At 43.9% G+C, this 144,179-nt stretch overlaps 4 protein-coding genes across 8 annotated transcripts; 2 read left to right on the forward strand and 2 right to left on the reverse strand.

The window, feature by feature from the left end:
* Positions 1-5,044: 5,044 nt before the first annotated feature.
* MOGAT1 (monoacylglycerol O-acyltransferase 1) lies at positions 5,045-29,861 on the reverse strand. Of its 3 annotated transcripts, none has more exons than XM_082319912.1 (6): positions 29,714-29,861; positions 19,121-19,299; positions 18,491-18,692; positions 15,593-15,767; positions 11,862-12,061; positions 5,045-8,725 (listed from the first exon to the last, which is right to left on the reverse strand). In XM_082319912.1, exons 1-6 carry the CDS (start codon positions 29,805-29,807, stop codon positions 8,571-8,573), a joined length of 1,005 nt encoding a protein of 334 aa, XP_082176038.1. In that variant the 5' UTR covers positions 29,808-29,861; the 3' UTR covers positions 5,045-8,570. The 3 variants fall into 3 exon arrangements, with proteins under 3 accessions (XP_082176038.1, XP_082176037.1, XP_082176036.1); XM_082319911.1 differs by lacking the exon at positions 29,714-29,861 and adding an exon at positions 20,177-20,547 and having other exon boundaries at positions 19,121-19,296; XM_082319910.1 differs by lacking the exon at positions 29,714-29,861 and adding an exon at positions 20,177-20,547.
* Positions 29,862-31,093: 1,232 nt separating this feature from the next.
* On the forward strand, positions 31,094-72,709 carry FARSB (phenylalanyl-tRNA synthetase subunit beta). 3 transcript variants are annotated; one of them, XM_082319738.1, is made up of 17 exons: positions 31,094-31,165; positions 32,418-32,473; positions 33,638-33,792; positions 34,315-34,387; positions 34,868-34,983; positions 35,431-35,581; positions 36,837-36,945; positions 39,311-39,381; positions 40,795-40,856; positions 40,942-40,993; positions 42,565-42,626; positions 43,058-43,265; positions 43,691-43,771; positions 46,751-46,843; positions 48,991-49,108; positions 55,831-55,983; positions 72,032-72,709. In XM_082319738.1, the coding sequence occupies exons 1-17, from the start codon at positions 31,108-31,110 to the stop codon at positions 72,181-72,183; spliced, it is 1,770 nt and encodes a 589-aa protein (XP_082175864.1). In that variant the 5' UTR covers positions 31,094-31,107; the 3' UTR covers positions 72,184-72,709. The 3 variants fall into 3 exon arrangements, with proteins under 3 accessions (XP_082175864.1, XP_082175865.1, XP_082175866.1); XM_082319739.1 differs by lacking the exon at positions 72,032-72,709 and adding an exon at positions 58,024-62,421; XM_082319740.1 differs by lacking the exon at positions 72,032-72,709 and adding an exon at positions 56,576-57,903.
* A 6,764-nt stretch (positions 72,710-79,473) lies between these two features.
* SGPP2 (sphingosine-1-phosphate phosphatase 2) lies at positions 79,474-115,616 on the reverse strand (the record flags this gene model as incomplete). Its single annotated transcript, XM_082319419.1, has 5 exons — positions 79,474-80,019; positions 86,667-86,756; positions 89,299-89,478; positions 101,859-102,017; positions 115,386-115,616. The coding sequence occupies 5 exons, from the start codon at positions 115,614-115,616 to the stop codon at positions 79,474-79,476; spliced, it is 1,206 nt and encodes a 401-aa protein (XP_082175545.1).
* Positions 115,617-133,693: 18,077 nt separating this feature from the next.
* On the forward strand, positions 133,694-134,548 carry RNF228 (ring finger protein 228; the record flags this gene model as incomplete). Its single annotated transcript, XM_082319361.1, has 1 exon — positions 133,694-134,548. The coding sequence occupies one exon, from the start codon at positions 133,694-133,696 to the stop codon at positions 134,546-134,548; it is 855 nt and encodes a 284-aa protein (XP_082175487.1).
* Between the last annotated feature and the right edge of the window lie 9,631 nt (positions 134,549-144,179).

Consider the following 144,179-nt stretch of genomic DNA (forward strand, 5'->3'; position numbering starts at 1 on the left):
ACAAAACTTTGTTTGATGGAGGTAATAATGACAGAATGTGTGATAAGGCTGTCTACTGCTGGCTGAGAGTCAAGGCATGGGATATTAAACTTCCATGTTTTTAAAAGCCTTTCTTATTCCACATGACTTGTAGATGCAGTAAAATTGAATCATTATTAAAAAAAGGCTAATTAAATATAAATCACATCAATACTTTTTTTTACATTAGAAATCTAAGTCTTTTGTATACTAAAAAATGAGATTTTGCAAGCAAAAGACATGTGCTATTAAAAGATGAAGAAGTGCCTAGAAACCTCACACGGCATGCTTCGGCTGTTAGCCCCGATGCCTGAGGATGGACAAAAGTTTCTCTTAAACCTGCAGCCATCTACCTCAAGCTGAAGCTGGTTCCCTTAAAATCTGCCAGCTGGGACCCCCCATGCGTGGCATCGCAGTGATGCTCTCTCGGGATGATGCTCACAGGTGAATGCGCACGAGTCTTGGCGGCAGCCAGAGACGTTCCTGCCCACACCTGCCTCTTCCTCGCACCTCTGCCAGTTGCTGCCAGCCTGAGTTTCAGCGACGGCTTGAGGTAAGATGCTAGGCTGAGATGTGGGCTCGCATCTTGTCCTACCAGCTCTGCTAAGGGAGTGCTGACGTCCATCAGGTAGATGGGGCAGGCAGCAGAGGGGTGACGTTTCAGCCACCACAGCAAGACCTGCAGCAGCTCAGGTACCAGACACCCCACTTCTCTCTGCTTGTCCCCAAGGACAGTGTGTATCCAAAGAAAGAGGGGGGTTACCTCTGACTTTGCAAGAAGAGAAAGGCGGCAAACCTACTGGTCAATCATTAGCCAAGCCACTCACTTCACACAGCACTGGCACAGAAAGTTGCAAATGAGGAAGGCAAAAGCATCCCGCAGAGGCACCATGGCAAGTACAGGACAGCAGAGTGGGGCTTGGGAGAGAGGCTCAAAAAGATGAACACACTGAAAAATAAGCCCTGCTATAACATAAACAAATTTCCAATTTCAGAATATTAAATATTTTTTTCACAGGGTCTTTTTTTCTTTTTGATGAAGATCAAAAAGTGATGATATATTTCAAATAGCTCCCAGAGCAACAACAGTTGTGTTACTTTTTCTTTGCCTTCCTTCCTCCTCCCAGCCTCAGGAAAAAAAATATCATGCTACAAAGTCATAGAGAGGATTTTTCAGGTGAAACACTGAACCAGAAGGAAGGAAAAGAAAAGAAGATAAGATAGTAGCAGGGAATGAAGGCACTTGAGCAGCAGCACCTTCCTCAGCACAGGAACACAAACACGCGAAGTCCTGAGCACTCAGGCGGCACAGAGTCTGTGCATTTAGCTCCATAAAGCTTGAGCAGGCATCAGCCCCGTAGTTCCCCCAGGCAGAAACAGCAAGACAAACTCGCCTCCTCCGCTGTTCCCTCTCATCCCACCTGCCTTGGCTTCCTGCTCTGGAAGCAAGGAGAACCGGGAGGCACTCCGCAGCCACGCACTGCAGACCACACGCATGCAGCGTGGCAGGGAACCCTGCCCGGGCACCGTTTCATCCCGCTTCAGAAGCGTGAGTGAGTACGTGCCTAAATATTGGTACCCAGGGACAGATATTCAAGAATATCCCACCTTCTCCTGTCCCTTGGTACTGAGGAGTGGTCGTTGGCTATTGTCAGAATGCTTATTTGTGACTCTAGTGACCAGGTTAAAAACAAAATTCAGCACTGGTTTGAAAATTCGTTCATTGATGTTGGAAAAACCACCAAGCCGAGCTCTTAAGAAAAGCCTGACTTCCAGGTCTTAATTTTCACAGATTCTGAGGAGTCACACTTTGTATTGGCTTCACTTGGAGCTTTTTGCAGTGAGCACTTCCGAAAATCTGCCTTGCACACACCTCTCAAAATACACACCGGCGAAAGAGCCGAGAAGCAGCCCTCTCTGTAGGGCTAGTTAAGGGCAGCAGCTTCATCCTCCTGCAGTGGCTTCAGCCTTGCGTTTCTGCCAAAGCATCCACCTCCGAGTGAGCTTCTGAGTGCCTGAAAAGGGGTGTGCGTCCACAATTACCTGCCTGAAATATTTATACGTCTATAAAATCCGTGGCTTTGATGCATGCAGCAAGTTGTTCGAGGCACGGGCGTGCAAACGTTGAGCTTTCCTATGGCGCACCCGGCGAAGAGAGCCGTGACCCCGGGGTTACCGGCTCCTCGCTGTAATTCGCCGCCTGCGGAAGGGGCGGCCGTGCCCGCACGCCGCCCTGCAGCCTCCACAAGCCCGCGGGCAGCGCGGCCGGTGCCCTCGGCCCCCGGGAGCGGGGGCAAGCGAGCGGCCGGCGTCCCCGCGCCTCCGCCCCGCGCCCGCAGCCGGCCGCGGCGCGGCGGCGCCACCTGGCGGCGCGGCCGGGCGGCGCCCGCCGTGCCTCTGCCCCCGCGGCCCGTCCCCGCCGGGCCCGCACGGACGCTGCGGGAACCGGCGGCTCCTTCCCTTGCTGCCAAGGGTTTCTTTCTTGAAACCGCTAAAAAAGCCAATGCTATGTGACTTACGGAAAAAGCTGCTTTCAAACGGTAGAGCCTTAGGCCTTCGTTTATCAAAACGCATGCATCTAGTTTACCAGTCAAAGCGCGTGCCTATTCACGTGGTGAGGGGCCAGGGTAAGGTTCGCCACATGCCAGCCATGACGCTGAGCCCTCTTCTGCAGCCAAAGCCAGTCCAGCTCCCAGCTGCCCTGCTCCGGCTGCCGACACTGCGGCCATCGGCTTCCCCTCAGGGTCAAGCCCCTGGGTAGTGAGTAACGTCCTCACCTGAAACGCGTTTTTCCAGAGCTGAGCCAAGCTCACACGTAAGTAACTACCACTGGTACGTGATGCTCTGCGCAAGCAAACAGGCACGGTTCAGCCCAGCCTGTCTCATCTTCTGCAAGAACTACAGTGGTACGGAGCACATAGGCTGCCCTGTTTTAACTGGACCCTTTGTCTAAATAGGCCTTTACTGGGCAGGAGTAATTTGGGAAAAATAATGAAAAAATGCTTGCTTTAAATAGAAAAATTAGGTTTTACTTTGTACATATGCAGCAAATAAGTTTAGAGAAACAGCACAAATTTGAGCAACAAATAGAACACCTAGGTTCTATTTTAACATGGACTTTTACTTCAATGCATTTTAAAGCACATATATGTCCATATTATTATGTCTAAGAAATAATCCTAAGCAATTTCCCCAGGACAACACTATCATTCATATCTCTACAGGACAGTCTCTGCCCTACAAATAGAGAGAATGCCAGTTTTCTAGTCAACAAACCTATTCTCTGTGTTTAAATCCTACTTGCTGACTGCAGAAGGAAAAGATTAGATCACTGTTGATTCATGTCAGCCAAGAAAAGCTCACAGCCAACGTGCCGGGCTCGCTCTTTGTCTATTAGATTTCATCATAGCCATTCAAAAAGCAACAGGGCTCCATTCACGTCAGTAGGAAATTTAATTGAAAATAAATTGCACGAACAGAAGGTGTCATTTGGCTAACAGTTGTAATTGTTATTACTGTCCAAGATGGAAAAGGACCCAGGTTAAATGTTGGCCAAACTGAGTGTACAAAGGCAACAAGTATTTCTTGATCCCAGCATGCTTTAAGGGAATCTCTTCCTCTATGCACTGCAAAAGGCTCTTCCCAAGCTTCTGCTATTTGTGAAACATCATTAGGGTATGGAAGGCAAACCATAAAGGATACAGTTCCTCACCTTCTTTTAGTTACTTTTTTAGATGGATGTATTTCTCCAGCATCTGAATACATTAAGTGAATGAATCTCCTCCTTCTTCTCTTCTCTTCCTTTTCTACAGCTCTATTCTGTCTGTTTAACTGAGAAAAGATGAGGGACCAATGGGGTCTGCAATACAGGCAGGGCTCCAGGAGTTCAGCTGACATGAAACTGATACCAACCTTAAGAAACATCATCTGAAAAACTGTCTACAACCTTCAGTCCACCCGATTCCCTTCAGAGTCAACTACTTGGCTATAGAGGTAACATCACTTACCTATCACAAGCAGTCGTGATCAGGATTAGTGCTGCTGCGGCACTTTGAGAAGTGCGAAGATTCAGTTGCTCTCCATTCCTCATTTTTCTCCATTTCTTGCTTTACAGGTGTAACTTGCTTCTTTTTAGTATTTCAGGAAAAGCAGGATGTGATGCTGATCCATTGATAAACCATGACGCACCTCCCATTTACACACACGTGGGTATAATGAGACGACTTCACAGCAATCCAAGGCCACTTTACTCTTTATCCATTTTTCCCCTTTATAGTCTACTGAGATGCAAGGTGGGATTGTTCCATAAATAAAGTATTACAACAGTAACAAAACACAATCGGCCTTTCCCAGGCTTGGGAATTCATACTTGCCACTGCAGCTGTTTGTTAGTATAAACATTGCCATACTTTTAAAAAACCCTAAAATACATCACTGTTTTAAGGTGGCTAGTTTTCCTCTTCCCAACAGACAAATGCAATGCTTTTTTACTCCAAACAGCTATTTAGTTCCCCAGTTCCTAGAGTTAAGCAGAGCCTCTGCAGGGTTTGTTCTTTTTTCTAGGGTACAGATACTAAGACTTGGACTCCTTGATGCAAGTTTCACTTAAAATTCAAACATATCCTTAGACTTAAGTTGAATTCAACTCCAAAAGCTGTTATTTCACCAGTTCCTCAGAGTCGTGGCCCACCCTCCTGCGCTCCTCTGGGTTCCCTGCTGCGCCCCTTGGCACTGCGGTCCTGGTTGTGGGCTGCTGCAGCCCAGCCCTTCCCTGCCATGGATCACCTCGTCCTCAGACCCCTGGGACTGCCAGCAGGAACCTGGCTTCTGCTGATCCCTCAGGAGACTGCAATGAGAAATCTACCCATCTTCCCCGCCCCCCTGACTTCTCAGCATGTTATGACCACAGCCTTATAGCTAGTCCAAGATGACCTCTTGAGTTCAGTCAGGCCCCTAAGGTCCAAGGGATGAAGGCCTTACCCAACAGCACGGATGCATATTTGAATTCCAGTCAACACAAGCACACTTTGGTACAAACCTTTATTATCTCACACCTCCTTGCCACAGCAATCATTGAAACAACTGACATTCATATTTTACAGGTACCATAAAAAGTTACAAAGTGTAAAATATGCTTTGTAGTTCACAAAGTAAAAATTCTTGAGGCTTGACTTTCTGTAAACAAAATTTGGCAGAGAGATGTTCACCCACAAGGGAACAGGTAGGCACCGTCATCTTGAGCACACTGGGGAGGCAGTGTTTGCACGGTATAGAGGCAGTGTCCATCTTGTCGATAGATGACTAGCTTCCCTGGGATTACCTGTGTCATTAAAAGGCACAAAGAGAAACACGCCACCAAGCAGGCCCCAGTAAGTGTGGACATCCCACCAGAAATCTGAGCACTACCCGATTCTTCTAATCACAGCTGGGGGAAGGGGGCACAACCATTCCTACTAGCGGCTTGCTCTTGCACGTCAAGCACAAACTGCAACCGAAGACTGCGTTGCTGCTTGCTCTAACAAACATGGGAAGCCTCCCCGTGGCTGCAGCAATGGTAGGATTGCTGCCTGCACTAGCCACAACGTGTCTACAGCTTCCAGGGCTGTTTTACAAATCCACCTACTAACAGAGGTAAATATATTAGATCACACCATGCCTATCAGGTTTAGAGACTGATAGGACTATTTTAAAATAGTCCTAGATACACTAGACAATTTGTTAATAAAAGTTAGTTTGGAAGGACCATCAAAAGCAAAATGCAGGAGTTATTGAGCAATAATGTATATTTAAGTAGCTTGGGGATCTTGTTTACTTTTTTTCCTCCATCTTCCTGTGTTACAAAGCAATGAAAATTTCAGTAGTCAGAGTAACACAATCCCTACTTGTTCTAACTGTGCCAGTTATGGATGGTATCCAGAGCCCACAAATAATTTTCTCATGGTATTTAGAGGTAAGCCTCTTTGTAGGGTGCCCTCTGGACCAGATATTGCCCCAAAATCGGTATCCACATATTCCCTAGAAGTTTTGGCTACTTTGATCAACAGCAGTCCATTGTTACTTCCCATCCTCAACCCAATGCTAATGCTTTTAAATTTACATCCTGAGCTTCTATATCATTAAGGTAATGGGAAAAGAGCAGACTGAGAATGAGAGGAAATATCTCATTAGAGCAGGTGATCTAGGAGAGAACAGTCTGACACAGACTCCAAATTCTTTATGAATAATCAGCACTAGTCATCAGGGCAGGCAGCAAAAAAAAAAAAGCAAATCCAAAGGAAATTTCACACAGCTGCCTAAGCAAAAATGACCACTCAGGGCTCATCACTTACTACAATCCCCAGGACCCTAGAGACCTCTTCCCAAGTATCAAACCTGCTATGTTTGACCTCCCTAGACACATGCCCTTCCAAGAGCTGAAACAATGCTTATCTTAAGCTCGTGTTAAACATGCACAGTCACAGTGCTTCCTCTTCTCAAGCCCTGCTCCTAAAACCCATTTCTGCTGAATGATAAGCCACCACTCAATATTTTGTACGCATACACAGTCCTTTCAAGATCTTAACCCAGGGGAAGATGGACAGAGAGTGAGGAAGTAAGACGTCTACACCACAGTGATCATCAGGTAGCAAAAGCATGGGAAGGGGGGGCAAGCACACATGGCACCAAGAAAGCTCAAGTACAGTAGAGGTGAATTGTGGGCACACTGACAGCAGTCTGCCAGGGAAGAGGGGGCTACTTCTTCAGGCATCGTGACTTCCAGCCCTGGCTCCCAGAAAGACATCTGTTGTCCTAGAGAAAGCAAGAGCAGAATTCACTGGCTCAGTGCTGGTCATATCTGAATGACAGATAGGCACTAGAAGGAACAGCCCTCCTAAGGAAACCAACTTGTTGCTGGAGGTTTTTTTGGAGCACATTGGATCAACATACATCCACCCTGTCCAGCAAATAGTTATTCAGCTTTGGTTCATTAGGAGTCCACTCCATAGGAGTCGAGATATTTCCACTCTTTTCTTTAAACACCTTCATCTTGCTAAGATCTTTCCAGAGTTTTAACTTCTCAAAGTCCCAACTGCATTTCTTCTAAGGAGACTCCAGCCAGCAAGCACACCATGTGTCCAGTGCCTTTGTGGAGCCAGTGCTGCTATTGCTGGAGCACCCCAGTGCTGAACTGACCCGGCTGCAGATGCCCCAGGCTGCCTGACAAGCCTGTGCATGTCCTCTCAGAGTAGCTAACTGATGTCACATTCAGGCACCAAAACTGCTTAAAGCAAACCAAACACTTCAATAAAACCAGACCTGCAAAGTCCATGTGCAGATAGAAAGCATTTACAAATACAAGGATTTATTTCATAAAAAATTCAATAATATACTATAATTCTCTTCACACACCATCATCTCTAACACTTAGGCATTTTCACTAAAAAAGAGTTTAGCTAAGTTTTTTTTTCTTTTCTTAAATGGATATCCACATTTAGGATAAACCTTCTCTCAAACTTAGGCACCTGATTTGTATACGAAGCATCCTCTTAACCTGCTGCACTCTAGAGCTGTCCTCACACTGCCTTGGCAATTACAGCTGTGTCACGCTGCAGCACAGCTTTCCACATACTTCCCCACGTCTATCAGCAGGGAAGAAAAAGGCATGTATCAAGTACGCTTTCCTTGGTGAAGTTTCAGAACTAGACTGAACAAACTGGGCTCCCCTTCCGTCTGTGGAAGTGCTTGGCATATGATAATTTTTAATTTGCACAAGATGCAAAGTTCACTAACTTCCTCGGTACGCTTCTCCTGTCCTGTGCCTGCAATCTCCTCTGAGGCTGGAACTACCAAACAAAGCTGCTTCATCTTCCAAACTGATGATCCAAAGCACAGCTTGTCCAAGAAAGTCACATCATTCAGTGCTTCCCACCACCCAGCATATAGGTGCACACAGAAAACTCAACACACTCTTCTCCTCCAAACAGGGTTTGCTCTGCTCCATAACTTGGACAAACCACTTTTGCCGATATCCTGTTCAGGGCAGAAAGCTCCTATTTATTCTTAAATTCACATGTAAATGGCTTATAATAGCCATCTGCTGAAAACACACACCTTCATTTCTATGGAAGAGCAGCAGCATTTTCTGATATTCAGAGAACAACCTGAAGCCATGTTTGATACATGCTGGTAGAGTCTCTCAACTTTTAGTCAAAGACTTCTCGGGTTTATACTTTTCCTGCTTGTGATCTTGTGCTGGGGCGATTTCCTCTGCTCAAGCTATGATTCTTACCACAGTGGTAAGAACACCTGTGTGGAGTCTCTCACTAGCATTTCTGGTACGGACGAACCTAAAAGGACAACTCAAAACAGCACTGGCTTCGAGGCTCACACCCTAAGGATATTTTTTTTCCCCAACAGTAAGATAAAAATCAATAAATCATCTAATAATCCCTTCTTAAAATTATTCCTTACACAAGCATAATTACAGATTGCGAAATACAGATTGCAAGAAAGACATCTTTCAGCATACACTGTTTTTTTCCACAAGATTTGGAGTTACAAATTGTAATTTGCTACTCGAAGATGAGAGACTTATGCTCAGGGATCCCATAATTTCTTTTGTGTTCTTCAAATAATTTTCTTAGTTTCTGTAGATACAATGCATGTAGCTGTTCAATCTCTTCAGTGGTGGGGTTCAAGTTCTGTTTTACAGGGATGGGGCTTCCCACTGTAAATCAAACACAAGAGCAGCATTAGCTTCACTGACATCTCTTTTTAAGTAGAACTGCCCTCCCTCCTCTAACAGCTCCACCACAGCTCCCAGCGAGGCGGCAGAATCACAGCACAATTCTCTTACCCTGGGGCCTGATCTTGCCTTTCAAAAACCCGAGCCCTGGCTCTGGTTCTCCACTTCCTTTTGCTCAAGTGCTGATGAAATGAATTTAAAACCTGCATCATTTCAGTGTGGCAGCAAGAGCAAATGAGAAGGGGGTTAAGCTCTAACTTGAAGGAGCAGTTTACATTTCAACATACAATCCTACGAGCTGTGTGCTGTCTTGCTATCGCAGTAGTACTCCGCAAGTTCAAAATAGCATTTAAAAAAATGTACCTTCTCACCGTCTTCTGTTCTGATCTGAATAGTAAAGGTATCCAATGTGAGGGACATGCCTAAGAGGACAGTGGTGCCCTCATCCACACAGCTACATGAACAGGACTGGAAGAAATATAGATAGCTTCCATTTTATTCAAAACGGGTATCGCTGCACCAGCACCAGAAATGTTGTTGGCTACCTCAGCCTAGGGAGTGGTAGCACGCAAAACCCCCAAATCCTGTAAGGTGTCTCTGAACCGTCCATTGCCCACAGATATCATTCCAAGCGAAATGTTCTCCAGGCACCGTGCAAAGCCTGTTACCTGCTCTGTTGGAGCGAGAGCAAAAGGGAGCATGGGAGGTAATTCCACGGAAGTCCAGAGGGCAGCCTCCTCCTCTGCAAAAAGCTACAGCTAAAAAGCCTGCAATATGCTAAGAGAAGTTTCCCCATGATCTCAGTCTTCCTTGTGTTGTTCAATCAATACAGATTTTAACAGCTGTTCTTGCACTGGAGGCATTGGGAGCTTAATAGACCCAACCAAGATTACAGAGGAAGTCTGTAGAAAAGCAGAGCATTAAAAGCACCCACGAGGAGCTTTTACAAAGGCACCTGAGAATCCCTTTCCACAGATGTTGCCACTTCAAATTGGATGGTGTTGACTAAAGGGAAGGGAAGTCTAATCAGAACCCCAAAAGGGCTGATTCTGCATTTTCCGGCTACCACTTCAGCTGCCAACAGCTCTCGGGCCCTAGACGGTGCTGAAATTCAGACTTTACGTGGCTAGGGGTGGGAACCCAGCCCTGGATTGAGCAATACCTTAGGGGGCGTGAAATCAATATACAGCCAATACAGGATTTCCAAAAGCATGACTGGAAACACCAAACAACCCCCAAGCCCTTCTGCAGCAGTCTCTTAAGTGTGGAGATTTCTTGTGGAATTGGAAACTACACTCATCTCTCCAATTTTCGGTGCAGCTTTAAGCAACCTTCTTAATTTGATATTTTGAGTTGATTCTATTTCTGAAAAGCAGTAGTAATTTTCAGGAAAAACAAAAATACTTCACTCGTCAAGCACAAAACACTCAGACTTCACAGACCTTGGTTTTGCTGAATTGCATCTCCTTGCTTTAGGAACCATGGCTTCTGAACCAGGAGGAAACTCGCCGATACCCGGCCATGTTGTCAACATGGCTAACCGGCTCGGGTGGAGCTCAACATGACCCTGCAGCTTTCAAGAGCTGAGCTAACACTTTCAAAGCTGTGTTGAGCCATATCGAGACCCGCCCCGCCAGGAATGCAGGGACATGGTGATAGTTTTCAAACATGAGGAAACAGAGACACCAAAGGTAAGGGATTTCTTGAGATCATACAACAAATTCTGTTGCAAGACTCTGGTCTTGCTGATTTGAAGCACTCCCATGCTGTAGCCATGGACCGCCTTTGTCCTTGCAGTAAATATTACAGTGGTGAAGATTAGCCTCAAAGTCAAAGACGTTTTAAACTTCAGAACAGTCTCAATGTCATCAGCCCAAGGAAAAACTGCAAAAAATACATTGCTCTCATTCCCATGCTTTGAAAACTTTTTGGCTTTAAAATAAGTGACATTTTTAGCCTACCTGTGCACAATGTGGGCTTTAAAAATAAATCTTCTCTAAAACATTTAACTATGTGCGCTGGTAAGATACAGAGCTGCATGAAATTTAACGTAGAGAGCACTACGTTTTTGTCTTAAACATTTTCTTTTGATCCGTACTAAAATCAAATCATCCCTCCATTAAAGGGAGGGCCTTCTCAAATGTCCCTTGTGGAATACCAGAAAAGCTCAATTTACTTTTCCACGGAAATAGGCTTCATTAGTTCAGTCAGCTCAGAATCTTGTCTAAAAATGGTTTATCCAAAATATACAGACAGCCAGCTATTCCCTTCGCATGACGCCCAGCACAACTTTTTTTAAAGGTGTGGCTGTCAATAGCATTAGTTAAAGCCATTGAAAATCAAAAGACATTCAGTCCTACACTCCAGTGAGAGTAGATGACCAGGGATGAAAGCTTTTGGGAAAAAAACCCTCTTCCAAACTGCCTGTCAACACGGCACGCATGCTCTCAATTAAACATGAGTGGATCTTTCCATGGGGGAAAAAAAACCAAAAGGGAAGGAAACACCCTAGGGAGCTGCAATGCCATCTAAGCAGCAGCCTGCTGAAGGGATGCGGCAGAGCTGCCGCAAGGGGCCCTCTCCCTTCCCTCCTCCGCGTCTCCCCTGTCCCGATGAGCACTGGGTCAGGACTGCACCAGCTCCTTCCAGTAGCCTTGCTCTGGTGGCTGTGCATCAGCTGAAACACCCAACTGCTACTTCTCTGCAAGGCTAAGAAATGAAGGTGCTGGGCATCTTACAAAATAACTGCAGCATCCACAATCCACAGCAACAGCTGCAGCGCTGTGGCAGTCCTCAGGTATGGACTGGACAACCCCTTGGGTTTCCTTGAGGATTGCTGAGGATAGAAGCCTGTGAATAACTGCGAATGAAGAATAAGATTTGACCTGGGACAGAAAGGGGAAAGGGAAAAAAGAATCCCCTCTTTTAATCGGGGAAGGACAGAAATTAAAAAAAAGAAAAAGGAAATATTTATTTTAAACCTCATGTACTTGCTTTAGATGCAGAGTAACCAATTGTTTCTGTTAGAACAGATCTATAAATTTACACAGATATTAGTAGCACACTTACGCATTTTTAAACATTTGCAAAAACATTAGAAAAGGCACAGGGAACTTACCAACAGTATGAATAGGTTGCCTGTAAGGTATTAAGCCAAAACTGTATTGAAATACTCCTCGAGCATGAAATAGCGGTAAAGCAAAGCCCATTATCTTTTGCAACTTCTCCTGTACGTTTCTGAGCCATGAACCTTTAGGGTTTGCAACTTGCTTGAATAGTTCATTTTCACCAAAGGAAAATACTGGGACCAGATGAGCCCTGTAAAACAATGAACACACTGAGAATCCCACATCAGCCTGCACTTGCACTGCAGTTCACATCAGCAGTGTGGAAGTAGTTTCACAATAACCAGCACAGAGAGCTTTGGCAGCTCTAGACTTCATCAGCAACAGGCATTCAAGTCTTCTGATACACAGCTGCTGTGGGTTTTTTGGGTTTAAAAAAAAAAAAAAAAAAAAAAAAGTCATTGGTATATAACTAGCAACTAGCTTTTGGGCAGTATTTAGCTGGTTGCTACCCCTCGCAACTTTTTATGACTGTTTATAATCATAAAAATGAATAATTGTATATATAATAATTATGATTATGATCTTATCCACCACTATTTCAGCACGTCCACCCTCATTCCACTGCATTTTCTCCCTTGGCAAGCAAAGAAGCCTCACTGCTAACCTTATAATGCTCCCAGCTGGGTGGCGTCAAAAACAGATCTTGGCTTTCCTCTGCCTTTTGACCCGAGTAATGCACGCACTTGGTTTCAGCACAAAAACTGTGATAAAAACCAGACATCCTAACAGTCATGGCTGCAATGCCAAGTTTCTCTGCTGTCCAATTCCCAGTGAAATCCTGCTTCCTCCAGACTTCTTTGAAAACACTAGCCTTAATCCATTATTACCAGAGGTCAAATTCTACCCACAGAAATTATACTCACTCACTTTGGCGCCTGCACAGCCTAATGAATTCTCATTCAGGTCATGAATTGGCTTGGGAGGAAAGGCACTGACCAGCTCCTGGACAAACTACTTAGGCTGATGGAATCAGTGCAGTTGTCTCTAACCAGCAAAAACACCACTATATTTAAAATCTTGACTGCAGTATGCTTTTTTATTAATGCTGTTTCATTAAATAGTATTTTACACAGTTTAAAGAAAAAAGAGCAGGGTAAACCTAAGCAATCTCTGAAGGACAGAGAGGTGTTTTATTTGCTTTACTTAAGTCTTAGCTTCTATATCTTAGCTCCATTCAGCCCACACTATCTTTAAGAAAAACCTTTCTGTAAAATAGCAGCATTGCTATAATGTTGTCGGGATTAATTAGTGCAGAGCTCTGAACGCCTGAGGAGGATGCACTGAGGACAGAGCTGGCTGGAAAGTACTGTGTCTACAGCTTCTCAAGCCTGAGGACGCCCAAAGACTATCATTGCCACTCACTATTCTGACTGGTGTCTGCTCAAAGGTCCTTTCTCAAATAGAGCACGTATCACCCAGACACCTGTCAAGGAAACATCGGAAAGCCTGTGGCTGTGTAAATACTCCACTTTTTACTACAACACTAAGACAAACAGGAACATCTTGTGGTGCAATAGCATCCTGAGACTGCAGGATTTGTTTTAATCTGGTAAAGGCTTTTGCAAGATGCTCCGTAGGAGGTTAAGACAGAGAAATAAGTAACTTAGGATTGTGAAACTAAAGCTAAGTTAGCTGATTCATCATTTGTTTGATATATTTAGGATTTCTTCACTTCATATCAGATAAATGTACTGCCTCAGACCAAAATGTCTTTTCCAGCAGTGCAGAGGACTTCTGTTGACATATTCAGACCACATTTGACAAGTTCCTAGCTGAGGAACCACAGCTTCTCTGTGCTGGCAGTACAGGAGCCAGGGCCAGAGAGCACAGGTCTCTGCATTGCCCCTGGTCTCTGCATTGCCCCTTCCTCTCTTCGTATTTGATCCTGCAGATCAAAAGCACCAGAAACATACGCAGGCACTGATGGCAGGTGGCTCTTCTCATCTGCTTCCCGCAAGCCTCCCTCACCCTTTCATTTCTGCGTGAGTCAGAAGCTTATTTCACATTTTGTTAATTGTTAGAAACAAAATGTTAAAACCAGAAGCAATTACTGGATGCAGAGTCTTTGGACAAGAGCTCAGGACTGCCAACAGTGCTGCAAGAGCTGTAATGGCTAGTCATGCTGTCCTACTGTCCCATTACCCTACTGTATAGAAATGAAGTCAGGATTCCTACGCTTCACGTAGAAGCGGTTTTTCTTGCCAGTGCCCAGATCCAGAATGACTTGTAGCCTGGTGGTTAAGGTGACCCTGTGTGTGGGGTAGGTTGCAAGTCACTCGGGCAGAGACAGGCATTACCACCCGAGTGGCGGGCTCTAGACAACCAAGGCTCTTTCTTAAAGAGGAGGACCGTCATTTGAAACGAAGGACATCATAAGGAAAGAAGTGGCCATTCCTGTGTTTTCTAAGTGTCCTGATCTTGTTGTTGTGTTTTGGGGATGCTTTTGAAACCAAGGCCATGAGAGGCACAGGTGTATCTAGTTTCTCAGTCCAAATCAGTTTAGATGAGAGATAAACACCAACCTTTGATCTGGCAGATCAGACATTTATGGACATGCTCAAAAAAAAGGCACCTAAATATTCTTCTAGACTTTATGGTTAAAAAAATAAAAGCTACTGATAGTGTTTAGGATCCTACTAATCAGCAGTTGAGCAGAAATTGAGCAAAGACTCATTTAGGCACTAAGGTCCTAATTTAAATACACAAGTGATGTTTCTGGGTACAGATTAGACTAAAATGTTACTTTCTATTGGAGAACAGGTCCTTTATGAGCCTTGTAGTGATACATATAAGAAACCCTCTTGGAATATTTTGACACAGAATAGTTTCTAGAAAAAATGGACCTTAGCATTCTGTGTGAAAAGAGAGCTCTTCTTCTGAGAGATCACCTTTTTTCCAGTTAATAGCTTAAAAAACTGTTACAGATTTCTCAAGACTAATATTTCTTTCTCATTACTTCGCATGTCAATATATAATTCTGGGAGCTGTTCAGAAAGCTTAGCAGGAACAAGTCATTGGTTCCAATATTTCTAGTATACAAGACATCTAGACCAGTCCAGCACAAACACAATAGCTTATACTGTGTAAATCACTCAAAAGATATTAATACCATCTCTGTTTAGTTACACACTGATGGCTGTTTGATAGTAAAAAGTAAGCTAGTTTTTCTTGAGATTTTCACCAAAAATTCCCAGAAATGTCCTTTTTCAAATAACAATCTTCAAAAGAAAGTCTTTAGAATAAAGGTGAAAACAAATCTTCCTACACCACAATTTTCAGTGAGTTATTAAAACAGGGCCTAGATTTCTAATATTTTGTTTGTTTGCTTAAAATGATAAGAAAATGCTATCTTAATATAACTTCAATTGACAGAACAGGAAACAGAATGTCTGCTCCACTCAGCAATAACAGCCAAGGTTTACTAATATTGTTTCATAATCATTACTCTTTGCAAGTGCAAAAAACAACTGAAACAAAACACCAAGATATGCTAATAACACCTACTGCTTGCAAATTATGAAAGTCAAAGGGAGTTTTCAACACTCTCAGATCAGATCTAGGTGGATGGACTGGCTCCTATACCAGACATCTGCACGGTCTTAGACAAGTAACTCTTTCAAATTCCAATTATATGAGTTTACTATATACAATATGAACTATATTTAAGAATCAATCTGTATTCAAAGCATGCTTACTACAGCAGCCCAGATGGGAAACCTACCCATGTTTTAAGGCCATTTTAATAAAGCCCTTCCTCTTGAGGATGTTCAAAGTTAAACTTCCAGGATGTGCATTCAGAGATTCCTCTGCTCCTCCGATCACGATAACAGACGCGTGGCCGCCTCCTTTATTATTCAGCACGTAAGAGACACTCTCCTTGGATGCAGAAACCATTCCTTCAGGAGCAAACATTTTAAGAGTGACTCATTAGATCTTCATGTACAAGTACAGTGGAATTTAAGAAATATTTTAAAATATCGAAACGATGTTTCAAAATGATTACAGCATAGGACAGGGTTCAAAGATTTGGGTTCAACCCCCTCACTCTGCAACAGATTGGGTCTTAAGTAAGTCCTTTGATTTCACACTGATTAACTAAATGCTGTTTGCCTACCACTCGAATTGTGAGATCCTCAGGGAAGAGTGTGCTCTTCCGCCAACTTAACTCCCCCTCAGAGAGGTTTTGTGCCCAAGAACAAGAGAGTTGAATGGCAGCAGATACTGTTGAGAGGCAGCAGCTAAAGCCATAGAGCAGGTGCATATAAACAGAGGCACAGAGGGTTTAACAGAATGAATAGAGGACTTGTTAACTCAAACATGGATCTACGGTGCCAAGCTGATCCCCTTCGTTCTTTTCAAAGCTATAAAGCAGCAGTTCCATCTAAGGCAATGGCACAACAGCATCAGAAGAAGCAGAAAAAGCCTTGCTTGTACCATTCCCAATACATCAGCTCATTCTCTAGTAACCAGGACCTGGCACTCATCAATCTATTTAGGCTAAAACAGCAGAATATATGAAGCCTTCCTGATCCTAACACTTCCAATCAAAGGCACGCTGCTGTACAAGCCTTTAACATCGACTTAGACCTTGCCCTGAACTTGGTGCTTTGGAAAATCCCCTTTCTAACAGATATGCATCTGACCCCTCCAGAGTTCCTTTGTGCCCCAAGTTTTACTTCAAAGGCTCATAGTGGTAGTATTTACCCAGAGGCCACGTTTAATTACATTGTGTTGAATTAACATAGTCTAAATGACAATCTAGAGATCAAGTCTAGTTTGTGGTGGTGTTTTTCGGGGGGGTTGGGTTTTTTTATTTGTTTTGTTTTTTGTTTTTTGTGTAGGGTTTTTTGTTTGTTTTGTTTTTTACAGGGCTAGTATCAAAGCATGTCCTTTTGGATGCCAAGCAAATACTTCATCTCCTGTTACCCACTTTCTTTTTTTCCCATTAGGGACATTACAACGTGGATTATAAAAATCTCACAAGAAAGGCAAGATGATCGTGATGTAGTTTCGAGAACTGGCCACCAAGAGAAATTGCGTGTTCCTGGAGCAAGTTCAGAGACCTCAGTAAAAAGCTATTTCCATTTGCCATATATGTCTTCAGTCACTGTTACTCTAAAAAATGCAGCTGACCTGAGACACAAATAATTTGAGTGATGCTCATTCACCAGTCGGCCCGCATTTTCTCTGGAAGAGAAAGCAAGAGCCACTGTCCTTCCCCAGGACAAATTTATCTCCCTGCTGAAGCAGAGATGTCAGCCTGGGCGCAGGGCACTGCTCCCCGCTCGCTCGCACAGCGGCTCGGTAATGCTGGCACTGCTCTTCCCGATGACGACAGCTGCAGCGTGGCAGGCCTCAGAGGCGGGGAACAAAAGACTAGGAGATGAAACAACGTGCTAGGAGCATGTCTTTCAGTACATGGAAGATTTTGCAAGTTTTTTATTATTTGACTGATAACCTGCATTATACAGAAGGTTCCCTCTGGTTTATCAGCTACATACCTGTGAAAAAGGAGCTACAATGCTGGTTATTCTTTAGCATGCTTTTTACGCAAGTTGCTTCTCATCTAGCAGGTAAGTATTTGTTCCTATGGGTCAAGATGCCAAAAACGGGTAAAGCTGACTTCCAGGCTAGGCAATGTTTAAAAATGCCATCTTCCACCACTGCCAATCCCTTAACTTTACAAGCCTGAAAGAACATCCTCAGAAATAACATTTGCATGGAAGGGCATTCTCTAGCATGTTGAAGTATATGCGTGGATATGCAATTCTGATATTTATCTGAACAACATCCTAGGCATGTTTTTACGAATGGAGCAGTTGCATAGCTTATCTGAAATCACAGCTTCTGTGTTGCAGTCAGGAATAAGAGCTAGATCTCTGTCTCCCCAACCCAGTCTTGTGCACCAGACTGTACTTACTCAAATGCTCTAGTTAAACGAATCTAAGTCAAGTAATTTCTGTATTAAACCACTGTGGGGGAACACTAGTCCTGATTTCATTACACGTTCTTCTGTTCCCCAAACTTTATTGCTTGTTATTTTTATCTTTTATTACTGCAGTACCAGTCATGAATATCACCTCTTTATGACAAGTGCTGCTCAGAACAGAGGGAAAAAGAGTTCCTGTCTTTAGAGTTTACATCTCCATTAAAATTACACAAATTTGCAATATGGGACCTCACTCAGAAGTAGGTAATTAACTTCTGACTAGAAAGATATTTGTAATAAGTAGGACTTTAAGCCTTTCAGGTAAGAGATTATCTTCAATTTGTTTTACAAGTGTCTGTGCAATGACTAAATAATATTATAAATTAATATGCCCTTCTTGAAAATAACTGGTACTCAATACTGCTGTCTCATAGTTCAAAGGAAAAACAGCAATTTTTTTCAGATATAGGTTTTTTTTTTTTCAGTGATATAGTTTAACAAAACTATTATTAAAACCTTTCAAATTGTTTTGCAACAACAGTTCATCACAAAACAGAGGTTTAATTTAGCATCAATGTTGATCCTTCTGAAGTGAAATTACTCACCATTTATAGGTACATGAACAGACCCTACATTTGAAGCAGAAGCTATAATACGGAGCAACAGCTGAGACATTCTGCTTTTACCTACCAGCACTCATTATGTATTCTCTGAAGAAGGGACAGCTGAACCAGATGGGCATGATATGAAGATATGGAGTAAGCCCAGGAAATAAATTTTTGAAACTCGGACCGGTGCAAAAGTTTCCAAAGGCTCCAGCTACCAGGACCCCATGAGGGTGAAAGCCAAGTAAGTAGTTGTGATTTGGATTCAGATCTGAAGTTTTTATAAGCTGAAAAACAGAGACAGTGGAGGATATTATAATACTCACCTCAGAAGGATTCTCAAAAACAAGTATGGAGATTGCACATTGACACGACACAGAACTGATGACAATTGATTTCCTTCTGAGCACTTTAAACTACTGTCCCCTTTTACAGCTGAACAAAGTTTAAATAGATGTGTCTCAAGATACCATGTCTAGCATGTACTGTGCTGAGGCACTATCCTGTGACCCAACAGTCCAAGTAGAAAATCAGCCCATGCCCCTTTTTGTCACTAAATCTCAGACTTCCCATGTTCTAAAAAGAAGTTAAGTTCACCCTGGAGGAAGTATTAGAATTTTACCAAAGATGAGTCTTAGACATTTGTCCGCACTCATAGCTATTCAAGCTGTCTCTGTTCCAATGCTTACGGTTCTGTGAGAAACCTTTTACTCACGTGAATAGGAAAGTATTCCCTAAAGTACTTCCAAACAGTCCAGTTTCTGACCCACTGGGATCGTCTGCCCCCTGTACATGGCGTTTCCCAGTCGAGGTAGAGCCAAAGCAGGTACAGAACAGCGAGGAACCAGAACTTGCCCAGGATCAGGATCACAAAGAATCCACAGCAAACCTCTGCTACAAAAGACAAAAAAGGAAACCATAGCAAGCATTAATCACGCCTGCCTCCTTTTAAGACCTTGAATTCGCAGCCCCGATATTTTTTATTACGGATGCTACTCAAAATGCATACAAATTGAAGTTAGCTTATTCTACATTGTGTGAATGTTGTTACACTGAGGGTGAAACACGTACAAGGGTGTATCACCTCAGTCTACATTTCTTTCTCTACTGCACAACTGGACGAATAAGCCTAAGATGATGCTGGTTTATTTTAGTAAAACAAAAGCATAAGCCAAGAACCAACACACTTGTCTTCTCCCCATGGTGAGGGTGAACACTAATGTTTGCTAGAGAGCATCTGGTTTACCTAAGGCAGAATAAAAGGAGGCAGCAAGAGCTAACAAAGATGTGATGCTCCAATGAGTGAGAAGGGAGGAGAGCTAGGGAAGGAAAGAGGGGAAAGGGGGCCACAGCAGGATCTCTTTTCTAATGGGAGTGGTGTCAGGCAATCATTTTCCCTTAGTGTTTCTTAATTTTTCTTCCTATAAAATAGGGATGGTAGTTCTACTCCCTGTGAAAAGTGCTCTGTGACTGGCCAAGGAGATGCACTAGACAAGACCAAAACATTAAGAGGTTCCATTTCAGCCTCTAAACATGTCACTGTAAGTGGAAACTCACCATTGCTATGGGAACACAACAGCAGTTTTAAGTCCTGATCCTTTCAGACCCAGGTTAATAAGAACTGTAACACCCTAACACAATAACAATACATAGGAAGTATATTATACACAATTCAAAAAGCCAGAAAAAGTTGTTTCATTAAACAGAATATGTTACTTTGGGGCTCAACCCTGAAATAATTATTCAGGGAAACTTCCTACGGAAACATTACCTTTGTAGGACTTGCAGAATTTTGCACTCTTGCAGCAACTCAAGCGGCCACGGACGGAGTTGGCTGAAGAGCAGTACCTGCTGCTCTCCGCCCTGTCGTACACCCTGCAGCAGCCTGCTTGCTCTGACGTCTTGTGAACAAAATGCATCAGGCTCACGGATCAGAGTAATTCAGCATCTGCTGAATTCCAGGTTTGCAAGGGAGCCAGGGCTTTAGCATCATGTATTTATACAATGGCAAGCAAAACAGGACCCAGTCCTCACTGGAAGTCTCAACAGGCAGAGTTGTATGAAACAGGTGGTTTTCTGTGATATTTTACAAAGCAGAAGTAGTACTTTGTATGTCCCACGATTGACTGGCTTTCATGAGGGCATGTCCTAGAGGAGTTACACCAGTGAAACACATAGAGCTAAACACATAAGTAAATAGAGCAGAGTAAAAAAAAAATATATAACAGAAGTACATCAGGCAATAATTTGGCTAACACAAAGTAAACATTACCAGAACTGAAAACTTCGAAATAAGCAGATGGACCAACAGTAAAAACCACTCGTCCTAGTTAAGATCAGCTTCATTCAAGAGAGAGATTACTTGGACATTGAAAATTCACAGCAGATTCCCTATACCAAGCAGGTTTCGAGCTGCTGAAATTCAGAGCTTAACTTGGCCTGTGGGCACTCTTGTGTTTCCTCCAACCTGAATACTTATTTTTTCTGAACTTCTGCCAACTTGCCCTTGTGCCTAGTTTGACTGTGCCTTCAGAGTAGAAATGGATATATTGTCATGGGGTAACTGAGATCTACTGCAGAATCCAGAAGCAGACAGAGCAAGCAAAGCTGCTGGTTAGATTGAGTTGGAAAGAAAAGGATGAACATTCCCATTTCTGGCAGGGAATAAGCAGAAAAATAAGGAATTGCAATTGCTCCGAGGAAGGGAGAAGGGAACATCCAGAAACAAAACCAGAAGCAGGATCAAGTCTACTGTTTTGAAGGATACTCCATTCTTCAGTACCATCAGTACAGAAGCTCATTGCTTGCTGCTTAAACAGGCAACCCTGGTCTTGCCCAGAGAAACACCTCAGTAAGAGCTCTAGAAAAATACCGCAGCTACCTGAGGCCACAGACCTCCAAAGTCAATGTGGAAAACTCCCAAAAGCTGCAACGAGTTCTAGGGAACATCGTTAATGCAGGATGAGTTACACAGGTGAAAGATGACACTCTGGAGGGAGAACTCACTGCTCTGGAGGGAGAACTCACTGCTCTGGAGGGAGAACTCACTGCTCTGGAGGGAGAACTCACTGCTCTGGAGGGAGAACTCACTGGGAATCCCACACCAGCAACACTTCAAAATGGGGCACAGAAATATTTTGAGGAAAAGTCATTACCTGTTCTTTGAAGAAGAGATCCTGAAATGATAGAAATTTCTAGGAATGCTAATCTGGACAGGATGCCAAGGTTCACGGTCTAAGTTTGAATGAGAAGCTTTTTTAATTGCCATAAATTGATTAATTTCAAGTTGTTATGCAAAACTTGGTAAGTATTTATATTTCCTACCCTTCCTTTCAGAAGGACTTTTGGCTCCGTACAGAATCACAAGGCTTTTTACTATCAGTTTGCTAGCCAAACAGCTGAAAGGTGCTTTGGATCAAAGCATCCTTTCTGTGAGAGCTAATTAAATCAGCAGCGGTTAAGTGCCAGATAGCACTGTTTAATACTGTGCAGACAAACACACATGGGATCAACACGCTCACTGTTTTGCTCTAGCTAGAACACGTTCTTGCGTGCATCTAAGGTATGGGGAGATAAGTACGCTGTCAGCACTTCCTAAGGGGAGCTCAGCATCTTGTTGGACAAAGCCGATTTATTATTGCATTCACAATGAGACAGGCAAAGCAAATTCCTTTTACCATACCTCCTTATTATTTCAATGCATTAACAGCCTGCAAGATGAGTTAAACACTGATGACTCAAAACCAATGAGCCTATAAACACAAAACCAGTGTTTTCTCCTTCAGAGAAGACAGTGAGTAAATAAATGGCAACCACGTTACCTAAATCCATAAACAAACTCCAGGCAAAAGGTGAGTAACTTGGTATTCGGCACTTTACTATATCATTGCCTCCTTGGATGTAGTTCCAGTGTACACTGAAAGCATAATGTTTTTGCTTAAACTTGAATTAAAGCTTTGAAAATATCTCTGTGGTGTATTGGAACAGCGGGGAAAGAGGGCAACAATATGGATTAAAAGACAAATCAGTGCCATGGGACTCTGAACATCCCGTTTGCCAGCCAACACTGGTGAGACTTTACATCCCTTTTCCTTCGTTTCCCCATTTACAACATGTGGACACTCATTGGCTGCAGGAAATGGATGACAGATATTATGTATAGTGTTAGCCAGCAGCACGGGCAGCCATCCTGCCCAATGATGTTTGAACACCTGATGCTTCACTCATTAAGTAGGCTCTAAGTTTGCAGCTGTAGGCACCAAATTCATAAAATAGTTAAATACCACAGAGATAGGAAGTAGGAAACCAGCACATTGGGTGGGGAAATACAGGTCATCCCAGCAACTGGAAGCTCCGAATGCATTTGCAGTTACTAAAGAGTCAAAAATGTTTGAGTAGTATCTATCGTGACGGCCACCAAGTCTAAGATTGTCCACTAGAAGAAAAGCCTCCCATTACTCTCAGAGCAGTCACAGACCATGTCTGGCCAGTGCAGGTGTATCCCAGGTGGCCAGGGTACTCATCTCAACCCAACCAGCACTACAGGCTCTCCATAGTACCCCCACAAAGCCATGCAGAGCAGCTCGCACCCAGGCCTCCGGACCGCTTGACAACTCAGACAGGTCTGAACTACGAGCCGGTTCCTGCTGTTTCCCACCTGCCCTTAGCAAACCTTTCTCTAAACACATTGTGCTGCTATGTCTTAAATGAGCTGGAGACTTTCAGAGTTCAGCGATTTGAACCTCATCCCACAAAGGACGTGATAAACAGGACATTTTTATCCCACTGCCATTCTAGTGAATACACAGGTAGAGGTGTGATTTTTAATACTGTACTTCTCTGGGCTTTATGAATACACGTGCATACCAATACATAAAGCAAGGTGAAAAGCTCATTTCTTACATCTGTGGCCACAGGGGAAACAAAATGAAAGATGGCATATTCTTCAACAACCACGTTGATGTACCTAGAACAGAACAGTTCTCTCCTTACCTGTAGTCTTCGGAGCAGCAATGCCTCCAAGCTGGGTGCCTGAGGAACAGAACATTGGAGGGAACACACAAGGAGAACTGCAGAGTGATGTTTTCATCCCTAGTGAACATTCGCCCTTCTCTATTAACCCTCAAGGTACCGCTGGTATGTTGATTTTGGCATTTAAAAATGGTTTTCCCTGCTTAGTGGATTCTTTCATTGGGGAAAAGAAAAATTTAAAAATCAGCCTTAATTTCTGGAAATACTTTCTAAATTATTTATAAATTGTAAAGAAAGGGATAGCAATTTAAATGAAATAACACATACAGCAAATGGACTCCAGCAGTCCCACCAAAGGAAGATCTGAGACAACAGGCAACACCTGAGAGGAGGCAACCTGCCAAGGCAACAATAAGCAAGTTCATGCCTCTGCAGCTTTTACATAGAAAGTCTCTTTTTAAAAAATGGAGTCATAATGTTAGTACTATCCTGTTTAGAGCCTACTAGTCTGTGCAATTATGTCAATATACAGATTTCCACCAGAAACACAGGAACTTGCTTCCACTTTTTACCCATGGCAAAGAACAAGCTGGGAATTTATTTAAACTAACTGCACTGGAAAATTGTCGAACTCCACAAGAATTTGGTAGCCATCTCCAGGACTGAGGTGGTAAGGAGGTCAGTGTTTGTTGACTATGTATCAGTCTCCTGTAGTGGAGGTCCTTTGTCAGTTTACCGGTCACAACTGGGAGCCCCAGTCACAAGAATATTTGAGCATTCCTACCAAGGGAGCTGTATTTCAACACTACTATGATAGCAAACACAAACCCCCAGATACCAAGGTTTGGAGGCTTGTTTACTCTGGAATTTGGTTCCAGTTCCCAAGCAAGCAGACCTTCCACTGGCAAATACTGATAAACTAGAGATATGGAGCGTTAGGCACTATTGACTTGTAGATAGAGTGGCCTAGATACAGTAAATCCCCTGAGTTACTAATTACCAAATCCCAAGACAGCATGCCAAATTTCGTCTACATATTTCCTGTTTGTTTTATTTCTCCTTAGGCATCCACTATCAGTTATGTTGACATACAGGTTGCCCAGCCAGGGTCTCTGACTTGACGCAGCATAGCCATTTTTCTCTTTTTATTCTCGAGGGATACAAACAAATATACAGAGACATGGTTAAATTCCCTCCCTAAGATGTAGGTAACAGAGGCAGCATTCCTAGAAATACTAGTCAGTCAAGCATCAGTAAGCACCCTGTTATTCTCTGTGATCACACATCACTCCCTACCCATGGGCCAGCAATAAGCTGACAGACTGACAAAACCAAGTAGCAATACCAGCCAGCTTGCTAGGAAAGGCTCATAGAGCTCAGCTGAGTTTTCTTAGGTGTCAAAAGAGAGTTTTTTAAAAAAGGCTTTGAGGAAGAATGAGACTATTTTAGTTAGGCAGCTACAGCTGATGAATTAAATCACCACCAGATAACAAAACATCACGACACGTTTGGGGAAAAGGTTATTTTTTACTTTAGCACATTACACTGACACCTGCTTTCTCAACACATAAGTCACTTATTATTCCAGCAGCAATATCGCACTCTGTGGCAAATGTTTCATCATTTCTATTCCTTTGGGGAAGCCAGATCTACAACTCAAAACTGTCTCCAGCCAAGTTCAATTAACAGAGTGCTTCACGCTACATGCACAGATGTTTAATCACTAGGAACAGGATGTACTTTAATATACACCAATGTCTTTAGCATATTGTTTTGTGGCTTCATGCCTATTAAAGTATACCTTTTATTATGTACTGATTTCGTATTATTAAGTATTTTGCAAATAAACACAGGGGTGCATGCACAACCGTCACTTCCTAGGTCCCCCATAAGGAGAAGACCAGCATGCCACTACTGGACCTAGAAAGTGAGCCATAGAAGATGCACCATTCTCCCCTACCACCACCTTGTCTCAAAACAAAATCCTGGTATGCTTATCATAGGGTTAAACTCTCTCTCATTTCCATCTCTCATTGTCTGGACCAAGACACCACCACTCCACCCAGGTTACCTAGTTCTGCATTTGATTTTGTACACGCTCAAATTCCACTGTCCCTTTTCACATCACATGCACAGAAGTTGGCAGGAGAAGCTCACCGACTCACCTCCTAGCTTTACTTTCTCCAAAATGCTGTAATTTGATTTGTGTACATTAGAGAGAAAGAAAAACAAAAGGCTAAAGCACCTGCAAAGCAAATCTCATTGATTTTTCTTCGTTTAAATTGTTTTGCCTTTAAAAGAACCCTTTGATCTGCCTCCTGCCTGGGTACTGATCACCTCCTGATACAAACTGACCCTCACTCACAGATGTGCAGTACGGAGGCACGCAGCTCACCCCTGCAGCACACTTACATACATTTACATTTACCACTTACAAGGGTAAATCGCTACTCAGTTACTGTACGAGAAACCAAAAACCTACACTGGTTCCTAACAAAAGGATATCAGGCATACTATTAACTGCAGCAAAATTAATTCAGTCAAATTTCTTAAGAAAAATATTTCCAAGCTTAAAAACAAAGATTTCATGCTAAACACCAGGGACATCCATTGCATTCATTGACGGTGACAATTTCTTTTGTGTATATGTACCATGAAAGCTACAGTGCAAAAATGGGAGTGAGGTAACCTCTTTGCTCTCGGCTGCTGTCGGTCCAGCAGCACTCACAGGCTCAGAGATTTCATTTCTCCAGGTGACTTGCTGCCTGGGGTTGGGCTGGACAACGGCACAGAGAGACCACAAGCAGGTATCTGCACACAGCTTCAGAGGCGGACACGATGCAGGCGCATCGGAATGGGGCCAGACCTGCCCCAGGACTGTCAGCCCCTGGCCAAGCCGATGAACCTCTAATAACAGTAATTACAGGCATAAAACTACATCTATCAAAATTGTCTGTTTCAGCTTTTTTTCCAAAGCAGGTACTCTGAAATTGCAAAACTTCATCTATTTGCTGTTTCAGCAGTGAAACACTAACGACTTGAAATTACGCTTCAGCCTGAAGCTGTTTTGGATTTCTGCTTAATACGGCAAGAAACAGCATCATTTTAGCATTTCCTGCTTTTCAGTTTTCATAGCTTTAGTTTTCTAGACTCCAGGCTCATACCACTCTTCTTTTAAAAGAAGGAAGCCCATTCAAAACACTTTTCTTTTTCATGGAACTTTACCTAAACTATTTTAGCCTGCTGCACTTAAGAGCACCTAAGATAGGAAACCATATGGCAGTTTCAGCTGGCACATGGTGGGGAAACTGTTAGATGGGCATTTCTTTCATCTAATCCAGAAGCTCTTAGATACCGAGCACAGTATTTCAAGAACTTATTTTTACTTCTGGTGTCATGCCCCTGGATAACTAACAGAAGAACCACTGCTACAATGAAAACTCGTCTTTTCTGTTTGAGGGCGAACTTTGGCAGCTTGCAGTGCAGAGCAGGGAAGCACAGGAACTTACACCCGGAATTTTAAAGAGGTTCCTTTTGTATGTAATGAAATTCTGTGCACATCTGTACAGCTTTTTTGAGGCAGAGGCATGTTTATTCTGCCTACGCTCTACAGCAGAGGCAATGTATCTGCAGTGCAGACCCAGCCCAAACTAGTATGCTGTGCAAAGAAGCAAAACTTTCTTGTTTGTACTGCAGCTGTTTGTTCAGTATTTGTTAACTGATTCGCTCTTTCTACAAGTGGTGATGAGATTCACAGTCTTCAACGACTATTGCATATATGTATTTCAGGCCAACCTGTGAGTAGCCTTTAGTCACACAAGCAAGAGGGCATTTTCAATCATCAATTCCACGGTCTCAGAAAACCATGCAGCATTACAACAAAGCAAGGAGAGCCCCTGGAAAGCAAGGGGCAAAGACCAACACAATGTGCTTTTTACATTAAATTCAGCTACTCTTAAGGGTCTCAGCCAGGAAGATAAAACCAGTGCCTGAATTTCAGAGTCTTCTATCAAAGTCACATTACGGATTCCAAGTTGTAATAGACTCACGTTCCCCTTATGGCTGACTCTGTGTGCCAAATCATGTTTTCACACACCACTTCCCAGATTTAAAGGATATCATTATTCAATTCAGCTTTTTTCTTTCAGGGCGCTAATTTTTAGAGTTATCTTACTTTATCTGTTAGTCCTATCAGTCCCTTTTATTAAGCTATGGCACCTCACCACATACCTAGATGGACAACCTTAGGAACTAAGCCAGTACCCTATTTATTCACTGCCCTAAACAGAATCGCTGTATCTATGAAATGAATCATTAGTTATCGTATGGTGTTACCTGTTCATGTTTTCACATGCAGGTACTTTTACATAAGAAAGACTGAATCTACAGAAGACCTTGCTTGGTATAAACTAGTTCCAGCCACACACCAACCCCCAAATGACACCTCCAACCTATCCTGTGATGAGTTCACAAAGTATTTCACTTGTACTGGGGCATCCCCTGCATGATTTGAAAGTGTCACTTTTGAATTCAAGAGCTTACAAGCAAACAATGTTTCCGCACTTTGTCTGCTCAGCAGACAAAAGAACGGCTGCAAAATCCAGACACAATGGCAATCCAGAATGTCAGAAACCAACCCATTTTTCACTTCTTTAAGTCATTTAGGCTTCAGCCATCTGAATTTTCCTGAAGCTAAGTGGAACTTCTTGGCCAGATCGCTCCGACTGTCCTATGACTGAAAGGGTACACCTACAAAATGGCAAGGTCACCTTGGAGAGCTCTAAAGATAAACGTCCCCATGAAAGCAGAAGCAGATTATTAATATTAGAATCAATTTGTTCACCAAAATTCGAGCATTCTTGCAAACAGGTTTTTTCATGATCATGTGCACTCACTATGTTCAACGTAACCACCCATAAGCCCACTTCCTTGTTGATTTTCCTTGACGTTTATTCCCGGGCAGGGCCAGCTGCAGAAGACAGCTGCGTATTTCTCCCACTGAACTCCAGCAAGAGTGGATTTTCTGCAGCCCAGTCACTTCTAGTAAGCACAGAAGGACGTGATTTTCTGGAGCAGCATTGTTACCAACCAGGCTAGGATAAAAACTGGTTCCTTCCGCTGCCACTGAACTTCCACTGCATTACACTGCAATAATGGGATATGCCAAGATCTAATTCAATTACAGAAAATTAAAAGCACAGGCTATTTACAATGTAGCCACAAACATGAACTGCTTATAGTCCAACCACATGTAATTTAGAAGTAACATAAACAGCCAAGTGCTAAGGATAAATCTGTGAAGGTGCTTCATACCCTCCATGCTTCCCCCACATAACCCAAATCTTTTATGTGTAGGCTAACAAAAATTGTCTGAAAGACATCAGACCACCATCTAAATGACACTGTATTTGCAAGATACACACAGAAGATATGCGCGCGTTCCTTTTCTCCTTTTAAATCCTAAAGCATAGACAACTGTAACACGTTCCATTATTTCCAGTAACGCAGAGGCAGACAGTCGCTCTACACCTCGGAACAGTTTTGTTTCACACAGACTATTCAATACCTGCTTGTCGGTTTACACAATCCATGGATCTGGTCCCAGAGAGATAAGTCTTAGCTTACCTTATCAACTGACTCATTTTATCAAGTTCAAGATCTACCCATGAGAGTAAGATCTGCTGCTGTGAATAGATGTTGAGTGATAGGAGTCTATTAAGGTATTTGGAAAATTCACTATAGAGGAATAATCAGTGGAAAAAGTTTACCAAGTAAAATTGTTGGGAACACTTTCTTAAAGCAAGTGAGGACGTTTTTCATAAATTTACAGAAGTGGCTGCGTTTAAGCCAGTTCACTGTCAATCCTTATTAATTTTCGGCACCTAGTTAAATGAGAGCTTTATTGAATTACAGTATATATGAAGTTATTTTACAAAATCAGTAATGAAAACAGCATTAGTCATGTACCAGCCTTTATGCTCACGTTCAAGAAAGAGTTGTTAGTTACCAGAAACGTAGTGGGCATCTCAATGAGAAGACGCAGTCACTAGCTTTTTAAGATCGTATTTGAAAGAGAACCCACAGAAAGAAATAGACCCCCAAACCAGAGAAACAGCCCCCCGAAGCCTTCAGGGAAGAGGAGGCCCAAGCCCAGAGGAGCGAGGCTCTTGCCTGCCCGGGGACAGCCGGGGAGCCGCTCGCCACCCGGCCGCCTCTCCTCCCACCTGGAGCCCCGGGCCGGCACAGACCGATGCCCACGGGTGACGCCGGTTAAGGCGAGAGCCGACTCTTTCCCTGTTCCCTCCGGGGCAAGGGCAGGGAGGAGGGAGGCTGTTACCCAGCAGGAGGAAGGAGAAGATCCACTGCAGCACGGCGACCGTCTGGATCCTCCTCTTTAGGGGGATGTTGATGGGGGCAAACTCGACCTTCATGCTGACGGCGGGAGAGCAGCGCGGCGAGGCGCGGACTCGCCGGCCCCGGCCCCCGTCCCGGCCCACCGCACCTGCCCGCCGCCGCGCCGCTCTGCCGCCGGCAGCCGCGGCCCCGGCCCCCGGCCTGTGGCGCAGGGACGCGCCCCCTCCCGCCGCCGGCGCTGCCCACGGCCGCGGCGCGGCAGCGGGGCCCCGGCCCGGCCCCAGCAGGCGGGGACGGGGAGGCGGCCGCCCCGGCGCAGCCGGCCCCGGGCACCTTCCCCCCCCCCCCCCCCCCGCGCCCCGCCCCGGCCGCGGGAAACCTGATCCGGCACCAGGAGCGGGCACCGGCTCGGGGGAGGCTGCGGCCGGCGCCCCTCGGACCGCCGCTGCACCCCCCGTGCCGCAGCGGCGCCCGACGCGGCTCCCACAGCGCGGCCCCGGCCTCGCTGCGAGCCGCCCCACGCCGCGCCGGCCCCCGGCCCAAATAAACGACATCAGGCACCGGCGGGGCGGCACCGCGGCTTTATTGGTCCGAGCCGCCAGCCTGAGGAGCCCGGTGCTGCGGCGGGAACGCGCCTCGCAGGGACGCGCCAGAGCCGCGTTCTTCCCCTCGGAGCGGCCGACGCCGCTCTGCCGCGTCCCCAGCCCCCGCGCGGCCTCGCGCTGGGGGCGCCTGTCACGACAGAGCTCGTGGGCGGCGGCCGGGGACTCCGCGTTCCCGCGGCGTTCGGCTCCGACTCCCTCGTCCCTACCTGCCCCAGCACGCGCGCAGCCCCCGCGCGCCCCGGCGCGTAACCGGGGGCCAGCGGCCGGTGCCGTCAATTAAAAAATCCAGTATGGAAAAAAATAACCCCACCCCCAAACTTGCAAAAGCGCTGTCCGGTCGCAGCCGTGTCGCCGCCGGGACAGCGGGAAGGCGCCGCGCCTCGCCGTTCCACGCGCGCTGGTGCCGGCGCCGCCGCGGCCGGGCCGGGCCGCCCCTCCCGCCGCTCGCCCCGCCCGCCTCACGCCAAGGGACGCCGCTGTCAGGGCGCGGGGGCTCCCGGCCAGCTGGCTGAAGTCCCCCCCATAGCTGCCCGCCGCGCTGCCGGTGCTCGGCGCGCTGCCCACCGCCTCCCCGGGCGCAGGAGACGGGCGGACCCGCTGCACGGGCGCCCAGCCGGGCTGCCTGTGCACTGTCGCGCCCGGGAGCGAAGGGTGCGGCGGTCGCGGGCCGGAGGAAGGGCGGGCGGCCTTCAGGCAGCGCGGCGGGAGGCGCGGCGCGGCGGGGGCCTGGCGGGCGGTCGCGCAGGCGCGGTGCGGGGAGCCGGCTGCCGCCATGCCGACTGTCAGCGTGAAGCGGGACCTGCTCTTCCAGGCGCTGGGCAGGACGTACAGTGAGTGGCGCGGCGGGCCGGGCGCCGCGCGGGGCCCGGCTCGCCTCACGCCGCCTCCGGGCGGCCGGCCGGGGCGGTCCGTGCCCGCGCCCCGCAGGGTGCCGGGCGGCGGCGGAGGCGGCGTGGTGCAGCCGCCCGCAGCGCCTCCTGGCCCCAGTGTCCCGGGGATCCTCCGGTCGTGCTTCGGGAGGCGGCGGCGGCCCTGCCGGGAGGCTGCCTCCGGTCACCGCGGCTGCTGGGCTGCGATCGGCCGCGACGCCTTCCGCCGGCTGCCCGCCCCGGCCCGGGCAAACCCCTGACGGGCGGCGGAGCCGGGGCAGCCCGGCCGCCCAGCGACAGCACCCCTTCGCTCGTCCCTTACCCCGCGTCCACGGGGCTGAACTGAGCCTCGGGGGAAGCCCGGGCTTCAGACCACCAGTGGTAGCCGTAGCAGGGGCGCTGCCCGGCCGTCCGGTCTTCACAAGGCCACGGCATGCCAGACGAAGCCATGTGCTCTCCCCGGACCCTTCGGCCTCTTGCCCAGATACACGCTGTTTGACTCCAGATCCCTCAGGAAATCAGAACCATGCATTTCCAAATCGCGGTTTCTGGTTGGAGTTTCATTGTCTGTTTCAGGAACTGGTTAAATCAAAAAGGAGAGGGCAGAGGTGGGAGCAGGCAAAGCAAACAATACCGTGTTTTCATTCAGTCCTTCTTCCCCGGCTCTTTAGAAATGTGACTTAAGAACTGTTTGTTTCACTGAAAGAGCATTTAAGGACATGCAGCAGTTTATCTAGCCCACGCTGGAGTTGGTAGGCTCTTAATACACATGGGTGCAAATCTCCATTTTCAGATCAGGGTTATATTACTCACACGTCATAACACAGTTGATGCAACCTCTGTATGACAAGCTAACTGATTAAAAAAGTAGCTGTTGGAAGAGGCTGCCCAATTACTCCCTCCTGTTTGCATTATCTGTTCAGGCCAGAGTTACTCTGACAAGCATGGCTGAGGAGCTGGCAGTGAAGCTGGACTCCGAGGCTCAGAAGCCCTCGCTGTGACTGTAAGAATAACGTGTCAATAAATGCAATATGTACTAAAGAAACGGCTACTCAGATGCAAATATAAGCAAAATTCTTTAAATTACTTTCACCCTTTTTTTTCAAAATAGCATTTGTTATCTTGTTTGAAAACATTCAAAACAAACACCAAAAAACGACTTTAAAAGTCTGAGGTCTGTTTATTAATCAAAATTCACCTTCTTTCTTCAAAGCTGATGAAGAATTTAATGAGCTTTGCTTTGAGTTTGGTTTGGAGCTTGATGAAATTGTAAGTAATGTTTTTATTTGTTACTTTTTCAGTAGATGTAGTGCACGGACAGCATTTATATTTCATAAGAGTTTGTACTGGATTATGTCCAGCGTATTGTCTGGTACAGTGTGGGCCGATGCCCTCTAGCATGTACCAAGAAAATGTCTAGGCAAGGTTTGGAGGATACCATGCCCCAAGTATCCTCAAAAAGCAGTGTGGACAAGACTGGAAGGTCCCCTTGACCTATACAGTCTTTCAGCAGTACTGCAGCAGGCTTTTCATCCTGAAACATCCTCAAACATCTCCACATCACAGGGCAGAATATGTAACATATACCTTTAGCTTCTTGTTATAAAATACTGTTGTAAGAGACTGTATTAACACAGGCGTTTTGAACTTGAAAAGAAAAACAGACATACAAAAATTACCGTCTTGGAAGCAAGAGACCCCAAGAGGGCATATTGCTATACTTCGTGGAGGTCGGCAGTGTGTGCCGCTTGGTCTTCAGTCTCTGGCCCCATTTTATTTAGCAGCATAAATATGGCCACAGACCATGTATTGAACATATTTTACAAGATCTGTTTGGCTTTGTTTTGTATACATTCTTCTGTGCAATATCCACAAAAACATATTTGTCCTGGACATTGTTACCTAAGTTGTGACTAATTTATATTTAAAGTTTTGATTTAGATTCTGTACTTGTGAAAATTTGCTGGCCCTGTTAATTGTATCCATGTAAATCTTGTTCAAATAGATCTGTTTTAGTTTTGCTTTTTAATTTGAATTAATTAATCTTTTAATGATGTTTATCAAAAGACATCTGAACGTCTTATGTTATGCCTTATTTCGGAATAGACTTGATACGACAAGTCCTTTGCTGATCTGTTGTGAAAAATAAGGTCTTAGTTCTCTACTGGGATCTGCTAGCCTGGAAACTCTTGCTTCTATAATCTCTTTTTTTAAGATTCAAATTCTAATAGTAATTTTTCTTCTGGTATACTGCATTACAATCTCTGAATCTGAGAAAGATTTAGATTTTACGTCATTTCTGGTATTTGCTGAATAAATCCAAGTTACACCTTTAAACTTTTATTTAATACAATTTTTCCTATTATCTCACTATCATACTCCTGTCAACGTTAAGATATTTCAGGTTAAAAAGACATTTTTGCTTAATTTCAGACATCTGAGAAAGACATTATAAGTAAAGAAAAAGGTGAAGAAAAGGCAAAGGGTGCATCTGATACCGTTCTCTATAAAATCGATGTTCCTGCCAACCGTTATGATCTTCTTTGCCTTGAAGGGCTGGTCCGAGGACTGCAGGTCTTTAAAGAAAGGTAATGCAGAGTTGTGAGATGTTTGTATGGTTTGTTATTTGTTTAAATACAATAGACAAGCTTGCCACTTGCTTGGATTTGAGTACGATCTCATATGTAGATCAGATTTGTCAGATGTTCCTCTGGAGAAAATCTATTGTATATTTTTAAAAGACTAGACTAGAACGTTACTGGGTTTTAGATCTGTTCTAAAAATTTTTCAACTCCTGTTCCCTTTGAGACTTCTGCTCTGTAAAGAACTCCTGCAGAGGAACTTCCTTGTGATCCTCTGTAATAAATACTAAAACAAATTATTTGTTTCACTCTTCTGCTGTGACTTTATCTTCTTGAGTCCTTCCTTTCTAGTTCAGTAATGTTTACCATCCCATAAAAAACAAGTTTTAAACAGTTAGCTAATTTACATGCCAAGAAATGTTACTAAGAAAGTTTTCCACATATAATTGTTGCTACATTTCTACAGTTTCCTGCATTTGGGGAACTTACATTCTTTCAGTTATTGACTTATTTCTGGTTTTATTCTAGGATAAATCTCCCTAGGTACGAAAAGATAATACCAGCTCAGGGTGAAGGTCAGAAGCTGATTATTACTGAAGAGGTAAAAGTGTTTACTGCACCTTTGTAAATTTGTTCAGAGTTTCTGAACCAGCGAGATAGGTATCAGTACCAATTTTATAAGAGCAGTGAGACTGGAAATCTTATTTGCAGAACAAGAGCTAAAGAACTTTAAATACCATTACTCATTGTGATTTATTTTTAGGGAAGGGGAGGAACAATGGACAAATTATTTTGAGTGAACCTAGTAACAGATCAAGTCAAAGTTTCAGATGCTCACATTGCATTGACCGTCTGGGCCATTACACAGTATACTGAAAACCTCCTTGTCTCTACCAGACCTAGAGTGGGTCTGTTTGGGTTTTTTTCCCCTTTGGGATTCTCATGTCTTTCCACAAATTTTCCTTTTGATTACTGCTTTACAAAAGAGGATTTTATGAAGAAAAGTGCACATTTAATCAGTTTTAGTTTTGTATATTCTATGTACTTGAAATTTATAATGTCTTGCCGTTGTAAATTGCAGACTGTCCAAGTCCGTCCTCATGCTGTAGCTGCAGTCCTTCGTAATATAACTTTTACCAAGGAACGTTATGATAGTTTCATTGACCTCCAAGAAAAACTACACCAAAATATTTGCAGGTTAGTGCTTAAATTTAAAGTAGTGTATAGTGTCTATGTGTGTGATTTTATCACATGTTAAGACTGCACATCCCTATTGCAAAGAGGCATTATATTTATGCTAAGGAAAATCTTTTATAGTGGTTCTCTTGATCCTTCTCATTTCCTTGCCTGTTTCTGCCTGCTCTCAATATTTTTCAACACAAATAGCTGTTACAGCTCCTACAACAGCTGAGAAAGAAGCATTTTGCAACAGTTCCGTTGGATTTGCCTTTGACTGTTAGGTGCGTCATTAACATCCGTTAAAATGTTATTCATGGAAATAATTTCTAGGCTTCTCAAAATTGCCCTTCTACTTTTTCAGTAAGTTCTATGAATGCATAGGAGTATAGAGCATCATGAGATATTATCTCAAAGGAACTCCAAATATTACTAGTAAAATCATTATTTTACCTTCTTTCTTTCTAGGAGAAGAGCATTAGTAGCAATAGGTACCCATGACTTGGACACCATCTCTGGTCCATTTACTTATACAGCTAAAGCACCTTCTGAAATTAAATTCAGGCCCTTGAATCAATCACAGGAGTACACAGCTTCACAAATTATGGATCTGTATAGGGTAAGTGGGACTTTTCAGACTTGTTGCACTCAATGCAGGAAGACAAATTTCCAAGGCTTAACGTCTCTCATATCCTTGTTATTAAGAGTTGTTCTTACAAATAAAACAGTTATCTTCTGTAGCTTCAGCCAGTGAACATTCCACATTTTGTTTATTCATGAGAAATGCATGGTAATAATTTATTTTTATTGTCCGTGAAAGATACATCATGGTGTTTTGTGGCTAAGTGTAACTCTTAGAATAGTGGGTTTGATATTAACCCTCTGATTTATCAACACAAAGGCTGCTTTTCGTGATGCTCTTAATAATACTGTAAAAGGGTTGTATATTTATCTGTCTACACTGGTAGGATACTTGGTGTACAAAGCTGAGAAAAGCTTGGGGTAAATAATATCTGATTTTTTAATGTCACTTTAATTTGGCCAGTTTACTTGGGGAAGATGCTGAATTATTTACCCAACTACGTATTAGGCAAGTGTAGCTGTATAAAAGGCTCGGGTTAAGTCTGGCACTGCTCTTGGCCCATCATCCTGATGCAACCAGGTAAACGCTAGGAAAAGATTCTATCAGGTCTCATTTTACGATGTTTATGTGGGCCACTTTAAATGTCAGCATTTGAAAACCATACTATTATCACCGTCATTACAATATACAGCCCTGCTGGAGCACACATACTGGTCATAGAGATAAATAAATTCTTAAAGGTCTCTGACTAAAGATGAGTAAGAGAACTAGGAAACAAGGGGTATCAGAGAGACTAAAAGTAAATTATGTTTTTGGTACAGCATATACCCATGTCATTGGAACAGATGTAAATTTTGAATCAAATTTAAGCATAAATGTGTCAGTATTCAGCAATTTATAATTAAAAGTATTGTAGTGCTAATTTGTGTAGAAGGTAATAACTTCTAAGGAAAGTTCCTGTAAACTAAGGATGTGTGCCCATGGGTTTGGCAATGAAAGGTCTGCTGTGGTGAGCAAGGGCATTGTTTGGACAGCATGGTCTATGCATCTTTGAGAGGATCCTTAAAGAAATAATTTTTAACACTTCTGAAGAAAACCAAAAATCCAGTTCTCTCATTTCAAAGCTTTCCTGTTTCTGAGAGCAAACAGCTTTTGCTGGTGAAGTACCTAGCCCTAAGCCAAATCCTTCCTCCTTTCAAAATTCCCGTTAATTTCTCAGCAAAGGATTGTGACACTATGGAAGTTCACAAGTGAGCTAACATGAAATTTAGGTTGTGCTTTGTTTCTCCAGACTGACAGCCACCTTCGGCACTATTTACACCTCATTGAAAACAAGCCACTTTATCCTGTCATTTATGACAGCAACGATGTTGTTCTATCCATGCCACCAATCATCAATGGTAAGATTACTTATGACTAGTTTATACTGTCGCTGCTATTTTGTGTGTGAGTCAGAGTGTCTAACAGAAACACTGATGTGCAATAAGGACTATTCTGTTGTCTTAAAATTGTTTCACTTATAATTTCATGTAGTCTTCTTTCCTTCTTTCAGTTTGAATGCAGCCAAATTTTTTGCTCCCTCCTTAGGCTGCTAATGTTCCTCTTTTCTCATCCTCATCAGGAGGATGTAAAAGTCCCACTGCAAACCTCTGCATTCAGCTTCTCATACCCTTCTAGAACTCAAGAAAAGTTCCTTGAGACAGGAACCTTTGTTAGAAAAGCATTTTGTTTGCATACATAAACATTGTTCATCAGACATTTAGCTAAAAGTAAACTGATAACTGTAACAGTCTGCTTTGTACTCTTATTTTATGTGGTCCCAGTGGGGAACTTTTCACCTAGTCTTAAGTCCAGTGCATTTATCAGCAGTGTGAACCAGTTCTTGTGGATCCTTTTGCTATCACACAAGTGATGCCAGATGACTTTAATGGCTTAAAAAGAATAAATTGGTCTAGACTTTTTTGCATTGTTTCTAAATATGGAAACAATGGGGTTTCCTCTAACTGCAAAAGAAACCATGGGTGATTTTTGAGAACCGTGTTTACTGAAGCCAATTAATGACATGGCAAGAATTACTCCTTTAACAAAGATATTTCAGTATACCTATGTATTTAGGTCAAGAATCGGTAACCTTCGCTACACTGACGGATAAAATCTGCAGTGGTAATCTCTTTGGATGTATTTTTCCTAATTGACCTTATCCACATCTTAAATAACTAACCCAAATCTTCTTAAAAGGCAGCTCAAACTCTGCGGCAGGGACTGGTAAGAACACCTGTTCTGAATTGAAGGTGGTGTCAACCACTGTGTCTGATCCTTCTTTGTTAGGGTCATTCCAACTTTGGAGTGTTCCATGTATAAGCATTGCACATTGTTTACATTTTGTCAATTAAAAAGGTTGAGCTAAATTTAATACCTGTCTCTATTTTAAAGAACAGTATTTGAGAGAAGCTTCCCGGTTAAAGGTACTTTTTAAACAGATAATGAAATGTAAATATCTGTATTAGTTTTTTGGATTATCTACAAGCACTTAAGTGAAAGGTTATATTTGCTTTGAAGTGAGTCCAGAAATGCTGACTATATTCCATCTGCAAAGAAGTACAGCACAGCATCAAAGGGAAGGGAACACAAGATCCCTCAGTCTTAAGATCTTCAGTGCAGCTAACTCTCCGTCTAGCTGTGACTTAGTTTCTCAAGTAGGAAACTCAAACGCAGAAGCTGGATGACTTGCTCAGGGTCAAACAAAGGAAGCAAGAATGTCCACGTGTATCTAAGTGCTGCTTCGCTTTGCCTCCTGCGGGGTGCATCTGCATTAATGAATGGTGCAATGAAAGGCAAGAAGGACAAAGAGGCATGATTTGGCACGATCCCATACAATTCTAGGATTGTGTATGTCCACGCTGCATGGTTACCAGCAATGAAATTCATTCAAGGTATGCACCTAAGAGGCAATACGAGGCAGATTTCCCTACAGCTGCTCTAGATTGATTGTGGCTTACTAACAGAACCCCACTTTTGTAGGGAACCAACTACTGGGGAACTTTGAATCCAATTTGCAAGAGAGGCACTTTAGGTGAAGCCCCTAAGTGTATGTTCTACCTTGCTTCTTCCAGATGAGAAACGGTTTTGAGTGCATCAGTGATGTGCTTCAGTGCACACCTCGTGACTCCCAGTACAGACCCAAAGCACATTCCTGCCTAAGAGGAACCCATACTAGGACCTGAATCACTAATGTAGACAAATCCATAGTGTATCAGCAGACAGTGTCAAGCAATCTTGGTTATTCGCAGAAGTAGCTATGGATATTCATTAGTCTAAATCACTTTTTAAAACCCATTTAATTTATTCCTGTCCAAGGCTGCTTTCTTAAGCGCATCATGCATCAAATGCAAATAACGTTACTAAAGCCAGGAAAGATGAGATGCTCTGGAAGTGCAGAACCATTTTGCAACCGGCAGATGGCCACTATTCTGCTAGTTTGCTTTTTCAAATGGATACTGAGATACCTGTAGATTTGTGTGTCTTTCAATGTACACCATAACCCGGTCAGCGAGTCTGGTCTGTCTTCTTCCTCTTTTTGATTCATAAATTTAAAAATAAAAAGAGCTGCTGTTCTGGTAAGCATTGTGAACGTTGGTGCAGTAGACAGTGGCTTTTTAAGCTGCGGAAGATGACAGTGATCTTTCTGAATCACAAAAGGAGTCACTGTTATTGCAAGAAAAGTAATAACATTTCTTAACATGTTTTTGTCTTCACGTGTTTTAGGAGATCATACAAAAATAAGTGTAAACACCAGAAATGTGTTTATTGAATGTACAGGCACAGATATTACAAAGGTAAATTAATCTTTCCTGTTTTTGATACGCTGTAATATCATTGTTTTCCCTTTATGTGACAGGGCTCCAATACAAAGACCTACAATAGCCAGGCATTTACTTTACGGAGCCAACCTCCCATTTCAAAAGGGCAGGATAAGTTGTAGGACTGTGTGGAATTCCCTCAACAGTTTTAGGCTTGCTCTATAGACAGTGTTGTATTTTCATTGGATTTTGTTTTTACCGTGTCTTTACATTGACACTAAGTGTTCAGGTTGTACGAGAAAGTAATTTCAGTAAATTAGGGTCTTTTTTTGTTGTTGAGCACTTTTTCTAAACCTGAAAGACTTTGAAAAGAGTAAAATTCACTAAGACTGCCTATTTTGCTAGAATACTCTTTGAATCATTTTGTCTCCTACTTAAAATTTGGGCTGAGGGAAGGAAGACGACACTTTTTCTTCTCAGTTATCTTTTTCAAGCAGGGATGCTGTGCAAATAATTATCAAATCGAAGTTTTTCCATATGGAAATTCTGTAACTCAAAACTGAAGCATGAAAGCCTAGCAGTTATAATTGCCTGTTCTTGAATATAGGTTGTGCATTCATTGATAGTTTCCCTAAAGTGTGTATCTTGACACTTAAGAGGAAAAATGCTTTTAACTTACCCTACTACACAAACATATGTTAATGACACAAATAAATTTGCATGTTGGGGAGTGGCTTCTAAGCAAACTACTAAATAACTGCTTCTTGCTACTGCTTGCCTTGATAGTAAAAGTAAAAATAGTGCTGTTCTGTTTATGTGAAGGAAACGATACTGTGAGGCATCAAAAAACAACCCTTGTAGATTGAGAAGTTGATCTGAATCTCATTATTATGTTCTTTTATACTAATCTCTTAAAATATTAACTGTAAAACAAAAGATTTTGCAGATGAGGTTATTTGATAATATATTTCTAAACAATGCACAGTCTTCCAGGCCCTACATTCTCACTTGGAACTTCAGTGAAATGACTAGTTAGACTAAAGGTCTGGTAATAAAGACCCTGTGTATCTTCAGAACAGAGTTTAGCAAAGATATAGAATCATAGAATCATTAAGGTTGGAAAAGACCTCTGAGATCATTGAGTCCAACCGTTAACCTAACTGCCAGGTCACCTCTGAACCATATCCCTAAGCGCCACAAATGCTTCAGAACCTTGAAAATCAAAGATTTCAAGTTTTTCCATAAATGTCTTTGCAGCAGAAGAAAAACATTTTCTTAAATTCAATCTAGTATTCTAGACTGCTAGGATTTGGTTGTTAAGTTATTAAATAGAATAGAATGAAGAGAGCGTAAGAGAAGATTTGTTTCCCCATTTTTGTTAACATACTTTGTCTACTTCAACACAAGTAGATGACAGATTTCAATGTGATTATTATTTTTATTTTGTAGGCAAAAATTGTTCTTGATATTATAGTCACGATGTTTAGTGAATATTGTGAGAAGCCATTCAGGTGAGTATAAATCTCCAGGCAGAGAGACATTACATTTGGGGCATGTGTTAAAAAAAATTTACTTCTGTTTTTCTGTCTCTCTCAGTGTTGAAGCAGCAGAAGTAGTTTATCCTAATGGGAAGACCCACATCTATCCGGTAAGCATAGTGATACGATATCTCAGTATCCTTGGAGAAAGGATTTTATTTACACAAAGTCTGGTAAGAGTCTTTTTCTGCAGAGGCAGTATGTACTGGTTCTGAGGTATAGTGTAAAACCTCAGCTTGGCACTATCTGTATATTAGTGAGTCAGGGCCTTCTCTAGCCCCACGAAAAATAACTCTAGCTCCAGGTTCCCCTTATCTAGGAAACGCATCCTGAAGCTCCACTAATTTATGATAAGGCTAAAAATACAGTCTCACTGACATAGCCTGATACTCTAAAAAGAAGGGTAGGGTTTAAAGTTATGAGTGGGAACCACTAGTGTGGTTTAGAGTTCATGTGATACAAACTTTTTCAGGAACAAGTAAAGATTGCAATCAAAGGTCATAATCTGTGTCTAAAACCTTTAAAACCTATGTGTTCCAAATCAGGAAAAATGAATCCAGGAAGAGGTCCTTCAGGCTTAAACCAGTGGACAACTGAAATCAGCCTCAGCGTAACTCACTTATCAGATCTGGAAGCTTTAATGCCCTTCAGTTAAAATAACCTTGTAACACTGGATTTTTTAGTCTTTCATTTTATAGACTCCAACTATATAAAGGTCTGTAAGGCAGGATGTTGACTTCAAGTCCAGGTTTGCCTGCATTCAGAGTCCCAGGCAGGCCTCTTTGCAGTAATGGAGTCTTACTTTTTTGTTCTCTTAATAAGTGTAAAGATAGCAATTCCTCCTGTTTCCTGAAAGTAACTGAAGACAAACAGAGATCTGGTTGAGTTCATAAAATCAGATGCATCAAGCAAGTACAAACTGTTTAGAGGGAAAGAAACTTATTTTTACTGAGAGTTTTTCTAGTGGTATTTTAGCTTTTTCTTTTAGCAATGTCAGCTTTAATCAACAGAGGAAAGACCTAGAATTCTGAAGAGATATCCAACAAAACAGAAATCTCTGCAGTAACCGAAGTAGCTTCCCTAGATAAAATAGAGCAAAAAATCCCCAAAGTTTTAGATGCTAAGGTTTTTAAGGATGTGTATATCTAGAATTTTAGAAACACCTAAGTAAATACATACAAAATAACTTTCTTAAATATGTTGCAAACTTTGTAAGTAAAATACCGGTTGATATTTCCGTGCCAAGACGGAAATAGAAAATTTTCTTTCCTTTTCCTCCTAAAAGTCATTTGATCTGTACTAGACCATGAGATCTCATGCATGACCATTCACTGCTTTAGGGCTTTGACTTAGGATGAACTGGTGACTAGAAATTTTCAGAAACTCCATGACTTGCATATATCAGAAATTATCGGAAGTTTCAATAACAGGGATTTCATGCTGCATTCAACCTTCTAGCTTAACCGAGAACAGCTTTTGCATCACGTACTATAGCATGTTTTCAGGAGTCCTGTGACCCTAGAATATTAAGTTTAGCCTAATATTCCACAGTTGTCTTCCATGGATGTCATTTTAGTGTCATAATTAGAAGAAGCTAGATCACTAAGATGTCAAAATTCAATCCTCTTAGGTAGAAATGGCAGGTATTGTGTGCACTGAAAAGTTTTGTCTTTCTTTTTAGGAACTGGCTTACCGAAAAGAGAAGGTGAAACCTGAGCTCATTAACAAGAAAATAGGAATCAGGTGTGTTACTGCAAATGAAAACATAGTTTTTACTCATAAACATTCGTCATGAAAAAGTTACTAGAAAACATTGATTATTGCATTGTTTTAAAAATGTTTACACTGTGATTTTTTTTTTTTTTTAATTTATCAAAAATTCAGGGGTTATCTTGGGTAATTAGATCAACTCTGTAAGACTTCTTCCCCTGTTTTCAAGGAAAGTGAATGATTCTTTATGGCCTTACACAACTGTTCTGAAGTGAAGAAAAACGACTGTCTCAAGAGTCAGAATCTGAGCTGGTTCTGATGGAATGCTAAATCTGTGTACAGTCCGTAAAGCACTTCGAGAATCTTCAGAATATAAGGCAATGCAGCAGAAACATTGATTACTTTAAAAAGCCAGTTGATACAGTGCAAGATCCATAAATGACTACTCTCTTGTTTTGTTTCAGTGAAACTCCATCAAGCCTTGCAAAGCTGCTGACTAGGATGTGTTTGAAGTCACACGTCATAGGGAATGGGAACAATATAGAGATTGAAATCCCTCCTACCAGAGCGGACATTATCCATGCATGTGATATCGTAGAAGATGCAGCAATAGCTTATGGTTATAACAACATTCAGATGACTATTCCGAAAACGTACACCATAGCTAATCAAGTAAGATTGCCCCTTCAAATAAACGCTCTGTTGTCAGTAAATGACTAGTGCATGCCAGAAGGGCTTTGGGGAAAACAGAACCTAGGAATTAAATATTTTGACATGCTTTGCCTTGAGAAGTATTTACCATGGATAGGATACAAAACAGATGCCCCACTGATCTGAGTAAGTCCAAGACTGGTGGTTGCTGGTACTTGAAAAAAGACAGGGTTTAAGTAGGGAGCCCATATTAAATCTCTAATTGGGAGATTCATTTCCTCAGGCAAGCCTAAAGGCAGCTGGCTGACGCTTTCAAAAATTTTAAGCACACAAGCATAGTACCTCCCTAGTGAATTCACCATAATATAACAGGCAGAATCACCTCAGGAAAGAATAGAAAAATGTTTTTACGTGGAAGTTGAAAACTGTTTTTTGTTTCATTTTAGCTCCCCCTCAATAAGCTCACAGAACTTCTGAGACTGGACTTGGCAGCTGCTGGATTCACTGAAGCACTCACTTTTGCCCTGGTATATTATACTGATTTCATATTCTTCTCATTTGTGTGTCAGAACAGCTATGCAGGCAAAACTGCAGAGGATGGTCTGAGGATATGTTGTTGTATAAATGTACCAGTATTATCCGTTACTGTTCTGGCAGGTGATTGTTTGCTAGTGCTTTGGAATTATAGTATAATATTTTATGAGTTTTTAGGTCAGAGAAATTGAATGAGTCACTGCTAATATGGCACACAGTTCTAAGTATAGAGGCAAAAATAGCTGCTGAAGTACTGTTTTTAGTTTAACTTGATAGGATGAAATTGTAAGACAGCAAGTCTCTCGCGGGACTTTGATCAGCAGATGTGAAATTCATCATAGTTTGATAATCTGGAAAACAAACATAAAAAATTCAGTACTTTCTGGTGGATATTACTACAGTTTAGAGATTACCCTGTTTCTATTTGTCTCTTTTAGTATTGTCACTTGCCCATTAGATACCACTTGCATTAGATGTCACTTGCATTAGATACCAAGCTGACATGTAGTTAGTTATTCAGTCAGCAAAGAGTTTATTTTAAGAATACTTGTAAAAAAGTTATAATGCACACTAAGGGGACACAAATTCCTCTGTAAATTTCACCACAGGTGCCTTTTATTGCATGGAAGAACAAATAAAAATATAGTAATTGTTGTTACCACTGGTTGCAGGTATTATTCATATGATTTGTTAACAGCCATGCAAGTAGTCTTTTACCAAGAATTAGGACTCTGCAGCAGCATGTACCATTCCAGTACTAACAGCTGGCATAACTTCTAATACTGAAATCTTGCAGCAGGATTGTTTTGTTGAAATTAAATGTTCGGTAGGAAACACCATCTTTTTCATGGCCATTTGTTCATACCCCTTTGCCATAGCTGTGAACTGGATCAGAGAACCTGATCTGCTATTAAAGAAAAAAGTTAAGTACACCCTCATGCCCTCCAAATGTATATGGTAACTGTTCATATGTGGAGATTGGCATAGTCAGCTATTGAAAATACACTATACATTTTAGAAAATCCTTTCTCTTGCAAGATCTGCTCAAAGCCTTTGCCTTAAACTGCAATTTGTGGACATTTTAGCGTATGGGAAGCTAACATCACATATTCTATTAAAACCTCTGTGGAATTTCTCAGCCTTTTCCTGTACTTAAAACTTAGTAGATGGCCAGAAGTATACATCCCTGAAAGTACACAACCTTTTAAGAAATAGTTATCTGATCACAGATTATTTTTTGCTAACTTACTCAAAGATTTTAAGATACAGTGATGCAGGCTCCTGAAACACTTCCACACATTTGAAAAGTTCAGGTATTGCAACCAAAGCTGGTAATCCAAATGGATTCAATAAAATTTTAACACCTTCAGATTTCATGGAGCTTCAAAAGCAAAATTGGGATTAATTCTAAAGTCTGAAACATATATTCCAGTTTTAATACATTGTTATTAACTCATTTAAGTAACCAGGACAATAACTAGTATTACTTCCTGCAGTGCTAGTATTTTCCAAAGATATTCAGACTACCTGTGGTAGTACCATGTTGGGGAAATAATATGTATAACATGGTCAAGCTTTTATAGATTTTCCTTATTAATTAATAAATATAATTCCATTTTTTCAGCACTGAAAGGTAATATGCTTAAAAACATTGAATGTATTACATCACTACAACTGAGGACCTTTATGAACTGCAACGCAGATTTTTTTTAAGATCATGCAGTTTATCATGTTATCACATTACATATTTGTATTTCTGTTGTGGCATGATGGAACCCAGTCTGCTGTGTCACCAACACTTTATTAAAACACCAATGTGAGGCCTATTACTACAACAAATATCATTTATGCTACAGCATTCTGTAGCCCAGTGTTATATAAACACTGCTTATGTATTTGTGCATACAGTCTGTTTCTTGGTTTGAGCCCCAAATTATACTTGTACACAAATAACATTGCTTTCTATTGAGGCACTCCAATTTAGCCAAAACGCATTTAGTTACATCACAGTAACATACTGTAGTTTAGATACACATCTGAAAACTGTTTAACACACTTTTCTCCCCCTAAGGTCAGCATTCATTTAAGATTTTATTTTTTTGTATTCAATAATCCACTTTTTCAGATGGCATCATCTGCTCATTTTCCTCACATTTGGTCTATCAACACACTTTTCGGAGTGCTGCCAGTGCAAAGAAAACACTTCTGGGAGACTGCAGTATACTAGCAAATCCTCAATTACATGCCTAGTCTGCTATTGGTTTCTTCAATACATTAATAAAGCTATAAATTCTGAAAATCTGTAGGGTGGATCTTATCAGTAGCATCTGTTGCTGTATGTTCACAGACATCATCTGAGCCTGACAAAGTGCATGCATATTGCTTTACTGACCAGCTTAAAAATACACCTTGAGAATAAGGGTTTTAAAAATACTCCAACTCAAAAAAATGAAAACAACAACAACGAACTATGAGAATCCTATGCAGCTATGAAAATTGAAGGCTTGGCCATATGACCCGTTTTTTCATAGACAGTACTTTACTTTCTGTAAGTAGCCCCCAAGGGACTGGTTTCTTTGTGAGAAAGCTCGGGTACCATTCCCTTTACAAGTGCTATTTTCAGAATAAAATACTTTACCCACTGCAAGTCTAGGGGCAGAATCTGAGCCTCTGGTTTTAAAACAGATGACAACAATCCATGACAAAAGCCTAAACAAACACTTGCCCTTTTTTTAAACTAGCTTTATTTTGGTTAGTAATTAACATTTGTAGTTAAACCAGTTTGCCTACTTAGTCTTAAGACTGGGGCTTAATTTTTATTATGAGTGGGTGTTGCACATGAGAGCATATATTATGGGGCCTCAGAGCAACTGCTACAATTGCATTGTTCATTCTTGATATCAAATTTCATCATTGGCTTACTGTCTGTTTTAACTACTTGACCTTGGTGTTTTTTTATCTCTTGCTCTCAGTGTTCTCAAGAAGACGTTGCAGATAAACTTGGCATGGATATCTCTGCAACAAAAGCAGTGCGCATAGCAAACCCCAAAACTGCAGAATTTCAGGTGAGATAATTCAGGTCAAGTTTTGAGAGTGACATTGTCACAGATTCTATATTTAAAGAGGAAAGAAAGGAACCAACAGGAAATAAAATCTATAAACTATAGACCTACTTTTCCTGCATTAAAAAGGATGTGCATATTTATGTGCTAAACTTGCTAGCAGTCATTTTCTGTTACTCCTGCACTGAGAAATACCTTATTTGGTGTGAAGTACTGTTAGCTTTTCAATAAAGTAAAATACCACGCTCTCTATGATAGCATGTGGCAAAATTGAGCTGTCTTACTACAGAAAATCCCAGATGATTGATCAACTCCCGCATTTAGAAAAGCCATTCAATATAAATGGAACTACAAGACCTGGCAATCTCTAAACTTCCTGAGCTCTGGATAGGAAATGATTTTTCAAAATTATTAACCATTATTACTCTTTTTTTTTTTTTTTAATTCTGTATTGCTCTAAGTATTTTAATACCCATTTCTAGATCATTTGAACTTTGCTAGACCAGAGTGAGAACTCTCCGTACGGTGTTCTCAACAATTCTGAAAATACCTAAAAGTGTACCCATAGTTTTTCTATTTCTTTTAGAGAGTGTTTTTTTAAAAAGATGCTTTCTTTAGTTTATAGGGAAGGTAAATTTAGAGGCTTTTTTGTTTCTAACCTAAGAAATACAAAGGTAAACACTCTTTAGAAAGGTTTAGAAAAGTTTCAGCAGTTTGTGGGTATTAATGTTTTGTGATTTGTGTTTTTTTTTCCCCTTGAGATCATCTTCAGTAAGTCTGATTTCTCTGAGTCTCTAAAATACCTTTCGAGATTTTATCTCTAATACTAAAAGAAGCCTTCTGCTGCTCTGATATTCAGGAACAGAATTTTTCGATACCTTCATGTATTTTCTGTTCTATTTGGTACCACAAATAAGCAGTCATGCAAGACACACTGGTAGCCTGTTTAGACTATTATCACCTGTTAATATATATCATTTGGCATGGTGATTTAAAACTGAGCAATATAGAATGTAGGACAAAAACAATACTGAGTGTGAACAAAAAGAGAAAAAGTGGCAGCCCCTCTAGCCAGGTACAATTTCAGATTCTTGTTCTTCAAAGACTGCAGGCCTTTGCAGTAGCAATGCAGCTAAGCAGTTACGTTATTGGCTGAATATTCCTTGTGGCAAAAATAGCCTCGATCTTTATCTGTAGGCCTCCCTGAAAATTGGGAAGGATTACTCTTTGTGATGCGCTATAAACTTTCAGCTTTAGATGTTAACTGTGATAGGATTCTCAGGATGGCTTTTCCCCCATCCTCTATCCTCTGCCAGCAAGACAACAGCAGGATGATGCCAGGGACCCTCTTCCAGCTGAGTGTGCAGCTAGAACTCTTCATTGGTTAGGAAAAGTGGGATAAATAGACAGCAACGCTGCATGCCCAATGATAAGAAGTAACTATGGCTGAGCACGTGGTAACTTTTTACCTGCAGTCAAGCAGCAGACGGTCACTCACATCTCTTTTCCATTAGATTTTTAGAATCAGACTCTTCCAGTTTGAAAAAAAAAATAAAATGGTGCACTTCCAGGAAGTATTTGAATCAAGAACACAGGAAATATGTGTGAATGTATCTGTAAACACTAATATGATTTCCTCCTGCCTTGGTTCTTTGCATACGTTTTCTATGTATTTCAGGTTGTCCACAAGTGCAATCTGAATATATCCATTTCTGTTACTCAGGTTCTGCCTGTATCATTGATTGATATCAAGAGGTGTCAAGATAATATTTCAGATAGCATTTAATATTTCCAAAATAATACTTAGTATTTTCCTTTTGCATGAGTGAGATTAAATTTATGGGAATTTTTTTGCACTTCTTTCTGTATTGTTTGTTTTTCTACCCTGCGCTGCAGCTCAAGCATCTGTGAAATGATAACCTATTCTTAAGCTCACATATATGTTCTTTCAGAAAATGCCGCATAAAGAATGTGCAGAGAATGTACATTTTCAGGTTTCATAATTCTAAAACAAACATAAGAGATTAGTGCAGTATTTGCACCCGACTACTTTTAAACTCTTGTTACAAGTGAGCAAAACAAAAAATTAAGAAATCTAACTAGCTATTTCGGAAGGTATTTCACTTGCAGCAACCATGTTTGTCCTGCAGGTGGCACGTACAACCCTCCTTCCCGGGCTGCTGAAAACCATTGCGGCTAACCGAAAGATGCCCTTGCCTCTCAAACTCTTTGAGATTTCTGACATTGTAGTAAAAGATCCTAATACAGGTAAGAGAAGGTTCTTCAAAATCTTTGATAATAGAAATACATGTTTCCAAACTAAATGGTAATAGTAAGTAAATCTGTATTTCTTTAGAAATATAATACTGTTTTTTAATTTACGTGCAAGAGGTAAGAGATTGGCATAACAGGCTAGATTTTAGAGTGGCTGGAGATACAATTCTCAGAAGTGCAAGTGGGTACCTTGTAAAAATTTTTAGGCATCAAAATATCAATTAAAATCTGTCAAGAATATTGCAAGATTCCAAGGATAAATGCAAGACAATTTTGCACCAAAAAAGAACCTGCTCTAAATTGCTTCTGTTGATGCACCCATTTTTACTTGCTCTTAATCTAGTGCTCCTTTGCATTCTTATCAGGGCTGTAACTCATGAGAGAAACTCCCTGCTGGCAATGTTTTCAAGTGGCACAAACCTCGGAGAGTAGTAAATATCGAAGGCATGCTGCTATTACAGTACTAGAATGTGTTTAAACTGCTGCAGTCTCAAAGGCGTGCAGTGCTGTGCCAAGTGAAAAGCAGTACGTCTCGAGCCTGGGAACAGCAGGTTGTACTTGCAGACTGATTCTATTCCTGAGAGCTGTAACTCAGGAGAAAATATTGGGGTCAGTGTGTCTCAGCATGATTCCCTTTTCCATCTTTCCATCCTCTTTAAATAGGTTTGCTTGTATTTGTTCTCCAAAATTATCTTCTGGAAAACTGACAACCAATATGAAGAATTAGATTTGTACCACAGACAGGGGGTAAAGAATGGAGCAAGTCTGTGTATAAAAATGTATAAATAAATAAAAAGCTCAACAGTATAAAATTTCCCCTCTCATCTATAAAAAGATTTTTCTTATCTTTCCACTTCATCCAACTATGCTAAAAAAGCACATCTGCCTTTGAATTGTTCTGTAACCTTAATTGTTTTACGTGAAACAGCCAAAGCAGCTAGTTCAAAAGCTCCAGTCAAGTCCCTCCTGGGCGATGGGGCCTCTTTGTGCTGACTTCACTGCATAGGATCAAAATTTCAGATTCTTTTTTATCTGAAAAAATGTATCCAAGTAAAATGAACTGTAAATTTTTTTTTTTTATGTTAAAAATTTGTCTAAAATTTACAGATTCATTTCTTTCTACATGGTACATTAGGGGAAAAGGAGTTCACAAGCTACAACTTTTGGGAGGAAGTGCTTGTACACTGAGTTACAACTCTGAAGTTTTGCCTCTCAGTGAAGAAGGCTGACATTACTTTAAATTCAGCAGCAGAAATGGTGCTGTTGTTTCATTATCTGGTTTCGGATTTTAGTGGTTGTGTTTAAGGTACCTGGGATCTGCAAAACAAAGGTTTATATAAGGCATAAACAAAATGGCAAGTAAATTGCTTTGGTGATGAATTTAATTTGTAGATTACTTTTTTTTTTTTTTTTTTTAAGAAAATATAGCCTTGCCAAGCAAAATAAGCAGTTTTAGCAAACCATGTAGACTTTTTTTTTTATTATTAAATACAGACAGTTTGGTGGTGCAGCTCATTCCTTGTTGGGCATGGACTTAGCTAGAATGCAAAAAACACGGTACAGATGACAGAATAGCATCAGCATTCTTCAGAACCAAGACTGGGGCTATTTATCTTGGAATAAAGCTTTATAAAATTTATAAAATATTTTGGCTTTATAAAATTTGCAAGTTAATTTGATTACTTTTATTTCATGTGTGTTAGTTGTAGCTCTTGAAAGCTTTCATTTATGTGGATGGCTGCTTAACCGTTTTATAAAAACTGATTTTGCAGTGTACTTCATTTTGATGGGAATCATTGTAACAGATGAAAGATAAAGACTTCTGAGGCAGCAGCTTTGTACCCAGTGCTCTTGGGCAGCCCTCTCATGGGTTGAGCACTTGCAGACTGTGAACAGTATCTGAAATTGTTTTTAATGTTGTGTTTAGAATAACTACTGTCTTTCCCAAATTTACTTCCAAAATTAAACTTGCCTAATAAACAGTTTGAAAGGGGAGGGGAGAAAGAAGTAACTGGTAACTCTGCAAACACTGAAAAATGTGGGGTTGTCCTCTCACATATGGAATGAGATTTCCTGCAGAAGGCTTATGTCATCAGACTGACTAATTTAATTTTATTATTTCATGATTTCGGCATGCAGAATTTCCAATTAATAATTTAAAAAGTATGGGTCAAAAGAGTACTGACATTAACTGCATTTGAAATGGCATCTTGTAGTCATTCGTGTGTGAATGAACCTACCTCTTTTAAACACACTGGCTTTTAATAAAATACCTTCTTACACAGAACCCATGCTTACCAAGGTGAACTGAACATAGTTCTCTTCAGACATACCTGGCAGAAAGGTTTGACGTACTAAATTAGCAAAACGTGTGCCAGATTTAATATAACTAAATGGAACCAAATCTGAGCAGAAATGTTTCTTCTCAAGGCAGGAGGAAATGTGCCGATTTTGAATATGTTACACAGCATTTGCGTGGTTAGCTTGTAACACTAGATAGTCACTTCTGGTAGGATAGTTACACTAGTGCAGCATATAAATCGTCACCTTACACCACAAGTCCTAATAGAGAATACCCTTTCTCTCCCTTACCCCAACAAAAGAAATTAATCCATCAGAAAATCACCTCTGACCAGTGATCTTGGAGAATCTGGCAACCTTATGGTAGCACACATTTAGCATAATGTACATCATTTGTGATTACAGCTGCTGCCATATTTTGAAGCATTTTTCCAAACTGTCTGGAAATGTTAGTTATATGCAGAAAATAGTCTGGGATTTTTGTGAGGCTCTGAGACAAGTTTAAATGAGCAGGTGCCCCCTTTCACATCACCCAGTCATTTTTCTGAAGCATCTCTAATTTGGAAGGGGGCAGCATACAACACCGCTTTATCTTCCTCTGCACTCTTTTGGCTCACATAGTCCTAACCAGCTGCCCATCCTTTGGATTGTTTTTCAGCAGCATCCCCAGGAAGTGCTTTGAAGTCTCAGAAATATATATATAATTTAGGTTGACATACTTGGCAGGCTCATTGAAAAAATAGAATTGTTTCATGGCATGACACAAGAGATCTCTTAAGTGAGTTATAAAGAACCGAAGCATTTCTAACATCCGCCAGCTTTTGCGTACAGTTCCTAATACCGTATTTTTTCTTCCTATTGCCTGTTGTGAATGAACTTCTTGTGTTGTGATATAACTCTGTAAAGGAGTAAGCTTTACAACACAGTTTTTTGAAACACTTGAAAATGTATCCTTTCCTGTACCAAGAATTTCTATAGTTGGCTTGAAAACATGAGGTATAAAAATTGTTGTGTATGTTTATTTCTCATGCGTTAGTTAAGAATAGTGATCTGAAGACACCGTTGACTATCTGAATAATAATGAAGTGAAATTCAGATAGTTGTCACAAATTCTGCCAGCATAATGAATCACAGACAAAAAAAAAAAAAAAACATTCTATTGCACATCGAGCCCAAAGAACATGCTGTCTTAGGAACAAATAAAAACTTGGGGAAGGGGAAAACACTTTCTTCTTTTCCGTTGCTGGGTACAACGTGAAAATAGATTATCCACCATTCATGACTGTGTATTACTAATTGGCATCTTAGAAGATCTAGGAAACAGAGATACATAATGATGGGACTGAACAGCCAGCATACTGAGACCAGAAATCAGATGTTGCATTTATTGGTATTTTCTCTGTAGCCTTTACTTTTCTGTGTTGCCATTTTAACTTCAGGATTGGATTCTTCAGCATTATTTAATACTGCAAATTATTGTAATGACAGGAAAAAGTTCCTGAGTGACAAAATACAGACTTACTGCCACAAAGTTCAGCTTTCAGTGACTGTCGAGAAAACTTGCAGCTGTCTTGACAGACTGCTGCTCTAGAAGTTTTGAATAACTTTTGGCTCAAAAAGGCTGTGCTTTCGTCCTTTGTGTAAGCTCTTGCTCCTGTATTTTGCAGTCCTTTTTAATCCTTGTATTTCTGGCCACTTGATAAACATTTTCCTATTTAGTTTTTGATAGATTTTTTTGTTACTAAATGGTTAGTTGGGCCAAATAAGCAAGATGTAAATTTAATTTAAAAAAAAAAAAAGTCTAACTTCTAATGCGGTAGATATTAACAGTTCAGGGAACATCCAATGAGCACTACAGTTCCTGCTTGTATTCAATCTTATTGTACATCAAGCACAAAGATTGGCTGTGGTGGGTCAGACCAAGGGCTCGTTTAGCCCAATAACCTGTCTGTAACACTAGCTAAAAGTGTTTGCCAAGGGAAAAGCATGAGAGCAGGCAAGCATATGTAATACTTCTGGAGTGCTCCCCTGTTCTTTGGCCATGAGTAGCTCAGGGACTCCCTGACTCAAACGTGGTTCTTTGTCTCTAGTAACAAATAGATTTATCTCCTATGAGCTTCCCCTGCCTCCTTAGAGCCATGTAAACTTCCAGCATCCACTAAATCCCCCGGGGAAGAAGTTTCACTGCTTAACTATATGCTGCCTGAAGAACCCACTCCTTTCCTTCTTTTGAGCTTGGCTCCTGTTTATTTTTATGTCCCCTATTTCTTGTATTGAATGCAGCAGCAAACAATTGATGCCTGTAGAAAAGAACCATCTCTTGAAGCCTGAGGCGCTTAGTTCTGATACCTACATCCAGAACTACGCGGAAGTACAATCCAGACTGTAGGTGCAGCTATAACTGCCGTGAAGTCGCTAACCGTATAGGGATCTGTAACCACCCTCTTTCTCTGGGCAGCATGCAGTGCAGTGCCTTTTTTCTGGGAACACTAAGGCCAGCTGAGATGTTTCATGACCAGAGTTCCTGACAAATGCCCACTGTGCACACAATTTAACTGTACAAAGAACAATTCGCCCTGGCATATGCTGGATTTCATGTACATTTCTTTTGGGTAATTTCCGGGAAGTAAATATGAAAGCCCTACACATGCAACCTTATGTCACACGATGCTGCCCTCCCTGAACTTGCAGACCAGGGAGAGTTGTTCTTTTTAATCCTTCATTCCTAGTTCCTTCACTACTGAAGAAGTTCTTATTCCCTCTTTCCCCTCAAACATTACAAGTATTAATAGATCTGATTTCCAATTTTTTTTTTTTTGGAAGGTAATTCAGTTGCTGTCTGTAAATACATTTCTTCCCCGTATCTAATCATCATTAAGTGGAAGAGATAAATATAAGAATGTCCATCTAGACATGAGCAACTGGGAGACCACAAGACCATGGATGCCAGAGGACTCTCTAGACAGGGAAGAAATCTATGCATGAAAATCTGGCTCTAACTTATTGCACTATATGTCAATATTACAAAGCAGTGCAGTATAGAAGGGGATCAGCTGATGACTCTCAGTCTGTGCTATATGCATGTAATTGGTCCTTTTGACTAGCTCTAGTCTCATCATGTGTGCTGAATGCCCTTGAGTGGTTGAAGCGATTTAGGTGCCCTTCTGGAACACCTGTCCTGACTTGAATTGCAACTGAAAGGACTCCGGTTTATATGCTGCAGGGTTGCTTTAAAGTGTGAACAGAAGCATGGTAAGCGGGGATGATCAGGAGGTTTCCTTCAGAAGTGCAGGTCTGCCCCAAACTGAAATACAGTGTATATACTTAAGATGCTTTCAAAGCATACAAATATCCAGAGGAGGAGGACAGTCACATAAAGAGTCCTTCCCTGGTTTCAGCAACCTTTGCCCTTGTGTACACCAACCTTGCTGAACACGTGCTTGCACTTTAACCTTGAGAAGGTAAAGACCTGAGGGCAATAAACACTTTCACTACGTTAATCAGTATTTTGAATTTCACTGCTTCTAATTGGCAGCTGTGACAATAAGCTTGTTACTCTGTTCCTAGATCATTCCTCTCAAAAAGCAGAAATGTCAAAATCCACAATGAATAAAGCTTCAAAGTAGGCCACAGCGGTCCTAGAGAGTGTATATTGCAATGGTGTAGCCTAAAGGTACAAGTATAACAACATATTACTAGGTATTAATTTTGAAAGTTTAAAGAAAAATGTATTTTGATTAAATCAATAACGTGAGAAAACTTATAGCAGGGAGAAGGCAGGGTTTTGACTTAAGGAACTGTCCAAAGTGGGAGACACTCATGTCACAGTCTTGAGGTTGTGAAACACAGCACATTTTTCATAGTCACTTGGTTTCGTGGGCGTCCAAGATGATCATGTAAAGCATCAGTTGTGATTTGGAAACCTGTGTGAATTTACATCTTTTCGTATATCACCATATTAACATTATTAGTCTTTCAAGTCATGGGCTAGTTGTTTTGTACTGGTAGTTATTCTGCAAATATTTAGCTTTCCCACCAGCATCATAAGTTTCTTGATGCTTACTGAATATTTACATTTTGGCTAGCCTGTTTTTAATTTGTTTAACACTTAACTATATGCTTGGTACCTGTCACTGTGTAGAAGATACTTGTATTTAATAAGCCTATTTCCTGCTCAAGGCATAGGATACTTTAAATCTTTCTTTACAGTTCTGACTGAGACTCCAGTGGGTTAAAGAAATCCCATTATTTCCTCAGATTATATGACAAGTGTGTCAGAGAAGCCATTTTACATAGTCATTTTTCCTTTCAGCCACAAGTGCCTCTCAGTACAGCAGAAGAAAACTGATGCAAAAGGCAAGGTTAAAAGCGTGATAAAGTTTCCCAGGTAACATAATTATTTCCTTCTTCTTCAGATGTAGGTGCAAGAAACTACAGGCATTTCTGTGCAGTTTATTACAACAAGAGCCCAGGGTTTGAGATTATCCATGGTTTGCTGGACAGGGTCATGCAGCTTCTGGAAGTACCACCAAATGAAGAGAATGGATACACAATCAAGGCAACTGAAGGTAAGGAAGACAGAGCTGCAGTGTACAGCAGAGGTTGTTCTGGAGCATAAATGTTCCCCTACAATCTCAGGTGAATTTTTGGATCTCAGCAGTAGGCACTAAGAATTAATATTTTTATTATATGTACTGTCATACTGCAGTATAAGTGAAAAGGCATTAACTGCATTCACCGATTGTAAAATGGGATTGCTGTCTTTCTGTGAGCTGTTCTGAGTAGTTTTATATAAATTGCAAGTTGACAGCTTTTTAAGGATGCTTATAGTAAAGCATATGCCATGAACTTCATGGACTGTTTACAATGAATTAATCCACTGATTGCAAGGGTAGGTAGGAATTCACTGAATTGATGAATATGCTAGGTACCCGCTGCATTCTCTTTGGCTAACAATACCTGGAAAAGACAACTTCTTACACCTGATCTTTTAGTTTATAGCTTTATCTATAGCTTCTATTCATATGTGCCTTTTATTTATACATTCATATGAAGATATATGCCTTATATTATCTTTTATTCAAAGACCTGCTGTCTTTGAGACTGAGCCTGCTGCTTAGACAAGTATTTTTATAACAGCCCTCTTCCTTCTCCATACAGGGTGAGCTGCACATGAATTAAAAATAACATCCTTAAGTGCAAAATCTCCTCTGTGTACGTGCATACGCATGTAAGAGAGAAAGCAAGCAGGCTGACCCCATTACTTCATTGGGAGCGCGTAGGTTGATGCAAGAGAGCAAGCATCAGCAACTCATCTGTTCTGCTACCTAAAATAACAGTGTAGTAAATATAGTATAGAAAAGCAAGACTGCAGGGATAGCAGCTATGATTCTACTTATATGTCATACATTGCTGTTCAGAGATATGAAACACTGACTCAAATTGACTCAGCTTGAAGAAATGCCTCCATTCTGCACTTACTGGAACAAGTGGCACTGGGAGAGAGTCCCTGACAGCCTGACCGAGCTTGCGTATTCATAGAACTTTAATGAAAACTTGTTAGATGTCTCCCTGTTTTGCAGTGCACTGCCAAGATGCCAGACAACACTCCAGCAGGTCTCCTAGCACTTTAATGCACATTTGTGTCATATATTGATGCTTTTTTTTGTCCCCTCCTGTTTTTTGACAAAGTAGTATTTTGCTTGGTATTATTTAGGCAGACTTTCAAAGGGTTTATTAGAATATTGTTAATAGGATTCCCAAGTTGACCAGAGAAATGTTTAAACAACTGTACTTTTTGTTCTAATTCTGCTAAGCACAGAACAGGTAATAGCAAAGCTTCTTATTTAGAAGGAGGGTAGGGTGAGGGGGCTAGAAGAGCCTCTAGGAGCTGGGTACTCAGCTGTCACTGAAGTCAAACTGAACTGTTAGATTCCTTTTCAAAACTCTTCTGTAGCTTATTTTTAAATAGACATATCAAGAGTTTGCTTTAGTACTGAAAATATTTGCAAGTGTTTTATATTCTGTACTGGAGCATTTCACCGATGTATGGCTGGCTTCAAGAAACTTGAAAAAAGATCTCAAGGAATAATCCTAACGCAGTGAAGAAGTTATTTGTAGATACTAGTGCTGTTTAGTATTCCTGATGCTGTGGGATTTGTAATGCCCATTCAAAATCCCTGCATTCCCATGACAGTACACCACAATGCATTTAGCGTAAAGGATGGATTATGCCTTGTCATATGCAATATATTACAAGCAGTTTGTGGCTTTTGGCTATAGACAAAAAAAACCAAACGTGCCTACTGCTTCCTGTTTCGCCAGTGATTCAGAAACTCTCCTGGGATGGCCTGTAGATTCCTTGCAGTTCTCCTGACATTGGAATTTAACCTTGGTAACAGTGCAGATGGCTGATACTCTAGTGCCATAGTGAATACAGTGTCACTACACCATCTTAAAAGACCTTGACTGAAGAGGTGGTTGGAAGTTGTAGTAGTTTGGGGGATTTTGGTTGGGGGGGGGGGGTGGGGTGGGGGGGTGTGTGTGTGTTTGTTGTTGGTTTGGCTTTTTTTTTTTTTTTTTAAAAAACTTGCTTCACAATCTGTCAGTTAAGCATGCATGAGAGAAAATGTCAGCAGATGATGGACTAAGGTCAATTGCTGAGTGAAAAAAGAAGATATCCTGTAACATCTTAAGAGACTGGAGCATACTGAAATAATTCAGAAGAACAGTGCAAGTTACTTCAGAGGTTTTAAATCAGGACATTACACATGGCATGGATTTTTAGATGCATCTTTATGGAGCATGCTGTTTTTATTGCCTGTGCTAAATTAAAATTTGTACAGTGAGAAATGGGTTTATCCTATGAGTCTGATTTAGAAAGATCCTAGATACTTTTTCTGTATGTGATCTTAAGCAAAAGTTGAGACTAGTAAGCAACACAGTGTAAAGGTAGGGTTTTAGTCCAGTTGTTTTTATTCCTTGTGTAACTGATTAAGATCGTTCCAGTGATTATTGGAAAACAATACAGGGAAAAGATGTTGATTTAAATGAGCAACAACGAACAGATAGAGATGCATTGGGCACATATTTGCCTCTTTTCTAAATTCACTTTGAAAAACAAAATGCCTGTACTATAGGCCTGTTTGGTCCATATGTGCAAATCATGGTTATTTAAGCTCCTTCTGTTCTACAAACACCTAAGCGCCCTGTGATTTGACCTTAAGGTCAGAGCCTTTTTGCCTTTATAGCAACACCTGTGAAAAAAGTACAGATGCTAGAAAATATGGGTGAAATTGTGATGTTCCCCTGGCCTTTGCACTATGCTTTGGTGTAATCTGAGCTAGGTAATAAATGGAGAAGAGCAGTTTAGAGCAGCCTTAAGGAAGAGAGGAGTTTGAGTGACTGAATTCAAGGATTTCAACATACATATTTGAGTGTCAAATACTCAATGCTTTTCAGCTTCTTAAAGTTACTAATGGACCCATTTTTTTTTCCTTATTACCACTAAATATACACAATTATAAAGTTGTAAAGACATAACTCTGAAATGCTACCCATTGTTTTAAAATGCATAGAATGGACTTTTTGATACGTTGGTGAATCCTACAGTTGCTGGCCTAGAAAAGCATTTTGGTTTTTTCTTTGTTTTATAGTGTAGGCATCCATAATCAAACATAGATTGAAAATGAGTACAGTTATTGCATCAATCCTCAAATTTGTATGTGCTCCATAATAAAAATTTTGACATAAAACTCTTGAAATTTTAGCCAGTTCCATACCAATAATAAAATTTAAAGATCAATATGGATGTGTATTATTAGGAGGTAAACAAAATAAAATCAAACCTTTTAAGAAATAAAAATATGGGTAGAAAGAGCCAACAAATTTGGTCATATATTGTCAGGTGATTTTATTTCATAAAATTATTTATTTTTGAGTTCACTTTTATTGGTGTCCGTTCCCTTGAATTGAAAACTAGAGGCATTCTGATAATTGTATTCCAAGGTATTCTTAATTTCAAGTTTTAATCTCTGTAGAAATGGGTATGTTTTCTGCAACATTTTGGTCATCTTGTGCTTCCAGATGACCGAGATGACTATTTTCTTCCAAAAATCAAGACCATGATCACAGGAGGTACTGTTAATCATGGGATTTGGGTCCATAGTAAAGTCTTCCTTAGGCTAAAAAGAATTAAAAAAAAAAGGGCTTAGTAAATACTGACAGTGGATTCGATATTGCAGTCTTCAAAGGAGTGGTGTGAAGTGTAAGGTATAATTATCCTCACTCACATTAAAACATTCAGAATGACTGTTCCTTATTTAAGGAAAGAAACCCTGGTTTTGCAGTACCTTCTGAGAGTCTCTGTACTTTGCAAATGGAAGTTAATTAGGCACAAACCATTTGAAAAGAGAAAATAATATCCATATTTTATGAAAATGAAGCAATTTGACAGGTTCACAGAAAATTTTAACTGTAAATCTGTGCATCAGTACTGCTTCACTGTCTGCCCCACTGCCTTCCATAACAAAATTGGTATTTGATGAAATAGCATTCATTCATGTGAAAATGAAAAAACCCTGAATAGCATGAGCTTGTGACATGAGCTACTGTTTTGTACATTATTGATTCTTGTGAATCCAAGCTAACTCTTGGATTTTTTTTTTTTTAAAGTAAATGTTCATGCCATTCATTCTTTTAGGGTAATCAACAGCTTAGTAAAGCTGGGAAGTCAGCCCATTTGTGTTCAACATAAATGTACTTAATAAATGCGTACTAAGTCTTGCTTCCTTCAGTAACTGACAGTTGTCTTTCCAGAAGAAAGAAAAAAAAATGGGGGAGAAATTGCACTCCCTTCTTTTTACTGCCCTTGTTTAATTAAATGAAAGGTGTGGTAAAGTGTAGAAAATTTTAATTCCATAGTAAATCATAGTAATAGCTTCTCATTTAGTAAGGTTTAGCTGTGAAATTAGAGGTGTAATAGTTATCTCCATAACTAAGAACATCAATAAACATTTGCTTTTATAATAATAATTATACAAAAAACAACTTTAAAAGAAGGTTTAGACTGTGAACCTCAATTCACAAGACAAGAGGAGGGAAGTCTGGGACTAATTCTGAGTTGCATGTATAGAATTGAACCCCAGCATCTCTCTCTGGTGATCAGTTTAAATTGGGAGACTGTAATACACACAGATATTTAGTACCTGTGTTGAACTTGGCATTATTAATACCTGTTTGATTTTAAGGAACTGTAGCTTGATTGCTCTTAATGGCAATCCTGGACTTTCAGTTGCCTGTCTTGGCAGGGATTGCATCGTATGTGAATGTCAATAATTGTGTACTTACTTATAGATAACTAAAGAAAATGTACTATGAAGCCACTAAATATCGTTTGCGACATACTAGAAGATATCAGTCAATTCTTAATCCATTAAATTGGCATTCAAAGATAGATACTTTATAGGTGCTATTGCATCCTTGTAATTGTATTTATCTACCAAACTTGTAATTTGAAAGACTAATCAGATTTGACAACATCTGTTTTCAATAAAAACATATCAGCTGGTAATTGACTATATTCAAGTCCTTTGAATTTCACATTTGCCGATTCCCAAATAATTTTTTTTTTTCACCCAGAATCAGTCCAGATCATCCACCTTGGAATACTGGCTCTGCATTAATGTTTTTCTAGTACTACAGAATTCCTAGTATTGTTACGATAAGTTAACAGCAGCAGGCAGGATATTTGCTTCGAGAATTGCACCAGAATTCTGGTGCCTAAGACTCCTAGCATCTCCGAAACATCCTAGTCCCAGTAGATGTAACCAAGCATATTCTTCCTTTTTTCAGTGGACCGGAAGACACCTTATTATATTCAAGAATACCCTTTTTTCCCTCCAGATGAAAAGAAATATTTATTGAAACCTTATACATTTCTGTCTCACATAAAAAGTTCAACCGGTCTTGTGAGCAGGTGAAAGCACTCCCTCTACCATTTGTTTCCAATATTCTTAAAAATCTTTCCAATACTGTCTTTATTGCTGCCAGTCATTAATCTTTCCTAATTCATTCAGCTTCCGTGATGAATTTTCAGCCACTGTTATTAATCACACTTTATTAAGTGCAATTTGTTTCTCATTTTCGTCTGCAAGTAGCTTTTCTGATTTTTGACCACTTTCACTTCAGCACTAAATACGGATAGTGTTTTAGCCAAAAGTGTTCCCAGTTTTTGTTGTGAAACTAGTAGTACTCATTTATCAACTAAATCGTTACTTGAAGATCTCCTGATCTTCCACTCCTATTTTTCTGTTTAGTTTCCCACGTCCCCCACCCCTCCCCAGTCAGCTTCATGAATTAACAACACTGAGAGGTAAGGACAGTTTTTAAAAAACTGACTGATTTTAGTACTTCTAGATGTGTTACCCTAATTCTGGAAGGGGTGTCAGGAGTTCCAGTGCTGATCGTTACAATGGCTTAGTTGTAAGGCATCTTGCAAAACTGGATGTTGGTCATTAGTTCTTAACGGCTTTTCCGGTGTTGGCCACTACTTTGAGATCTAATGAATTTCTAATTAATTTCTCATCCTTTGCTCTTGAGCAATTTTCCCTGCAGCATCAAGGGAGCTTAGTTAAGTGAAGAACTACAGTCCTAACAACTCAAAATGAGATTATCTAATAAAATGGGTGTGGCTGCTCACTTAATGTCCCTTTATTGTCTATTATCCCTGCTCTTTACTTCCTGTAAATACAGGACTTCAGATTTATAGGCACTAAATCCCTGCAAACTTAGGCCAAGTTTACTTCTGTCTTATCAAGTATCTTCCCACACCAGTGCTGATGCCTGAAATATCGTTGTCACCATTTTAGCACCCAAGGAGGTACCTAGCAAAGATATGAACCAGGCGAATTGCTTATATTATGTAATTAGCCAAAGTGGGAGCCTACAGTGTCTGGAGTTTCTCCAGATAAACCTGATTTGTCAAAATTTGACAGCACACTGTACCATTGGACATCTCAGAGGTGCCTTGCTGTTGCAAGTGATGCAATTATGCCAAGCAACACTGAAATAGTTTGTGGCAAAACCCATAGTTTGTTTCTGGAAATAAGTCTCATTTCATCAGCTTTGTGTTATACAGTTGATCTCTATTATGAAAAAAAGAGCCTATCAGAAGTGACTTTGAGGAGGGCTTTTTCCCATTCCTATGGTCAGATAATCTGTTTGCACACCCACACCCCCCCCCAAAAAAAAAAAAAAAAAAAAAAAAAGAGAGATGTATCAGGTAGAGGAAAAGTACGTTATTTTAGCACTGCACAGGATAATAAAAGGTTTGACAGGCTTAGACTGCTGTGTCTTTTAAACTTTCATTGCCAAATTATGTTTGACACGCTTCTTGCCCACATATGAAATTAAAAAGTTCGATAAGAGAAAAAGAACATATTTGTTTCGCAAATTCAGAGTATTATTTCAGAAAAGAAACTCCTTTGAATTGACTCATTTAGAATTATGTTTCCTATCGTATAATAGTGGGAGGAAAAATCTATGATAACTGCAAAAATATTCTGGCGAGGGGTGTCAAGTCAACTTGTAAAGAGACACAAGCTATCTTCTCTTACCTTCCTCTTTTTGCAAGTACTAACTAATAAAGATTAAAACGTTTTTCTTCCCAAGAAGTAGTAGCATTTCTGCTGACAGACTTGTCATTTTCTACCAGTTTTTGTCAACTCCCAGAACCATCTAAAACTTTGGCATTTCTGTTCCTGAGCTCAAGGCGTTAATTTCTTCTCCCTGACATTACGTATTTGCTCTTCTGCTGTTCCTTTTCTGGGAAGGCCTCTTCAGAGTTTAACTATCTTTTGTAATCATACATCATAACAAATTAACAGATAAAAATCTTCCTTGCATCAAGAGTTTTAAATGTCTGGCACAGCTTACGTTACATAATACAGAATTAGGTCACTTCCATTTTTTCTGTCTCCTTACATTTTGAAATAGAAAATCATTTCTTAATCATAGACTATATTTTCAATGTTGGAAAGCCTTCTCTAGAAAAGAAATGATTCATCCAGGCCAGCGGCAGAAATAGCAGCAAATTGCACATCTCCTTTCTCAGTGATCGGGGACAGTGATCTAAGCAGCGAGGGTCAGGGTGCAGGTCTGGGTGCCCTGGCTTCTCTGGTGAAGTGCTACACTTGACCAGTGCCACAGCTTCAACCTTCAATGCCATTTTCACCTCCTGCACAGCCTGCTATGGCTAGAGGCCAGCTAAGTGTCTGTGTGCTTTCATTTTCACTACAATACTAATGCTGGCAATTGTGATCGTGTCAAATTTACAGCTCATAGTTAAGCAATTCTCTGATCTGGTTTGATTTTTGAACTGTGATATGGAGGCAGAGGGGCAGTGCTTCAAATTTAACCTTACGTACATTTTTAACATTTATTTATGCAATAAAATTTTAAACAGGAATTTGCAAGATTTTGCATCAGAGATCGATGTGAATGCAGGATCCTAAGATTAGTATTTCTGTTGCCCATGGTGAAGGAATTGACTTTACCTTTGCTTATGGTGTACGTATTAGAAAACAGTAGAAAGCAAAGAAATGCTGCGCTAGTGCAGACTCAAGCCAGTACATGTGCTGGGCACAGATCCTCCTTGTTTGGGTCCAGAAGCAGAATAGCCATGTTTGTTGTAGACCCAGTATTGCTTCTGGTCCTGGGCTGGCTCACGTTCAGCCAGTTCAAGCATTTCTTTTCCTAGTGGTGCAGCCATGTGCTTCAGCCACAAGGCACTGGTTTGCAATAGAAATCTTAGTTGCTAAAACTAAGTGATTAACAGTTCCAGTGACTGCTGAGATTCATCGTTTAATTACGTATTATTCCATGCTAGTTTGTCAAGTCATTTTCTAAAAGGCATGAAATGTGGTAGCTGTGAAAGCATGACATCAGGTGGCTGTTAATTTATCTCAGCAAATAATGTCAAGGCATTGGGAGGGGAGGATGGCTTGGTCTAGGACATGAAGTGAATAAACATGCAAACTAAATATGACATACTAAAGTATACTTGCAGACTGACTTAGTGCTGGTTCTTGTTATTCTCTAATGCTTGTGTGAAAGCAGAGCCCCAAAGCCAATATCTGCTGCCTTACTCTGCATACATAGAGTATACTATACCCCCCATACCATAAAGAATATGGTTTATTGTTGCCTAGTTTCTGACAGATTCTGATGTTTGCAAGGATGAATTATTCCTTTAGATACTTAAAGAGGGATTAAAACAGTCATGGAAGAGAAAGAAATTAAGTTTTTTAATATTCAAAGCTTTGTGTTCTCTAACTCAAGTGAAATAGCAAGAAATATTAAAAAAGAGCTGTATTTGGGATTAAGAATTCTCTAGTTTTATAAATAGCTGTGACACAATATCAGTTTAGGTTTGTGACTTTTAGACAGGACAAAGTAGAACATTTCAGATAAGTCTGGATAAATCAGATAAAACCAGCCTAAAAGCAAAGATTAGCTATGTAATGATAACTCTACAGTGCAGCTAAACTCCAGTGTAGAATTGCTGTTTCTCACAACTGCCACACAAATGAAAATTTATTAAGCTTTATACACAAACACTGATTTCTAGAAAAATACAAGTGATTTGATAGATTTCTTTCTAGGTTTCCTATTTAAGTTTTTCTGTATGCGTTATTTAAGCAGACACCCCAATACTCCAGCACTGAATACGTGAAATCCTGTTACCCAGATCAGTGACCCAAAATGTCTGCTTTCCTTAGCCTCAGCATCCACCCAAATATTACCTTCCATTAGGAAAGGCAGGAACACAGTGATTTTACCCATATAATCTTAAGTGTCTGACACTGCTGTAATCTTGAGAATAACACAGGCGAAGAAAGAGGAGCTCCAAATCTATTACGTTTTTGAACCACTTCCTGACATCCAGCAACACCAAACATTCTCTGTTAAAGCTCCTGGGGCACCCCAGGGCAAGAATGAAAAATAACTCTAGCCTAGAAGTCTCTGTTAGTCTCTGTTCTTGAGGCAAATGAAGGAAAGAGATGATTGCTAACTATACCAGTCCCCAGTTCATCACTGCAACATACTTTAACATGACTAAAAACAGTTGACTCTGGACCCAAGCAGTATTGTGATTATTTCCCCACTGCTTACACTGTATTGTAAGTTTATATTTGTAAAACACCACCACTGATCCCTAAATAGTCTTAAATATAGTCAAATACAGAATAGAATATTGTTGTACAGTTGTATATGAGGGTTCTTATGAGATAGAAGAATTAGTTTTTCTCACACCCTCCCCAAGATACAAATTAATAAAAACGCAACCATTGACTTAGTTGTAACACGAGAAGATGATTAATTGACTGACCACTGCAAATTTGTGGATGATTCTCCATATTCCCTAGCCTCATTGTCTGCACAAAGACTTGAATATTCAACTCCATTTTTGGATATCCAGCGTACCAGTCCAGGTACATAACTGATTGTCCCTTTACCCTCTTCTGCTCTGACCTGTATGCAGCAGCTGTTGCAAAAAAACAGGAAGAAATCAGAATTAAGTGTCCTTTAGACAGAGGGCATATTCATTCGTATCATACAGATATTTCTTCTGTCATCTTTTCAAGCGCTGCTTATTTTCGGGGGGCAGGGGAGGATAAATCTAAGGGACTTAGCTCAAATTTGATTGTACTGATTTGAATTTCCTGACATGTCATTACAGTTAGGTGTGATCTGGGGAGTGGAGGTTGTTCTGGCACAGCTTTAGTCAGGAGTTACAAACTAGGAAACTAAAGTTAATAAATATCCCACTGATCCCAAAGCATGTTTTTTCTGGGCATGAGAGTATATGGGGGAAGAACTGCTGACAATGTGCAACTTAAAAGAGCAATTGGTCTCTCAGTATGTTCCAAAAATCATGCAAGAATTGAGGTGCCTGTAATTTTAAAAATAAGCTGAAGAAAAATCAGCCCATGACAAGATATGATTTTGAGGTTGCTGTTGTTTTGCATAAGGTTCTGGGAGCCTGACTGCACTGTGTACATGGGCAAGAAAAGGTAGTTGCCTTTTAAAATACTGTCTGGTCTGATAGCATCCTGTGACTTTGCATTGGAGCCTACTGGCCAAAAGAAGGAATTAGTCAAAAAATGTGAAGAACAAAAAAAGAGAAACAACATCTAGCCTCACAAAACTAAATTCTATCCAATATAGCACAGGTAAAATACTTCACCAGGTGAGTCAGGATGAGGTAGTGAAAGGGCAGCTGGATTGACTAGGGGGATGGACAATGAAGATGAAAGACTTCAGAGGCCAGATGAGCTCTGCTCTATTACCTTCTTAAGCTTCAGCTTCCGATGTTCCTTCAAATTATAGGACCAAGCAAGTGGGTTTGAAGGCTTAGTGCAACTGTAGGCCTATAATACTACTTTAATCTATTTCTTTTTGAAAGGGAGGGAGAGTAAGGTAGAGAAAAGAAACTGTGCAAGGTGTTTGACAACAAAGAGTGCAGGGAACTCAGAGCTCTTTGAGGGTCAATTAGCCAGAAAATGTGCTAAAGACTACATGCTCTATTGGATTATTGGCCAAAGAATTACCCCAAAGCAATCAGAGTGGCCCTGTTGCCTGAACACAGAGCAGCAATTACAGATTTTGAGGACATGCTACAGAAGCTTTAATTAAAGGTATTATTTCTACATCACTGAACATTGGAAATTAAATTCTTACTTGCAGCCACGAGAAGCAGCTTTTGTCTTTCGCTTGCGTATAGTCTATCAGCATAAGACATTGCTGGCTTTGGCATCTCTTCTTTAGGAACGCATATTGTATTTCACCCCACCCCTTCTCATAACTACCAATTATAATGTTGACATATTAAGAGGTGGATTTCCATTGCTAGACCTTCTGGCTTCCTCTGGCATTGTATAGGTCTCTATGAGCAAGGACAATATGATCTCTGACTAGATTTCAAGGTGAAGTTTATGAAGTACTATTTGTGTGCAGAGCAGAAAGATTAACTATATCAAGAGTGATAAATCCTTTATCCTTAAAATGGGTGGTATAGTAAATTACTATTTTTAAATGAATTTTGGCTTTCGATGTACTTGATGGTACAACCAACCGGACTTGTAAGAGCAGCCTTTCAATGTAATTGCACCAGCAGCAAACACAGTCCCTTCCTAGCACACCTACTGATAATGGTGCCTCTAGGTGCGCTTCGGTGACTGCTTGACTAGCAAATGCTCTCTTCGGGAAGACCATGCTCTTCACAACCATACCATTCTTGATGATATTACATACACAGATAGGACAAACTCTATTGTCAACTTTGAACTCCTGCTCAAAAGCTGCAGGTCACAGCTGCTGACTTGTCTGGGAAGGCACCCTTTGGACTCCTTTTGGCATCAAGACTTTATTGAAGCTTAAGAGCACTGGGCTTCAGCTTATGGTGTGATTTATTCAAACGAGGTAACAGCGCGTGCATTTTTTGCTGATTCCCCATACATGCAAGTAGCATAAACACTGTCTTTCATACAGCCTTGACTCTCACACTAAAGTTTTATACTTTACTTCAAGAGTTGACACAATAGTCCAGTCCATAACACAAGCTTTGCTAGAAATCTAAAAGACCATTGTTATTTACTTGATAATACAAGAAACACGCAAATCAGGGAAAAAAAAATGCCTACCTTTGTTTCCAAGTTATTTTGATGAATCCTCTGGTTTCCTGTCCTGCTCTGTGGGTTGCTCAGATCCTCCTGCAACCCATAGCTTGTCCTCAGCACAGTAAGGTTCCTCCAGCTCAGGTCTTCTTTTCTAGTTGTGGTTGGTCCCTCAGTCAAAGCACTCCCCCCAACTGCAAAATGCTCGTTTCTCTTTTTCCCCCCTTTCTGCTCAAATTTTTCATGTTTCTTCTGAGTTTTTTCTTTCTTTATGTGCTTCCCTTTTAACATCTGAATTTTTCGATCTGAAATTTAAACTTGCTCCAAATTCTGGTGCCCTGGCAGAGATACATGGACCAACAACACTCAGTCTCAGGCGTGAGCCAACTTCCTTCCTTTACCACATGTATGGTTAACGGGAGAGTCACTAAGATGAGGAAGACCTTAGAACCCCCATCTGTGGCATGCAGTCTGGAGGCCCTTTTGGCAGGCAGGAATATACTTCGAAGCATTCTGTAGTGCAGCCAATTATCATAATAATAGTTTCATTATTAACCAGAGTTCATAAACTCTCTGTAAACCTATTCCTCAGCTCATGTTTCTTTGGTGCAAGAGCCAAGCGTTAGCTGGACAGATGGAGACCCTAAAGCTTTTCACAGGTTCTTTCATTTCTATTTGCTTATTGTCTGATCTCTTCCAGCCACAGAATTATACCCTGCAAGTGCCATGTCTGCAAAGCAGTGGGCACACTAGTGACTGCACTGTGAAGTAACCAACATTTCAGGGTTAGCTTGACTAGAAATGGAGAGGTGGTTTGAAGGTCCTGCTTCCTGCACTTTGGGGAGCTAAACGTTCCCCCTTGATATTACTTATATATTTACCTCTTCACTGCAAGGAAGCGCAAAGTAAAATAAATAACATCATGGTCCAGCATCGGTTGCTGCATGAGAGACGGAAAATGTGGCTGAATGCCTAACCCATAGCCTGGAGCAGCATATTCAGAGCCACACTGAATGTATCGTTTCATGGTAAAGGCTTCAGCCAAGTCAACGGCTTGTCCCACTCTCCTCCCCTCTCCAGGTGGAGAGCCACCACCTCCTTTTTGGTGGGGGTGATTCACTGATTCAGTTCACTTGTGTTATGAAGCTGTGCTGTAAGCTCACAGTAAGAACAGATAAATTTTATCTGTGTTAAGATTCTAGCTAACGTAATTCTTCATGTTATGCCATAAGCATTAAGCCATTTCATACTTTCCAATATAATGTCATGAATTGCCATCAGTTTTCAAAATTGATCACAAATGCATATTAATTAGTTAAATGCAAGGGAACTTCTACGGAAGTTAACCTTCTAGGGAAGGTCGGTAGTGGTGGATGTGAGGGTCGGTTAAGGCTTCAAGTCCCCCAGCCGCCTGTCCACCTTCTGCCTAACTTCTGAGAAGACTGACAACTGGTGATTAAAATTATTTCACACAGCGGGAAGCGGTACAGATCTTGGAAACTGCCTTTGATAGATTGACTGGGTGCAGTATTATTTTAGACCCTATCCAGATGTCTACAACAAGTTTAAAAACAGTTAAGTCTCATGATTGAGTCTAGATGTGCAAGAAGATAAAGTAACTTTCCCAAGGCTACACACAAGGCAGCTCAGAAGAACAGACAAGTCAGACTCACAGCTTTTTAACTAACCATATTGTCAAAGCTCTTTTTTGCTAGAGTTTATAGTGGGGTACCATGCCAACATTATTAACTTCTGCTTGGTTCTTGCTCTTGTGCCAGTTTAAGCTTACAGTCGAGTTTCTAAAAGAACGTCACTGTGTGCTGCTCACATCCTTGGTACAATACCAGCTTTATTCACAAATAGGAAAGCCTTTACCACTAACTACAAGGGTACTTTTATTTTTAGGTTATGTTTTCACCCACAATCTGCAGAGTGATCTGTATGTGTGGCATTTGTTTCTTTTCTAAATTTGTTTTGTCAAGGTTTATTTTAACACTTGTTTTGAATAGTGCAGCTTGGCAGTGGCAATTGTCTGTTTGGCTAGAGTCACATGCCAGTAACATCCAGGGGCTAGATAATTTCACCTTTGTATATCCAGTGTAAGTAGCTGGTTTGCGCTCGTAGCTGACTGGAACTGGATGATTTAAAAGATACTGGTTCTGAATATTTTTCAGAACAGCCTTTAGGTAAATGTTACTGTGATCATTTACTACTGCCATCAGATTTCACAAGGCAGCCAAAATTGAAGTACACATTTAAGTTAATTTGCACTTGCAGCAAGTTGGACAAGAAAAAGACGTAGTTGCTGTTCTTATTCTTGTAGCTGCAAGTTATGACTACAAACCTCCCAGGAGACACTTCTTAAATGAACTGTTTCCACTGGGGAGCTGACAAAGAATGTATCTCTGGGCTTGACCACTAGTGATCAGAGTGTCATGAAAATGTTCCTGAGGTTTGAGGTTAATTTGGCACTTTATTGCCTTTTTTAAATAACTCCTTGTAAATGCAGTAAAATGTCTTGGGCTGATCCTGAACCTTAAAGAGCATTTGGAGCAACCAGAGAGTAAGTTGCCATTAGGAAATTCTTGTGCGATCCTTCTGCGGGATGCAGAGGACGCCAAAGGGCTGAGTGCCGTGTCAGCAGCAGGCAGGGAGCAGGACTGGGAGCAGCTCCTTAGCTGTTGTCTTCATACTGGCACAGAAGCAAGGAGAGCAGGGACGTTTCTCATCTGCACTGATGCAACCTCATGCATACCCAATAACCAGCTCTTGTAGAAGATACTTTGCTGGATTTTAGCCTATTGAGATACAGAGAGAGAGCAAGGGGTAAGGGCAGGGAAGCTGCCTGGTCACCGATGCTGTCCCTGCTGACTTCAACTTCTGAGTGGAAATCTAGTAAAGAGCCCTTCCCTTTCTGCAAGGGTACTAGCATTAAAAACATGGCAGAGGCAGCTTTCTACAGGAGGCTCTGTAGGGTTCAGTGGCCTTGTTTCATCCTCTCCCCTTTGCTCCTTTGAGTTAACAACAGCATCATCTGCAGCACTACTCACTGGAGGTCCTGTGCACTGTGCCTTGCTTCCAGACACTTGTTATGAAAGAGGTGGTTTCGGAAGGAGCAGCTTGCTGGTTTGGTTTTGTCCTTTGAAGGGCTATCAGGTCAAAATGCCACTCACCGCAGGACAGAGACAAATAAAATGCAAGCATAGCTGCTATAGACAAGCTTGAACGTATTGCCACAGTTAAGTTCCTTAAGAACATGCACAGTTAAGTTCCCAAGTAGGAAAGGCTTTCTGTGAAAAAGTCTGCACAGCTCCTCCAAGTTCTTTGTTACTAATTCAACTACTTTTTTTCTGAAACTCCCAAATAACATTTAAAACTTGGGGCTTGGTTTGAGGTAAGAGGAAGATGATCTTCAACTTCCTTTGAGTTGTTCATTGTTCCACAGTTTTACAGTGTGTATGAAACTGCTTAAAAGCTCTTCTCCAGATGAGGAATGTAGGTTGTTTCTAATTATGTGACATGTAATCAAGCATGACATGCCTCCTTACCCTTAGATGACAGCAAGCTTTATTTCCTTAAACAGAGTAAGGTGGGAGACATTCAGGTGTTAAATAGCCTGAAGCCTGCACAAGTTCTTTATTTCAGTAGCCCTCCGACTCGACTTATCTGTGCTAATTTCTATTACAGGAGTAACTTAGTCAAAAACAACTGGAGTGTGAAAAATGCCCACGCTTTGGGCTTCACATTTTAGTTTTAACTCAAAAGTGTTTCCTCGTTCTCTATCAATCATGACAACTGTTAATGCAAGAAAGTGAGAGCCCCTTCTTAGCATCTCAGCACAGAGAAGGGTTTAATACTGAGAGCTTTGTTCTCCATGTTAAATGCCTATTGACTTCTTTGGCCCGGAGAAATATTGATTTTTCTCTCACTTTCTTTACAGGCTCTGCTTTCTTTCCTGGTCGCTGTGCTGAGATCTTTGCCAAAGGTCAAAGCATTGGGAAACTTGGAGTCCTACACCCCGATGTTATCACCAAGTTTGAGCTCACCATGCCATGTTCTGCCCTAGAGATCAATATTGAACCCTTCGTGTGAAGATGGGACTTTTATCCTCCTACAGCCATCCACTGTCACATGCAGCACCCTCTACTCTTTTGTCTTTCTCTGCGGGGGACATCTGCTTACGCTTTTATATTCCAATAAACTAGAAAAACAGAGCCTGGCTCCCTGGGTAAATAGGTTCCTTACAGTGCGATTTGGCTAGCTTCTGCAGGGTAAGAATGCGGCATCTCGGACTAGACCATGCCCTCAATATTTTTAAAGGGCGGGAGGGGAGAAAGAAGTTGGGTAAAAGCCCAGTGTTTTATAAGAGAAATGTAATGGCAGAGCACATGATTAGTTTTCAAAATCAGAAATGTTCCACAGACACAGCTTCATACTGTAACTGATTATGGCTGCATAACAGGAATCTCATTCTTTTCTTATTGCATGAAATAAGATAATTGATTAGAGCAAATGTTGAGTGAATGTGAGCAGAACTAAGGAGTTGAGCTTTTATTCTGTACGGTTGTCATGTGCTCATCAATGGCTGGGGGAGGAAAATAAACTTGTTTCATGAAAACCAGAGCTATTTTGTAAGCAAGATATGTGTAATATCTGCTTCCCTACTCCAGACATAACTGTTGATCCTTTATCATTCTAAATTCAGAAAGGGGAGGAGGTGGAATTAAATTTTTTCATGGTTGACGTAAGCCTAGTGGTTTTTGAAGCTCCAAACCAAATTGGGGAAACGCATTTAGGAGCATATGCCAGCAGTCTTTTGCATGAAGAGCTGAAAAATATCAAAGCCGCTGTCTGACTGAGGCTGGCATATTTGTCTGCAGAAGTTAGCGTGGTCCCGCTGCACTCGCATAGCCCCACCAGTGGCTTTCTGAACTCTGGCTGTACAGCAGGGACTGCGCGGCTTTCAGACAGTTTTACCTTTCTTGCAGTTTTGCCCCTGATAATATATGAAAACCTCTTGCAGGTCAGTCTTTTCCTCTAGGTGGCTTTCTGGCAGCAGTTATGCTGCAGCCTGGCACATTGTGCCTCTGCTATCTGGGAAACTGAGAAGCTCCATCCAGCATGGCGATGCCCGATACATCCCTCCTGGTGTAATGACACTGAGTGGGTGGCCAGCTCAGTATGCTGAAGCAGGCTCTTTACTGACTTGCTAATGAAGCTGGCTATCCCTCATTTGCAATATTATAACCATTGCTAATGTTGCAGGCTAACAATAGCGAGTATTTTGCATTAGGCCAATACATCGTGGCTCGTTTCCGTTGTGAGAGCCAGGTAGCCCCTGATCCCAGGAGGGGACTGTCCAAGGGTGGACATCTGGGTGATGCTGGAGAAGGGTGTTACAATCACAGGCTCAACAAGAAGAGATGTGCAATGGTGAGGGTAAGGTAAACTCATAGTTTTTTGAGCTGCATGTCTGCGCAGTTCCCAGTCGCTGGACCCACAACGGCTTTTCAATGGTAGCCCTGTCGGTAATCTTAACAGGTGGGAGGGCAACAAGCAAGGCTTTTTGGTGCAAGTGTTAATCCAGTATGAAAAATGCACTACAGTTACCCATCTGGAAACCCTATGGTTCCCCTCAGATGGAAGTGTAGATTTTAATTATCTCTGCATGACAGATGTGAAATGAGAATATAGCTATTGCCATACGTTGCACGACTGACTCCAGAGCCCACGGAGAGTGAGAAAACTGCAGCTCACATTTTAAAGTCTCCCAAGGGATTAGCCAGCTTGTCGTTTGCAGGATATATCTCTCCGTGATGCCTACAGAACTGTAACCAAGCAAGCTCACAGTGTGGGAAGCAATCTGTAACGCAGATGGTAAGTATTAAAACCCCCTGTTTATTATTGTGTCATGCATGGGGATTAGGACGGCAATAAGGCAGATTTGCATTTCAGCAGAGTACGGGCATATTTGCGTGCACTAAATATATTTCTCTACACAAGATATTTTGACTCTTTGGGTGTCCCAATTCTCCTGTGAATTTACTGTCCTTTGAGTGTAAAGACCAGATTAGGCTGGGACTAAGGGCTTGAGCTGCAGTGGTATGTGTTGCGAGGCCTTTAGGGATCACTTCTCCGTTTTCATACCATTTGCCTGTGTGTCGGTAGCTAAGTGCTCCACAAGCAGGGCATTAGCTCTGTCCCGGGGAGGTAGCATTACTTGCTAAAAGTAGAGGAAAAGAATCAAGAGAAAGGTTAAAAAGCCTCTCCAGAACCACAGACCCCTCTCACAGCTAGACGCGGTGCCAGCAGCCTTCCAGAGGCGGCTGTAGCTCTCAACTTCAAGCTTTGCTGTAGTGCCGTGCTCAGGATCAGCTGTGAGTCCTGATGAGTGGGACACTTCATACAAGTCTAGCATATTTATTGCAGGGTGTTGTCTTTTGTAGCCCCAAACCAATTACCTGATATTTACAGCTTGTTCACAGCTGTATTCAATAATCAGCGTATCTTGCACACAGCTTTGTGCTAGGGAGCGCCACCGTGAACATTACAATTTTGCTTTTACCCTGTGGTGTAGCTACAGTCTCTGGCAAGGGAAACATTGTCTGCTGATGGTGGTGACTTTTGAGCAATTTTTTAATATCTTTTGAACTTTGAGTATTTCTTTAAGGAAGAGTTGGAAGTTGGATTTTTTTCACTAGTGGTCCCCAATTATGAATTACTTTTGGCCTGTTCCTGCTGGCTGTGGGTACTGAGTCATCGGTTGGGATCTGAACACGAGCACAAAAGGGTGGAGAACTGGTGACAGAGAGGTCAAAGCCCGTTTTAATGTGCTGTCTAGGTGACTGCTGGGTTCATTTCAGCTGGACACAAGTACTGACTTTTGGGTTTGTCCTTGCTGTGCTTCAGTCCTGCAAAGGTGCTTTTCCAAACAGCAGAACCCCTGAGGCTCCAGCTCCCAGCTACAGGTCTCTGTGCTTGCAGCCCACTGTTGCTGCTGCCCGTGTTGATGGAAAGGTAACGCTTGGGACTGTTCCCATCTCCAGGCTGGTAGCGTGCTTGCTTGCAATTTAAATCATTCTCGGTTTGGCAGGTGAATATGGAATAGGGCAAGCAAAAGCAACGGGTGCTGCCAGAGGGCTGCCGTGGGGATCGCAGCCTCAGGCACACGCGACACCTCTGACCGCCCGGTGACCTTGAAACCGAGCCCGGGGCGAGGGAGGGCGAGCGGGGTGGCCGCGGGGACGGCAGGCAGGGCACAGCCGCGGGCTGAGTGGCGAGCGCCGTCCCGCGCAGGCAGCCGGGGAAGCGATGCGCTCTGACAGGAGCAGGAGCTCGGTGGCAGCAAACGAGGGTCACGCTTCTCACACATTTTAGCAAATGTGGAAGATCCTGCTTGCTGCTAGAGCCACACTTCCACCCTGTTCAGAGATGTACCCATATTTCCTAACTTCTACTTGCAGCAGGCAGTAGAAAGGTTAAAACTGAAACTGGAGACTATTTTCTTTTTTTCCATCCTCTAAATCGGATCACCTGTATCTAGAAAAGCAACCTGCAAGCCTGCTTGCAATTTTACCCAGAAGCTTGGAAGGATGCGGAGACTGGGGTCATGACAAAGTTACTGCTGGAAAATTAAACGAGGCAAATTCAGTGCTTGCTGGTTTGGTTTTTAACCCCTGCCGAGGGCTGCAATAGTATTTGGCCACTGCCTTGAGTAGCTGGTTCTGCACTGGGGGACCAGCACACAGAGATGCCCTGCCATAGGAGGAAGCCTGGATTGGTCCCATGCACCTGGAAAGCGGTTTGCAGAGCGAGCACATCAGGAGGAGGCAGCCTCAAGGCAGGACAGAGTGGACTAAGCTAAGGGTGAGATACCTGCTACATCCCTCTTGACAGCATAACGAAGGAAATTTAGAGAAAGATTGTCTCAGCACCACCCTTCCAGCTGAAGGTGGCCATGGGATGGAGAGCTGTAGCGCTGGACCAGGACATACAGGCCAGTACCGAGAAGAAGTCAACAGCACAGGCTCCAAGGCTGACGGTCCATATCTGGAAGTTATCTCCTACCCCACTCACATCAAAGGCAGTGTTTTACTCTAAAACACGAGCATACCTACTCAAGAGGATTCAGCTGATGCCTTTGTGATACTGAGTATAGAACATGACCAGCAAACTGGCCACAAAACCTCATTTTCTACCACCACACTGGAGATGCAGAGGCACCCAAACTGTGGGGATGAAGAGGTGGGGAGCATTTCCAAAGACCACAAAGACACACACTGGATTGTAGCAAGGACCTGGTGCTTCAGGCTAGTGAAATACAGAAAGGGTGGTGTGCCTTACCTTGTCAGAGGACTTGCCTCTTCAAGCCTAGCCTTGTGGGAATGGCTGCAGTGCTGTGAGGGTCCCACGAGCACAGCTTCAGCATGAAGCCCAGCTGAAAGCCTTGCCTGGTCCCAGCCAGCCCAGAGATGCTGCAGCAATCGGGGCTCACCCCAATCAGCTGTGGGCACTTGGGTGTCCACAGGCATGCCACCTCCAGCCAGGACGCGAGGCTGAGGGGAGGACAAGGCCCTACTCAGTTTCAAATACACATCCTTGACAACGAAACCTTGTTAGGATCCTCAATGAACACGAAATATTCTGCAGTTTATGGGATTTCATGCTATAATTGCATACATTCATTTAAAATCAAATTTGGCTTCCAATTAACTGTTTAGTCTATTACAGGTAGATATTGCAGGTGAAGAAAATTCCAGATGCCCAAGTGTCCCCCATCACTGACGACACGGTAACTCACGTGTTTCTATTTGCAAAGGACGTAACAAATAGCTGTGAGTACATCAGTAGTCTTCTTTTATGTTTTAAAAAAAGCAGGATGTTGCTGCTGAGCCCGGAGGACCCAGAGCTCGCAGCTAGGCTGAGCAGGGGACAAGGGGACGCAAGCAGGCCAGCTTGGGAAGAGAGGTGGGTGGCTGTGTTTGGGAGGCTTTTTGAACTGCAACTCATTCCCCTTACATCAGTCATTTACAAGTAGCAACAGCAGACAAAAAATGAACAGAGAAACACCAAATTTTGTAAAACAGGTATATTTTAAAATTTGAACCAAGTACAGTTTGCATGTATTGCATGAATCACATGCAGGTGAATGCTATAAAAGATAAAAATACCTGTGCACATACCTTATAAATCCAAGCATTTATATATAATTTATAAAATTTTCATAGCACAAAATAGCTGTGATTCAGAACAGAACTTTTACAGATAAAGCTGCATGAATGTGCAAGTGAAACCATGCCTTTCTTGGGACTAACTGATTTCACCCCACGGGTTCAACATTCAGCTTGCTGTCAGGTCTTCTCCCAATTTTGGTCCCGTCCAGTGTGGTGTGGTCCCTCCACAGGGCTCTGCCCACTCTGCCCTGCAGCTGTACATCATAAAGCACCCTTAACAGAAGGTGTTTAAAGGTGTTTTAAGGCCTGATGGCAGCACTTCTCTGGTGTGTGGGAGGGAGGGAGGCTGAGGACGGGACCCCATGGATGTGGTGGCCCGAGTCCAGCGCTCACCAAAGGGCACGTGGGAGCGGGCATGTGCCCGGCTGAAAGACTCGTTGAAGCGGCTTGCGTGCACAGGTAAAGTCCACACAGCCTGATTGAAAGCAATTTATCCACAGCCTGGGCAAATCTAAAAATGGTCAAAATTTCTGCCAGCATTTCTTCTGGACACTACCAACCTGGTTTTAAAATCACACGGCTCTTTCATGTGCACGCCTCCCACTTCTCATACAAAACTTGCAACTACATTTTATTAACTTGATTATATTTATCCAAGCAGTCAAACTGATGGCAAAGCACCTCCTTTACATTCTTCAGGTTAATTTTTCTTGCAGCCAGGAAGACGAGCGTACATGGTTAAAAAGCTGGCTTATGTACATTCTGCCACGGAAAGGCACAGGGGGCATGCTTGAAGCTCTGCGGTCATAGCATGTTACATTTTTCCAGCCAAGCAGACCACATTCACCGCTGTATTTCTCAACAGCTCATTGGTCCAACAGCAGATATATATTTTTTTTTTAAATAAGCAGCCTGAGTTATAGCGACAACCCTCCTATGAACACTCCTCAACTGCTATTCTACAAGTGTATACACGGTATTGCAAGATGCATGGAAGACCAACCATAATGCTGTGCAGCACCAGAAAATGATCGCATCTTATCATTGCCACAGGTTGTAGTCACCGGAGTCACCATTCAGCTCCTTCCACAACATGGTTTAAGGACACTACTTGTCACTGAGCCCCTGCACGACAGGAAGGGCTTTGTCCCATCTCCTAGACAGTCATGGGAAGCTAAATGAGAGTTAAACAGTTTGAACACAAGCCTCAACATCGTGGTAACAACTCTGCTCGGTCGTATGTAGGTAAAGGATCTTTTAGTGGAGGCTTTCTTATTACTATTCAAGATGGATTTGTTACAAATCACTTAAAATGTTTTGTGCTAGATTTTTTTTTTCTTCTGTTTTACTTTTTTGTTGTTTTTTTAAAGGATTGCAGTGGGTAAAACCATACACACAGAACTAGCCAGGTCTGGCAGTGCCGTCAGAAGACACTATGACAAGCAACAAGTACAATAATGATCAGATTTCTTTAGGGAAATGCACAACGGTACCCAAGCGTGGCCATCTCTGATCTCCGCCAATGCTGGTTGCTGAAGAAACCTACTGTCTTGGCCAGCAGGACGCTCCCACCGAAGCCCGACAGCGGGAAGGTGCCAGCGCTTGAAAAGCCTCCACCTCCCTCCAACTCCACATCACCTTCCCATCTTCATCCACTCTTCCTTCGCCCACCGGTCCTCAGGGGATAGCGGGGCGCATACAGAGCTCCGCATGCCCCAAGGACGGCTCTTCACTCTTGGCTGGTTGACTCTTCCCCCACCCCACCAGCCACTCGCTCTGCCATTCCCCAAACACAAGCCATTCCTTGGCTTGCTCTCCTTCTTCAGCAGGAGCAACCCCGTGGCCCTGCAGGCAGTTTCGCAGCCCATGGGGCTGGCATCCCACAGGCACAGCCATGCTTCCCAGCACCCGACCCCATGGCAAACCAGCCGCTGCTGCTGCTCTGGCAGGGATTTTGGCTTTGTACTCTGTGCTTGTCATCTTTAGTCATCTGGGCCAGGGGTCTCTAATGATGGGACACAGTGGGATTAGCGATTTCTAACCCAAAATTACTTGTGTACAGCGATTCCCATGACTCTTCCTAATCGGGTATTTTAGGCCAGTGCAGAAAGGCACAAAACACTTTTTGGTCAAGTTACCAGCCTTGATTGACTCATCGCATCTCTGAAATGGTGGTGCCATACATTACTTTGTAAGGAAGGCGCTGCGCTCACATCAGTCCTAACAGCTCGTGCAGCAGCGGCACAATCACGGTAGCACTGAAGCCAACTGAGGAGTACGTTATAAATTTATACGGCACTTCGACTTCCAGGCGTCTTCGGGCTTCCAGGTCGCCAATGGGAAACTTGTACCGATAACCCAGCATGCCAAGGACCACACTCTTCATGAGCTGGCGTGTCAGTAGAACAACAAAGATCCCTACAAAGAACCTGGCTAGCACGACCACCACTATTTTACTGGTAATCGGAGGAAATCCAAGCTGAAAATTTTTGCTGGTGTAGGCTCGTGCAACATACTGGTTATTTAACCAAAATCCCACAGTTGCTCCAGCTGCTGCTCCTAAGATAGTAGTGGTGTCTCCCCTGGTAGGGCTGTAATAGTCTAGTTTGGGGTAGTTGTAACATAAGACAAGAGGCACAACTATGGAAAGCAGTGGACAGAAGGGACTAGTTAACAGCAAGTGATCGATCATGTCCCATGCAGGATACAAGAGCACGAGCAGCACAGCCGAAATCAGCGCTCCACCAATGACGTCCTGCAAAGACATCATGTTTAAAAGCTTTGTGAGACCTGGAAGGTAAAACAGATATTCTCGGGTGATGATAAAAGAGCAGTATCTGCATTTGTGAACACACAGCCGCAGAGGAACACCCTAAATTCACAGCAATGGCAGTGCCCACACACAGTGATATCCCAAAGCTTGTGCTAAACAAAACATGACAATCTGTGAACCCATCCTTCACCTTGTCCATGTGAATATATCTATTGACTCATATTTTTCCCCTGAACAAGTGATATTCTTCTCCTCACCTGCTTTCATGTTTTAAGGCCACTCTCTGCCTACAACTTCAGTGGAAAAAGGCACATGCACAACTCCATCTCAGGGACGATATCACAGTAAGCTGCCTTCATACAAACCCTTCCCCTCCCATAATCCTACAAGTAATTTCATCATATCAGTAGGATTATCGCTTGCTTGCTTTGCATAAATGGGAAGATGCTGTCTTTTGTCAGAGGCAAGCAGCCAGTCCAGGAACACAGGCTCCAGGGCAGAAAAGCGCAAAGCTGCAGGACATGGTGCCATGATTTCTGCCGACTGCGGTGAGAGGGAGGCACCACCGGGCAAGAATACATTAAGGAAAAATTTGTTGCCCAAGCCTCTGAAATCCAGCTTGTAGTTAAGCGCCCGAGGCAAGCGCATAGTTAAAACCTAATTTATTAACAGAGGCAAATAAGGTGTTTTGCGAACTTGATTGTTGTCGACTGCAAGGCTGGGAAAGGAGACGAGCTAACCTCTAACAAAAGCTGTCTGTACGAGAGCAGCCAGATAAAAAGCAATATAACAAGTTTCCCTGTGCTGCTCTCCCGGCATTGCTCGGGAGGCAGCAGAATTTGTATTCTGACCATGAAATGCCCTGCAAAAGCTAGAGTTAATCACAGACAGAAATGTCATCTTCTCGAGATTGTATCTTTTTCACCGAGTCATGACAGTTGACTACTACCATGCTTGGTCACAGTCTAAAATGAATTATTTATGAGAACTTCATTTATAGTTAGGCAGGAATGAGGGAACTTTTTCACAACAGAAATATTTAATGACTTTCTGGTAAATGCATTACTCCAGTATGGCTGAACTCTAGCTGTTTACAACTGCCAGGCAACAGATTCACAGCACATTTGGTTTGAAGCAAGTCCCAGAGCCATTTTGCATTTCCTAATACAAATTTCCACTTAGATTTATTCCTTCATCCATGACATGAGGATAGCCACGGACAGACACACAGTTGTTCACAGATGTCTAATATGTAAAATACCATTAGGTGTCAATATTTCACAACACCAACATTTTCAGATGGTAACTTTACACACAAAGGCATGTTTTGGCCTAACAGTCAGTAACTGCATCGACCCAAAAGAGCTGGGGATTGCTCCCAGCACTGATGCTCAGAAATCCCATCACCTCTGTGCACCTCCACTTCCCACCTCACTATTTGCCCACTTTGTATTAGAAGAAAAAAGTCCCGACATCTCGATACCCCCCTCCACGTGTGACTAAGGAGTGAAATTCAAAAGCTGTTCACTTGCTTTTCTGTTCCAATTGAAGACATTTAACCAAACATTAACATTCCCCTCACAAATGCTTTGCTCAGATTTACCCAGCTGACTTCAGCAGTTCCCAGCCAGGGCACAGACACCCCCTATTTACAAACCCGATTAAAGTTTTCTGAATTTTATTATCTTCCCACTCAGCCCCAACACAGTAAAACAGCCCCTGTAGTTTTTGGGCAGGACCCAGATAACCAGCTCTGCTCCCTACCAGCGGCTTCTACCAGTGGTCTCCAAAGTCAGTGCACAAGGCAACTCATCAGGCTGTGAGAAGAAAACAATTTTTGCACCACTAATAAGTAAAATAAAAAATAGATATATCTTTTAAAAGTAGTGTTTATTTCATCCTTATTCTTTTTCATTTTGATTTTTGTGTATGTATTATAATGTATTTATTAGTATAGTAATACATGTGTATAATTCATAAATAAACATACATATATTGGGCATGCATGCTAAAAATTTTTTTACTGATAAGGATGCATGATCAAAAAAGTTTGGAGACTAGTAGTTTATACTGGTTTTCCCACCGCCCACCAATATATGGGCTTCTTATTTTGGAGATTCCTTACTAGAAGCTGCTGGAGAGCGCGGGACATACCCAGCCACAGCCCGTCAGTAGTGACTGCCTTTGGTTCTGGTACGCACGGGCAGAGGGCTGGTTTTCTGAACACCCAGAAGAGGTGGGCGAGTTCAAGACCAACACTTTACAAAGACATTTAGTGGTACAGAATTAATGATCTCCCCCCTCGCCTGTTAAACTAAGGAGAAGATGGGATGAGGAGGGATGACACTGATTTCTGTGAGAACAACTGCTTTTCTGGACTCTCCCTGCTGTGCTCCCAGGAGCGGGACCTTAGCTCTTCCCGGCGGTGAAGCTGCTGTTAGCACTCCCAGGAAGCACATTCTTGCCCGTCTGCCTGTGTAAACAGATTAACCTCTTGCCAAACCCACAATTATAAAGGCATTTTCAAATGAGGGCAGGCATGGATTTTGCTCAAGGTGCAGCACTACCAGCAAAGCTTAAAACCTCCCATTTCCCTGCTGGGATGCTCCAGCTCCCCCAGCACTAACAAGTGCTGCAGCAGTCCTCCGCAGGCTCCATCCCTCCCAAAAAGCCCCCTGCCACCATGCAGCTCGGCCCCGCTCCTGCACAGCACCCCTCTGCCTACCCCACAGCGACGAGCGTCTGCCCAGGTTCCATGCAAGGGAGGCCTCGCTCCTATAGATTTTAATTAGAAAGCTGTCATTTTGCTTTGCTACCTAAAGAACAGGCCAGTATCAGGTTCCTAACGCCGCAAGCCCTCCAAGTTATTTTCCTGTGCTACAGGTAGCTAAAGAAAAACAACTGAGGTAAAAATCCAGTTGCACGCCATGCCTGGGATGCAGGACCAGGGCGCTCCAAGATGCTTTCTGCCCATCACCGAGGACGCATGGCAGCAGGGCAGTCCGTGGGTACGGGCACCGCTGCTGCCGTTCTTGCCCTGGGCTGGGGTTTTTTTTGTTTCATAAAGTCTTAGAGCACGATTTGTTCTAAGACTGCAAAAGTGTCTGGTCTGGCTTTCTGAAGGCAAGACTGGTCTATGCTCTTCCCACTGAAACTACAGTTAGAGATGTAAACACTCACAAAAGGCCCCCAGAACATCGAACCAGCACCCCGAACACGGTGGCACTCAAGTATCTTCCCTGATGTTTCCAATCAAAGCAGAAATAACACTTCTCCTCTTCTGTCTTGTATTGCCTGAATTCCCTTCATGTTTTCATTTACAGTGTGAGACGCTACTCGCTCTCCTAAACAGAAATATCTTATTTACTTTCCACTCCTATAGGAGTTTCATCCCACGAGGACTGTAGTGCCACAGTGTGTAAAGTGATGCCAATACAATGTTTGTTTATCAGCTTTAAAATATTTAAGATAATTTCAGGATTAATGGCGGTGTTAAAAACCCCGAGATACAGCACAGCAAAGGAGCAGGGTGGGGGCTACAGAGTGCCCTCGCCTGAGGGTGGTATAATCGGCAATAAATGCATCAACACTAAATCAGTATATCTCAGGGGAAAAAAACAATTTACTTTGTTTACAGAAACAACTTTCAGGTTTCTTTTTGGTCATAAAAAGTGACCTTTTGACTCCTCCCTGTATCCTACCCCCCAACACTGGCCGGCACAGGGCATTACTGCTTTTAACTCCGGGCAGCAGAGGTGGGAAGCTGCAGCACCACTAAGGTGGTCACAAAATCAGCTGTGGCTCTTCAGCGACCGCCTGCTTCCCCAAGCCCCCGCCGCTGGCTGGAGACAGGGCAGTACGCATTACACCCGGAGGATACCCAGCTCTGCCTCCACAGCAAATGCCAAACCCATTAGCCTGGTGCATTAAGTTCCTACGGCTGGCCCTGAAGGGTTAAAAGAAGGCTAAAAGCCTCCCCTCCTCCCCCCTGGTTTGCGGGCTGCCCTCGGCTGATGAAGTTCTTCCCAATATGATTTGCAGTGATCTTGCTCGCATCTTTTTGGAATACTGTGCATTCACACGAACACCATCACTCATCGTTTCAAATACGAGACGACTCAGATGGGCTCCAGCAATGCTAAGGGCAAAAAACTTGTCCATCTCACTGAGACAGCGATCAAAAATTGGGCCAAAGCTTTAAGATGGGGAGTAAAGGGATATTTTCTAAAATACAATTGTCTGGGGGAAAAAGCAAACAACAAAAAGCCCCCAGTCCTATTGTCTCCAATTGCATTTTGTTCCTTAAAAACAACCTCTATAAAATTACAGATCCTCTGCTTCAAAACGTGTCCAAATTTTCACTTTGCCCCTTCCAGGCAACTCCAATTTCCCACTTGCCCAGCTCCTCAGACTCCATCATTCAAGATCTAAAAGGAAGGTCCCCGCCTTTCCCCTGCTTCTCCACGCCCATGGGATAATTCTCATGTTGAGGTGGTGAAGGTGGATTGTTGTAATTAAATTCTCTCTCTGCAGTGCAAGTGTATTGCTTCCACCCCATTCTCTAGCTGGGTGATGCTCTCCTGGTAGCAGCCCAGGCAACGGGTGTTTATTCCCTTTTCCCTAAGCGTAGTATTCGTTCTGACAGGGCTATAATGATGCAGCTAGCTCTCACACCAGTTTACTGCCTCTCCAGAAGGTCTTTAACGGTAGCATCTCTTCTACGGACATGACTGTGCTTTTTTGAGGCCGCTCCTGATCCAAAAGCAATGCCAACAATGCTGAAATACAGACTGATTTGTAGAGCTGAGGCTGCAGAAGACAAGCCCCTGTGCTGGAGCTTCAGCTATGGCTGTAGCAAAGCATGGTGCAACCACCTTGCCACTCCTTCTCTGGTTCCTCAAACAGGAAAAATTCAGTTACACTAAGTCAGTGGGTATATTTTACCTGTTCATTTGCTTTCCTAAAATATTACGATTGCTTAATACATAATTATATCCTCTTGGTATTCATTTTCTATTAAGACCTCAGTTAAGAATTCATTAGATAGAGGCTGTTTCAGCTGGTGGCTTGGCTGAGTGGCTGCTGTGCCTCGGCCCTGCAATAACTCAGGCAGCTCAGGGTGGGAGCCGTCCCTCAAGGTGTGGCAAATGTCTCTGAAATGCACTTCTTCCCCGAAAAAGCCTGTCATTGCCGGTGGGACGCCAGAACCTGTCATTGCAGGTGGGACGGATGGTGCCACAGAGAGAGGGGGGCTGCATCTGGGCAGCCGTGATCATCAGTCGTTTCCCCAGCTCCGTCCCCACCATGGCACGCACGGGATGAAGACCCCAGTGAAGTACATTTACCCTTTTGAAAGGCAGCATTGCTCACAGATCAACTAAGGAGCTTTTTTTATTTTAAAGCCCTTTTTATCATGTCAAAGACACAAAGGAGTTTTTCTTCTTTACCCTAAAATCCATCTAAATTTAGAGGAGTCTTTCATTACGATGGAGCAGCAAGGGAAGTATGCGAAGAATTTTTACTGATTGACTTGAGGTCACTAGTCAAGAAAGGGTGTCTCCAGCTTCGATTTAAGATATTGTTTTGATCCACTAAGCCTGGAAGGGAAGGTCAAGCTATATTTTATAGATAACCTTAATCTCATAAGGGCTCCCTTTCTTAGAGTCATCAAGTCTCCTTATTACAAACATAATTATTACTTAGTAAAAAAATACAATTATTTATGCATATGCAACCAACAAACAACGCATATCAAACTCCTGCGGGGAAGCAGACGGGAGTTTTTATCCATAGTTAGGCAGCTGGACCACCCCTCTGGCCATTATATATAACAGATCAATAATGTTTCCTCTCATCAGGAAGGAACCAGCTATTGCCTAATCAAAGTTACACTGAAATCTGGTCTTAAAGCAGGGGTGACATCTCTAAACAACTGTGCCCAACAAATCTGTCCTATAAAGTCACAGATATTTTATGATTATTTTTGAACGAAGTATTTGTGCATCTCAATCCTTTAAGAATGAATTTCCTACCAGCTGAAGACGAGAAGCTTGTCATAATATTTTTTTAAGTGCCATGTCCCTGTATGGTAACACGAGACACACTGTCCCCCAGCCCCCTAACAGCAGCTCCCTCGCCATGTTTTAACCTCTCCTCCGCTCTCCGCTGGTTGCTGGCGTGACTCACCCACCTGCTATTCCTTCCCTGACACTCCCAAACTAAACCAGTCCGGGATATTTCTCGCTGACAACAGTGATACTATTGCACAAAAGGCTTAGCTAAGGAGCAGCATCAGTTGCCCAAGTGCATTCCTCACAATTAAAATTTCAAAATAGAGAACTGTAATTCGGATGCCACACCGACCTCACCCGGCTCCTCAACCTACGCGCACTGCTGCTTCCCTAATGGTATAAATAATTCCCCTGCAGATTCAAACAGCAATAGCCTGAGGGTTTCCCCACAGCTGCCTTTGAATGTACAGCCTGAGATTTAGTGGCATGACTCCTATATCCCTGCAGTGGCACAGCCAAGGCAGGACATACATTGCTTGAAGAGTGGGAGATGGGAATCGCTGTAGGTAAGCAGAGCTGGAGGCCGGAGCAGCATGGGGCGGCGCAGGGCATCCTTACCAGGACTGTGTGCATCCCTGTGTAGAGCCTGCTGAGACACACCAGCGCTGAAAACACAAACGCTGCTACCAGGCCTAGTTCGAACGGATACTGTGAAAAGGGAGGAAAAAAAAAAAAATACGCACATTACACCATTATCTACTTTAACATCAGTATATATCCAAAATAAGACATCCAAGCAGCCAGACTGACGTAAGGATCTCGTGTTGGGAAGCAGCTCCTGAGCTGTACTTTCCCAAAAAGATTAATGTGACGTGAGATGAGACCTCACATTGGCCAATGTGCAATCCTGGCAGAAGGCCGTTTCATTATCTGTGGTGCCCACTTTTGCAAAGATCTTGTCCTAGCGTTCAGAAACCTGGGAAATAGATGGCATTTGCAGAGTTTCCCCCCACAATATCCACCTGCAAAATCCATGTTAGTGCTAAAGACCTTAAGGAAAAAAGGCACAGCACATTGTACAAGCAATGCCCGAGGTTGAACTGCAGCCTCAGATCACCCAAGGGGAACACGACAGCCGCAGAGCCTGACCAGAAGCGTGATCAATAGTCCTCGAGCAGCGGGCTGGGAGGGGGAAATCAATGTCTGGGCTGAAACAGCAGTCCAGCTATTAGAGCAGTCAGGACTGCTCTTCCCGGTGACACTTCAGGTGTAATTGTCTTCTTATGAAGTTGTTTTTGCTTAATTCCCTCTCTGAGTTGCCTATGAACACGGAAAAAAGTGTTGAAATAAATCAACATTTAAAAAGGAAAAAACCCACACACATTTGATAAAGAAGAAGCTTAACATATTAGCCCTTAATCCACTCATTCAAATCCTGAAAGCGAGTGGGCTGGTGGGCTCCTTTCAGTCCATAAAGGACATTTTTGTGAAAAAATAAACCAACCCAAAATATAAATAAATGGAATTAATTCACCCGATTTGACACAAAGTCTCCATCTACTGCCAAGAGGCCAATGACTGACCGGGGTGGCCACAGGTCAGAACAAAAATGCTGCTGTGGAAATTTTAAGCAGAACAACTTGCTTCTGACTCTTTCCCCCGGCATACTCTAGCCCCTGGAATAGAGAGCTCAGACCCAGCTGCAGATGTCACTCCCAGTTCATGAAACGCTATTTTTTCCTCACTTCTCTAAGCCTTTGGAGGATTTACGTCCACTTTATTCCCCCCTCAGCAGGCAGCCTGGGAGCTAGTGCAGATCAGTAATTGATGACTGGGGCAGCTTTAGAAGATAGCAGCATAATGTACTGGTAGATTTTTCCTTCTTAATGGAGGCAATTAAATCGTTTAATTATTTTACAGCAGCTTTATCGTTTCACGGCAGCTTCCAAGAAGTACAAGACAGCCCGTGAAGAGCTGTGTGTCCCACTGGTAGCTTATCAGGAGGAAGAGAAAGTGCTGCGGACCAGATCTTTTTGGCAGATCTGACACATGGGATGGATCTGGCCTTCCAGGGCTGACAAATACCCCATCCTATGGCTCCTCCTCCCCATCCCCATCCCATTGCCGAGCTGCTCTGACCAGTTACCATACAATGACCAGGGAGCAGGAGGCTGGCAGCGCAGCTTTGGGCACCACTGACCCGCTCACTCATCCCTGCACTGTGGGCAGGAGCAAAGCCCACCGCTTCACGGCTGGGACCAGATGAGTCTGGAAGTTAAATTAATTCCGAGATCTCAGTGTAATTCAGAGATCTCCGTTTCTATGAGTTACAGCCCCACGACACAGCACCTTTCATCAAGCGGGTGGCCACCTTTTGTTCCTGCACACACGCTGGCACCGCGGGGTGGACACCCAGGGACATTGCGACAGCGAGACCCCCCCAGCCGTACTGTGAGCCCTCTTGGTTGCATGGGTTTATCTTTGAAACACACTTGAGAGGGCTGAGAAACACGCTTAAACACAATGCAGCCAGGAAGTTATTATTGCTAGAGTACAGGAAACACGTTTGGATTCATAAAATGAAACAAAAACAATCATCATGGAGAAATGAGTTTCTGGGAAATAAACCTTTTAGAAAGATAAAAGGCTGAAGGTTTGGGAAAAATAATTATGAGATCTCCCCAAGCAGCCTGCAGCTCCAGTGCAATGAAACTGCTGTTACTTCTCTGACAAACAGGTTCTCAAATCCTGTTGTATGCTATTAGTCTAACACAGGTTAGAGCCAAGGGATTTCCAAGGATGCGTTTCCTGCATCATACAAAAAACAGGTGACATAGAGCTCCTCTGGTTTCCCTGGGAGCCGGCGTTTCGCAACGTGCAGCGTCGGCTTGGCAGGCACGGGGTGAGCACAAAACACTGACACCGGGCATCTTCTGCAGCAGCGCTGCGGCTCCCTCCATGGTCACCCCGCATGCAAAAACACAGCAAACCTGCCAAACCACGGCAGGGCAGCGCAGCCCGCCCGCGGCTCTGAGCGGGGTGTGTGCTAAAGAAAGGAGATTTCCACTAAATTTCTTCTTGTGTTTATTATCAGCCAGCTGTGGGTAACAACAGGGAAAAATACACATCTGTGAAAAATACAGAGCTCCTCTGGAAGTGGCAACAGCTTTGGATTTGCTAGTTTTCTGTAGCTTGCTGGAAGCAGACATGTGCTTTTCTTTTTTTTATTGTTTCTTTTTGTACCCCCTACCTTGTACTGGTTCATGGTTGCAATGAGAAAGGAGAAGGAGATGGCAGTGGCTGCCATGGCGTGGGTGGAAGGCATCCCGTACTCTGCATCCGTCCTCATTTCTAGCTTGACGACAGGTGGCGAGAGGGGCCGAGGCCACTTCAGGATGTCCTTGGAGACCTGGCCTATGTACATCACTATCTGGGGAGAGGAAAGGCCACAGGGCTGTCAATCAGCACGGGCAACCCCCACTCAGCCCACCCGAGAACCAACTCTATTTCTGCACTTTTTCCTGCAAAATCCACCACCCCAAGCGCAGAATTTATCCCCTGAATTATTAAAGGGGTTTCCATTATCCTGGTCAGCGAAGGAAGCAATGGTTTTACTGCACCATGTTGTAACCTGATCAGAAGCGGGACCAAAAGGAGGGTTCGCTGACGAGATGCAGCAATAAGGATGGTGTGAGACAGACAGCTGGCTCCCACCCCACGCTAGAAAAGTTTAAGTTTCCTCCCCGTCCCTTACAACCCCTCTCCTGCAAAGCAAACGGATACAAGAGAGATTTTTCTGCTGCCACCTTCAAATCACCTCCTTGCCCAGCTGCGTCCCTCCCAGCTCCACGCAGCAGCTCTCCGAGGGCAGCACCAGCTCTCCCATTCCCAGCAGCTCCCACTCCACCCACCGCACAAGGTGCTGCAGGAACCCTGCCGGGACACACCACCAGTGTGGTTATTAAATAATAATCTTGGCATCCTTGGGGAGGCAGCAGAGAGAAAACTGGACGAGCAACATAAAGTGCCAGTTCTCCTGCCTAACTCCCTAACAACAAAGGGGTTTTGTGCCCTGCTTGGGACACAGGTTTAAGCAAGGGCTCCATCAATTAGCTACTGAGCACTGCAACACAGTGATTTCGGGGGGAAACGTTGTATTCTCAGGTCACTGCAAGCAGTAGCAATAGGAAGCGGAGGCAAGAGGCAAAGCTGGCCAGCATCCCCGAGGTGCAGCCCACCCAGCAGTGCCCAGGGCACCTGCCACGCTGACATCGTCTGCTCCTCAGCACCCCCTGCCCAAAGGCAACAGGCTCTCAGCATCCACAGTGAGAAGGATGTGAACGAAAGTCACCCAGGCTGTCCCTGGATGATGTATATGCTTTCTATTGCCCCCATCCTTCCTTGCAGCTATACGCAAAGCAAGCTCTACAAAACAAAGCAAATCTTTTTTTTTTTTTTTTATACAAAAATTGGGTTAACTGACATCTGCCATGAAAGTTCAGTTGCTGTGTGAGACGGCTCACTGTTCTGCTTCTCACGCTTTCACTAGCAAAGGAGGGGTCTTAAAATAATAACACCCTTCCCATGCTGGTGTTAGCCATATGCCAGAACAGCAACACGATCATCCGCTGCCACAGTCGTCACCAGCCATATTTCATCCCTCTCCCTCCCACCAGCCATTCAAAAAATGGCTTTACATTAAAAGAAAGACACCGGGATTCAGGATTCACAAAACAGTACCAGGAAAAAGCCAGAATGTCACGTCCCTTCATCCCCCTCTCTACAGCAAAGGGCATGCCGCAGGGAGTGCTAGGCTTACAGCCAGCACCAGAGCCTGGAAAAGTGACAGCTGCTGCCTTTGCATCCTTTGGCCCCCAGCACGTGAATCCCATCACCGCCTTATTATCGGCACCACCTGCAGCACACCTGGCTGATCCTACTTCACCCTGATATATGGGGCATAGGGCAGGCAGCAAATACCCTGCCCGGACAGTTCACAATAAACAAAGGCTGAAGGAACAAGAGCCTTAAAGAAACTACTGCATGGGTGTATTTGGCTAATACCACCAGTTTCCAAATGGATGCAGGCACATCTTTGGAAGTTAATTAAATTCCAGGGTTGAAAGCAAAATTACTCTCTCCAACAGAACATAAAACATGGAGGCTACCATTCGTGATACCATCTGAGAGGCAAGGTAGGATGAGCCAGTTTATCAGCAGTCCTCTATAATAATGACTTCCACTTGTAGAAGTATTATTAGCACTAGTACATAAGAGTATTATAGAAAGGGAAATGAGTCATCTTTGAAATGAAGGCTATGCTAGGACTCCTCTGATGGTGAAAAACAGGCTGAATGCTGGAGGTGGTATGGGTAAGCAAAAATACCTCACAACACCGTCCTTCCTGGCATTCCAGATTAAATTCTCACCCTCGTATTTTTTAAAAACACATATTGTATAGACACATACAGTAACGAGAGGTGAGACAGCCTCCATAAAACATGAAGGGGAGTCCAGAATACGTTCAGACTAAGCACTGCCTTCTGAAGCACCAACCTTTGCCTTTAGCTTATCTGGGTGCTGTGCACGGGGTTTTACGTGCAACATCCTGGATTATTTGGCAGAAGTGGCAGTTGTGCGTGCAGTAAAACAACCCCCATCAGCCAAACCAGCAGGCTTCCCCAAGAAGGTGAAAGATGACAAGTGCACCATTGCTAAAAGCCACCCAGCAAAGGCGTTGCTCTGGTTCGCCTGCTTCCCCACACGCTGCTCACAAGCGGCTGAAGGAGCACAGGACTGCCCAGGCAGCCCAGAGCTCCTGCCAGATCTGCCTGCAGTGGGCAGAGGGGTGCCCTCCCTGGGGAGACGGCCCTGCAGCATGAAGCGGGGCAGGCAAAGCACTGGCTGGGACCTGCGCATCCCTCCCCAGCCCAGAGCATCAGCCAGTCCTGCCAGGGACCACCACACAGCTGGTGACTGAGGGCAATACCCCTGCGAGCGTACCAGGCACAAAATCCCAGAGCTCAGCCACAAATAATAATAAAAAAAAAAACAGTAGGAGGCCACCACAGATGCGGTCACTACATAGCAAGTGTTTTGCAGAAACACACTTGCAGCATTATATTTCATTGCAGGATATATCTGAATTGCACTCTACTGCGGCTCTCATCTTCTGAGGATGGTACGTATCTGCCTTGGTTAAGTGGCATATTCTCTCTTAAGCCACATTTCATTATTTCCTGACCTTATTTCTCTGTCATTTTGGATTTACTCTCTAACAGTCCCAGGAAAGAAAGCAAGCAGCCTGAAAGTTTTGGCCTGTTATCAGCTTTTTTTCAACCTAGCAGATGAGAAAACCCCTGCAATAAACATTGTGAACCATAAGCACTGAAGCACTGGAAAGAAGGAAAAGGGAGACAGAGATGAGCATGGAGGACAGGTTAAAGATCACAGAGCTAAGCCTCACCTACAGTTGACTTGAATTACCTATTTGTGCGATGCCAAAGATCTTTGAAGGCCCTGGAATAAATTTAGCATGAGCAGAAAATACCCCAAGTCCAGACTGGCAAGTAACTTGGGACTGCTTAGGTCCCCAGGACTGGGTAATTTTGCTGTGATTTCCAGCCTACCCTAGGTAAGCCAAACAGCACATTCATGACAGCTTTGGACAGACAAACAGGGGAGGGTAGGTTAAGGCTTGACCGAGGAGCGTGTCACCTTGTAGCAGCTGATCAGCAGCAAGTTTAGGCATTTCAAAGTCTAAAGCAGGGTGACCCCTCAAGCCTGCCGTGCTGGGCTTCACCCAGCTCCCCTTTCTTCACACAGGCTGGGAAGACTGAGGGAGGAAGGAGGGGCTAGACTCAAACCACGCTTGCCTAAGATTTAAATAAAACCCATTCCAAAAATCTTTACATGCTCATGGACTTTTCCACCTGATGGGTCTGCAGGCCCAAAGCTGAATGTGGGAGAGAAGAGGGAACAGGCCCTTGGACACTGAGCAAGCAGACACTGTTTGCTCTCTCGTAGGCATGGCAAAGAAAAGAAACCTTGAAGCAAATAATTTCTTCATGCTTTATTGTTCTGTTCGCTTCTTTCCTACATTGCTGGCATTTTTTGCCTACCTAGAGCACTATATTACAGCTCTCGATGCTATTCTTCTGTGTTTATTTCTAGCACAGGCTCTCTTCCACTCCGTCCGACTGACGCAGATCAACCGAATTTTCTGCAGTTCTGATGGAAAATGGTTTGCAGACATCTTCAGCATAAATAATTTTAATTTGCACATTAATAAGTACCTCTGTCTCTGCATGGAGAATTTGTCTGAACCTGGAGACTTTTCCATTACCAAAGCAACAAAGTCAAAGCCGTGATGGATTGTGTGGGACCCAATTAGCTGGAGAAGATAACTACACAGAAAAGCATGGGAATTCAGTTGAGATTTCACAAAAGTTGATGGGATGGGCATAGCTAATTCCCTTTTCTCTGAAAGCTGACGGCAGCAACTCTAACAACCACATACCTCAGACTGTTCAAACTTTCCAAAATGAAACTTAACAATTTCACACCCGAGTTAGAGATGTGTGGGCAAATGAGGAGGGCTGCCTGGGCTGGCGGGGAAGGAGGGGAGCTGGAGTTCAAGGATGAGAAAGGCAAAAGCACCACAGGTCAGCACCGCAGCCTTCCCGGGTCACTGGACACCCACAAGCAGGGCCCCAACCTGGGCAGAAGCAAAGCAATGCCCTTGGGCATCAGACAGGTCCGTACAGGAGCCCTTGCCTCCGGACCCTCACCAGTTTCCCACAGGAGCACCCTGTTAGAGGAGGTAAAGGGATTCTGCTCTACCTCTGTATTTGCAAGTCCTACAAGCTACAGTTGTGACAAATGCCACAATGTGTGTCCTTACTAAAGAAACAACGGCAAAAGCAAGGCGGACTGTGGCAGGGGAGCAGACACGTGGTAGAGGGGTCACTAGCAACAACCACACACATGCATAACACAGGGAAATGCCACTTTCCCTTCTGTATTGAGGTGTGAGCACACACGTAACAATAAGTTGCTGACATCGCACTGCCATGGTGGGGACCCTCAGGAAGTTATGTCAGCTCCCTAATATTTGCAACATCACTTGGCAGTGACACAGCAGCACCAGCTGGAGATGTAGGAAATAAAATGCATCCTCCCAGCCCCTGGCGGCTGTCGCCGCTGCTCCCCCCCGCCCCAGGAGCTGCATGGCTGCTCTGCTGCGGTCTGCGCAGCTCCCGCGTCCCCTGCCGCTGCTCTGCCTCGCTGAAACACAACCTGGGCGCTTCATTTCTGCGGCTGGATCCATGAGAAGCATTTGCAGGCAGAGGAGAGCCCAGGGCTAGGCAAGGCAGGCTTTTCCTCCCCAGGGCTCCTGCCCTGTACTGCAAGGGAATATATTACCCACATCTTGTTCTGCTCCGCAGTGAAGCAGTAAGCAGCTGGCTTACTAAGCCATGCTTGAAATCTATGGTACAGCTACTCTGATCTGTTCAGAGTTGAACCAGCCTCTACTGTTTCTGCACTGCCAGATGCTACCGCATCAGCTCGGCACGCTGCGGTCGTGCTGGGAACGCAATGCGGCACAGGCTGCGCCGAGGCTGCCGTCCCTCCCGGGATCCCACATTTATAACCGCGCAGGCTGAACACCTGGGCCAAGGCAGCAAGCCTGACACACGGGGACATTTTTCTAACCCCAAGCCCACATCATCAGTATTCAGTTTGGGATTATTTTAATTTCCAGTGCTACGCAGATGACTCTGAAGTCTTCAGAATTAAATCCTTACAATAAATGCAAGAAGTATTTAAAAATTACCTGGGTAAAGACTTCTTACTTGTTGTACACACTTGTTCCCCTCTCAAAGGGTTTTTCCGTAATGCTGTAAGCAGCTTAAAAACAAGACATTCCCCAAACTCTGCTGCCTACCATACTGCTGGGGCTGCCTAGGCTGCGTGAGGGGAAGAGCAATCCTTCAGAGCCAACGCATCAGGTGAAGGAAAGGCAAAGCTTCCTTGCCACTATGGGTCAACAGCATTACATTTTACTACAGAAATGTAATTAGCAATTGCTAGCAGCACAACAGCCTTTTTCTGAGGTTTCCTCTGACTTTGCTCTGAGTCATATATATGGTCCATCTCCAAAAATACATCCTCACCTGGGGCTTTGTACTGGGGTAAACAAGAGGAATCTACCTTTGTGTTTTAACAGATCTTGCTTTAGTGAACAATGACAAATCAAACTGGCATCCACACAGGTCCAGGTGCCGACGCATTTGTCCCAACATCTGCAGGGGTTCCCTCAGGAGTAAGGGACTGTTCCCCTCCCTGTGGGCATCAGAGTCCCATAAAGTGACCTGGCTCCTTGACATTTGCATAACTCTGGTATTGCTTCAATAATTTAAGAAGTGGTATTGCTCACCTGCAGGCGTTGCCTGGCATTTTCAATGGTTTTCCCTCCCTACTCCTGAAATCCCTGTGGGCAGCCCTTCTGTGGCAGACAGCAAGGGCACTGCACATATTTACCACTGCAATGCAGACATGTGTGAAGGCACATAGACAAACACGGCCGAGCCAGCTCCGCATGCAGAGGCACGGGACCAGTGCCTCAAGGCGCAATTTCCCCTTTGGAACACTGACATGGCAGCTGCCCAGACCCCAAAGCTGGCAGGTTTTAGGAAACAGGCCCAGTGCCGCAGGTGTGCTGCGTGGGTCACAACCTCCTCACGCACCAGGCATCCCTCCTCCGCCACAACCTCCGCACAGGGACGGACTCACACAGCTGTCCCACGGGTGTGCAAAGGTCGGGAGGAGCAATTTTTTTTTGTACTCTGTAATATTTCAGCTAACAAAGGTGAACCAGAACATATCTATTTTCAACTTTTGATCCTGCAGCCCTCCCATACGCATTATTGATCTATTAAAAGGACAAGATTAAATTCTAGAGAAGACGTGGGGTCAAATAGCATTGGCGACTTCTTCCCTGAGACTCACACTGTGGCAGCCTGACTTTGAATCTGCTGTTTTGGCTCCAAAACAGAAACTCTATAACCTGGCTCTAGAAACCCTGCCCTGCAATAGTATTTGTCATCTTCCCAGAAAGGAAATTTACAGTTTGAAAATGATGTTGCTTTTGTTTTTATCATAATCTGTGTGCTGATAGGAGTGACAGAGCACATCGGGAACACTGGAAAGAGGGGAAAAAATAAGGATGCACTATTAATAAACTGGCATTTGCAGGAGATTAGTCAAGCAGCAGCAAAGACTGTATCCTGAAAGTGCCAGCTATTTTTCATGGTTGTCAAGGCAGGTGTGACTTTGATTCACCATACAGAAATTAAACGACGCATCCAGCCTGCACTGTTGACAGTGTCTATTCTCAGCATCCCCCAGCTAAGGTTTGAGTGAACAGATAACACTGCAATGGATAATAGCTGTGACTCTGCCCCTTGAGCATCACTTGGTTCACAGTGAAAGAGGAGCAGAGCAAGGAAGAGTATGCTCTTCTGGAGATGCTCCTCCTACCCCCAAGTCAATGCCAATAACTAAGGCTTGGCTTCAGGGAAATAACCATGAAAGCCACTGGGCAGCACTGCTGGCGGCCCAGGTGGAGGAAGCCCCACAGAGCCCCAGGCAGCCCCAGCCTGGGGGGCCCTAAGCCACCCTCTGATTGCATCCTGCTCCCCATACTCTCCCTGAGCCACCTGGATGCTGCCCAGATGCAGAGATGCCAACAGCGAGTGCGAGGCTGGGCAGCTCCTTGAGGCACAAACACCTTACGGGAGAGGGCAGCTGGCAAGGGCAACTCAAGGATCTGCCACCTCCAGCACGGTTATTGTTTTCCAGAAAAAAAACATCCATCTTGTGCTAGCTGCACAGGAACTTTACATGACATTTGTCGAGGATTTGGACAGGTGCAATGGAACATTTAAGGTTGCATTGAGCTGGTGGGATGCTCAAACACTTATTTAAGTTGTCCCGGCCATGATGGGAGCAGCACATCCACGAGGCAGGTCTCCAGCCCACCACAAGCAGTGCCAGGCTCAGCAGCGAGCGGCAGTGCAGCATGCATGTCACGGCCAGGGGCAGCAGGGGATGGGAGGAGGGAAGAGACAGCACAGGCAGCTTCTTTAAAAAAAAAAAAAAAATATATATATATATAGGAAGGAGGACTTTGGCTCTTTCAAGTCAGACTTCAGAAAAACAAAACCAGAACAATATGATCAAGAGAGCCTCATGCCTCCAGAAGTAAAACTGACCAACATCCTGGGACTTTCACTCTGTCTTTAAAAGAAGTCTTCAGGCAAAAACTATAAGATTGCAGACTGTCTTGTGATGGGTCTAAATAAGAGGTATTTGGGCCCAGAGTCTCCTGGTAGCAGGAAAAACTACTATCATTGATCTGGTTTATCATCTAACACCTGAAAGCGTTACAACTTGTAGTTCTAGTGAAATACAAAAGGTTTCCAATTTAAACTTTGCCTCAAATTATTCTGACTGAAATTTAGCAGTCTTGAACTGACATCTAATACGCAACGTTTAACTTAATTCAGCAGCTCAGTTACAAAAGCTTCACTGGCACTTTTTCTTCAAGGGTAGAGTATGGGTACCAGCACGTACAAAATCCTCTCAATAAACACTTTATCATCTTGCACATGGCAGTTTCTTTTACAGACCACTTATTTTTGTATTCTGACATTTTGTACTTACTTACATGGCTGAATACAGTCTTACATATGTTCTTATGCAGTGTAATATATGGCACTTTAAAGAGTTTTGACTTTCCCGAGACTATGTTTATCAGCTGTTCCAAGCCTGTTTTCATGAAATGTTGCAAAAGCACAAAAATATTTTGGTGAAATGTTGCAAAAGCACAAAAACTAACAAATACACAAGAATCACTAAACCCAGAGTTTGCTGCAAAGTGCATTTTCAAAGCAGCATCCAGGGATTCAGTCGCCACACATAATAATTGCAGGTAAACTCCTGCTGGTTATTAAACTCCTGGTTACTCTGAAAGCCAGAGTTCAGGGCTCATCACTCCCAAGTAACTAAATGCCGACAGCCTTTGGAAAACTGCGTGTCTAAAAAGCAAGACGGGGAAACTAAATTGGCATGGATTCAGACCCAGGATCTTCTCAAAGCTGCCGGTGCTGCACCCAGCACCGCCTGGGCCCCAGGCGGGGGAGCCCGGAGGGGTATGGGCAGCCCGGCGAGTGCCCGCCTGGCACCGCCAGCCACCCAAACTCTGCCTTCCTTTGGCGATGCCGCCTTCGCTTGAGTCAGCAGCTTATCGCTGTCATACGCCAACAGCCTCCACACCTGCCCCGACAAAGTCCACGCTGGCCAGCTCTTATTTCTATTGTACAAATTAAAGTTTTTTAGGCTTAAAAGAGCTGTGGGTACATTTTACATCCACACACCCCGAAAAAAACAACAAAAGAATTTCCAGGCATGCTGAATGGCAAGCAGAAACTGTTAACTATTCATTTCCAGGCTGAAATTCCACACCAAAATAAAGCTTTCAACCCTGAAGGGGGGCAGAGATTAAAAAAAAAAAAACAAACTGAACTTTCACCTCTTGAGCCGAGATGTGCAGTAAATTTAAAGTACGTTTAGTTCATGTGAAGTTATTTTTCATCTCTGCACTTCCTGGTTGAAGTAGCAAGAGTCACAGGCATCAAAGCCTCGTCTGCGCAGATTCAAGGGCGTTTACTTCAAAGAGCTGAAGAAGGGAAGCGAAGACACCAGGGTACCTTTAGCACTGACCCAGCATCTTGATTGGAGGTTTCAGGCTGCTATTTCACTTGTCTTATCCCTAAAGGGAAAGGTAAAGCCTACATATATACTGTGAATCCTCAGAGGAAAGGCACCATGCAAGCACAACGTGCTGCTTTAAGCTCCCAAAGCACTGGGATGTGGCCACAGTCAGCATCTCCCAGAGCCATCCAGCTAAACAGAAAACCATGAGCAGCCGGTTTTGGGGACCCAGGACTGGAGAAGGCATGCCAGGGCACCAAGTCCACTCTTCTGCTGCTGCTGAAATAAATTCTTTGTAATTTTTCTTCTGCCCTTCGCCCTTCTAGAGTTATTTCACACCCTTTGGCTTCAACTTAGCTTATTTACAACTGTCTTCTGCACGTTTGTCGTCATGACTGTACTTTTATTTTAAGAAGCTCCTCCTTCCCCTGGTGTTTACAGGCTGCCCCGTTCTCTCTCCGACTTCACTTTGTTAGGGACTTATCTAAGCTTTCAGTCTCTACTCAGAAAATAGCCTGTTCCCTAATCATCCCTGGCCCTGCTCCAGTTCGAATTTATCTCTCTCAAATGTGGGGGACTGGCTCTGCATAAACCATGAAAGATAAGATGGCAGGAAGGCCTTCTAAACAGCATTAATACGGCTTTAATTTTTAAGGGAAGAAACTCCCCTGATTCATCCTGGGACCCTGACTCTGTCATTTCCAACCTGCAGCACAAACTCACAGGTTTAATTCTCCAACAGCACAAAATGAAGTACCACACTCAGTACCGCTTCTGTTTCTCCATCGCCCAAGGATAAAGCCACTTCTCCCACGCAGTGGTCTAACCCCCTTCGTCACAACCACCCCTGCCGACCGTGTTTTACCAGCGCTTGTTCCCAACATACCTGTGTGCTTTGCACCAGGCTCACAAAAAGGTCCACTGTCTCTCCCCCTGCTGAAGAGCTTCACTAACAACCTCTCCTCGTCCCAAACAGTGTTAAAAGGGAACTACGACTACTTTCTCCTTAGGCCTCTCTGTTCGATACCAACTCCTTTCCCCAGCTGGACAAGAGCCTTCTGCAGACCGTGCCTGGGTGCTGCGCTTGCCCCTTAGTGCTCTTCCCAGCCTTCTACTGGCAGCTGCTGTCAGAGACTATGGGGTTACCTGGATTTTTACTTTATCTAACATGGCTGTTCTCAGCCCCACATCATCATCCATGCAGAAACAGAAGCATTTCTTTAAAACTCCGAATTGCAGATAGCCTGCAGATCTGCACTCCTGCTCACCACGGTGTCACCAGACAGGCCTCCTTCCAGTGCTATCGCCAAAAACCTTCCAGTAAATTAAAAGCACAGCTTTGTCACATTGAACACCTTGGCATCTCCCACGCAGCTAAGCTGATCCTGCTGTTGCATACATGCCCAAGGTGTCTAAGACAGACCGACACCACTTACAGCACCGCGACTGCCGATTCCTGTTCACAGCCTGCTCACCAGCAAATAAGCCACCCAGCTGAGCTTGCCATAACATTAACACATAGCCTGCACAGACATTTTAGCTATTTCACAATTACATATAATTAAAATGTTTTTAACTGCAGATTGTCACGTCCGTGTATTTGAAACAGCTTCTCCTTTTTAGTATAAAATGCAACGCCAGAACTCCCTAAGTCAAAGAATAATATTAATAATCATAATATCACATGCATGAATACTGTAATTAAACCAGCCTAGATCTGGCCAGTACTCAGATGGACTCCTTGCAAGGTAAAGGCAAGGCAAGTCTACAGAAAGGCATGCGAGAAGCTCTAAAGAGTCATTTTTTGAGCAATATGCAAACCCAGAAGGCAGTGACTACCAATTATCATCTTCTGTGGCACGTTTCCAGAAGCAGTAGGTGTACTCCTGGCCAAAACCCAACTCTAATTATACAGTGTCCACCTACTTCTAAATTTCATCTGCAAGTTATTTTTCATGTTCTCTTTATAAAATGTATTGACTAGGGTTCCTGGCACAGAACAACTGATGCCTTCTGTCCAAGACCAGGTGCATCTGAAGTGTATGACCTAATTCAGATTGTTTTTATTATTTCTCATCATATTATTTGGACAAAAGACAGAATATTATTAACCAGAACTGACTAAGTCAAGGAGAAGCTTCGCTGTAAAGAAACAAAGCTAGATATCACATCCAAGTTTTTACCAAGCTTCAATTTCTTACATCAATGTAGATTGACAGCTAAACGTCCAGGGTCTGCCATCTGCCAGAGATGCTTCCTACCTCCCTTCTTTGCTCTAAAACGGTCTTATTTGGACAGCAAAGGTCTGATCGATACCAAGATGAACAATGGCAGCGACAAAACAACAGCCATTCCCAGACTGAAGTGCCTGGTTATCTACTGGTTTCCAGTACCAGAATGGAAATGCATTATTCTGGATACCCCAAACTGCAGTTGTGAAGGCTGAAGCAATGCTGAAGCCAGTTAATTTGAGAATGCTCTGGTGTTAACAAAAATCAATGCTTTTAAGTCTCAGCCTTCAACAGAGAATCTGATTTCCCCCCCAGAAGTGACTGCAGAAGCACCCTGTTTATTCCACTGCAGCCTGCAATCCCCTTCCTATTAGATTTATACTGATTTCAGCTGGGCCAGAACTATATGAACAGGTTATGCAGAAGAAATTGGGGTAAGAGAAAGATTTCCTAAAATGATAAAGGATCCTTAAAATACCATGATACATTGGGAAGGAAGTGTTTTCCCAACTGTTCTGTGCAAACCCTGTCAAAAGCAGCTCAATCAGTTATGGGGCTGAAAAAAGTCAGTGCAAAATGTAACGAGAAGAACAGACACCCTGCATCAGCTAATGCCTCTCGCCTCCCCTCTCAGTGTCGCAATGCCTCTGCTTCATGAACACACGAGTTACACATATAAATAATGTTGGCTTTTTTTTGTTTGAAGGGATTTTGTTTGTTTGAAGGGTTATTCTTAAATATTCATTTGCTATAGTTACAGAATGAACAAACACATGTTTAAATAAGTCATAGAAATACTTACAGACCAAATAATTATCATCCTTCTAGATACAGAGTGATCTATGTTCCAGTAGGTAAATGGAAGGAAAGTGATATAAAAAATCTCTTCACCCAAAGCAGCTGAAAACTTGAACAAGTAGTAGTAGAAGTAGTTCTTCACAATATACTTCTGTGCGTAACCCTGGAAATGAGAGGATTTTAGAAAGTTTTAGTGAATTAGCAAATTATATCAAACGTTTAAGATATTTTAGCTGTTACAGTTCCCAGCCCTTAAACCAAATAATTTGTTGGACCAAGTGTCAAGAAATGAAGTTCAATTTTTATAATAAAATGAAGACTATAGTGATAGCTCAATTACATTTCCTGCAGATCAGAAATCTATTCAAACTAATTAAGGGTAGCAGTCACATTGACAAAGGTTTTCAAAAGCTCGGATCAGTCTTTCCTCCAGGGAAATCAAGCATATTTAAGAAAGAGTACCGATGCGTTAATTTTGAGGGTTCTACAACTGTAGATAAAGAGAGGCACCATTGCTTTTGCTGGAAATGTGTTTTGAGATGAAAAAGTAAACCGCAATTACTGAACCATTTAATTTAAAAATTGCCTTATTATAGCAGGCAAATTTTACCCTGCTAGTCCCTGAAACTTGCCATCAGGCACCACTGGTAACAGCATCCCCTGCGCTGCCCTCAACACCAGGCTCTTCCACGCACTTCCAACCCCGCGTTCCCCCACAGCGGGATGCTCGTCACATCTCCCCACACTGAAATGCCACGGCTGTAAGCTACAGCCCTTAGAGGTGAGTTGGCTCAGTAATCACAGCAGCATGAGCTGATCTGGGGGAAACAAGGCTGCGAGCGGGCAGAGAGAGGAGCTGCCCCTGTCACCACCAAATTTTCGCTCTGATATCTTTAAGTACCAACAATCAGGTTGTCTCTTTGAACATTACCAGCAGATGTACTGCTAACAGTATCAGGTGACACTGTTTAGGAGTTTATTCACTTTATTAAGCTACAGATTTCACTGCTCGCTGGATTTGGCAGCTAGATGATTTCATTAGATGTACCCCACCTAACATACTCGTTTTCCCTCTTCTAAAAGGCTGCACCCAGCCTGCCGGAGCTGGGAAGCCACACAACAGCATATATTATTAAGGCCATGACTTTGGTCACTTGTGGCGAGGTTTGCTGTTGCTGCCGTTTGGCACTAGTACACCACTAAGAAGCCTCCCACCCTGTTAGCAGGAGCAACATGCAAGTGAATCACATTTTATATAAACATCTGTACACTTCCGAAAATAGGAGATATAAAGAGGATTTTTGATTTGGGGGTGGGAGCAAGGGAGCCAATCTAGTCTCTCTCCATCTCCCCAAAAAGAAAAAAAAAAAAAAAAATATGGAAGTTAGCTGTGTAAATACGAGATGAAAGAACTTCCTAAAGATGAGAGTTGAGATCATGAAGGTTTCAGCATAGACACGCTAAGATATAGCTTTGACATAATCTCCTAAAACACTTCCAAGAGGAAAACTATTATGCTTGGATTTGACTGTGTAACTAATCTACCAGAGAGAAATTCTCATCCTACGTGCTAGTGAGAAAATGTAAAAATCATCTAAGGAGTCTAGACGTGCAACTGTGACTCATTGTAAAAGCCATTACAAGTTCCAGTCCCTTAATCTGCTTTCAATATGGAGATGAGGCAAACTGCATGAAGACAACAAAAGCAAGACGGAAAGAAGCTGCATCCATTCACCTATTAAAAAAACCCAAAACAACAGCTTATTTAAGCTGATTTTTGCGTGAATAAACAGAAAAGATGAGTCAACGCTTTCGAAACACTGGGGTCACAGGAGTGTTCCCCTATGTATTGGTAATGGAGGTCACAGATGAGTTACTGGCACCCCTCTAAGATAATTCAGCAGTATGCTATGGCTGGCTGAATGACAGACCAATCAGTCCAAGTGTCTCGACTCTCATATGCCACTTAGAAAACACCCCCAGTGCAATTAGCAACTCTGATGCTTCTGTCTGAGATCCTGAAACTGTATTCGGCCACACTTACATTGCCCCAAAGAGAGCTCTCTTCTGGCCTCGCTAATTCCTCAATTAAGCATCAGTCCCCACTGTATTAGGAATTACATGCTCGTGTGCTTTAGATCAAAGATGATCAGACATATCCCTAAGGTTACTCTTTTATACTTGGACTCGTGGGATGAGGGATAAAACTTTCTAATTCCAGTAATCTGTTTGGGGGGGGGGGGGGGGGGGAAATCAGGTTCTAAAAGAAATCTGAAGTTAAATATTTCCAGGCAGAAGGCAGGGCCAAGTCTTCCCATGGAATTTTTAGAATGTTTCTTTTTCTTTTTTTTTTTCTTTCTATCAGAAATCACTCCCCACTCATTTGCATTTTTTTGTTTGGTCGTTTAACACTTTTCTTTTTTTAAACACTACACCAGCAGTTGTGGACAGCCCAACGTGTGAGGCAGGGGACAAACAGATCACGCCTGTGACACACAACGGTAACAGCCACATGTTGGGCATGCAAGGAATCACAGAATCGCTCCAGTTCATTTTAGATAGTGTACAGTAATAAAAAAGCAATGTTTTCATTCATTGTGATCCTAAAGAATTGTAAGTACGGAACGTGCACTCCAAGCACCTTTGTACCCTGGCCCGTGAGAGGTCTACATTCGGTTGCAGCAGTTCGCTCACATTTACTATTTATACCCATTATTTCTGCAGAAAGCAAAGACTACTGTGCTTTGTGAAGTGCCTTCCCTTTTTATTCTCATTCTAACCCCAGTGCAGGAAAAAGCCATTACAATTATTTGTGTGAACATTTAGCATCTTCTACCATTCTCAGAAGTTTATTCAACCTCTACTTTTAAATAACTCTGATCTTTAGACTTGTTTATACTTAATGCACTGAAGTGACCCGATGTCTTCCACAACATCTGAAGCACTTTCAGTGAGCCAGCCCCTCCATCCATCTCCATTACTATTTGGTCTGGATCACAGAAGTTGTAATGGGCAGTAATTAAGGCTGTAGAGAGAGTCAGAATTTTAAGAACATTTCAGAAGCAAGGTGTGACAAGCCACGACATTTGCAGACACAGAAGACAGGTAATTTCACACAAATGACCCTTCTCATCAACTATAAAATATCTGTTTTGAAAAAACTTAACTGCTCAAATTACAAGAGACTCACACATCCATTTGAGTCTCCATAAATTAAATACTCACCTGAAGTATTGGCACAGAAAATGGCCACTGTAGGGCATCCTAATTTCACAGTCTCTGCACACTGGTCATGGGTGGGTTACCCACAGCAGGTGCTGCCCCACGCATGCTCAGGGGTCCGAATGCAGCCCCTACACTGCTGCAGCACCCACCCAACCTCTCCCGGAGCGCAGGAGCATCCCCAAAGCCTCCCTACAAAGCAGTAACAACAGGGCCAGCAGAGCAGATCAAACCACCACCATGGTGACTCTTGGGAGACACCAACACAATGACACAGTATAGCAGGAATCCATAATTTTAGACAGTACATAATATTGAGCCTTTATAGCTGAAGTAAAGGAACAGCAGCTGAACCACTAATGTAATGGATTTAAAATGTATTTTTAGGCAGAGGTATACCCCCCACAAGACAAAAAAAAATAAAAAAGCTGTGTAAAGATACCACTCCTTCCAGTTCCTGTAGGATCTCCCTCATCAGAATGCTAAACAGGCACTGGCTTTCCCTGCCTTGTCTCTAGGGTCAAGCATTGCAGCATCTAAGACTCAGAGCCTGACCCAGAGATACCATTAACCAACATTTTGTTCTCGGCTCTCAATTACTTTGGATCTTTCAGAAGATGTGAATGTTTAATTAAAGTTCTTGAAGTCCCTTGCTTCCCTTCCAACAGAATTGCCTTGCAGAACAGCAGGAATTTCCCTCCCAAAGCCGCTCATTAATGCACTGCAATACTTCTCACTTAAGGGAGGGTTTGGTTTTTTTATGCTGCAAAAAGGCACAAAATTTAGAGAAGCCACCAAAGACCAGGCACAAGAACAAAAAGCCAAAAATTCCCATCCAGATGCTGCTGTACATGGAGACAATAGAAATCAGAGAATTCAGTCCCACAGTGCAGTACTGTGTGGAGTATAACCAGTGGGAAGAAACCATTCTGTATTGCAGCCAGTTTTGTGTCACTTCTATGTTTATTAACTGTACCCAGTTAATAAAACAACCTATCATGTCACAACCAAAAATTAGGTATCAGTGATCAGGTCTTGGAAAATAAGAAAAAGCAAAAGCCATGATATCAAAGGCTTCAGCTCTTCCATCCATCTACACAGCTAAGTGTCAAACAATTTCAGAGGTTTCTGAAAATTCAACATGCATCTGAGAGCAGCCAGTAACATCTCCAGCACCTACATATCCACTTCTCCTGGGAACACCAAGGCTAGAAACTCACCACTCCAAGGTGAAAGAACAGGGTGGCCAGGGAAGAGGGGCTGTGCCCCAGTGGGAGATCCTGGTGTGGCCATGAGCCCCTCGCAGGGAGGGCTTGGGGGCACAGGACCGGTGGTGTTGGAGGAGGCAGCAAAGGAGGGATACAGACACATGGAAGAAATTGCAGAGATGTCAGAAAGACAGCAGAGGGGAAGGCAGTATCATACAGAGCCTACAAAATGAGCCTAAGGAGCCCCAAGGCGTGAAAAGCTTACCAAACCACGCTCACATATACGTGCAGCTGCGCACTCTGCTCAAGCACTGTTAATCAGGTAATTATTTTCTTTTTTCCCCTCTCCACAATGTGATGCAGCTAGTTAACAAGAGTTTCCCAGGTTTATATAGCATCCTTGATGTTGGACAGACACCTAGAGCTAACTGAAACCTGAAAAACGTGGGGATGGAGACAAACAGAAATCACAGGAAAACCCTCCTTCAACGCTATGAAGTTCTGACCAGCTCTGCTATTAGCAGAAAGGGTTTGCTGCCTACTACACAAATAGACATCATCCAACTTGCAGCTGTTGCGCGTGCGTTTACAGCGGCATGCACTAATGGTGCAATGATTAGGGACAGGGCCTTGAATCATCATTTCATGCAGAAGCAAGACAATCTCTGCATGAGAAGTAACAACGTGTGAGCTTCAAGCCAGACAACCATAATGCTTTCAGTAGTCTCAGGCACAGAACAAGCAGGGAGTCTAAAAATCAGATGGCCTTCTGGTAGCATTTCAGTAGTTTCTTAATTCATTCAAAGCACCAAAAAAGGCCACTATGAAAAGCTCTCAGCAAGGCACTTCAGCAGAGTAGTGTCACATGGCCAGCAGCACCAGGGATGGCTGGAAGCTGTCAGGCTGAAATGGGCCAGGCTTTGCAGGACCAAAGGCTGAGACCAGTCAAGCGGGAAACAGGAGAGGCGTGTCCAGGACTCCCACCAGTGCTGCCATGCTGGGCACAATGCTCACCCAATCGATGTCACACCATTCATCACATCTTACATCAGTGCATCGTCACCCAAAGTTCAGTCTGTAGAGGATGGTCAGCTGAAACAGACACGCACACCTGCATGATCAACTCACACTCAGCATGCCACAGTTAGGATGGGTCCAGAACATAGTTAAGACACCTCAGTTTAGCCCTGAAGATTTCATTTTTTAAACTTCAGATTATTTTCCCTTCCACTCTGATAAGTACTTGGGAGGTAGACTGAATTATAGGTTATATTTCTGTACATTGCACTTGAAGTAACATAATTAGCCCTTCTTTCTTCTGTTGAAAGAACACAGGTAGATGTAACAGAATCTGCCAAGCCATTTAAATATAAAGTGGAATAAAATAAGACTAGAGTTGACAGAGCACTTGCTTAGGCAATTAATAGGAAGAATCAACGAAGGAAAAAAATTGATTATGTCATCTTCCTAAAAGAAAACCTTCTTAATTAAAAAAATTAAAAAGAAAAGCCCATACATCTCTTTCAGAGACTTAGGGGAATGACTGCTAATGAGACTGGGGGTGCTTGTGAAGGACTATGCCTGCAGTCAGCTGGAAGGACAGCCTCGTGTTTCCTGAAAGGCAGCCTAACCAAAGTCTAGTCCAGCTTGTCCACCAAGGAAGGACGGTTTACACTCCCATCACTCTGACAGAAGTTCGTCTAACCTGTCCTTACTGACGCCGATGGTGGAGGCTCCACTGCTTGCTCCAGGCGATCTCCGTGTGCTTTGCTCTCCCCGACACCTAGCCTGAAATTTTCTCACTGAAATTTAAACCTATGACTATTTTCTTATCTACTACAGACAAGAAACAAATTGTTTCCTTCCTCTGAAGGCTGACATGGGAGAAGCTTGTTACAAGCATTCAAAAAAGACATAACTGTCCTCTCTTCCACTGCTTGATCACCTGGTATTTCTTACAGAAGATATTTAGTATTTTCCAGACACAGCACTTAACATGCCTGCCTTGAGTTATGGTGCCCAAAGATCAGACATGACACAGTAATGCTGAAGGAATAGTCCTGCACAATTTCATTCATTTTGCAGGCTGTTTTCAGAATAACACGCCACCATTGGACCATACTCAACCTGTGATCTCCTCTAATAATTTTTTTTCTCCATGAAAGCACTACCAAGCCTATTCTTTTCCATTCTGTAGTTGAGTATTTATTATACCTGCTTGTTCAATAGGTATCTGCACCTATTGAATAAAGTCAGTTTTCAATCATACCTTCAACTTGACGAGACTATTTGATTTCTGTTCTTGTCCTCCAGCCTACCCACAGCTCCTCCTAAATTCATCTCAGTCAGCATGCCTCTCACACCTACATTTCCAGCTAGTTACTTCCATGTGGCTATGAAACCTACTCTGAAGAGCCTCTGTACTCATCACTTTCCATCAAAAGGTATTCTTCGTGGCACTCAAACTTGCAGGCTATTCAACTTCATATATTCCTTTCTTAGCAGATGCCTGGAGAGTTGACATCCATGATTCCTACCAGCTCATATGCTTTGGAGCTTGTACTAGTTGGTAACAAAAAGGTAAGATCATCTGATCTTCTCCACACAGTGGTCTCATGGTATCAGAATGATCTTTCAGCCTTTTTCTTCCAATACCATTCAGAGAAACCCAAAGAGGTCCACCTTCCACCAGTGTTCAGACTTGTGAGCAAACACCTATACACACATCCCTGACACAGAGGGTCATGCCTTTGTCTTTAGTTCCTTGCATGCTCTTTATGGAAAGTTGTCCCTCTCATGGCCATTCCAGTTGCCCGAGTAACTCCCCAGACGTCCAGTTCTTACGCTTTTGTTTTTAATCACTGATGAGTGTCAACAGCAGTTTCCTGCCAAGAAAGCTGCACAACACCAGCATAAGTAGGGCTGCGTGCATCTTCTTTTTGATGAGCACTGTGAAGGCGGCTCACCTCCTTCATCCTCTCAGCAAGAGATCAGCCCCCAGCCAGAGGTCAGGCAGACTGGACACGGCTGTTTCAGGTGCCCCCGACAAAAGTGGTGGGTGAGCTTCCCATGCGCTTCAGCATCCTCCTACGTTCCAGGAAGAACTGGCTGATTTGTGCCATGAGGAAGTAACAGGGCAAAAGAGAGGCAGGGGAGGGAAGGGCAGAAGAAAAAGGCCTCCTTCCTCCACAATTTACAGTGGGAGAACAGGTTTGTTTAATTGCATTTTAATTCACAAGAATTAGATTGCAATTTTGTGAGGTGCACCACGGAGCCTACACCTGAAAGTGTCTGAGGAAGTCATTTTAGGGTTAGGTAGCTGCAATCTCTGGACAGAGAGAGGGGCAATTTGAGTTAAGAACAGGAGAAAGTAAATTACAGATGGCTCAGAAGGACGGGGACTCCTGCTTCGAAACGGAGATCAAAAAAATTCCTCCGAAACTCAACCATATTTCATATCTCCAAAGGTTGAGTGTTACTAAAAGTGTTTTTGGCTAGAAGAAGGATGCGTCACACAACAACAGTTTTCAAACTGCACAGCATTAGACAGCCACCCTGCCCACGCGCCAGCTCCCTGCGAGCACCACCACCTCTTGGTTTTGACTTCCTGCCAAAACACATGAGTCAGAGCGTTACTAGGACCTGCGTGGCTGCTAGATATCCAGGCTGCTCTCCAGAGATCTGGAGAAAGAAGAGTGGGAAGCCCCTCAGTTTGCTTTTCCCCCAGCATGCCTGGGTTTGGGGACCTCCCAGCTGACGGCAGCCTAACCCAACAGAAACATACAGGAATGGCCAAATGACCAAAGACTTCAATATTATGTTTCTTTTCAGAGCAAAAAGCTTGTTCTCATCTTAAGATTTGGTTTTAGAAATTAACTATAGCCTGGAAATTTGACATCATAGATTAGTCACATATTTGTACCCAGCAGCCTCATGAACCCTATCGGCCTGTTTCTGCACACAGATTGTTTCCACGGTAGAGGTCTATTTTGGGAGGCACGAAGCAGCAAGGCTTCTGGAAGATAAACCGGCAGAGTAACACTATACCATTTTCAGACAACTAAATAATTTTTTTTTTAATCTGTTATAACCAGGCAACAGCCCAGGGAGAAGTGACTGTTTCCCCAGCAGATAGTTCCAGGATTCAAGTCAAAGAGCAGTTTTCTAAGGTAGTGCCAAACAAGGGTTCAGGTTAACCGTCATTGTAAATATGCCAGTCCCAGGTAGATGTGCTCCTGGAAGGCAGAGACCATTGTAAACAGGAAGGGACATGGTGTTCAAATTCCAGCCATCACCACAGAGAGGCATGCTGGAGGACACCTCAGCAGCCGCTGGGGACAAGAGCAGTAGATAAGATGTTCTCAATTCACTTGCTGCCTCATTATTAGTTGCAATTAGTGCAGGCCATGCTGATGTCAGCTCTGTTTCCAATGGAGAGGCACACAAGGAGACCAATGGGTGACCTGATGTCACCAACAAGCGCTGTTCAAGCAGTCGGCCAGGATCTCTTACGCCGCTGAAGAAGTGACTCTGTGGCTGAAGCCCCCTTGGCACCCCAGCAGCCCCCATGCACCAGCACTGCTCGGCACAGCGCTGCTGGCATGGTTTGGCACATGCTTGCAAGGTTTAACGCTTCAATCTGCGCCAGTTCACTGTTCACCCTGACACCTCATGGGTAGGGATGACACTGGCATCACAGCCGCCCTGCCATACATGCCCCCTTCTCTTCCCTAGACCCCTCTTAGTGTTTTGCTCATTCTGTCCTCTGCTTCATGCCATACACCCTGGTCCATGGGCCTTATATTTGTCATGGAGCAGGTTCCTCGCTGTTAATGCTTCTGAGCCCTTTCCCACGCAAACATTTGGTCTTTGTGGCACGACTGAGGTGTCTGACACTTCTGGAAAACAGTATCTCAACGCTCTCCCTTTGCACAGAGAAATGCCAATAGGGAACACTGAAGGCAATACACCTAATTAAACTGGTTAGCATAAGTAAGCAGTTATAATTATGTCAAGTCAAGCTAGCTGCAAAGAGGATAACAACGACCTGGTCTGCTGTTACAGAATGACCACACACCTTCGTGCGTGCCAGAACTGGCAGGCTCAGGGAACTCTTATTAGCAGTAGTTTGCAACAGCCAGTTGTCTTCACAAGAAGGATTAAACATACCTTTTTTTTTTTTTTTACATCTAGTAACAGTCACGAACGTAGTAATACAATAGTAATAAATTAGCAATATAACCCTATATTAAAGCACCCCCATACCTCTAAATCTAGACCAATAGTAGTTTACTTTGGAAAAATAAGTTACAGGTGCTAACTATACTGAACTGATATGAAGCCCTATAAAGCAGGAACTTAAATAGCTATTTTAAATAAAAATCTCACAGTTTAAACACCACCACCTGTACATTCTAGACCTCAAATTTACTTGCAGTCAATAGTCACCTATTGCCCAGATGACCCATAAATATTCCCTGCAGAGCATATACACAAGGTAAAGTAAAAAAACTGGCTGTCCAAAGGAATTTTCCAGGGAGAGCAGATTTTCTCTGGCTCTTCGCCCATTAAACCTACCCCTGTTCTCCAGAGACCCAAAGGAGAAAAATGACAGCAGATGAGCTTTTATTCCTCTGGTTGATACCTGAACTAATGGCCTAAGACATTTAGCAGAATTATAAAACAGCAAGTGGCTCACCTCCAAGTACTGGAATTAATCCTAGGATCCTGACAGCTCCTCACTATGAGGTCCAGCAGCCTCCAAAAGGATGACTCAGGCTGTGAGCCGGGAAACGCTGAGTCACAAAGCACCTAATCATCAGTGTAACGACTTGGGCTCCCGGCGCAGCCCCTCGCATGCCCCGGCACCACCACCCACCTCGCCAGCAGCAGCTTCCGCAGCAGGAAGCACGGCGCAGCCACACAGGATACCTACCACAATCAGCAATTGATGTTTCACAAACTTTTATTAGCATCAGGTGTTTCTGACAGTTAAGGTATAACTACAGTGTAAATATGAACTGTACTCTTTCCAAGGCAGAAAGATCTCAAGAGATGATAAAGCATCTGGGAGAATGAATAATGGAGAAAAACAAACAAATCTCTACAGAGAACTTTGAATAAGAGATTTTTTTTCTTTGTTCCCTTTAATTCAGGCTATCAATTTCAGGAGCAACAGTCCATCAGGAGGTTACAGATAAGCAGAGCCCTACTTTTTAAATATATGTAACATTTATTTGGCCACTCACTAAAACACTGGACAAGTCTTCAGAAAGTTAGTTAGTATTTTTAAGTGTACAACTCAAGGACTTCATACAGAGCATCAGGAAAAGATATCTTCTAAGCAGTTTCAGAAAGAAATTCCCTGCAAAACCAACTAACATTAGAAAGGAGTGCAGAAAAAGAAGTATTAGCTAGAAACAGGATAATTACCAGAAGTTACTGTCTTGTCTTCCATAGTAATAAAACCCAACAGTTCCTTCACTAAAAGCCCATGGGTTCAATATTAAGTCCAAGCCAGGGCATAAATCCAGCTAGCGTGCTGGACTAACACCATTTTGTATCATCCTCAGACACCTGAGTTTTCACTTGAAGTATTAAAAAGTGTTTCTAACTGATCTGGTAACCAAGGGAACATCAAGAACATGGGCTAAGCAACTGATTCAATATTTAAGAAACACATGCAGCGCTCGCTGTCACATCTAAGCATTTCATTCCTTGTCTTGTCATCTCAGGGCAGCTCCTGTGGGGCAGACAGGACTGCATTACAAAGATTCGGAAATACAGCCACTCGTTGTGCTGCTGACCACTGTAATGAGGCCTTGCTGACTTTTTTTTTTAAAAAAAAAAAAAAAGAAAACACATATAATCTGCAGGTTATACATAAAAGACAACACTGATGCATCACGACTAGCACTGCTGGCAACAAAAGCATGCAGATAACTAAAGGCCGCCTTTTCCCGGATCATGAGCTGTCCTGTCTTGTCATCCTCCTGAGGGATCCCCCTTCTCTCCATGTAGTATGGCATCCATCCCTACCAGGTGTGTCCATCCCCTCCCAAACCACCACCAGATGGTACCCCTCAGCTGCCTTTCCCCAGCATTCCTCCAGCTGTGCCACCTCGGCACACGATCCAGCCTATGCCAGATGCAGGGGCCTGAGAGCTGGCCCAGAAGGAAGGGGAATGTCCTAGGGAGATGGAGCTGTGGCAGCCCCAGCATCTGGCCAACCGTTCACGTCTTCTTCACTCAAGCATGCAATTATATATGCTGCTTTCACAGGTATAACCTACTGATCATTCAAGAACTTACACAGGAGAATGTGAAAGATTTTAAGACTACTTCATTGCGACAGTAAAGACAAAGTAATATAACCTCATAGAAACCTTCTGTCCTGATAATACAGCCTTTGAAAGCACCAAGCTTCAGAAAGGGATACTCAAGCTGAGCACAGAGCCACCCAAGGTCACCAGCAGTGAGATGTAGGGGCAGTGCTTAAGCACCTTTCTGCAAATACCTGCAGCCAAGAGCAAGAAAATATCACCATCCTTAGAAAGTTTATGGCCAAAGACTTTGCTATGTGTATTAGGCTCCTCCACTTCTTTGCAGATACATCAGGGCAACCCCAGTTCATTTAGCAACAGAGCAGTGAGTATGTTTTTTGGCATGCAGAAGATCCAAATTCACTTTCTGCATCTCCTGGCAGGTTGCAGAAGACCCTCTTCGTATAAATGAATTTTCACATAAGCAGAGAGAGTCTGCTTTTATAATTCTAGCACTTCATTGAAACATTGGTCAAGCCGTTACTCCCATCTCCATTTTCTTTGGATTTGGACCCAACTTTCACGTTTCAGAAGTGAGGGTCCAAATTACGTGGAAACAAACTCTTCTACTTTTATCTCCAGGTCTCATGAAGTCTTACCCAGGACGTATTCACCCTTCAGTAAAGGTAGTTGTTTCTTGTGAAACCCAAAACATTGCTGCGGGTCAAGCGAATGGCTCCGTTCATGGAGCATTAACTTGGTGAGGATTTTAGTATCGATACTGTTACATTAATCATGTCACTGCTCAAAAGCAGGTAGTGAAAACAAATCTTTTAGTGAATTATCTGCATATTTACTGAAAATAGTTTACTGTAGTTCAGAAGTGAACAGACTGAAGGACTACCCCAATTTTCCTTATCTTCTAATTGAGAAAGAGTTAAACAATGGCTAACGAATTTTATATGCTTGAAATGGGAAACCAAGCAGTAGATGTAGAACAGGGAAAGGTAAAATAGCACGAGAGGGGAGGAGTAGTAGAGTTGCAGCATTCACGGCTGGCCCGTGTTTATTTTGCAGGTAGAGTCTGGAAGACCATTATCACACCTCCTTTCCAACAGGCACCACAAAGTGATCTGCTAATGAATTAAAGTCATTACAGCAAGAGAAAAAGCAGGTCATCCAACCTGTACACATCGGTTGCGTCACGCCCTTCCCCTCTTCCCTTCCGATACACAAGAGAATCACAGGCCGTGCCACCAAACGCCGCGTCCTGCCCGGCCCCAGGGCCCGCGGGGGGCGCAGCCCACCCCGGCACCCCCGCGCGGCGCAGGCCCGGCGGCGGCGCGGCTGCGGCGGAGCCCCCGCCGGTGCCGAGGCTCCCCCACGGCGGGGCCGCGGCCCAGCGAGGCACGGCGCCGGCGGCGCCCCGGCCGCGGAGGGGTCCGCGGGGAACGGAACCGCGCTCCCAGCCGCTGCCCGCGGGAGAACGCGCATCCCGGGGCGAGGCGGCGCCGCCGCGGAGCCCCTCCAGGCCCCGCTGCAGGCGGACCCCCGTTCGCACGCACTGTCTCATTTCGGGGGCGTCAGCGACGGGGGTAAGCGGAGAATCCCAGAGCCGCGTCCCCGGCGGGGCCGGGATGATGCCGGGCTGCGGCGCCGCGCAGCGCTCCCCGGCACCGGCGGCCCCTCGCAGCCCGGCCCCTCCGCCCCTCCTCCCGGCCCCCCGCCCGGGCAGGCGGCGGGATGGGGGGGAGCCCCCGGGGAGCCCCGGCGCGCACGGCCGCGGGGGGCGGCTCTGCTGAGTCACGGCCGGGCCCGGCCGCTCTCCGCGACACTCACCTGCGGGCCGCGGCCGCTCCGCACCCCGTTGCGGGGGCCGCGGCCGGCGGCTGCCGGGCGGCGCTGCGCGCCCGCGCCGTTGCAGGCGCCGCGGTCCCGGGCCCCCTCCGCTGGGTCGCCGCCGCCGCCGCCGCCGCCGCCGCCTTCCTCGCCGGCGGGGAAGAGCCCGCAGCAGCGCTGGAAGCGCGCCACGGGCTGGGAGCTGCGCAGGGTGCCCAGCAGGCGGGCCATGCTGCCGGCAGCCTCCGCGCCGCGGAGCCCCGACCCACGCAGCGCCCCGGCGGCCGCGGGGCCGCGGGCAGGTGCGCCCGCCCCGCCCCGCCCCGCCCGCACAGGTGCGCCCGCCCCGCCCCGCCCGCACAGGTGCGCCCCGCCCGGGAGCGCCCCCTGCCGGCCGGGCCCTGCGCCCCCCGCGCCTCACGCAGCGGCAGTGGGAAACTCGGCAAGTTCCTCTTTTCTGTCATGTTTCCTCCCATGATGGCCCCGATGAAAGCGTGATGTACCTGGAGATGCACGCAGCCCGCTTGCTTAGCCTCGAGACAAAGCGCCCTGACTCTCACCGTCAGGGTTTCCCTGGGAAACACTAAACGCGGGTGCCGTGAAAAGGCGGGCGAGGAGGAGCGCGGGCGAGAGCCTTTTCCCCTGCCTGCGCTCGCACTCATGCCACTGCTCCCCCGGGTGGAAGGGCTACCTGGGCTGGTCTCCCATCAGCTCCCCTCTCGGGTTAAAACGTACCTGGACTGGCCCCTGTTTCATTTTGTCCCGTCTTGGAGCCACCATTTTTTTTTTCCCTCCTGAATATGTACACATAGATATTGTATACGTACACGTGTAGACATACACATAAAAGCACACGACTCTAAGGGTTTTCTCCCTTAAATACAGCTATGGCATTTTGCATAGAAAGAGAGAAGTTACCACTTGGAAGATACCCCTCAAGCTCCAGGGCTGCAAAACTTGCCATGGACGATGCTTGCTGATTTCTGCTCATGAACCGTTAAGGACCTTAGTTTTGTTGGTGTATTTGATTTTTTAAACAGCCCATTTCTATCCCCAGAAATATATTTTGTATAAAGATTGCAAAATCATCATTTGCTCAGGGTAGGCTCATTGCAAATTTGTTACTTTTCCCCCCTCTCAAACACCCCAAATTACCCAGGATTGCATCCAGGCTTTTTTCCCTAGAGCCCTTGGAAACCAAAGCCATGCTCCTTTGCTTTTTAGAAAGTCGGTTTGTCCCTGTGCCATTGCTTGTGCTGACCGCGGGAGATGCTCACCCCGCCTCCGTGGGTGCCAGCGCTCTCCAGATGGCAGGGCCACCTCCTCAGCCGGCCCCGCTCAGCCAGGCCAGCGCCACGGCCGCTGGCAGCACGGCCTCCGCAGGGAACTACAGGGACGGGTCTCCTTCGCTCCCGCCCAGACTCTAGGGCAGACTCCATAGATCCCATCTAATTGTTTCGTGTGATTCATTCTCTTTTATCTTCTCAAAATGTAATCTTCTATCGTTCGAGGTTTGCCCAACCGCAGCTCCAGGTGACATCACGTTTCAAGTGCTGTCCTCACTGCTTGTGCGCGCACGCACTCATCCACGGCCGTGATGACAGGGTTGCCGCTCACTTATTGGCAGAACCAGTTCACGCAGGCTGAGGAGGGAGGCTGCCCATTCCGGCTTGGTTATACGTTTATCTTGTTTACTTGCAAGAATTACTCATTGTTTGCTTCTGGTTTTGTTTTTTAACAGATGTATACTTTATTAGGTGCACTCATAAGTATCTGGGAAGCTTTTCTGTTCTTTTTGCTGTTTCTTGGATATGCGAAACATCCACGAGTGTGGAATTTCAATTAAAAATTGCATTTATATTGCTTAATTCTTTCTACATAGACTGACTTCAGTAGAGCTGGATGAGAGATGAGTTTGTTCCATAGTTCCTTCATGGTTATTTTCATTGTATTACAGGAAGAGTCTTCAAAATTATTTCATTTTTACTTTATCCACCTATATGATGATGCATACGGGAGTTTTAACATGTTAATTTGAAAAGCAAAATTGCAGCTCTGCCGGTGCAGCTGGGAGTTTTGCTGCTGATGCTGGTGAGGTAGAATCTCATCCAGAGACACGGCGTAAAGCAGGAAAGCAGGAATGAAAGTGCATGGCCGGGGCCAGCACTCTATAGGTATTTTAAAACATCTCTTTGTCAACCACAAGTCAATATTTATCTGATCTGCCTACATACTTGTGTCTCCCCATTGTCATTATAATACTTCCCAAGTATTAAAATAGAACTAACAATTTGTAGCCAGCTTCTACCTAATTCTTCTTCAGGCAAACACTGGGGTTAGTGGGAGGGTGCCTCAGGGAGGACATCAGCATCCAGCTGATACGAACTCAGGATGACTGAGATTTTTTTTCCAAACTTACTCTAAACCTAATAGAGCCCAAAAAATTTAAAAAAAGGGGAGGGATTTCTACCTATTGTTAATTGTAACCTGCCTTGTCCATGTCTTCGAGCACTCCAGCTCTTAGTTTGTCTTTATTCACTAAGGCTTCCAAGAAAGCCAAGGGGGGGGGGGGGGGGGGGCGGAATCTACTTTTAAGAATTTACCATTTTCTTGACATTAGCTTAATACAGCTGTGACTTTAGATTGGGTTAGTAGATTGTTCTAGCGGAGGCATCTGTGCAGAACAACTGCATGCAGTTTCCCCCCCATATTTCCTTATTCTAGCTTGAGTAGCAAAGCATTAGACAAAGCCAGGCCTAAGAGACCTTCCTACTGCTAGGTGGCATGGGGAACACCAGACTAAGCAAGCCCTCTCGACTTACAGGGGAATCAGCACGCAGATACGAACCACTGGGGAATGGGAGAAAAAGAAAGGCCAGAACTGCAGTGTTATTGAAAAAAAATGCAAACCGGGTCTGAAGCATGCCAGATCTGAAGGAACTTTAAGCATCCCTTCAGTCAAGACTGCAGTGAGACTTTGTCTCTGCAAAATAAGGCTGCACGTGGAAAGGACGCTGCCTGTCATTCCTAGCTTAGAAATGAGCTGACCCTAATTAGGCTGGAGGTGTGGGGGCATTTTACAAAGGTGCCTGGGGGCCCAGGGCTGCAAATATCCAGCAAAAGGGATTTGTGGGAATGCCTGCAGAGGCCAGATGCCTAACACTCATTGAATCAACATGAGCAATTGTAAGTGGTACATAAGCTGATGAGGGAAGTTTGTGACCCCTTTTTTGCTAAGGAAAGGGAAGGGATTTGTGAAGGTTGTGTTCCTAACATAGACTGATATCTGGAAGGAAAGAAACATTTCAGTTTGGGATTAGGGCACAAAGTTTTCATTAAGAAAACCTCATTGATGGCTTTTGGACATTTTCTTAGGAAGATAATGATCAATCTGATCAATCTGCCTCTGCCACCTCCCCTCAACCAATTTTTGAACATCTGGCAAGTTCAAATCACATTCATCATGGGAGCAGAGGTTTCCACAGCCTTGCACTCCTGCAGTTTTAGGGGGAAAGGGCAGCGGGATAGCAGACAGAGACAAGCAGCTTGGGCTGCTTGATGGCCCCATGCAGGACACGCTTATTTCCAGGCGTGCTGCTGGCAATTCCACCTCTTGCCTAGCCGGTGCCTAACGGATATGGGCATGGCTGCAGGATAGAGCAGCGTGATTTTGGGGAACTGGGAAGAGGGAAATAGAGATACTTCCAGGAGGGAACAGAGGATCGTAGGAAGGACCGTAGCACATCAGTGGGAGGTGTTTGGGCCACAAAGAGGATGGTGGGTTTGAGGAGAGAACCGAGGGCAGAAGACTGACTATTGCAGTGGAAAGTGCCCAGTAACATGGAATAAAAATCTATAGGAAGCTTGTTTTATCGTTTGCTCTGCTCTTGGAACAACTAGTTTATTTTTGTTCAAAGCAAGAGTATGAATCATTCCTCTTTCTGTTCCTCTTATAGAACAATGCTCTAATCGTCTTTTCCTGAGACCTACCTCATATTACCTCTGATGGCCAAGAAAAATACTCAGGATTTGGCTCCTTGAAAGATTTGCTTTAGTAAAAAAAAAAAAAAATTCAGGAACTGGCCCACACTTTGTATGCCCCATACCAATTTTCTGACATTTAGAAAGGCAGTTTTCTGTAAAACCAGTGGAAGCAACATCACTGCAAAGGACTAGATGAGTAGCATTCTGAGAGTGTTTAAAAGAAGCTATTTTTAAACTGTCCAGCTGCAAAAAAAGTTTTTAAAGCTTTAACTGGTGAAACTACCTCATCTAGGGCCAAAATATCTCACTAGTAGCTGGTCAGCATTCGGCTACATTTTCACAAGGGAAGAAAATCACCTCTGGGCTGAGGATAAGCGTGAAAGATGAGAATACAACGGATAACTTTTGAGAAAGCTGAAAATAGTGCCTTGCGTTGAAGGCATTTCCTTAACAACAACGGCTGTCACTGTCATGATGGTGGATAATTTTGCCTCCAGCATCAACAAAGCTAAGAGTGAAGTACAAATTCCACAACTGGGGGTGGATAATGATGCTAGGAGAACACAGCTCAGTTTTCAGATGCCAGCGTGAGTTTGCAATCCTGACAGCCAGACAAGTCTTGTTTTGACTCGTAAGCCGAGGGAATGGGTCTGAAGGAGCAAATACGAGCATAACTTTTACAGTCGCTCTACAGACAACAACCACGTTTCACTGTGGAGGATCATACTTAGAGTTACTTCAGCTGATAGCCCTTTCAGGTGGCGGTGGGTTATTAGTTACACGCGCAAATGTTGGAAGTGTAGTTTTCCAAACAAAAAACCACTGAGATGACATGAACATGGACAAACTGAAGCTTCCACAGAAATGTCGTAGAGTAGGCACAGAGCCACTGCATTACGAGATGTCTCTAATACCGGGGAAAAGGGCTTACTAATATCTTTAATCCCTAGAGGGGTGATGAAGATTTAAGAAGGTAGAGCTACAAACACCAGCACGGTGTGACCTGGGACCGCAGAGCGTGTCGGTGGGCTGTGGGCTGTGCCAGAGGGAGGGGTGGGACTCAGCTCACGGTTTGGTGTGATCCCTCTTCTTCACCATTTGAAGACAGGGCTAGGTGCAGAAATCTTTTGGCCATGCAGTGAGGACAGAAATCCCACCAACTCATCAGTATCACGGCACATTGTATTTAAACAGGTTTTGGACAGATTTTTTTTTTCCCAGCTCCACCCCATATGGTTCTTTCCTATCCTCAGTCATTTCAACATACTTTAGAGCCCAACTCATACTTTCATCTTCCTTCACCATTTTTTTTGGCTGTTTGAGTTTTTCACTGTTTATATTGTGAAAGAAACTATTAAAATTTCTATGTTTTTAATACCAACAGTTCTGACTACTCTTTTTGTAAGATTCTTTCGTTTTTGTTTTATTTAGTTGACACGTTACTGAACAGATTCTTTTGGATCTGAGACGTTTGTACTGATTGTCAGACCCAACCACCCACTAACATCACAGGGAACAAAAAGGAGCTTTCTCAGCTTAGCTGGAAGAACTGAAGATTTTGAAGCAAGGTGAAGACATGGCAAAGTTCTGTAGAAGGTGCCCTTAGAAACCGATGCACGAGAGACTATGGTTTTCACAGCACTTTCTTTTCATCTTTTGCTTTTGATCTAATATGTACCAAAGTTCAAATAAAATTAATTTTGACAAAACTTTCCGAGCAAAAATCTTTTGCAACACAGGTCAATGAAGAACGAATCACAAAGTTTTACCAGGTTTTGCTCTGCAGCAGTAGGAATGGTCTTGTGTCTGCAATGTAAAGCCATGAACAGGTACAATTCTCATTGAATCTCTCCCAGATTTGATCTCCGTTTGCGACATAACAACATAAACCACCTTGATTTTGCACAATAGGAGTTCACACAGCTGTAATGGGTCTCAATCCTGCATGTTTTGTATGCTTTTTCTGACTACGAAAAAATCTTTTCTATGCAAGTATCTTCTTTAGTTTAACTGAGCAGTATAGCAAGATTGGAACATGTTTCTGTAATACCTCAGCAGCCTTCAACGCACCGAACACATAGCTGATTGTCTTTGCACAGATGGTTTTAAAAATCTGAAGCTCCAGCACAGAGCATGTGCTAAATATATCAGTCCTTTAAGGTCCTAACTGTTCATCAACTCCCATAACTTTAGGCATGGAAAAAATAGAATTGTAGACCCATCGTTTTATAATTCCCACATAATTTTATTATAAAATCCTTATTTTATATATATATATATATGATCATATTTCCAGTTTTATAGAATATAAGTACAAAAGCAAAGTGAATTTTAGAACTCGGAAAGATGAAAGCATCTCCAAAAACTGTGAGAAAGAGAACGTGCTGAAGCTGCGGCTGCTGTCTTGGGAAGGAATAATTAACTTTTCTGTTTGCAGTGTAAGTAACCAGATAATGCTATGTAATTGCTTATGATTTGCATTGCTCGAAATGATATTGCTAATTTCCAGCGATGATTAGCATGTCATTTAAATAATTATTCTGCACCATATCATTTGGACACTTCAATTGCATGCACATCTACTGTGAAATTCCTAGAGGTGTTCTCAACGTTTCGAGTTATTTGTAGGCTAGCCCATACCTTGGCTGTTTCAGCATTTTGGGAAATAGCAGCAGAAGAGAAATTAATAATGCCGCATTTAAATATCAAATTTACCCCCTAAGAATTTTTAAAAGCTTGACTATCGTAAGAGTTGACTTGTCTGATTTTATTTACAATACTATTTCTTAGCCCTCTGGAAAAAATGTCTGATTGTCTCAACAGCAGCCTAGGCCTAAAATGGTGAACACTTCTCTTTCTCTGGGTTGAGATTTGCCTTGATGCACTTGAAACCACGGAAAGGGTTTCTAGCGCTTTTTACAGCAGCTCCCGTGCTGCTGCCTGCTGTGTCTCTGCTTATAGCAGTCAGTGCCTGGACTGAAGGGATGACACAAAGACAAGGGAATTCAGCAGCCTCTGTAAATCAGCCCTGTAAAAGTGTCTGGGAGGGTCTTTGCTAGCAGTGACCAGCTCCTAGATTGTTATAACCAGCTCCCCTGGAAATGGTCAGCCTGATAGCACACCTTTGCTACAGAGAGGTAGGTGCTGCTGGAAGGGCTCACCTGAACAAACATCCTTTCTCTTCGCTTGTTTTATTCTGAGACATCTCTTGGCATGCTCTCTTGAATAAGCCCTCATTCAGCATATGAAAAAATGGTGACGTGACAGTTCTTGGGTAATTATTATCAAATGCAGCGTAATACCCTGCTTTTTACAACTTCCTTGTCTTTCAGGCAAGCAATTATTCTAGGAAAGGTCAGGTTTGCTCTGAGCCCATGTGCACAGAAGGAAGCCTGAACACGGTGTGTTGTCTTTAAGCAGCCAGCTGTTAATGGGCATCCTCACACCCTGCACGTACAAAACTGAGCAAAGACTGTAGGAAAGTTGCTGCTGATTCTCATCACGTACCTGTACTGGAGGAAAAGTCATTGATACTCACTAGTGGTTTATCTTGCCGTGGCAGAGACCGCTTCCAAATGCCCTCTGTGCGCTGCACGTTTTTCCATGGTTCTTCATCCTGTTCAGAGCAGAGGATGGCTTTGAACGCTGTATACCTCTCCGTCCTGCCCCTTGATAGCTTCCCCTTAGTGACACCTTGCATGCATGAAACTTCCTGCCATCATGGGTGAAGCTGCAGCATTATGTTTTCTAAATGTTTAGCGCTGCATTATGACAGCATGAGTCACTGCTGTCAAACACTTGGTGGGAATGCAACAGAGTGAGGGTATTTTTCTTTCCTCTAAACTCTGTTTATTTGCAGTATGGAGGTGGGCATTGCCAGTGCAGGTTAACTTGGCCATCAGGATTGTTCAGTCCCTGCAGAGACTCAGCCGACACAAAGCATCCAGAGAAGGGCAACGGTGGCTTTTGTTGGGAGCTGCCGACTTGTTAAAACTTTTCTTTCAGGTAATTTATGACTTTCAACAAGAAGTCTGTTCAGGATTTAACAGTCCAGAGAAGGAAGAAGGGTGGGAGTGGAAAACGGGCAATGAAATGGATTGAGGCTAGTGCAGCCAGTTCATAGATTTATTTTATCTTTAGTTCATAGATTTATTTCTTTTGTAGGCATGAACTTTGGGTAACTAACACTTTTTAAACCACTAAAAAATATATGCTCAGTCAATTCATTCAACTATGAAGAGCTTTGAAATTCTCTACTTTTCATTCTACTGCCACCCACATTACAGATGTCATCCTAAAACCATAAATAGCTCTTGGTTTTTTTGCTTTATTTCTACTATTTACATGACAAACCTTAATGTCATTGATCCTATTTTAAAGGCAGCAAAAAATCCCACACCCATATGTCAACGTTTTAACATTGATTGACTAGCAGCAAACCAAGAAGGATACATATGTACATTTTTTATGGTATAGTAGATAGAAGCAATCATTAGCAGGTCTGACAGCGTTTGCCCTGATTCATTAGAAATAATACAAGTCATCCACTTCAAAGACTGGAAACCTTGAGATTAACTGTACAGGGCAGTAAGAAAAAAACCTTTTATATTCTGGGAATTTGCCCTGATTCTAGCAATTAATACTCAGCTACTGATGAAGCAAGGGTACTGCCATTCTTACATACGGGTAAGGAAAGCTGAGATTACCATTTGCACCAGGTGTGACCAGCATATTTCCAGAGTCTCAGGCTGTCCTGCCCTGGCTTCCTGAAGCAGTTTGCAACCCCTTAAAAATGCGACCATCTTCAGACTGGGGTAAGGAAGGAAGGAAAAGGGATCCATAAGCAAGACAGAAATATAGAGCTACCCTGCACTTACGGACCTCTTTGTGGAGACATCATGGAATTCAGACACAGGCAGACGAAGGAAATGGCTTGCCTGGGCGGCTCCCTCATCCCTCTTCAGAATGGAGTCATCACTGATGCTTCACCTCTAATAGCTCATAGTACGAGTGATTTTCTACTATGCCTCACTCTCAGAGGAAACATTTTGCTGTTGAAATGTATTTAAATATCACCAAATGGCAGGCATTTTCAATATTTTTTGCAGGAGAGAAACATGGCCATAGTCTGTCATCTCCCTTTAATGCAAAATCTATCAACTGTCTCTACGGCTATTTTAATAATCCTTATTTTTAACTATTTTAGCAAAAATATTTCCTCTGCATCAGATTGTTGAATATTAGATGTCATCTGCGAGGCGACCGATCACACCTGACAGGAGCTGCTGCACCCTCTGCCTGGGAGGGTGGATGTTACAGCAGCATTTACAGTGCTACAACCTGATCTGTGGCCCTTGCACGGACACTGTGCCAGTCAACAAGACTTGAGACATCCATTGATCGTTTTAGAGAAGACATCCATGCCCACTCTGTTATTTCTATTTATTTGTGCTCATTTGGGGAATATGCATTCTTTTGAAAGAAAACAGCAGCACCTACAGAGCTTTTCACTAGGATTGTCCACCATGGATCTTCCATCTAGTTGGCAGCTTTCCTGGCAAGGGCTGAAGAGAAAATCATGTTTTAACTCCCTTCCTTAGCAGTTATGAGGTCTCTAGCGGTGCAAGAATTGAGAGAAGTTGCATTCCTTGGGTGCTTTCTTGCATTAGCGTCTACAAATCCGAACCACAACTATAACTCAATGTCCATGCTTCTAGCAGAATTAATATAGAAACTTTGGATGAGCTTCTGAAATCTTATTTGAAGCCTCAGACAATCAAAGAGACAAGACTATAGAAATAAATAAAACAAAAATATTGATCTAAATCCATTGGGTAAAAATATTTCTCTGAGATCACGGGGTACGGTTTTCGAGGGCAGAGGTGTTTCCAGAGACCTGAAGCGGGCCTAAGAAAATTTCTCCCAAATATGCTATTTTTTTCTCTACACAAAAAAACAGTCAGTATAGATCACATCTCCCAAAATGAGATATATGATGATTTCTAGCATGAAGAATGAATTGCCTCTTCTGCTGTTGATAAAATCATCCAAAGGTCTCTTTTAAAGTAACTGCCAAACTAAGCTTGTTTTTCACTGATTTTATAATCTGCATATGAAAGACTTGATCTGGAATGGGACCTCAGCCTGGCTCCCGATTATATTCCCTCAGGTCTAAAAGCGGAAAAATTATGCACGCAGGGCCTGATTCTGTACTCGCTAAGGAAGGTGCAACTAGGGCAACTGCAATGAATCCAGTGGAATTCTTCCAAATTGGCATTCGCTAGTGGGAGTACAAATTTAGTCCACATTTTTATGGGGAAAACAATTGTGAACAAAAAAAAAGGCAATTTAATCCATTTTCAATTATTCTTACTCAAAAAACTCAGGAACCATATACTCTTCAATTAAAGTAATTTAGATTTCAAATTAGGATGAAGGAATCTCTTTGTTGACTCAGCTAGAACCGCATTTTTAGCTAATTGGAGAGTTTTCTCTCCAAGTGTAACATCCTGAGTTCTCACCCCCCTCAGAAAGACATCCCAGTTGTTAGTTGCTTTTGTTCCAAAATATTTAATATCTAATCAACCCATTAGAAACAAGCTTCTCATCTTCCTTTCCAATATTATGAAAACGAGTGGGCCAGCAGAACAGACTACACAGCAGGAGTATGCCAAGTAACAAATCAGATATCCCTTTCCTTCTAGAGTTACAGTCACCCTTGGCGGGGCGAGTTTAGAAGCTGGCAGCATCGCTTTTGGCAGTCTCCATCCCCTTGTAATGCTGGAGATCCATTCGCTGTGTCTGAGTCGCTTGGCTTCTTCGGCAGAGTCAATTAGACCGCTATTTTATCCCCTCTAAGCTGCCTCTTCTGGAGGTTGTGGAGTCCTGGTCCGTTGGGTTTCCTTCATAAGGAAGCCCTTCCCAGTCCCTGGTCCTTCTTGCTCTTCCCTGAACGTTTTCCTTCCTAGAGAAGAGGCACCAGAAGCGCACACAGTGCTCAGTACACGATTGATACACTGGTAAAACGACGTTTTCTCTTTTGGTCTATAATTGTTCCTAATTTACCCCTAACACTTGGCTTGCTTTTCTGACTGATACCTCTTTTAAAAGCAGAGGCTGGGCTGCAGAGACCCAAGCAGGGAATGCAGAGGCTTCCAAGAGGTGGGGAGAGCAGGGGGTGGCGAGGGTAGCACACAGCCCCTGCCACTCCAGAGGCAACCCCATTTCTATGTCCCCTTACAAACTACCTGAGCTCAGGTGAGGCTTATGAAGTTTCTTCTCCCTTATGTAGGCACTTCTTGAGCACAAAGCTGAAATAAATCTACAATAGAAAATAATACTATTTGAAACTAACCTTGAGCCCAGAGAAATTGATAGAAACGGTCCCTTAGGCTTCAGCTGGCTATAGATCAGGTTTTAGGTTCACGTCAAGTGATTTTTAAATTTGTTATTTCTTGTGAGAAGATGTTAAAATTTGTCTAAAAAAGAAAGAAACTCCCATGTGCTCATTTCAGCTCAAAACAAACAAAAAAATCACAATTTTAATATCTCAATATACGCAATAGTATGAATGCAAAAATCCCCAAACCCTTCATCTGTTTCTCATTCTGAATAAAATTGATTTAAGCACATATACATAATATTGTGGTCTGAACAATAGTAGTTGTTTCCAAGCTGTTTTAAAAAAATATGTCCCTGTCATTATCAAGGACAAAAACTTGTCCGCTTTGAAGCTGATGAAAAAATTCTTACCAGCTTCACTGGATCAGGATTTTACTTCAGAGATAACCATCCCTACTTTAACTCAACGTTTCCAATGATATGCTGTAATCAAAGCAGTAACTGAAATGTGTACTGTATATTTTAAACAGAGCTCCCAAAGCACTAGATAATCTTTTAAAACGGTTCCATACAGGAATAGCTTTTCTTTCTCAGTACAATGCAAGGACAATTTGGGTAGCAGAAAGTAACTGCCCAAGAGCAAACAGCCATTCTGGTATTCACTAATTACTCTAATCACCAGTATTAGTAATTATTAATTTTGGCTATATTTTCCCACAGAGCTGCTTTAATGTGGCCAGCACAGCCATAACACTTAGCTAATTTTAAGCCCCAAGGTGCCACATGAGACACAGCAGTCCCACATCCCGAAACGCCCTGCTCCGCAGAGACCTGCCTCCTTGCCGAGGCTGCTGAGGCAGGATGCTGCACCACGCAAGCCCGAACAGGCTCTGCCAGCCCCACACTGGCACCTAAATCAGCATCCAATGTCGGATTCATTTTTCACTATTACTGTGACGTGCAGAAAACAGTGCTGGCCAAAACAAAGGACTTCTGAGTTTTTTCTCTCTTTTTAGCTTGGTCCTTTTTGAAAAAAACAACAGTTAAATCAGTGCAATTCCTGGATTCTTTTCTCAATTATATCATCAGCAACGGGTTTGAAGAAGTGCAGTTTGCTTAGTAGAAGGTAAATTTTATAAAAATGCATTTGTTCCTAAAGCCACAGCCAACCTCAAAGACTGCACCAATTTAAATACTGTTTTCTATGAGATTAATTAAATCCCTGCAAACATCCAGGGCAGAACTGACGCACAGTTCCTGCTTCAGGGAGCCATTAATAAAGTGCCATTCACTGAAGAGATGCGGGCTGCTTTGGCTGCACTTCTCCGTACCGCACAGCCCGAGGGACCCAAGGGGCGCACGGCTCTGGAGCCCAAGCGATTGATCTCGATACTCCCCTGACCTAGATTACACGTAGGTCTGCGTGGGTAATACTGGAGTCACCTCTGCCTGACCTGCAGAGTTAGCCCATGTCTGCCATCGGCTTAAATAACATTTCTGAGATGGGTTTGCTCTGGATAGCAAGTCTGTGGTAATGCTCCTTGTTGCTGTTAAACCTTGGCTATTTGAGAAGACTATTGCACTAAGGGACATAACCTCCCAATGGCTCCTCATCTTTTCTTAACCAAAGCTCATAATGTAGTTATGTACATATGTAGTTATCCCAAACAGTTACCTGTTTGGGATGTGCTGAAAACACAGGATTATGGAAAATAAATGGATGGGAATAATCAGAAATTATTCCCACCAGAAATGATGTAGTCTTCCTCAGCTTTAAGCCTGTGTCCCTCACCCTTTTATTGCCAATAAAGCTGTTGCACAATTTGGCATCAGACTTGCTAACAAGGGTGTGTCTGTGCTTGGGGCTTCATGTCAACACTGGGTGAGGAAGAGAAGCTTAACACTTAACCTAGTAGAAAAGAGAAAGCAGAGACCTCACCAGCAGAGGTGAGTGGTCAGTGAAGGCACCGTCTTTCACGCATTCCTCATTGCCTGAGGCAACTGAAGTAGAACCGTATCTAGCAGCTACCAGTGTATTTTTGGAGGAGAGGGGTGTCAAATACAGTACCTCCACATCTATTTACCTCTGCATCTTTCCTGTTACATGCATTAAGAGAACAACACATTTCCTATATGGCTGTGACTGACTTGGAATTGCTTATAATTGCAATTCTTCTTCTCTCCTTTTACAGCTTCCTGAAATGGCCCGCAAATATTATGGAAAATTAACATTCTTTTCTGTACTGAATGCAATAGACAGTGCATGCAATAGCTCTTACAGTAGTTCCAAGACAGAAAAGGTTAAAAAGCACTTTAATTATAAATTATTCAGAAATACATTATATGAAATAAAATGTTAACGTGAAGAAAGCAGAAGATGATGTTGCAGCATCCTACAATACAATGATAGGGCATAAAAATAATGCACGGCTTTTGCCACCCCTCAAAAGTGAGTGGAAATGAGGTTGGAGGAGGAAACTTGTGTAAATGAATTTGAGTGGAATGATGAAAAGCAAGAGAGTTCTCTTTTTCTAAATATTTACCAAATGAGCTCTCAGCTTAGTTACTTAATGCACTCTAGAAAGTCATACAATAAGCAGACTTTTATAAAAGTAAAAAACTCCTGTTATTAAAATATTGTCAAAAAGCTTCTGATGTCAACCGTAATAGTATATTCAACCACAAGGACTTATCTGAAGAGTTGTCTCACTTCAATGACCTTTGCATCAGTCCTATACAAGCTACCTAATCACTGAAATGTATAGAAAACATAAGCATAAAGAAGGCGGAGTTAACTTTTTTACCGTGAATGGACTGGCATCCGATCCACTCCTGTCCTGTGCATCCATGAGAAAGAACTTTCTTCCTACCTATAAATAAAAAGCAAGATGTCAAATTTCATTAAACATGCCTGTTGTACAGCAACACAGAAATTCTGAAGAATTAAACCAGCTAAACAAAACATTATTGCTGCAGGCATGTATGCCAGCGTGTCCCTTGTGAAAAACATGAGGATTCTTCTATGATGTTTTGGGCTTGGCTCATCAGTGAGTTCATTTTACACTGTTACAGCTCTTCTTAGATCAAGTCTTACACCAGCATAAAACTGGCATGCTGCACTGGGTAAATCAGGCCCAATATTTAAAATGCTAAAAATCAATTCTTACCAGCTGCAGGATGATTATTTTAAGTAGAAAAATGTGTATTTTGTAAGGGTTGTTTGCCACTTTTGCTCAGAATTCATAACACAACTTCTTCTGAATAACATCCAAAGTCTCTAATAGCAGTTCAGCCAAAAGTCAGCCCTCAGAATCGGCTCAGTTGCATTTCAGGGTTTTTTTTACAATAACTAATACATCTTTCCCACTAAAGAACAGCCCCTACAAGCTGACAATCCAAAGAACAAATGCTCATCGTAATTACAGTGACTAAAGGAGAGAATACATCTGGATCTTAAGAAATACAGTAACTCTTCCAAAAATCTGAAGAAATTTCTCTTCTCTTCCATCCCAGCCTAGGAAGCCTTTAAATTCAACATGAAGATGTCTTCCAGTACTCATGGTCCAACTCCTCTGCTTGTGAAGAATCATGGATTCAGTCACCAGAGGAATACAGCCAAGAAGCCATCTTCAACTCCAGGCCAGGGGCCCTGCTCGTCCAAGAGACTGAGAAGCCAGGGTAGCACCACGTCGTGGGGAGCAGGAGTGCGTGTTGCACGCACACACGCCCTGCCTGTAAATCTGTGCACCCTAGGAGAGCTACAGCTGAGCAATATCCTACACAGATAAGGCTGCCAGGGGATACAAGAACGCAGCTTACTCTTCAGGTTGTCAGCGCAGGATTTCAAGCCTTGCTCTGGACTATAATATCCCATTATATACATGACATGATGCTGCACTAAGACAAAAGGGCTGAAATCATTAATGGCTTTGTTCCAGAGTAAGGTAAGTGTACATAAATCACTGTCGCTGTGGTCCCAGCCTCATTTCCTCTCCTGCCCACACAGCCACCAGCATTTTCCCTTGCACTGGCTGCAGACCTCATGCACCCAGGCAGCGACCTGCTTTGCTGAGTTGTTCCAGCAGAAAAACTAATAAAAAATGTAACAGCGTTCAGCTGGATCATCTCCATGAACTGACTTGCTGTGTCATCACATGAGTTCCTGTGCTAGCAAAAGGGTAAGAGCCCACAAGTGCCACTAGATACACAAAGAGGTAAATAGGAGTCGCACCCTTCCGTAGAAAAAAGCAGCATCTCACCAGGCGTGGGGACGACGCGGCTTACGTGTTCTATTAAATAATGTTCTCTAGGGACCGCACGGCACAAGACAACGTTGCTTGTGCAGGATCCAGTTATACAGTATTGTGTTCACAGGGGTAATTATGAGCAAAGAAGCTCCTGTGATTACACACCAGTTTTTCTCATTCTTAGCTTTATCAAAAAAAGTAAATTTCATCCTCATTTCATATTTAACATTTTTATTTTCTTTTTTTTTTCAGTTATGCTCAACTTTGCCATCTATCCTGTGTAGTTTTCATGCCAGAATTACAGGAAGCTTTCCCAATGCTGACTTTCATATGCTTATTAGGTGGAGTTTCAGTTGACCTCAAGGCAGATACACATCAGATAAGAAAACTCAGAATACAAAAGACAGAGACAAAGCAGTTTGAACCAGAAACGCAACTGATGTATCTGGACCTTATTAGAGCATTTGATACAGTGCCTCAAAAAATTTTACTTGAAAAATTAATTCAGATCTGCTTGGATCTAAGGACTTTCACGCATTTTGAAAATGAATTGAAAGTTGTAGGGTTATGAAAATGGCAATAATATTAAGTGGAAGGGCGGTGCCTGGGATAATTTGACATATATCTTTTAACAATGCTCTAATTAAATGGGAAGACGACGCTACACTGGGAAACAGTAGCAACAAAAAAAAAAGGGGGCAAAACAAACCAAACCACCAGAAACATATTTAAGAATACCTGAGTAAATAAGACGAGATTTAGTGTAAAAAAATGGAAGATAGCAGAGTTAGATGAACACAGTCCAAATCCATCAGGGATGATACGCAGCACCGGGAAAACAGTAACACTGAAGAAGTCCTCCAGGTGACAGGGGTAGATTAGCTCTGAGGTTGCAAACCAGCGTGGGCTTTTAAAAAGGGGCGATTTTTGACTCCACATGCCGAAGTAGCTGTGCACTATGGACAGTAACAACTAAAGCCATTTTTTTTTCTTCTTTTCAAGAGACTGAGCCTAGATTCTTAACAGACTTTAAATCATCTCCTAGGATAAATTACAGAAAGGATCTTCCTCCCTGTACAGAGAATGTTCCTACTTTTCTCTGTGTGACTTTATCCCATTATTTCAGTTTATGCTAAGCTGAAAAACTTTAAGCAAGTTCCCTCTTCTGCTCATTTTATTGTTCAAGGACTCGTGGACAACCTTCAGACCTGCCACCACAACTGAGCAACGTGTGCCATTTCATCTTTCCAAAAAGCCGTTATTTCTAAACAGTTAACAGTGTCCCTGTTTTGTTGGGCTCTTCAAGAATGCTCAGGACTCAAGAACAACGCAAGTCCTCGCACAGACAGCTAAAAGAGGGATCCAGTACTGAGGAGAGGGAGCTTCCTCCAGCATCTGCGGTGAAGCACGCCTGAGAGAGCATGCCAGATGGCAGAAGAGAAGGGAAGATGTCTGAGCTGAGACAGCTCTCAGTCCAGAGCTGACGTTCCCAAGATGCAGCTTTAGCAACACAGCAGGGCAACGCATTGTGCCTGAAACACGGGCCTTACCGGCCTAGAGCTATCCCCAGCTGTAAGTGCATTTTCAGAACTACAAAGAGAAATAATTATTTTATGGCCTGTGCTAGACCTGAGGAATACGGAGTTACTCCAGATTTCCCTGACATGACAGAGCAGAATTTGATTTAGTGAAACCTATCAGATTAACAGTGTGACATCGGAGGCTATGAATGTTTTATTGTTTGGATTGTTTTTAATTAAACTGGGCGAAAGCTCTCAATCTTAAAACACAATGTCAGGATGTAAATAAAAGCGTCGGTAACTCCTTTTGCCTCTGGTTTCCAGAATAAAATAGCTTTTATTTTCACTGTGCATAATGAAAGGAAATCACCGTGCACCAAGGGTTCTTCCCAAAGACATGCAAAATGTATGTTAGCCTGCGAGCTGCAATGTATTGAACAGATGTTAACCTGCCACCGTACGGGCCTTCCCCTGTTAACCCCTGATTAGCAGCGTTCGCTGCCTAACAAGTGTTTTGTAAGCATAACTGCCGGTCCTAATGCACAATCACATCGGGGAATCCTCATCAATTGCTAAAATCAATAGGACGATTAAAAAAATGCAACTCGGGACTGAAAAGCTACCGGCATTTTCCAGCTCTGAGTGTTTCCTAGAGCCAGGGCAGCCCCCGGGGCTGCAGGACGCGGCAGCCCCCGGCGGCCCGGCTGGCCCGCGCAGAGGCGGGGACGCCGCCGGGGCACCCAGCCCTCGGGCCCTGGGGACGCGGCCTCCCGCCCGCCCCGACCGCGGTGCCGCACGCCCCTCCAGCCGCCGCCGGGCGCGGGGGCCCGGGCCGAGCCCCCGCCGCAGGGCACGCCAGGCGGGCCGGGAGGAGGGACCCGCCGCCGCCCGGGCCGGGACGCGCTCCCCGCCGCCGCGCACCGGCGGCCGCTCCCGGGGGCGGGCGGCGCCGATCCCGCCCCCCGCCCGCAGCCCCCGGCAGCCGCCAGCGCGGCGGGCGGGCGGCGCAGCGGGCGGGCAGGCGGCCGGCGGCCCTCCCTCCCTCCCTCCCTCCCGTCCCCCGGCCCTCCCTCCCCGCCGGGCCGCGCCGCAGCCCGCGGGCGCGGCCAGGAGGCGGCGGGGCCGCGGCTCCCCGGCCGCCTCCCAGGCGCGGCGCGGCGCGGCCCGGGACTCGCCGCCTTTCCGCGGGTCTCCGTCCCCCCTCCGGCGAGATGTTATGGCCGAGCCGGCGCAGAAGGGCGGCGTAGGGCAGGGCGGGCGGCGGGAGGATGAGGCGGCGGCGGCGGCCGCCCCCAGCTACGAGGACTACGAGTGCAAGATCTGCTACAACTACTTCGACCTGGAGCGGCGGGCGCCCAAGCTGCTGGAGTGCCTGCACACCTTCTGCCAGGAGTGCCTGAGCCAGCTGCACCTGCGGGCCGCCCAGCAGCCCCCCGCCGCCGCCGCCGCCGAGCCGGGGCCGGGGCCCGGCCGCTCGGCCGGCGGCTCCCTGGCCTGCCCGCTCTGCCGCCACCGCACGGCGCTGCCCGACCACCGCGTCCACGGCCTCCCGGTCAACACCAAGCTGGCCGCCGCCTGCCCGCCGCAGCTGCGGGCCCGCGACCCGCTGCCCCAGGACAGCCTGCCGCCGCTGCCGCCCCGCCGCCCGCCCCGCGCCCGGGAGGCGGCGGCCGCCCTCGCCCCGCCGGCCCCCGGCCCCGCCGGCCGGGCCGGGCCGCGCTCCTCGGGCGGCGGCTACGAGAGCTGCCAGAGCTGCAAGCGGGCGGCGCTGAGCGCCGGCTGCGTGTGCGTCGTCGTCTCCTTCCTCTCCATGGTGGTGCTGCTCTTCACCGGCCTCATCTTCGTCAACCAGTACGGCGGCGACGCCGGGCCCGGCGCCTCGGCCTCGCCGTCGCCGGTGGGGCCGATCTGCCTGTCGGTGGCCAGCATCCTCGCCCTCTTCTCCGTCGTCGTCACATGGCTCATCTGCTGGCTCAAGTACCGGCCCGAGGCGGCGGCGGCGACCGGCGGGGCGACCTCCAACAGCACCGCGCGGGGCCGGGCGGCGGCCGCCCGCAGGAGAGACACGTAGCGCCGGCGGCCCGCAGCGGAGCGGAGCGGAGCGGGGCCGGGCGGCGGCGGCGGGCGCCGAGGGGCTGGGCTGGGCTGGGCGGGGGGCGCGGAGCGCGGAGCGGCTGTGAGGGGGCCCGGGCCCGGCCCCCCGCGCCCCGCTGTCCGGGGAGAGCGCGGCCCTGGCGGGGCCCGGAGCGACTGGGCCGCGGCCCCCGCTGGCGGGTGCCCCTCCTTGGGCTGGGCGCAGCCCCGTCCCAGCCGAGAGGCGGGCGGGCAGCGGCGGGGGCAGGACGCGGGCGAGGCCGCGGCTCTCCCGGGTGTAACGGGCCGGCCGGCTCTGGGCCTGGGGCCCGCCGTGGTGGCGGGCGGGCGGCAGGGCAGGCCCCAGCCCCGCCAGGGTGCCGGGCCCGCCGCGGTGGCACGGCGGCCCCGCAGCCAGGCCAGCCCCGCGGCTCAGGCAGAGCCCGAGGCGGCGGGGATGGTGTGCAGGGCCCGGGCGAGGGGCGGCGGAGGGTCCGGCCGCCCGGGGGGCGGGGCGGGGCGCGTCTCTAGCAACGGCGCCGGGCAGGGCCCCCCGGGGCTGGGCTCCGCCGCCGGGCGCGACCCGCCCGCCTCGGCCGGGGGCGCTGCCCGCCCGCCCGGCTGCAGAGGGACACGGTCGCGATGAAAGGAAACTGGCTGACTGTTGCCCCCACCTGGAAGATGATTTGAGAGAGTCACTGTGGTTAGGAGCAGAACAGGACCGCGATGGTAAACGCGTTTTGTTTTCCCTTTTACGAGTACATATAGAAGAAGCTGTAACAGAAATGTATTATCTTAAAGAGACTGAGCCAAAGTTTCCCTACAATGTATCGAGTACGGTTTTGTTACAAGTTTATTAGAAGGCCGTCGAGCCCTCTGTTCGTTGCTTAAAATAAGCTTTATTATTTAATTCTTTGAAATTCTCTTTTAATGTGGGAGACTGAAACACTACATTGCACACTTAATTTATGGAAGGTGATTTAATTAATGGAGCTCTAAAATAGAGCTAAGAGACTCCTGTGGTAGAGAGTAATATTTCACTGGCCATTGATTTCAGTTTTCACACAGCGAGAGAAGCCCACATTAAAATACGGACTTTCAGCATCGCTGTAAAAGTGGAACGCGGTAGCATAATTTGTGTATTGAACATTTACCTTCGGTCGAGGTAGCTGTAACAAGACGGTGGTTTCCCCTCTTGGTAAGTTTCTCCTCTGTGTTATGAGTTCCTGTAAAGGCCAGTAGAAAACGTTTTTGTTCCGTGAGGTTGGAACAGCAAAGATGTTCTTGAAATGTGAGGAGATGCTCATAATATGAAATGGAAAAACATTGCCGTACAGCTGGTTTTGTAGTATATTAAGGAGAGCACTCTGTATAGATACTGTTCTGTGTTGCAGGATAATTCATTTGGTGCCTGAATTTTTTTTAACTTAATTAGTTGTTATAATCTATTCTATTGGGAATAAGATAATGCTGCTTATTCCGTGTTTCTACACAGTACTGTAATGGAATGAGGTAATTATTTTCGTGCTTAACAATTCAAGAATTTTAAAAGTGATCTTTTAGTATGTGTATTTTGCAAGCTGTCTGCATGATATTCTGACAAGTATCCTCTTAATAGACCTTCACTTGACCACTTCTATTTGTCACAAGGGCAAAGGAATTTACTATGTAGAAATGTAAAGGCAGCAGGTGAAGATGTGTGATGTGTTTTATGACTGCACAAGTGATGTGTACTGTGCATTGTCTTGATTATCACAAATCTGTGAAAAACAACCCCCCGATGCCCAAAAAAACCCCCACAAACCCAAGCGGTATTTATACAGACTCTGTTACGATGGACGCAGTTTGTGGAAACAGTATGTGATTTTTGTGTCACTTATGTCTATTTAAAAAGATCCGCACCAGCCTTTTAAAGTCGTATATCATAATATAAGGGCCCCGAGGAGATAAATTACTGGGATCAACTGTGGCTCTGACCGTGCTTCATGTATTTAGACCAGTGTTTTCAAACTTGGAGTTGCTTGTTAGCCGTGTAAAAGGTGTATGCCTCCTAAAATCAGGCCTGACTATTAGCCCCTGTTGACTTCAGCAGTAGTTGTGGATGTTCTGCACCAAAGAAAATCACGAGACTTTTATTTAAGCATCTAAATGAGAATTTAGATGGTTGACTTCAGGTACAAACATTTGAAAATTTTGGCCTTAACCTCTCTGTTCTTCAGTTAATGCATCTGTAAAGTTTGATAATAGCATTGACCTACCTCACAGGCAAGATGTGAGGCTTTATTTATTAAAGTTTTTAAGCAATTGGAGATCCTTGAAGAGGAGGTGCTATAGAAGTACAAGTATTATTATAAATGATACTGTAGTAAGAATAAATATGTGTAAATTAATGGACATAAACAGCAGCAATGTTTTCTAAGAAAAATAAATATATAAAATATGTACATGTGTACATCATATGCACCAATATATGATTTACCTGTTTGTGCTTCTACTGCAAACGCAGCGTGCGTATCAGCATTTCTGTTCAATCAGGTAAGCTCCGGTACCTGGCAGTTCAGATGAGCCCACCCAGCAGGCACAACTCACGTAGATGTGCCGCAGCCAGCTCCGAGTGCTCGTGAAGCTCAGCTGGAGCTCACGGCGTAGCTCTGCCTTTGCTTTGCTCCTGCGGGCTTTCTGGCTGCAGTGGGAGGCTTGGATGTCGCAGGTGCGCTGCCGGCACTGTCCGGGCGAGCAAGCTAGCTCGCACCAACGCGGGTATGTTTGCAGGAGCTGCAGTCGCAGCAGAAGCTAGTACGTAGCTATGCCCTGAAATACTGATTACAGTAAGAAATGTATACTCCATCTTTTTCTTTTCTTTCCACATCATAGTTTTATTCTTGCCTTTTCTCTGTAAACAGTATTTGCCATTTTGACTAAACCAATGGTTTCAACTGGGATCCATGGACTACTTCTAAAGGATCTGCGAAAGGTAAGTAAGAAAAGCAAATCGATCATCAGAAGCTTAAATTTGTTACGTGAGGGTCAACTTTAAAGTGTTTAGAGGTTGGCACATTAAAAAAAAGTTGAAGATCACAGGCCTAAACAGGATTTTCAGGCTTATTCACAATTGAACGATCACATTACAGATCAAGTTCCCACCCATATATTTGAAAATATTTCAGAGCCAAATTAAAATGGACAGTCTGACCATATGCCAAATCCTTCTCTCTGCTTATGCAAATTTTGGGAAACTCCACTGGTTTCGGGAGCGTTAGTCTGGATCCACATCACAGTACCAGTCAGAAAAAATCATGCATTGTATACATCTCTGGCTACCGTAGAATCCCAGTATTATATTTGTATTTTGGGTTCCTTTGAGTGTACAGATTGTTTGTCCAAAGCCAAACTTTGCTCAAGTTTCAGTAAAAAAAAGTTAAGTAAAAAACAAGAAGTGAAAATCCGTGTGGCTGGTGGTGTTTTATTATGGTGACTATTTCAGTCAGAACACTTGTGTTTTCTAGTTGTTTAAAAACACGCAGAGATACGCAGCTGAAGGGGTATGCATCAGTTATACTATCCACACATCCCACAGAAAAAAACGGTGCTTTGGGGCACTCTGTGGGAAAGCAGCAAAGGAGGGATATACCACAACACCATGGGGAAAATCATGGGAAATACAAGCTGCTGCCTTTTTTTTTTCCTTGCACTCATTTTTCTTTTTTTGTGCTGTGCAACATTTCTCTGCGTTACACAGTCTGGGGCACAAGCAGCTACAGCCAAGGAATGGAAGCACCAGGAAAGTAAACAAAGGCCTGAAGCTTTCTCAGGAATTTTTTGACCTCTGCGAGATCACAGGCTGCGTGAACCCTGAAAGATCTGTAGTTTCCAGTCATGCCAGAAGATCTTAAATTTTGTGTAGCAGTAATCCCCTGTTCCTCTACCTGAGTGGAGCGTACTGGGCTCCAGACTGGAAGATTAGATTAAATGTTAAGCTCATGATTTGGAATAGGCTGCCAGACATCAGTGGTATTAGCCCAAGAGAGGGAGAAAAAAGCAGATAGGAGGGCAGAAGCCAGCTTACCAGCCCAGAACCGGGGTGGGTAGTCACGTACTGTAGACTCTTCTTTCCCGTCTTACCTGGGGCCGGTGGCTACCACCTCTGCTTGAGGAAAGTTCTCTCTGGAGCTAGCTGCAGCCACGGGATAAGGCTCAGTATATGCTCTTTGTGGGGAGCTTCTGCCATTTATGATGCACGGGGATGCGTTAGGACAATCACTACCGCGTTACAACTTTACTTCTTTCCTGTTGCCTTTCTAATTACTTGTGCTCAAGAATTCAATTTTTTAAAGCACCATAATGTGTTTAACACATATCACGTACCTTCAGTGCCACAGTGTAGAAATTTTTATTTCTCTGGTAAATACTGCAGCTGCAGGCAAGAAATTATATTCCTTTCTACATCGCTAGCCCACAAGTAGTAAATAATCATACGGTGTTAATTTACATAACGGTAGGTATTTGAAAGGCAAGTTTGACAGAAAAACACATGAGTATTTCATAAATGCATGGAAGGAATAAAACCCTCAATTATCTAGTTGGACGGGTTAAAAAGCCTGCATAAGGCGATACTTTTGTATTCTTTTATCGTGCAAAAAGCAACATAGCAGTTACTCTCATATTTACGATCATTAGAAATGTACCACAAAGCCAAATAATAAAAAAGTAGCTAACAGCTGTGGGTACTGAATCGTACATCCCTGCAAGTTAGATCAATGACCTGAATTTCCAAAAGTGACTGGTAGTTTGGGTCCGATCTGTTTTTGTCTGGGTTGAGACAGCATTTTGGAAGGACATTTCAAAATCAGGCTCAATAATAGCATTGTGGGCTGAGAACCCAGAAGACCATCTTACTCTGAAAAGTGAGTTTCTGTCTGCATTTATACTTTAGAGAACAGAAAAGAATAAACTTCCATTATTTTTTCCTCACACTGTAAAAATACATTATTAAAATATGGTGGATTACAGGTGCATATGGCAATACTGTTGCTTCTTACCTTAATGCTCTTCTTTTGTAGCTCAAATTACCATTCACAGGGATTCAGGTTTGCTTTCAAGGCTCACGTCCCAAAGTAGCTTATTGTGTATAACAGACTGTATAAAATGTCTTTTGCAAATGATGGAAGAGTGAGTTGCCTTCACACAGGCAGTTAGCACAGACTGAAGAATACAGGTGTAGTTATAGGGTTAATGAGGAGTTTCAGCTGAAATCCTCCTTCAGTGAGCAATTTCAGTGGAGTGGGCGAACTGCTTCAACTGGGCAGGACTGCTGGTTGTGCAAACAGACAAAATCCCGCTGGATGGGAATTGTCATGTGTGTGACCGACAAGCTGCTCTGGAGAACAGCGTGCAATCGTGTAATCAGACCTGGTGCTGAAAACCTTTACTTAGGGGAATAGTTGTGGAGCCCAAGGAGAAGTGCTGTCGCAGCTCCCTCGCTCGCGTTCAGCCTGGCACAGTCCAGCCTCTTTCCCGTATCAGTGTGTTCTGTGTCGCAGTGAAGATTGAAGAGCTGCTGAAGACGACTATTTAAATATGAATGTGTACATCACTCAGAGGAATGGCTATTAATCATCTCTGACCTGCAGGTTTGAGCATAAACAGTGCATTTGATATTAATATGGTGTGAGATATGTTTATGGACACGATATTGAGTGCCTAATATTCATTGGAAATAAAAGTGTAGGAGAATTGTTTGCCTAACTTTGTCAGAGCTCTTGGTGTGCACTTGAATCCTCCTGGGCTCAATGGTCCTTTTCCCCGTGCCACGGACGTTTTGTAGATATAACAACCCTGTCTGTTCTGCTGGTCTAGAGAATGTGCTTTATCTCACTGCAAGTTAGTTAATTTTGTTAGCATATTATATTGCCACAGAAAGCTTCAATCTTGGTTTGTATTAACCTCTGCTGATTTAAACCACATCAGAGGCGGCTCCCTGTCAGTTGCCCGTTGGTGCAAGATCTTCACACAAGTGTTACAAATGTTCCCTTCACGTTACAAACGAGCGATGGGTCTTTCATGGCTGCAGTTTCTAATGTTTCTGAAGGGTATTTGTATTTGATGGCTCACTTTTATTAAAGCCCTGCAACTTATCCTGCTTCTGCATTTTATCCGGGTGCATGTAGAAATGGAGATATTGGGAAGGAATGCCAAAAGTGCATTAACAACATGCAGTTTCTGTTGTGGGGGATACATATATTCATACTAGATGTATTCAACTACGTTATTCTTTGATCAATGCAGCATAAAATACTTTCGCTCGTGTTACAGGGAAGGAGCAATACTGGCCCTCCGCCTGGCGTGTATCTCCTCTTACTAAAACCACCCAGCTCTGAACTGGCCTTGCAGCTCTGGTTCTGCGCTGGTCTCAGGCGTACTTTTCATGTCATGCAGATGGTGAGGTTTTGGGTCAAGGTGATTGCAATCTCTTACAAAGAGCCTCAGCTGAGAAATATCTCAGCTATTTTAAGGAGATTTTTACAGTAAACAAATATTGTGAGGTTGATTTGTCTCATTGGATTAGGAAATTTGGGAGGAATAGCTTGAAAGATTTTTACTTTTTTTTTTTTTTTTTTTAATTATTATTTATTCCCAAAACCTACTCCTGATTTGTCAAGGAATCTAAATCTTAACACTTCAGCTCATTACAGGTCCAGATGTAAGCAACGTTTCTCTGTCCTGCCTCTAGGTTGTTTAACCATTTAGCAAAATCTAACAAATCCATTTTCGTTCTTATTTTGTAATCGTTTGATTAATAGCAAATTGCAGTAACTGCATTTCGTTTTGGGGTTTTGTTTAATGACTGAAATTTGACAAATATGCTTGAGATACAATTCAAAATTTGCTTTGCTTTAAAATGGGAAGAACGAGACTTTTTATGACTTAGAAAATGTGGTGATGCGCAATAATTCCAGTTTGATTTCCACGTTGTAAATAAGGACTTGTTAGTTGGACAGTTAATATTAGGGGACAGAAAAATATTCTTCTATGAAAAAAACCGTAACTATTGTAAGCTTTAAAGTAAATTAAATGAAACCGTAAAAATAAAATAGAAACCACACTTCTAGTCAGATAGTAAACACTTCTCTGAGAATAATTCAGATGTCCCTGTATTACTTCAATATCAAAATCATATGGGAGAGAGGTGACATTCTAGTTGTTCTGGAAGTTCTGCCTTCTTTGTGAAGGAGAGGGAAGAGTCTCTGGTTGGTTGCGATCACTAAAAGTATTCTTCCAGATATTAACTGGGTCATGTTGCCCCCCCCCCCCCCCCCCCCCCCCCAATTTCTTTATGTTCTGTGGGCAGGGGCTTTACTTCTCGCCCGAGGCAAGGCAGGGGAGCGGGGCAGCAGCTCCCCTCCCGCAGGGCAGGGGTGCTGCCGGGGGCACCAGGCGTGCAGCGCAGGGCAGGGCAGGGGCCGGCCAGGCCTGGGGAGCCCGTCCCGCCCGGAGCCGCCGGACAGCTCGCCCCGACGGGTAGCCACGGGCCTGCGAAGAAAGGGCCAAAATCCCCCGAACCTTGCGCTGTGCTCGTTCCCGTTTTACCGAACCCAGCAGTGCACTGGCGTTGAAAATAAGCGCCCGGCGCGGACATAAGCGGGGCTCGGCGGCTGGGGAGCAGGATCCTTGTGTTTTGGCATGGATGGGACGGCGGGGAAGGAGACGGCAGGAGAGCAGCGGCACCAGCCCGCTGCCGGCCCCGCTCTGGGGACGGGCGGCGGGGGACCCGCTGCCGGGGAGCAGCGGATGGAGCCGGAGCCCTCCCGCCGCCGCCCGCCCTCCTGCGCTGCCCCGACCCGGGGCACCGGCGGCCCCCGCCCCCGCGAGCCCCGGCGGGGCGCTGGCCCGCGGCTCCGCCCGAGGAGCCCCCGGCCGGGGCAAGGGCATCGCCGCGGCCGCGGCCCCCGCCGGGAGCAGCCCCGCCGGGCAGCATGAGCGGGGCGCCGGCCCCCCTCGGCCTGCCGTCGTCTCTGCTTTCTCGCTTTTCTCCCCCTCTTTTGTTTTCTTGCTTGATTTCTTTTGCTTTCTTGTTGTCCTTCCTCCCTGCCTTCTTGCTCTTTCTTTTTCTTTCTTCTTTCCTTCTTCTTACTCTTTCTTTCCATCTTGCCCTTTCTTTCTTTCTCTTTCTTCCTCTTTCTTTCTTTCTTTCTTTCTCTTTCTTTCCTTCTTTCCTTCTTTCCGTCTTTCCGTCTTTCCGTCTTTCCTTCTTTCTCTCTCCTCCTTTCCCTCCCTCCCTCCCTCTCTTCACTTCCTTCCTTCCTTCCTTCCTTCCTTCCTTCCTTCCTTCTGTCCCTCTTTCTTCCTTGCTCTTTCTTTCTCTCTCTCATTATTTCGCTCTTTCTTTCTCCCTTTTCCCGTCTTTTTCTCCTCTCATTCTTTCTCTCTCTTTCGGTTTCTCCCTTCCCAGATTTCAATCCAGTTCATCTTTCAAAGAATAAGTGGTGAAATCATATATAGCTGCGGGCGAAATACCGATTAATGAATTCAATGTCTGTGCTAGTAGGGCCGCTTTCCCCTTGGTATCGTTAATTCCTGGCTCCGTCGTGTTGGATGGAGGGCGGGAGGGATGCCTCGGCTGAGGCTCGGGATCGCCGGTGCCCCATACCTGTGGGCAGACCCGGAGTGGGTCACGCAGGGCCACGCGTGTCCCTCGTTCCCCCCCCCCCCCCGCTGCTGTGGAAATCCCCTGTTCCGAAGGCAAACGCATTTGATCGGTCCGAGCCTCGCGTCCCTGAAGCGCTCATGGTCCCTTACCGCGGCAAAACTCCCGGTGGAAATCGGTTGTGATACTGCTGGAATTAATCATCACTGGTGTTTTTACGAGTAATGAACGAGGATTAGACGCTTCGTCTTGCAAGGTGGCTGTTAACTAGGGGAGGTGGGGAAGGGAGATGCGCGTTGCCCCTCCGGTGGGTGAGACTTGCGGGGGAGCCGGCCCGGCCCTCCCCCCCCCTCCCCTCCCCGTCGGGAGCGCGGCGGGGCGTTCCTCCCCTCTCCGGGATGAATCCGAAATTCGGCTGCAACCCTTAAAATCCTAAATAAATAACACACGCCTTTTCCTCCCGTCCCTTTGCAGGAGAGGAGCAGCCCGTCCCCGCCGCCGTGGTCCGCTGGAAGGAGCCCCCGAGGCTGCAGATGCATCTCTGTCCTCGTCGCAGCAGGCATGTGTTAGTATGGAGTGGCAGCTGTAGTATCGCTTACTGGAGGATCTGGTAGTAATCAGGAAGGTGAGGAGTTAGTGAAATACATGTTGTATTTATTGCCATTTTACAGGGCGAGAGCGGGCGGCCGGTGCCGCAAAGGGAGCCATTTGTAGGGTTAAGTGCTCCAGCCTCTTCCCACGGGCAGCCTCGCCGGCCTACGGGGAACTGGATTTCGCCCTTCCCGGGGACCACCTCCCCACCCGGGGCACAGCCGGTCCCCGGGCCGCGGGCAGGTGCCCCGAAGGCCAGACCCGTCGGGCAGCGGGCAGCCGAGGGGGCTCCCCGGGTGTTTGCTCCCTCCCACGGCTCCCTCGGGGCCCCGGTGGCGGGACCTACCTCGGCTCTACCCACCCGCCGCAGTACTTTGCCTTCACCCTCCAGAGT

Source organism: Platalea leucorodia (genome assembly GCF_965183815.1).
Source record: "Platalea leucorodia genome assembly, chromosome: 8".
NCBI classification, from domain to species: Eukaryota; Metazoa; Chordata; class Aves; order Pelecaniformes; family Threskiornithidae; genus Platalea; species Platalea leucorodia.

Excerpts from the sequence above, each read along its gene's own strand:
- MOGAT1 (XM_082319910.1), bottom strand. The coding sequence starts at position 20,324 with ATGCATTTTGTTCACAAGACGTCAGAGCAAGCAGGCTGCTGCAGGGTG. Across the intron at positions 18,693-19,120 it reads GGGAATACTTTCCTATTCAC|CTTATAAAAACTTCAGATCT; the intron begins GTGAGTAAAAGG and ends TCTGTTTTTCAG. Across the intron at positions 12,062-15,592 it reads AAAATGGCCTTAAAACATGG|GGCTCATCTGGTCCCAGTAT; the intron begins GTAGGTTTCCCA and ends ATTGTTTTACAG.
- FARSB (XM_082319738.1), top strand. The coding sequence starts at position 31,108 with ATGCCGACTGTCAGCGTGAAGCGGGACCTGCTCTTCCAGGCGCTGGGC. Across the intron at positions 43,772-46,750 it reads AAGCACTCACTTTTGCCCTG|TGTTCTCAAGAAGACGTTGC; the intron begins GTATATTATACT and ends TCTTGCTCTCAG. Across the intron at positions 55,984-72,031 it reads CACAATCAAGGCAACTGAAG|GCTCTGCTTTCTTTCCTGGT; the intron begins GTAAGGAAGACA and ends CTTTCTTTACAG.